The 144179-nt window shown below is 39.4% G+C and overlaps 1 long non-coding RNA gene across 1 annotated transcript; it reads right to left on the reverse strand.

Annotated features, from left to right (window-relative positions):
* Positions 1-23628: 23628 nt before the first annotated feature.
* On the reverse strand, positions 23629-45507 carry LOC122693335. The gene is made up of 3 exons (XR_006340879.1): positions 45360-45507; positions 44101-44259; positions 23629-24729 (listed from the first exon to the last, which is right to left on the reverse strand). It is a non-coding gene; the product is annotated as an uncharacterized LOC122693335 (long non-coding RNA).
* Positions 45508-144179: the final 98672 nt, after the last annotated feature.

The raw sequence follows: 144179 nt of genomic DNA on the forward strand, positions 1-144179 counted from the left end.
GTGCTTTGACATGAAAAAAATCATCTACTTTAGGAAATTTAAACTTTTTTTTTTTTTTAATTTTTTTATTAGTTGGAGGCTAATTGCTTCACAACATTTCAGTGGGTTTTGTCATACATTGATATGAATCAGCCATAGATTTACACCTATTCCCCATCCCGATCCCCCCTCCCATCTCCCTCTCCACCCGATTCCTCTGGGTCTTCCCAGTGCACCAGGCCGGAGCACTTGTCTCATGCATCCCACCTGGGCTGGTGATCTGTTTCACCATAGATAGTATACATGCTGTTCTTTTGAAACATCCCACCCTCACCTTCTCCCACAGAGTTCAAAAGTCTGTTCTGTATTTCTGTGTCTCTTTTTCTGTTTTGCATATAGGGTTATCGTTACCATCTTTCTAAATTCCATATATATGTGTTAGTATGCTGTAATGTTCTTTATCTTTCTGGCTTACTTCACTCTGTATAAGGGGCTCCAGTTTCATCCATCTCATTAGGACTGGTTCAAATGAATTCTTTTTGACGGCTGAGTAAAATTCCATGGTGTATATGTACCACAGCTTCCTTATCCATTCATCTGCTGATGGGCATCTAGGTTGCTTCCATGTCCTGGCTATTATAAACAGTGCTGCGATGAACATTGGGGTGCACGTGTCTCTTTCAGATCTGGTTTCCTCAGTGTGTATGCCCAGAAGTGGGATTGCTGGGTCATATGGCAGTTCTATTTCCAGTTTTTTAAGGAATCTCCACACTGTTTTCCATAGTGGCTGTACTAGTTTGCATTCCCACCAACAGTGTAAGAGGGTTCCCTTTTCTCCACAGCCTCTCCAGCATTTATTGCTTGTAGACTTTTGGATAGCAGCCATCCTGACTGGTGTGTAATGGTACCTCATTGTGGTTTTGATTTGCATTTCTCTAATAATGAGTGATGTTGAGCACCTTTTCATGTGTTTGTTAGCCATCTGTATGTCTTCTTTGGAGAAATGTCTGTTTAGTTCTCTGGCCTATACATCTGTGTAAAAATGATCACTTTGGTCCAACACACAGGACTTCCCAGGTATCTCAGTGGGTAAAGACCTACCTGCCAATGCAGGAGACTTAAGAGATGTGGGTTCGATCCCTGGATCAGGAAGATCCCCTGGAGGAGGGCATGGCAACCACTCCAGTATTCTTGCCTGGAGAATCCCATGGACAGAGGAGCCTGGCAGGCAACTGTCCATAAGGTCACAAAGAGTTAGACACCACTGAAGCAACTGAGCACACACGCATGCACACACACACACACATGCGCACACACACGCATGCAAGCACACATGCACAAACACGCACACACACGCACATTTGTCAGAGAAAACCAGGGAAGGTTAATGGGAAAATACAGGGTAAAGAAAATTGTGACGGCCAAAATTACAAGTAAATCAAAATTATGACTAAGCAGAAGGCAGAAGGTAAAGAAAAGAGAGAGAGTAGAGGGTGATGAATATAGTAAACAGAGTGAGGAGAAAGGAGCAGACATGAGAAGTAACTGAATCACGTTAACAGTAGAACCCTTGATTCAAAATCAATAAACTCCTATTGTCCAAATGTTTGGAACTGCCTGGGATTCTGAGCTGACATCTAGTTCTGTTTTTCTCTTGATTTTCATATCTTCTGGGGTCCTCCCTTCACCCCAAATGACTTGATAGAAATTGGGTTTCAAATCTTTTCAACAAATCAGTATATGAGAATAAAAGATGAAACCCTACTGCTCCTGGACTTCCCTCATAGCTCAGTTGGTAAAAAAAATCCGCCTGCAGTGCAGGAGACCCCAGTTTGATTCCTGGGTCGGGAAGATCCGCTGGAGAAGGGATAGACTATCCACTCCAGTATTCTTGGGCTTCCTTTGTGGCTCAGCTGGTAAAGAATCTGCCTGCAATGGGGGAGACCTGGGTTTGATCCCTGGGTTGGGAAGATCCCCTGGAGAAGAGAAAGGCTACCCACTCCAGTATTCTGGCCTGGAGAATTCCATGTACTGTACAGCCCTTGGGGTCACAAAGAGTCAGACACGACTGAGTGAATTTCACTACTGTCCCCATAGCATTCTTAACTGTATTGAATAAGCCTCTGCTGGTAATTTGTCACTGGTCTTTCCCTCATAAAACATTACGACAGTGATAGTAATAATTTTTACTACTATTTTTTGGATTTCATTTTAAGTAGCATGTAGACTCTCTGTGTGTAGCTCTTGGGTAAAGGGCAGGTTTTATCCAGAAATATATAATTTAGATTGAGAATCAAAGCTAAACTTCCCATGCAGACCAAAACCAGCTCTACAAAGAAAGGAATTCCTGGTACTATTGTTATAAGTACTTTGAAAAATTCAGGTACCATTGGTCTTAGATGTCCAGGAAAAAAATAATTACATTTGCACAAAGTTTTATACATAGCTTATGTTAAGATCATATATCTCTAACTCTAATACACAAAATATAAGTGGATACATCTAATGAAATTGCAATAGGCACAATATCTAGATGATCAAATTTGAGAAATAAATATGGTAAACTAAATGCAACAGAAATGCCAAGAGAGGAGAGGAGAAGAAAAAAGAAGAGCAGGGGAGAAAGGAAATTGTAGGAGGTAAAATTATGATCCAAAGCCTATATACAAATACACTTTAGACTCCACAAGGAACACCGGGCACATTAACTGGACCAAGAGAAAGGCAGGCTGAAAAACGGAAAAGATGGAGACTCCACTCATCCTTTACCCTTGCAGATTCTTTATGAACAGGCAGTGAAAGTTTAGTTCAATGTTACATTTTGACTATAAAGAGAAATTAAAGGAGCATTTATAGTCAATGTTAAAAACTGAAGTATTTTACTCAGGGAATCTTATTTAAACTGTATTGAATTCTGTTTATACACCTATGTATTTGCTGAGAACCTTTATGCTCTCTTTTAATTTTCACTATAATAAGAGTTTCCCATTTGACTTTGGTTTTCTCAGATTATCCTACATCCCCAGGATACATGATGGTTTGTATTCTGTATACACAACAAGGAAAATCACCTCAATGTTATATGTAGCTAGCTGTGACCAGCTGAGGTGGCTCGAGCGTGTCTTCATCACGATCCTTCCACACTGGAGTCCAGAGTCATTCTGCAGGGAGATGTCAATGACAGGCCTTGCCAACCGCACCTCCATAACCATCATCACTGCCAGATATCAGAAATAGTGCTCATATAAGAAACGCTATCGAAAAAAAGAAATATTATCAACGGATGTTAGACACAGTGATGTAATACTGACATTAGGGCCAAATGAGCTTTAACAGAACATACCCACCACTCACTTTATGGTTATTATGGGGAAATGCATTCCATATCCTAGTCAATGAGCCAACATTTTAACTTCCAGAAGGTACAAGTTGGTTGCAGCATGCATATGTGCATGTGTATGTAGTACATAAGAAAGACTTCCAGATTTTCCCTGGGAATACAGGCAAAGGTTTTTAAAAATTTAAGGAGCGTCGGGGCGGGCTGGGATGGGGGAAAGCTAATGTGCTAATGCTTTTAGCTTCTCTTCACTCAGAAATATTAACACATTTGCTTTGAGAAGTCAAAGATTTGACCACAATTAGTGAAATGCTGTTTTTACACATTGCCTAGAGGTGAGTAAAAAAAGAAAAGTGCCAAGTGTTCATGTCATTTTAAATGTTTCAAGTTTTGTGGATCTATTACAAAGTTTAGATGACAGGGAAAATACATTTTTTAATGGCAAGAGAGGAAAAAAAACTAGATTCACACTTTGGGAGTCTATTAAATTAAAGTGATTTTTACCACAGTCTGCATTCTCCTTGCTTGAAAGAGAAATAATAATTCACAGACCAGCCCTTTTTTTATCCCTCTGAGAGACATAAAGAAGAATGACTGAAATGACTTTGAGAGGAGAAAAAGAAGCAACAGCCAGCAGGGAGAATGGATACTGCTGTGAAGAAAGGACTTAGAAGGAAAAAAATGTATCTTGGGTAAGGAAGTAAAAGTGGAATGGAAAATGGAGAAACAAGATAGAAGAATGGATGGGTCAGGGGAAATCAGAAATAATACAAAAGTTTTGCCTTCAAAAAACATATAATATAATGGGCACCATATTGGCCAGAAATAAACTCTCAAAAAAAAAGATTACATTCAGTGCCCATAAAATATGTTCAAATTATGAAATTTTATTAGTCTACTCATTATTTCCAAATCTAGTATCAAAATTAAATAAATGGTCAAATTTATTTATTCTTAACATTGAGTCACATATTCTTAATATTGAAAACTCCAGGTTGCATTTCATTAAGGAAAAATAATTAAATGGGAACACAGTCTGGACTTCTTTAAAAAACCATTTTCTTCCTTTATCCAAGGCATTGCAAGAATTCCTTCATGAGCAAATCATTAAGCCTTGAGAGTTTCCTTTCTAAACTTTTTTCTTGAATATTATAACCAATGCCCAACTGAACATTTGGAAGTTAATTAGCTACCCTTATCTGATACACATTCTCTTTTTTTTTCCATGAAGTAATAAACTGAGAAAAAACATATCACAAGTTTCCTAAAATACAACCTTAATGAGTCCTATTTTATGTGCTAAAAGAAATCCTAAAACTAAGCCCAACAATGCAGTTCCTCTCATTAATCGTAAAGTAAGTATATCTGCATTAGAATGGTTTCTTTTATTCCCTCAAAACTTTGCAATGCTGGTGGCTATTTGTAGTATTAAATGTCATCATACTGCACAAATCCAGAGAAGCATCATTGACTTTGTGACCATATAAATGGTACTTCCTGGAGTAAGTGTGTTTCCTTTTCAGGTTAATAAAGTATTGTCCTAGCACAATTTTGCTAAGAGATTTTTGTTGTTGTTGTCATGGGTAGGAAGAATGTTATCTAATGCTTTTCCCCTCCACCTATACAGTAATCAAATACATTTCCTCTTTTAATCTATTGATGTGATCAATTATACACAATCATTCTTATGTTACTGTTATAAACCAAACATGAGGTTTTTTTAATACACTACTGAATTTGGATTGATATTATTAGGCTATTTGACAGTACATGAAAATCTTGGCAGTATTTACATTTTACACAGTCAGTTTTTCCAGAGGCCTATATCATCTGTTTCCAAAAGTAACAGCAACAAAATTTACTACTTATTACCAAAACTGATTCTCAGTCTTTGTCATCCATTTCCCAGTAAAATGCTGTGAAAAGGACAAGAGCTCTTCTTCATTTAGTTTAAATCTCAAATCTCCCACTCACTATCTCTGAAATTTTGTACAAATTATCCAGCCCTAGGTCTTACTCATGTCTAATAGGATTAGCCATCTCTCCAATAAAAATATAAGCATAGGTACACTTCCTGATATAGAATATGTATCAAACAAATATTACTTGTTTTATCATGCCATCAACATACCACAACTTATCTGTTTGGACTATAAAAAATTCCAAAAGCTAAAGGGTTCAGGATTTATGTTGGGGCTTAGAATTTAAAACTATACCCCTGGTTAGATATATTCATGACATTATATATCTTTATATTTGTGTGCTATACATGTGTCATGGATTGGTGCATTTTCATCTTCACATGCACAAATAATCCTCTGTAACAAAAATTTAAGTTCAGGGATGTTAATATATGTAACAGAATCTATTAAAAGAAGTTCATTCATGAAAAATATAACTGTAGGTTCCATGACAAGAAGTAAGTTGGAAGCGGTAAGTTCCACCAAACATTCAGAAAACATACAGTCTTATACAAATTATTTCACTAACTTATAAAGCGACATGGTGCTGGTGTCCAACTCTTTTAATGAAGCTAACAATAACCTTTAAATCAAAATCAAGATATTTTAAAATAGAAAATTCTAGTTTAATAACACTTATGAGTATAGACATAAAATCCTAAACCTAATACTATCAGTCCAAATACAGCAGTGTTTAAAAAAAGTTTTATTTACTTAAGAATGATTGTGTGACAAAAATATATTTATGTAATTGATCACAGTAGTACATTAAAAGAGGAAATGTATCTGATTATCTCAATAGGTAGAAGGGAAAAGCATTAGATAATATTCATTCTACCTATGACAACAACAACAACAATAACAATAACCTATTGGCAAAATACTACTAGGAAAACATTTTATTAACATAAAAAGGATATACCCCAAAAACTTAGAGTGACTGTTACACTTACTAACAGGAAGCCTGAGGCATTCTCTTTACGATAAGGATGTTAATTCTACTCAGCCACATCCTGGAAGTCTTAACTAATGCAGCAAAATTAAATAAAACAAAAGATTTCAGAATTGAAAAAGAGTAAGCGTAAGTGTCATTGCTTTGAAGATGTTTAGCCTACAGAACTCTAAGAGACTCTACAGACAAATTATAATCAGCAGACTTAGGAGGTGAAAAAAGCAATATATAAAGTTTATAGTATTCCCACACACCAGCAACAATTATAAAATGCAGCTTTTAAAAGACTTCATTTATAACAGTAACAGACATTAAAGATACACAGAAATACCATTTTTAAAGACCTTTTTTAATTTTAAAGTTGGGTTGCATTTATATGGAGAAAACTTTCAAAACATTATTGAAAGGTAGAAAAGGATGGCAAAAATGGAAAGAAAAAATACATTATGTTCATGAATAGAAAGAGTAAAACTATAAATATTTTTATTTTGTTGAATTTCATACATTAATTAATGTAATTCCAATCAAAATTCCAACGGAGATTTTTATGGAAATTGAAACATTGATCCTAAATTTTACTTAGAATAATAAAATCTAAGACAGTTTTGGAAACAAAGAAGAAGCTGGGGTAACGTGACAGAGGAGTAAGAAGGCAATTGTATCACAAAACTCTAATAATTAAGATAATGGGGTCTTGGCAAAATAACCCAGTGGTAAAGAACAAAGGGCTTCCCCTGTGGCTCAAAGTAAAGAATCCACCTGCAATGCAGGAGACACAGGTAGGAGATGCGGATTCAATCCCTGGGTTGGCAAGATCCCCTGAAGAAAAACCTGGCAGCCGACTCCAGTGTTCTTTTGGGAAAGCCCATGCACAGAGGAGCCCGGGGGCTACTGTCCATGGGGTCACAAAGAGTCAGATGCGACTAAACAACAACAAAGAACAAAAAACACACACACAAAAAACTATTCAATAAACAATCACGGGACAGATAATTATTTAGACATGTGGGAAATAAATCAGGCCAGCATGTACAAAGACTGTGGTTTAGAAGATCAAAAAATGAAAAACAAGTTTAAAGCATGTATAAGAAGGAGTAACAATCTTTATGTCTGCAGGATAGAAAAGCTTTCTGAAACAAGGAATCAAAAGTATAAACAATAAAGAAAATACCTCTACTACTGACTGTATTCAAATAATAAAACTGAAATACATCAAATGACAACTTGATAGGAAAAGACAAGCCACATACCAGAAGAAAATACAACAAATAAAGCCACCAGCAGATGGAATCCAGAATTTATCAAGAATTCTGAAAAATAAGAAAAAAAAAGTTCAATGGAAAAATAGCCGAAGGATATAAAGAGACAAGTCAAAGAGAAAGTAACAAGATTAATGAATAAATGAAAACATGTTCCTCCTAACCAATAATCTAGAAGAGGCAAGTTAAAACCACAATTCAAGACTATTTTATACTCATCAAGTTTGCAATAAATTAAAAGTCTGACAGTCCCAGGTGCTGACAAAAATATGGACCAATGAACTCTCATAAATAGCTGATGGAGTTATAAATTGGTATGTCTTTTGAGAAAAATTTGACAACATCTAATAAAATTGAAAATAAGCAGAATTTTTCATCTCAGCAATTTCACTCCCAGGTATATGCTCTAGAGAAACTTTTTTTTCTGGGGGGAGGGGGAGAATAGCTACAGAGACCTGTACACAATATTCTTTATACTCCTATTTATAAAAACAAAATATTGAAAATAACCTATACACCTATCAACATAAGACTGGGATTGTAAAATTGTTATGTAGTTAAACTGGAATAATATTTTATTATTAGATTTTTTATGTTTTTCTCTATATTTGCAATATTTCCATCTTTAAAAACAAGCAGAGAGAGAGAGAGTAACTATATTTGGGGGAAAAAAAGGTACTTCTAGATATTTCAAGTCTATGTGCCAGGCTAGAAAACTGCTAAAAGAAACTATTACACAATAAATTCACAGACACTTAGAAGGCATCAGATTGCATCATCTGTATGGAGCAGTTCTCATCAGACTCATCTAATTTTGTAAGATGAAAAAATAAGAGATCTCTTGGATCCAAAGGAAGAGATAAATGCTATGTCCCAACCTTAGCATCTTAGCAAGAATTCTAATCCTGTGCCATATGATATTCTCATGAAAAAAAAAGAGAGAGAGAAGAGGAAGAAAATTTAAAACAAAAGTGGCGCTAGCATAGTCTAGACCTAGACTCAAATCAATAGGATAAAATTACACAGCACACAAGAAGATGGATAACCCTTCTTAATGATCATTATCAACCTCTGGGAGCAAAACGAGAGGCAATCTGGGTTCTCGTGTCTCTTGGCCTCGGTGGTAAAATAAAGCCCACAGGCCTTCCCTGTGCAGTTGACATCTATCTTAAGAGGGTTTGAGAATTCTGTCATAGGGAGATGCACTTGTTAAAAAGTGGTCCACACCAGTCTAATATTCAAAAGAAGATACCAAAGAGGAGCACCATCTGAGCAAAAGAAAGTGGTATTCTACACGTAAAAGATGAGGGCGAACTGAAGCTCCAACTTGGAAGCCCCCTTCAGAGTCCTTCACAAGCGAAACAGCTTTGGCAAAGACAGTGGTGATTTTCTATGAAGCGATTAATTTGGCGAGAGACGCAGGATGGTGCGGGAGGGCTGGGCGTCCACACAGGTACCTCCCACTGGCAGCCTGATGAGGCCAGTCCACCCACAGTGACCCCTGTGTGGGCAACCAGCCGGACGGCCTCATGTGCGGGGACAGGGCCGTCGAGAGAAGAAATCCATGTAGAGGTCAGCCTGGACGCCAAATTGACTTCTCAACATCATGTCACTATGATCTAAAAATCAATCACAATGGTGGTGTCCAAAACCAGGAATCCTGACCTGAGCATGCGCACAGGAACTCTTCTCTGTTCCATGATGCGTTCACTTCCACCTCCACCACTTAGAAGAAATAGGGGGATAGGAAGACGGGCAGGGCGTGTGCGCGTGCTAAAAGTCACTTCAGTCGTGTCTGACTCTTTGTGACCTGGTGGACTGTAGTCCGCCAGGCTCCTCTGTCCACGGGGATTCTCCAGGCAAGAATACTGGAGTGGGTTGCCATGCCCTCCTCTGGGGATCTTCCCAACCCAGGGATCGAACTGGGGGCTCCTACGTTTCCTGCACTGGCAGGCAGGTTATTTACCACTAGCATCACCTGGGACGTCCCAGAGCAAGTTGTTATTACAGCATGCCTGTCAGAAAAGAAATGCTTCTGTTCATGTTAAGAGAGAATTTTAGCTGGCCATGTAACACCCATGATAGGCCTTACCCAGAATGTGGTTCCTGGCTCTTCTTCATTTTAGGAAAAATAAAATAACAGCTTGGATGTACAACATGAGATATTTAGATCAAAAATGAAAATTAACTTTCTGAAAGAGCAGCTGAAAAACTTTACAAAGGGTCCATAAGAGAAGTTATAGAATTTCCTTTTAAGGAGGAATTCTTTAATAAAATGTATTTCATTCTGCTCTCAAGCTTCTTTCAGTCCTGAAAGAGTCTTTCTAGAACAACCCCCCACTCCATGAAAAATTACTAAAAATTATTTGAGGAAATATTTTAACAGAAAAAAAGTCATTATAAATTAAGTACTTGGCAAGGTAAACTTTGCATTCTGCAAGGAAGGTGTTTTATCTTAAATTATACACCCACATCCCAGAAGAAAGATCAGCATTAATGCTTTTAAAACAGCTAATGCCTCACAGAAAAAACATATAATTTCAGAAACCATCTGCCCACAGGTCTTATTTTCTTTGTTACATCTTTCGGTTTTCTAAACTACTTGGTTAATATTTGCATAAAAGCGGGACCTTACTTTCATGAAAGCACAGATATTCAATTGATGTTTATAATATTACACAATTGTTGAAATTACATGGAACAAAAAACACACGTGTAGCGCTGAGGCATTTGCGTGCTGAAAGATTGAGCATTCCCAGAATAAGTGATATGTGTGGACTCAGCATTGTAATTGCTGGTTCTTCTCTATGCCCCCAGCATCTGCCCTCTGTGTGATGAATAGACTCAGCTCTTCCCCTTTTAGGGCGGAGTAGCAAAGAGGAGCGAAGGGGGAAGGAGTGTGCGTGCGGTATGACGATGCCTGTCTCTATCTGGCTCCACCCAGCGCCCGTAAAGGAACCAGGGCAGGTGACTGCAGCACACACATGGGACCGCAATGGAAGGGGTTTTCCCGCTGAGACCGGGGCAGAGCACAGAGCATCCTGAGGCCGTAGACTAAGAATAAACCATATATTAATGCGTGTATGTGGGGTCTAGAAAAATGGTACAAAGGACTTAGCACCAGGGCAGAAATAGATATGCAGACATAGGGACAACCTCCTGGGCACAGAGGGGCAGAGGGAGGAGAGGGTGGGATGAACCAGGAGAGTAGCATTGAAACACACGTTGATACATTACCACGTATAGAAGAGAGAACTAACAGGAACCTGGTGTATAGGATATTTCTCTGAAAAAAAAAACAGAATCCAGGCAGTTGCAGCGATTTAGGGATGAATGGACAGCCCCTTCACAGCCTCCATCCTGAAGAATGAGTTCCAGGCCTGCTCAGCTGCCCCTGTGTCACTCCGGACAAAATGCGGATCAAGGAGAAAGGCTCCATCTTGAGTTTGTGCTCGACCCGAGGACAGAGGAGCACCTTGAGATGCAGTTTGACTTTATTTTAGTTTTTATTATTTTTTGTGGTAACTGTTTTATTAATTCCTTATTGGAGTATAATTGCTGGACAATGCTGTCAGAGTCTGCCGTACAACATGAGCCAGCTGTGAGTATACACATAGCCCATCCCTCTTGAGCCTTCCTCCCCGCTCCATCCCACCTCTCTGGGTCATCACAGAGCACCAAGCTGAGTTCCCTTTGGTATAGGGAAACCTCCCCTGGCTACCTGTTTTATACCTGGGATTTGTTTACCGGGCAGCGCTGCTCTCCCGGTTCACTCCACCCTCCCCCCACCACCCGCCTGTCTGTCCTCTGTGTCCGCAGCTCTATTCCTGCCCTGCAAATAGGTTCATCTGTACCATTTTTCTAGATTCCACATACATGTGTTAATATATGATATTTGTTTTTCTGATTCACTTCACTCTGTATGACAGACCCTAGGCCCTTCCTCATCACTACAAATGACCCAATTTTGTTCTTTTTTATGGCTGAGTAATATTCCACCGTATATATGTGCCACATTTTCTTTATCCATTCCTCTGTCAATGGACATTTAGGCTATTTCCTCGTCCTGGCTATTGTAAATAGTAAGTAGGGCCACTTCGAATGACAGTCCCATGACGCTGAGTTCAGCAGGGCAGAGGCCCAGATAAGTTTCTCTGAGAAGAAGTAGGAATGCATGGTGAGCAGACAGAATCGAAGGCAGTGTCGGCAGTAACTAGATGCACCTGGGAGGGAGCTGAGGTGAGAAGGAGAGTTAGAAGAACATGCGTCAACTCACTGCAGAGGGCAACAGGTTCAGAGACAACAGGCTTACTTCTTCCCTCCTGGTGACTTGTTGGCAGTCTAGAACATTCTTCAGTATGCATAAATATTGCTTCTCTATCATTCCCCTTTCACCTATTTATATTTCAGCTCTCTCCCATCCTCCTGCCTGCAATCTCATTTCAGTGATAGATTAAGGGAGACTTCTTGGAGGACCCCATGATGTTCCTCTACAACAAATAGACCACTTTAAATATCACTTCCTCACTAATTCACTCCTTCCTTCATTCAATAGCAACTGTCTTTGGTTTCAGGAAGTGTCACTTAGAACTGCAATTGCATGGGCCTCCAGCATCAGCACCTGCAGCAGCTGAATGAGCTGTTTTTGCAAACTGAAAAAGGAAGTGAAAGTGTTAGTTGCTCAGTCGTGTCCAACTCTTTGTGACCCCATGGACTGTAGCCCACCAGGCTCTTCTGTCCATGAGATTTTCCAGGCAAGAATACTGGAGTGGGTTGCCATTTCCTTCTCCAGGGGAATCTTCCTGACTCAGGGATCAAACCCAGGTCCCCTGCACTGCAAGGAGGTTCTATACTATCTGAGCCACCCACTGTGCACACAAAACCCTTTCTAAAGACTCCATGAAATTAAACAGGGTCATGCAGAAAATTTTCAATTTGGAGACAGAGTTAATCAAATATCATACCCAAAAGGAGCATTGAGAGACATTCTAAACAATAAAACCCTTGAAATTTCTGAAAAAGACAACTCTGGAGATTAATACATGTGTCTATGACACTTCCAAATGGACCCAAAATGAAATGTCTTTACAAAAAGCGTATTATTGGGTCACTGTTTATGTGTAAGTATAGACACCAGCCCTACACAGTCACTTGGTTTCAAGTAGCCCCGACCTCACACAGACCACCCACTTTTATTTTCTCTGGCTCCTGTTTCTCTGTAGGAAGTGAATAGAGATGTGTGTCCACATACACACACACAGGTACTTACACATTCACCTACATGACACCCAGCATGTTCTTACACCTGAGGTGGAGACCGTTACTTATAAATGATTCACTGAGTAATAAAGTCCCCTTGACCCTTTCTGAGCATAAAGAGCTCAGAAAAAAAGGAAGAAAATCACCCAAGCACTTGGCAAAAAGCTAAAAATAACAAGAGCTGAGAATAACAAGGAAAATTTTAAGGAGAAAAAAAATTTAAGTATGGTTTAAGAGAATAAAATGTTTCAACACCAGAGGAAAGACATATTTCTTCCTTAGGTTTTCAAATCTGAGGTCAGTATCCAAGTAAATATGAAGAAATATGATGGCTCCCAGGTGGTGTTGGTGGTAAAGAATCCACCTGCCAGTGCAGGAGATGTAAGAGACACAGGCTCAATCCCTCGTTCAGGAAGATCCCCTGGAGGAGGGCATGACAACCCACTCCAGTATTCCTGCCTGGAGAATCCCATGGACAGAGGATCCTGGGAGACTACAGTCCATAGGGTCACAAAGAGTCGGACATGACCGAAGCGATTTGCACGCATTCACAGGCCTCAGCTTCTAGCAGCTGAGAATTCAATGAAATCTGGGTAGACTACCAGCTGGGAGGTCTGCTCTGGAATAGGAATATAGATAATTTTACTAAAACTTTAATGCTGTCAAATATTTATAATAATCCAAGAAGACGAACAAATGGTTAACATGGGGAAAACTGGATTTAATGAAAAGAGAAGCAGAATTTCTTATCTAGCTCTCAAATATTCCTACTGAATATAAACGGATATCAAATTCAAATGAGATTTTTAAAAAAGTATAACCTGCCGCACTGTTCTTTTTTAAGTCTAATCACAGAAAATCTATAGCATAAATGTTTTAAATCCCAAATTCTAATGAATTCAGACATTTGGAGTCACAACACTTTCAAAATTGTGCCCAAAAGATACCAGCTATTTTTGGTTTGAAGAGCTATGAAACACTATATTCCTTTACTGCCAGCCCTTGGACTGTTACCACCATGGATAAAAATTGTCCAAAATACTAGAGCAGGGAAGTCAGAGGTCAGGCCTCCTTTTTAGGAGATGATGCTATTGATTGACTATAGGAAGAACAGGAGGTGTAGGACTTGCTTTAGCCAGGGTATAATTCAGCCCTAATTGAGGAGAGAGCTTTGTGAAACCAGAATGGGCAGTGCGTGTTCTTTAATCCACATTGAATACCTCTCTAGATAACATTTTATTTCTCTAGAACGTTTTTTAGTCCTGAAAAAAAAAAAAAATTTCTGGAGAAGTCTGGTTTTCTGCTCCCTCATGGTGGGTTGAGTTGGACAAATCTAATTAAGAATATGGCTTCCAAGTGCAGGAATTGGCTTTGATTGAATAACATGTAGAAACACTATATTTCACACAAGTCTATGTTTTCCTGTTTTTCTTTCTTTTTTTTATTTTGCTTTTATCATTTTGTTTTTTCTTTATTTTATAATTAAATATATGTAACAGAATTTGTCTTTTTAATCATTTAAAACGTGTATTTTAATCATTTAAAGTGTGGCATGGATAGCCAATCCCTTCTCCAGCAGATCTTCCCGACCCAGGAATAGAACTGGGGTCTCTTGCATTGTAGACGGTTTCTTTACCAACTGAGCTATCAGAGAAGCCCATATATAACATAATTTGTTATCTTAATCATTTAAAGAGTGTAACTCAGTGGCATTAGTTATAATATGCAGGTAGTGAAAGTCGCTCAGTAGTGTCCGACTCTGTGACCCCATGGACTATACAGTCCATGGAATTCTCCAGGTCAAAATACTGGAATGGGTAGCCTTTTCCTTCTCCACGGGATCTTCCCAACCCAGGATCAAACCCAGGTCTCCGGCATGGCAGGCAGATTCTTTACCAGCTGAGCCACAAGGGAAGCCCAATATGCAGGTAACACAGTTGTAAAGAATCTGCCTGCCAATACAGGAGACGCAGGAGACGTGGGTTCCATCCCTGGATTGGGAAGATCCCCTGGAGTAGGAAATGGCAACCTACTCCAGCATTCTTGCCTGGAAAGTTCCATGAACAGAGGAACCTGACTCGCTACAGTCCATGGGGTTGCAAAAGAGTCAGATGACTTAGTGACTAAACAACAATATTATACAATCATCATATTTACTTCCAAAACTTTTTCATCATCTAAAAGGGAAACTTCCACTAAACAAGAACTCTTCATTTCCCTTCCCCTCAGCCCTTGGTAATATCTAATCTATTTTCTGTCTATGAATTTTCATACACTACATATTTTGTAAGTGTAATTATTCAACATTTGCCCTTTTGTGTCTGGCTTATTTCATGTAGGATAATGTTTTTAAGATTCATCCATGTTGCAGCACTTATCAGAACTCCATTCCTTTTATGGTTAAATAATATTCCATTGTATGAATAGATCTCATTTTGTGTGTCCTTTCATCTGTTGATGGACATTTGAGTTGGTTTCCGCCTTTGTGGCTATCATAAATAATGCTGCAATAAATATGGCACACAACTATCTGTTTGAGTCACTATTTTCAATTCCTTTGAATTATACCTAATACCTAGGAGTAGAATATTTGGGTCTTATGGTAATTCTGTTTAACTTTTTAAGGGACCACCATGCCATTTGCCACTGTGGCTGTACCATTTTGCATTCCTACCAGCAGTTGTCTTCCCTTTTTGAGCAACTTTTCCTTAACCCTCAAAATAGACAAAAAGAGAAGGAAGGAATGAGGAACTTGCTTGCATCACAAGAAGGCAGCCTCTGTCATCTTTCATCTTGTTAACCTGTCTTGCTGACCTGTATAAATGGATTGGAAAATGGTTCTTACACTTGGTTTTGTCTTTGTTTTGTTTCGTTTTCTATGACACGGGGATGTGTAATTAAGTGTGTGTTTCTCCCTCTGATTCATTAGCCCATATTATTTTCATTTTCCATGATCGGGCTGTGGGAAAGCATGGCTTTGGTTGGGTAGAAGGCAGCACGCCCAAGGCCTATTATTAGTCCCCCCACAAGCACACCGGGAGTTGTTCTCTGTCCCCCGATTACCCAGAACCTTCTGCCTCCCCAGACTGCGGTTACACTTCCCAACCTTTTCCCTCTCTGAGCAAGTTTTCCCATGTCATTGCCCAGAGCAATTGCAGGCAGTTCTTCCTGCTTCTGGCAGATTGATTGTCTCATTTAGTGGTGTGGTTTTGCTTTGCCTAGAAAAAGAATTTCTTCTGCATTAATCTTTTGTCTAAAAATTTCAAGAATAACTCCACTAAGTATACAATTTAATGGGTCCTCAGCATGTGAACTGCACATGACTGCAACCAAAAGGACCACAAATGGCATTTTTGAAAACTGCACTCTATTCATCTTTTTGGCCCATTACATGTCCCAAGCAGAGGAGTTTCAACTGGTTGATGTATTAATTTCTCAGAGAGCAAAAACCTCACTAGAGGGCACATTCTCAGTGTGCAACCAAAAGGATACCCTCTTCTCAATTTGCCAACTACTTAGGAGGCAGAGAGGACTCACAGACAAGGGATCATTATTGAGTGGCCAGAGGGCCAGAATAGGAGGCGTTCAGTCATGTACTCTCCTTTGGTACAAAATTGAATGGGTTCCAAAACCTCAGTAATCAATCAGGAAAGGTAATGTTTTAATCAAACATGTTTTAAAAATAGAAATGAATACAAAATATACATGACAAACACTGTATCAAAATTTTAAATAAATTTTAAAAAAATTTTAAATAAAGATAGGATTAGTATCACTGATTCTTCCTTTTTCCTCTGTCTCCAAATGGTTCAGCACAGTAATAGAAGCTAGAAAGGTTTTTATTATAACAACAACAACAAAAAAAAAAGGTTGAATCATTGTGATTCACAGAAATCAATATTTGCGAGGTTCCACTGTTCTGCGGCCTCACATTTCTCTCCCATGTAATAACTCACACAGCACCCTGGGCACATCTGTGGACCAAGGAAAGCTTATCCAGTGGCTTCCATCTGATTCCTTTCCCCACCCCCACCTCCAGATATTCAGTAGGCTCATGCCATGCCCTGACAACTGAGGGCCTTTCACTTGGGCACTTTAGCTATGCCTACTGTCCCCCCAAGTAAGACAAACTCTGCATTTCTCCTAGCCTTTGTGCAACCACACAAAACAAAAAGAATCTATCTCAAATGGAAAAAAAAAAAGTTTGGAATCAAAAAGGTGTAAGATTGTTGAGAGACAAAATTAGGGTCATGTATTTTCAGAATAAGACAGCACCCAAACCAATTCCTTTTATTTTACTAATAAAGTGAGCTTAAAAATGGTTTGTGCAATGAGTTACACTAGAGCATAGCAAACACTAGAAGCAAAGTCTAGTTGCTTACAAAATTGACAGAGCTTCATCTTCACTCCATGGTTTTGACATTCATAGCAGAACATTAAAAAAACTCAGAAATCATTGAGATGTGAAACTATTCAATTTCTTTCTTAAAGTCTATTGCATAATCACCATCATTAATGACTTCAAACATTTATCCAGGGATGATTTTGTATCTGGGGTACTATGCTAAGTCTTGGTCTAGAAAGAGAAATTTCATGTAATCATTTAATAACCAAAAGCAGAGAGCTCACGGAGAAAAGAAATGGGCAAACACAAATGGTGAGATTGAGCAAAATAAGCAGTATATAGGTTTCTACAGTAAAACTGTTTTTTTTTAAGATGCAGCATTTAAGTGGGTTACAAAATTTGCTAGAAAACTTTTTAAAATATTTCAGTAACCAGAGCATCTTCAAGTTTGACCCAGGAATCCAAATGGATTTTCCAACAAATATGTCCCTTGTGCAAAAAGGGTGTCACAGTATTAGACTTCTTTCTTTTTTAAGAAGCTTCTCATTATTCTCCAAAGTGAGACATAAAGTATGTTTACATACTTTACATATATCAAAGTCAGATGAGAAACAAACATCAACCGTTACCTAGAAAATATTTGTCCCTGAATTTAGTACAATAAACAACTGGGAGTGGGAGATGCTGAGCAGACTCCATCCCATACAGCAAAAAAAAAAAAAAAAAGTGTCAAATGCAGCTTACAGATTGGGGAATAAGGAGCAGGCATGATTCTTATTTTTCTGAACTTTTCAGTTTTGTTTTTTTTTTCTGAAAATGATTACTCTGAGCCCATACATTTTAATTGACTTTTCTTTCTTACTATTATCTTAGTGATTTTTTTCTCTTCATTCAAGTGGTTGCCTGTTTTCTGTAAACTGTCAAAAACCTAAAGATTCTATATTCTTTGATGATCAGTGATCAGAAGTTTCTATTATTCTATTCAGTCAGTCAGTCAGTTCAGTCGCTCAGTCGTGTCCAACTCTTTGCAACCCCATTGACTGCAGTACGGCAGGCCTCCCTGTCCATCACCAGCTCCCAGAGTTTACTCAAACTCATGTCCGTTGAGTCGGTGATGCCATCCAACCATCTCATCCTCTGTCGTCCCCTTCTCCTCCGCCTTCAATCTTTCCCAGCATCAGGGTCTTTCCAGTGACTCAGTTCTTCACATCAGGTGGCCAAAGTATTGGAGTTTCAGCTTCAGCATCAGTCTTTTCAATGAATACTCAGGATTGATTTCCTTTAGGATGGACTGGTTGGATCTCCTTTCAGCCCAAGGGACTCTCAAGAGTCTTCTCCAACACCACTGTTCAAAAGCATCAATTCTTCAGTGCTCAGCTTTCTTTATAGTCCAACTCTCATATCCATACATGACTACTGGAGAAACCATAGCTTTGACTAGATGAACCTTTGTTGGCAAGGTAATGTTTCTGCTTTTTAATCTGCTGTCTAGGTTGGTCATAGCTTTTCTTCCAAGGAGCAAGTGTCTTTTAATTATTCTATTACTATTTTATTATTTGAATAATTCACTTTTTAAAATCTTAAAAATGTTTGGAAGTAAACAACACTTTCTGTATTATTGCTTCAGATGATACTTCTAAATTTAATATGATGATCATAACAATTGTTAGAGTTGTCCCAATCAATGTCTAATAAACTAACATAAGACAAGATCTGTGGGAGTATGGAAACCAATAAGCAATGCATACATTGAAATTCACCTCTCCAACTCCACCCCCACATCCTGACACCGCCACCAAAAATGGCCAAGACATGCTTTTCCCACTCTGTCTTTTCAATACATTTTCAAAATTCCTAGGAAGCCTACATTTCTGCCTAGAATTCACCCAATGTATTAGAAAGCAGTTGACATTGTTGGACCCTTTGTTTTACAATTTTATGTAGCATGTGTTACTTAAATGCTGCTTTGATTCCAACCTAGTACTTTCCTTGGTAGTAATTTTATCTGTGCTTCCTCAAGTTTAAATCTAACATTATAACTGCTTATCCGTGTCCAGTTTCCACATACTTACTGGAAAGAAAACAACATCAGGTAGATGTCATACAATAGGACTGTTCATTACTAAATTGGTATTTCAAGGAACAAATAGAGAATGTTACATACCAGCTTCAAAACATCACATTCAGTTTGAAAATACAGTTTATTATTCAACTTGGCTTTCAAATATTTGATTTTTTCTTGGTGGGCAGGCATTTCCAATCATTATTATTGATACACACCAGGCAGGTGGTAAGGTGGAGCTAAACATACTGTAACTACATGCAAAATGGTGCTTTGACAACAGGGTGCCTGAGTTGTTAAAGGAAAACTGCTTCACATTGCACTGCTTGTTTAAAGCAGAAATGTTAAAAGATGGCTCAGTGATGGTTTCTAGGCAATCAATGTTCTCTAAACTGAACTCCAATAAACAGAAATCATGAGGTCAGTTCAAGCACACTTTGACTGGACTGAAAGCATTGTACAAAACAAAAATAAAAATGCATTTTTAGACCATCGTTGACATGCTGATTAATTCTTATTCAGACAAAATGTTCCTGAAAGTTTCTTTCCAGATACTTAGTTCAGAAACTAAATATTGGAATACTTAAATGATCTTTTATGATAACACTTTTGCATGCTTATATAAAAGGAAGATAAGTTTATCAAATAAAAATATGAAAATGTATATAATCCATCCTTGGACATGAAAGATTTTAGTTTTTCAGTCTTTGAATGAAGTATATTGTGACTATATTGGTCTCTATTCTCACCAAAGTTGAAGAAATATTGAATATAGTGGAAGCAATAACAATCTTGGAATTATGATATCAAATCAAAACAAGTAAATATCAAATAAAATTTTATTATCATAATTGATGATAATTATGATTATCATAACTAGCTTAAGAAAGGAGTAGGGCTTCCCTGATGGTTCAAATGTTAAAGAATCTGCCTGCAATGCAGGAGACTCAGGTTCAATCACTGGGTCAGGAAGATCCCCTGGAGAAGGGAATGGCTACCCACTGTACTCTTGCCTAGAGAGTTCCATGGACAGAAGAGCCTAGCAGGCTACAGTCCATAGGGTCGCAAAGAGTTGGACACAACCAAGCAACTAACACTTCACTTCACTTCAAAAAAGGAGTATTTGCTGAATGTGTCTTTTGGGTCCCATGCCAAGGAACATGGTGGGTCTTGGGAAAACTGGGCCCAGGGACTCAAATCCCATTAGGAGGTTGTAGTGGCTGCTTTTCTGTGTGCAGCAGTTTCATCTATCTCTCTCTCTGTCTCTTGTCTCTGTCTATCTCTCTACCATTCTTTGGTTGCCTTTACTCATATCTTCTGCCTACATACCTGCAGCCATGAACAACTCCCAACCTTCTCAAAATTAGACTCTTGAAGAGAACCAGTCACCTCTGTCAATTTCCAAACTTCTCAGGGAAGGATTCTGATGCTTTCAGCATGTGTCAGGAGAACAACATTGAACCAATCAAATATGACAAAGTAAGATCTCATTCAAGTGATATGTAATGAGAAGAGGCAGAAATGATAGAGAACATTGCACCGAAAAAAACAAAGAAGAACAAAGGTGTTGCTGTGCAACATTACTTTGGCCACCTGATGCAAAGAGCCAGCTCACGGGAAAAAGATCTTGATGCTGGGAAAGACTGAAGGCAGGAGAAGGGGACAACAGAGAATGAGATGGTTGGATGGCATCTCCAAATCAGTGGACATGAATTTGAGCTAACTCCAGGAGATAGTGAGGAGAAGGCAATGGCACGCCACTCCAGTACTCTTGCCTGGAAAATCCCATGGACGGAGGAGCCTGGTAGGCTGCAGTCCATGGGGTCGCTAAGAGTCGGACACAACTGAACGACTTCACTTTCACTTTTCACCTTCATGCATTGGAGAAGGAAATGGCAGCCCACTCCAGTGTTCTTGCCTGGAGAATCCCAGGGACGGGGGAGCCTGGTGGGCTGCCGTCTATGGGGTCGCACAGAGTCGGACACGACTGAAGTGACTTAGCAGCAGCAGGAGACAGTGAAGGACAAGAAAGCCTGGCATGCTGCAGTCCATGGGGTCACAAAGAAACACAACTTAGCAACTGAACAACAACAGCATGCAACATTACAGACACACACCTACAGTCATGAACCTTTAGATAACAGCACAAAGAGACCCAAAGTGCTCAGATGTGTGATACACGCAAGCATAAGCCAGAGAATTTAAGATTTAATGAGCTTGAAGTCAGTAGAGAAAAACTTTCTGAAGGATAAATGATACGAGTTGTCCTCTGAAAGAGGACTTATTTTGTTTTATTGCAAAGAGTCAAAAACTCAAAATGCTGAGCTGTTACAAAGGAAACATTCAAACCACTCAACAAAGCTTTGTCAGGGACCTGTGCTGTGTGAGGGAGTGTACAAGAAACCAAGGGCCGAAGATGACCATAAAGGGTTAGGGAACAGTCTGATCATCCCTACTAAATTGTGCTTAACTGAACAATGTGCTCAAAGAATGTGTGTGAATTTTTATCAACATTGACAGAAGTCCCTAGCAGCATTTTATAGAATATTATGTTAAATTCTGACTCAAACATTTTATCAACTTGAACGAAGGCATTTAAAGTACGCTTACAAAATTTGCCGAGAATACAAATGTGAGAAAATTTAATAAATCAAAAATATTTCAAAACACTAAAATATAGATTGAAACCAGCATCATAAAATGTAATAGGAATCACACACACACACAAAAAAAACTGCAGCAAGGAGCAAAGTGAAAACTGGTTTGATGCTCACAAGGTACAGATTGGGTAAAAGAGAAATATTGTGGGGTAAAAAAAAAAAAAAAAAAAAAAAAACCTATAATCTTCTGTTAATTGAGATGTTGCTAAAAGGCAACCTCCTGATAAGACAATAAGGTACCAGATGAAATCTTTAGCAGAATTCGTAGAATTATTGTGTCAAACAAGAATATCCGCAGTGCCACTGCTGGATCTGATTTACTGTTAGATGATTCTATTCAACTCTGGATTCTGCATGTAAGGGAAGCATTGGCAAACACTTCCAACGAAGGGGACCAGAACCTGGAAGGGTCTGGAAACCATATCATAAAGAATGGCTTAAAGCATCTACAGGGGAGGAAAAAATGAAGCCAAGCAAGAAAAGTTTTATGACAGCAAGAACTTAGACTAACTCTGAGGGTCTCTAGTGAGTGGAATAAGTACCAATGAAAGGAAATTACCAATAGGCAGTGTTGGGTTCACTTGGAGAAAGACATCAGGAAGAATTACTGCTGTCCCACAAAATTGCCTCTTAAAATAGTGAACAGGATAAATATCTGCCAAAGACCTTATCCTTGCAGTGGGGAGGAGGTTGGGCTCAATAACCTAATAATCTTCTGACATTCTATATTCCATGCAATTATTTTTCTCTACATATTTACATGCAAAGGTGGGAGCAGCTGAATAAAGGAGCTAGCCCATGTCCTTCATCTTCAACATGTTAAGAGCTTAAAAGCTAACATTCGCTTAGGTGAGATATTTGCCAGACTTATTTTATTCTAAAAAACTCAAAGTTATCCAGAAAATGGATGCAATTCTATCAATTCGTGGGCTACTTACGTAGGAGGGGGGAACCTGAGGGAGCCAAATATACCAGTGTTATAACTCATTTCAGAACAAAGTGAGGACTCCTACATGCTCTTCCCTGGAGCATCCGTGCGCTGATGGTGACAAGAGAGACAGGAGTACCAGCTAGTTCACTCACTGGCTACATTAACTAAGGCATGTCATTAGCCTGCCTGAGGTCCCGTTTTTCACCATGAGAACAAAGCTATTAATGCAATAATACTTCCCAAAGATCTTTTGAGGTGTGTGTAGAGATCAAACTAGATAATACATGTGAATTCATAACTGTACCTATTAGCTATTATTTACACATAGGGAAAACAGCATATATTCAATTATGAATTTCTGTAGCTGGGGTTTCTTGCAGTGAAACATTTCTAATGTTCCATAAAATCCCTCTTCCACCTACAACTTTGCCTGGTTTTACTACACCAAGTTACATTTTAAAGATATAACCGATCTCTAATTACAATGGTTTCCTATATTGTAAGATTAACTGTTACACTTAGGCGCTGAGTTTAGCATCTGGCCCAACTTTTATGCTTTTTACTCAGACCACACACTGTGGCATAATATGCTTTCACTTTATTCCAGTGTTCCAAATAAATTTTACACTTCTTAATTGTCCTTTACAGTAATTCTGTCTTCTAAAAAAATTGTGGCATCAAATGAAACACATTGTGGAGCCACAGGCCACCACCCAATCAAAACTTCAATTTTTCCTAATGAGTCACCTAACAATCTTATAAAAGATAAAACTCAGTAAAAGATAATGAAATTGCTCAACACCAAAGCTGATATTTTAATATAAATTATTTATAAAGCAGAAGGGAAGAATTAGATATTGCTGAAACAAAAGGAGTTTGCACTTGAAGTATTTTAAGTGATTTTTACATGCACAGTGTGTTTTTAAAAGTGTTCTGATCCCACATTTAGTAATAAACTCCATTGGGTGTCTGGCAGAAATTCCCTGCCACAACAGTTTACATCGACCATCTGTGTCTACAAGAAGCTTCCAGATATTCTGCCACCTGATTCACTGTCCCAACTCTTCTCACTTCTATTCACAGGCTTCTTTTCATTTTCATCATATACTGTATCTGCCCTGAGAGGAAGAAAATATTACCCAAACAATACAGTGTTACATATTCCTGAAACAAAACTACAATTGAAGAATTTTTAACAACCAACTTAATCTGAAGTGGATTGATGAAGCTCCAGGTCTTGAGAATGAGGTTACATCAGCATCAGAGAATTTATAGAAGGAGGGGTCTTTAAAACTTGTTTAGTCCACTGCCTTCTTTTGCTAGATAAGGAAACAGGCCCAGGAAGTGGGAGGCTGGCCCAAGGCCCCACAGACCGAGGTAGGGGCAGAGAGAAGAACTCGGAGTGTGGCCTGTGCCCTGCTCTACACACCACTCAAATCCAGCCATTCATCATGACAAGTAACTCCTCTGCTCCAGATCCAAAGAGCAGCCTCCCACTCACCAATGTGGCTTTGAAGAGTAGACCTATTCAATAGGAAGGAGAAATATTCCAAATAGGTAAAGTCCAGCTGCTCTCAAAGACCTCATTCTATTATCAAAAATAGGGTCCAGCTGCTCATGGCTCAAAAACCAATACTCAAAAAGGCAAGGCTGGTTCTAAGGAAAGTTTACTTTAATCTGGAAACCAGTAACTGGGGGAGAGTGTGGACTCATGTCCAAAACCCAACTGCCCCTGACAATCAGAGGCAAGAGCTTATAAAGGAGAGCTTCAGGGGTGAACGGGTGGAGGGAGGGTTGCAGACAGCAGTCAGCCCTCTCTGTCTTCTTGAAGCCGGTCATGCAGTGGTCTGATCAGCGTCATCTTGATTGTTTTCCATACAGTTAGTCTTCAGTTCCAGGGTTAGTTTGTTCCTATTGCCTTGAGGACAGTTCTCACAATTTGGCAACTCATGTCCTGGCTTCCACCTGGCGGGGGTTTCAGTACCTACAAAACAGCACAGAGGAAATGGCTCAGCATATTACCTGTAGCCCTTAAGGAAGAACTAGAGACCCTTGACATTGTTTAATGACCAAACTATTATTTTTTGTCCCATTTGACTGGTTTTCTTTGCTTCTGTGCTTTCTCACTTCTCTGATTAAAACTTATTCTTTAGCTGAAGTTTTTCCATAGACAAAAGGCAGGCAATGGACCTGGTGGAGAAGGACCACAGGGTCCTCCTCCTTTTCAATTTCATGACCCCCCATGGCCCTACCTCCTTTCACTCAGTGTCCCCAGATATTTTTTTAATTGAAATATAACTGACAAATAACATTATATTAGCTTCAGGTATACAATACAATGATTTGACATTTGCATAAATTACAAAATGATCACAATAAGTCTAGCTAACATCCATCACCATGCACAGTCACAAACTGTTTCTCTTATGAGAATATTTAAGATCTACTTACTTAACAACTTTCTAATGTACGATACAGTGTTATTGACTTTAGTCACTCTTCTGTACATTATGTTCCCCAGAACTTTCGTTAATTTCAATGAGACATGTTTTTGGATATCATATTGATATGTAGGTACTTTAATAACCTATAGTGGCTTTAATGGAACTGTGGGATTGAAATGGACATTAAGGAAGTGTCTGATTCAACTCTAAAAGTTCTAAAAGTCTAAGAGAGTTCTAAAAGTCAGTCACACTGCTCCATCCTAACACAGAGACTCTGCAGTTTCACATGGTTTTCTCACTACTTACCACTCTCTACTCCACTGTTCATTTACCTAAAGGAATTCTAGCCTTTATATGCCAAACATCTGCTTGGGAAAATAGCAACTCTTTGCAAGACTGCTTTTGTAAATAACCATCTCCATGTAGGAGGAGCAGATGAAGTCGATACACAAGTTCACATCTCATCTGTTACTATCTAGATATTTCCCAGGCTACTCTATTATCTTAGGCTCTTGGTGCATGCATGCGTGCTAAGTTGCTTCAGTCATGTCTGACTCTTTGCGACCCTATGGACTGTAGCCCACCTGTCTCCTCTGTCCATGGGATTCTCCAGGCAAGAATACTGGAGTTGGTTGCCATATCCTACTCCAGGGGATCTTCCTGACCCAGGGATCTAAGCTGCACTTCTTATATCACCAGCATCTCTTTCATCTCCTGCATTGGCATGCAGGTTCTTTATCACTAGCGCCACCTGGGAAGCCCAGGGTCTTGGGAAACCACAGTTATTTACAGGTTGCTCAAGTCTCTTAGGGCCACGTGTATAAGAAGGTAAGTCTACCGATTCTCTATGTAATTCACACTGCAGTCTACAGTTCTTCACTTTAAACATCTATGTAGCATGAGAAGGGGAAAAATAGTAATTGCTAAGAAAAGTAAACTTAACCTCAACCTGCCTATATTCAAAATAAATCCCACCCCATCACTCTAATATTCCATCTGAAGATATGTGGGGCTTACAGGTTTAAGAGAAGCTGGGTGAAAAAGATGGATTTGGAAATTATCAGTTAGCATCTGCTTCACATAGCATGGTAATTAAACATAGTATAAAAGCAATTCTAACATTCTGCTGTCTTGAACTTTACAGGTCCCTGGATTTACTGATTAAGATTTAGCCACACTGAGAAATGTGGTAATGGTTGTAACAATTCCAAATTAAATTAATGCAAAGACACTTAAGAGAATTGGGGAAAGAGCTAGCTAGCTAATGAATAATTTTATAAAGTGTCAAAAGCATCTGACAAGAAAATAGTAGTACTAATTAATACCAACTGGCTTCTCAAAAAATATCTAGCAGCCCCTCTCAGGAAATGTGATTACTGGGTCACAGTTCACAGATTCAGGGCATTTGGAGTGAGTCCTGCATCTCTCAACATTCTGGATTGTGAATAGCCCTCAAATAGAGAAGTGATCTCACTGAGCATAAATCATGCCAGGCCCTCAGTAACTCCCCCATCTTGTACCCTCTGGAAAGATATCACTTCCCAAAAAAGCTGTGGGTTGTAATACATTAGGAGGAGCGGAGTGGGGTGGGCTTAGGTTTTCTGTGTTAAGATGTTAATGTGAGTATATGATTTCAGTGTTTTAAAAAAGGCAATCAGAACTTTTCGGTGCAGGTTGATAATCTCTTTTTAAAAAATCTTTAACTGCAAAAGTAATACCTATTTGTTACATAGAACTTGGAGACGATAGAAAAGCACAAAGAAAAAAAATTAAATCCACAGTCCTCTGGAATGGGCATTGTAACAATTGATGGTAAAGTTTACAATATAGACATTGTACCAGGACTATGATGGACTTCTCAAGTGGCATTAGTGGTTAACAGACTGCCCGCCAATGAAGGAGACATAAAAGACTGAGAGAGCTAATTCTTAGGTAGGTTGATAAGGAGTCCAGGGTCCACAAGAAGGAGAAAGAGCTCCAAGGCCCTCAAGGAGGAGAAAGGGGTCCAGGGCTCTCTAGGAGGAGAAAAGAACAAACTTTTTTTCTACATTGCTTTGTCTTAATCACATAAGATGCTTTTTCTTAAACTCTGAGTTGTTAAGACAACAATCTTTAAGACTAACAATCTTTAAGACTAACAATCTTTAAGGCCAGAGCTAATGATTACACTGTACAAAGAAGATCTTCATGACCCAGATAATCACCATGGTGTGATCACTCACCTAGAGCCAGACATTCTGGAATGTGAAGTCAAGTGGGCCTTAGGAAACATCACTGCAAACAAAGCTAGTGGAGGTGATGGAATTCCAGTTGAACTATTTCAAAGCCTAAAAGATGATGCTGTGAAAGTGCTGCACTCAAAAATATGCCAGCAAATTTGGGAAACTCAGCAGTGGCCACAGGACTGGAAAAGGTCAGTTCTCATTCCAACCCCGAAGAAAGGCAGTGCCAAAGAATGCTCAGACTACCACACAATTGCACTCATCTCACACGCTAGTAAAGTAACGCTCAAAATTCTCCAAGTCAGGCTTCAATAGTACATGAACCGTGAACTTCCAGATGTTCAGGCTGGATTTAGAAAAGGCAGAGAAACCAGAGATCAAATTGCCAACATCCATTGGATCATAGAAAAAGCAAGAGAGTTAAAAAAAAAATCTATTTCTGCTTTATTGACTACACCAAAGCCTTTGACTGTGTGGATCACAATAAACTATGAAAAATTCTTAAAGAGATGGGAATACCAGACTACCTGGCCTGCCTCCTGAGAAATCTGTATGCAGGTCAGGAAGCAACAGTTAGAACTGGACATGGAACAACAGACTGGTTCCAAATAGGAAAAGGAGTACATCAAGGCTGTATATTGTCACCCTGTTTATTTAACTTCTATGCAGAGTACATCATGAGAAACGCTGGGCAGGAGGAAGCACAAACTGGAGTTAAGATTGCCAACAGAAATATCAATAACCTCACATATGAAGATGACACCACCCTTATGGCAGAAAGCAAAGAAGAACTAAAGAGCCTCTTGATGAAAGTGAGAGAGTGAAAAGGTGGGCTTAAAGCTCAACATTCAGAAAACTAAGATCATGGCATCCGGTCACATCACTTCATGGCAGATAGACAGGGAAACAGTGGAAACAGTGGCTGACTTTATTTTTCTGGGCTCCAAAATCACTGCAGATGGTGATTGCAGCCATGAAATTAAAAGATGCTTACTCCTTGGAAGGAAAGTTATGACCAACCTAGACAGCATATTAAAAAGCAGAGATTACTTTGCCAACAAAGGTCCGTCTGATCAAGGCTACTGTTTTTCCAGTGGTCATGTATGGATGTAAGAGTTGGACTATAAGGAAAGCTGAGCACTGAAGAACTGATGCTTTTGAACTGTGGTGTTGGAGAAGACTCTTGAGAGCCCCTTGGACTGCAAGGAGATCCAACCAGTCCATCCTAAAGGAGATCAGTCCTGGGTGTTCATTGGAAGGACTGATGCTGAGGCTGAAACTCCAGTACTTTGGCCACCTCATGTGAAGAGTTGACTCATTTGAAAAGACCCTGATGCTGGGAAAGATTGAAGGCGGAGGAGAAGGGGACGACAGAGGATGAGATGGTTGGATGGCATCACTGACTCAATGGACTTAAGTTTGAGTAAATTCTGGGAGTTGGTGATGGACAGGGAGGCCTGGTGTGCTGTAGTCCATGGGGTCCCAAAGAGTTGGATACGACTGAGTGACTGAACTGACTGAATGGTTACACAATAAAACAATTCACCTTACTCAAAGGTGTGATTTTCCTAAAGCTCTCTACTAATGATTATATAACAATGTGTCTTGTTCAAGGACATGTTTATCCTTCTTAACAAGAAACTTTTGACTAATCTAGTTATCTTAAGATATATGTTGTGGGAGTGGGTCTGGCAAGACCTTTCTATTGTTAGTAACCAACTGATAAAGAATATAAGGCCTTGATAAGGCTAGTGGGGCACCCTCTGTCCCCTTCCCGATGTCTATGTCAGACGCTTTCTTTGTCCTTTTTCACAGTAATAAAACTTCTGCCACACAAAAGCTCTGAGAGATCAAGCCTAGTCCCTGATCCTGAAGCTAAATAGTCTTCTTTGGGGACCTGACATCTTTCACCATAAGCTATCAAAATGCAGGTTCGATCCCTGGGTTGGGAAGATCCCCTGGAGGAGGGCAAGGTAACCCACTCTAGTATTCTTGCCTAGTGAATCCCATGGTCAGAGGAGGCTGGCAGCCTGCAGTCCATAGGGTCTCAAAGAGCCGGACACACCTGCAGTGACAGAATGCACACACACATACCAGGACTATGACAACTGGACTACTGGGAAAGGGGAAATTTGGGCTTAGCCAGGCATACAATGATGCTCAGGGCAAGAAACAGGGTTAAAATTTATTTTTAAAGAAAGCAAACCATTTGCTTAAGCAAACCGTTAGATAGAATACTGCAAGAGATACCTCCACACTGTGACTGTCACACTCAGCCAGCTCACAGGGACAGAGACTGCTCACCTCTGTGTCCTAGCACAGCTGGGAGGGAGGGAATCCCTGCTCTTCCTCACCCTGCACGGCCACCCGCGTGAGAAATCGCTTGGTTATACATCAGAGAAGCAGAATGCCCCTCCTTGGGAGTTTTCCATTTAAGAGTCATGCCCTACACCACATTTGCTCTCTCTGGTCACAGCATCTTAACAGACAGAATGTCTGTCCTTAAAGCAGCCCCATCGCCCTCCAACCAACCCTCCGTTGCAGACAACAGCTCTCTCTTTGAGGTATTCCCCCGTAATCGAATGCTGAGTCTTCCCTGTAATTGAATGTTGTGTACATCACACATTCCCTATTTTCTGTGAGAAAAACACAAACCTACTCCCAAGTTGAGAAATATTTGTTCAGCCGTTTTTTTCACATAGAGTAACACAGCGAGAGAAATAGTAAATGGTGGTTAAGCTCAGTTCAGGGCAACAGATATTGATTATGTGTTATGTGCTGGCAACTGTCCTAGTCACGTGCATAAAAAATCAAGACATTCTCCCTGCTCCTGCAAGTCTCACAGTCTGAAGTGGGGAGAAGGGCACAGAAATTATTTCTATGCAATCTGTTAAGTGTAAATGTCTCTGTACATGTATGGTAAAGAAAGACACTGTATTAAATACCTCCAATTAACTTTCTCCTATTTCTACAACTTGTTCCTCAGGTTCTTTGACTTAGGAGGTTTTTTTTAACTTTTTTTGCATTTTTGAACTTTTTATTTTGTGGTGGAGTATAGCTGATTAACAATGTTGTGGTAGGCTCAGGTGGACAGCACAGACTCGCAGCCACACATAGACATCCTCGCCCAAACTGCTTTCCCACCCAGGCTGCCACATAACATTGCACAGAGTTCCCTGTGATGTACAGTAGGTCCTTGCTGGTGATCCATTTTAAATACAGCAGTGTGTACACGTCCATCCCTAACTCCCTAACTATCCCATCCCCCCCCCCCCGCATCCTTCCCTGATGTGGGGAATTTTGGTTTGAAATTAATTTTAATTCATTCAACACTTCTTACATCTAGCAGACATTGTGTTAAGTGCTTTATAGAAATTATCTCAATTCTCAATAGCCCTGTGAGATGGACATTACTTCCACATTTTAAAGATGAAGAAACTGAAACAGAGATTTAAGTCACTTGCCCCAATAATGAAATTAGGAAAGTGAAAAGGTTAATATTAAATAGTAATCTGTCTCCAAAATTTATCATCTTTCCCCAGAAACCTAATACTTGAGAATATAGCTGCAGTGGATCATGATTATAACTGCAATTACCACTGTCTGAAAAAGTGGCAAGTTTGACTCCAATAGCACAGTCCTCAAACAATATAACTTTTTCAGGATTATGTTCATTTAGGTCCAACAAATGCTCTCATGCATTCCATTTCTGAATGTACACTCATGTTACAAAGGTAGTTAACCTTGGGGACATCAAAATAAACAATTTTAGAAGAAAAGTATACATAGTTTCCTTTGATTATATGTGCTCAGTCACTCATTCACGTCTGACTCTTTGCAGCCCCAGGGACTATAGCCCACCAGGCTCCTCTGTCCATGGGATTTCCCAGGCAAGAATACTTGAGTGGCCTTTGATTATATGATCTCCCTTAATTAATAATTTCCAACAATTGCCTTTAAGGAGATCCAGCCAGTCCATCCTAAAGGAAATCAGTTCTGAATATTCATAGGAAGGACTGATGCTGAAGTTAAAACTCCAAACTTTGGCCACCTGATCCGAAGAACTGACTCCTTGGAAAAGACCCTGATGCTGAGAAAGATAGAGGGCAGGAGGAGAAGGGGACAACAGAGGATGAGATGGTGGGATGGCATCACCAACTCAATGGACATGAGTTTGGGTGAACTCCGGGAGTTGGTGATGGACAGGGAGGCCGGGCGTGCTGCAGTCCATGGGGTCACAAAGAGTTGGACACAACTGAGTGACTGAATTGAATTGATGGAATGACCATCGCCTTTAAGAAAGATTTCCATCCAAAACATAAATTCTGGCATTCAAGGTCCTGTCATAATATCTCCCACCTCCACTGTGGAGTCTGTCTTTACAAACCCCATTTTGAGCTTTCTTCCTCCTTAAATAAAACTATCAGGAATTTCTCATTTATCAGGCAGTGCCCAATAAAGACAAAGCTCTAGTTTCCAATCATTGGAATTACTGGTATCAATATAGAGGGACAATTTTTTTGGTGATGTTACAAAATAACAAAAATTATTGTCATCTTCATTTCAACCAACTATATTTAATTAATTTAGGAGGAAAAAATAAGACTCCATTATATTTCAATTTTGTTGTATTCTGCCTCCAGCCTAAAGAAGTTTTGTTTCTGTCTCTTAAGATCAAGTTCAATTATACAAATTTTCTAATTTGACTAGACCAACCATGTGACAACCATGTTACAACTACTATGATTTTGATCTGATCTTCAGTTTTCTTTTATTATAAAAATTTTTTTCAAATGCTGTATATAGGCACTGTGGAACACTAGAAATTACAAAGAAGCAAAGTTAAAATTAAAACACATGTTCCTACCACCAAGAGATTACTATCCTTGACCTTTCAGTGTATAACCATGTTTCATGTGAGATATTTTTTCTCATAATTTGCTTTCTGAACACTCAGATTTTAAAAATGTGATTTTTCCTCTATTAAATGAAATCTGTTAATCATATTTTATGTTAAGTCTCTGTTAATGAGAAAGTACTCTCTAGCACTTCCCAGGTGGTGCTAGTGTTAAAGAATCCTTCTGCCAGTGCAGGAGATGCAAGAATACGTGGGTTCAATCCCCGGGTTAGGACAGTCCCTTGGAGTAGGCAGTGGTAACCCACTCCAGTACTCTTGCCTGGACAGAGGAGCTTGGTTACAGTACATGGAGTTGCAAAGAACTGGACGCGACTAAGCACACTGGTGCTGCTGCTGCTGCTGAGGCCTTTCAGTCGTGTCCAAGTCTGTGAGACCCTGTGGACTGTAGCCCACCAGGCTCCTCTGTCCATGGGATTCACCAGGACTGCTGGAGTGGGTGGCCCTGCCCTCCTCCCGGGGATCTTCCCAACCGAGGGATCAAACCCAGGTCGCCTGCATTGCAGGCAGATTCTTTACCACTGAGCCACCAGGGAAGTCCGACTGAGCACGCACGTGCACGCACACACACACACACGCGCGCGCGCACACGGACACACACACACACACACACACACACACACACACACACACACACACACACACACACACACACACACACACACACACACACACACACACACACACTACTGTAAAGAGAACACCCCAGAGAGGAGACAGATGAGAAGAAAAAGAGTTGACCTTCTAAGGAGACACAAGATCACTTGAGAGAGAATTTCTGTCTTTTAGAGATAATTTCATGACCATTCACAGTCAGGTTAGCAACACAGCTGGAAGAGGTTGGTTCAGACAGGTTGGAGGGGCAATGTCCAAACTGCTTCTTAGTCAAAATGGAAATGTTTTCCAATACTGAAGAATAGAAAGAAGGCTAGAAAAGGCATGAAAGCAGCAGGTCTAAAGCAGAAAAGGAAACCATTTATTCTCTAGTTCCTGTTTTTAAACAACAATAGAGTAAGATTTTGCCTTTTTGCCTGGCCTTGTACTAAGCACCTTAAAGCATTAACGCATTTTATACTCTCTTAAACCCCATGAGATCCGTACTATTATGTCTTCTTTCACAGATGAGGAAAATGAGGCACAGAAAAGTTAAGTGACTTGCCCAAGTTCACACAGCTAGTCAATAAAGGACTCAGGGATCAAATTCTGGCAACCTGACTCTACAGCCTAACCTCTGACAACTGCTCTTTTTTGCCTCGTTCAATCATCAAATCCCCTAAGGTCAAATAGAGGAATGGGAAGAAGAAAATGCCTGCAGGGAAATAGGAAAAACCAATGGAGCTGTGTTCTCCAAACAAAGGGGGCAACTTTGAAATGCAAACCCTACCGACATTTGTTGGGGAGCTTCCTGAACAGACAATAAACAGAGGAGGTGGTTTCAAATGAATAATCTCACAGGTATGTCATCTTTGCAAGCCTGCAACTCTGGAACATAGCCTTGACTCCATCATACAAATCTCCCTTGAAGAGCTGATACAAGGATATCTCTGGCAGTCCAGTGGTTAAGAATCTGCCTGCCAATGCAGGGGACACAGGTTTAAGCCCTGGTCCTAGAAGATCCCGCATGCCGCGGGGCAACTAAGTCCATGTGCCACAACTATGGAACCTGCATGCCTAGAGCCAGAGCTTGGCAACAGGAAAAGCCACAGCAATGAGAAGCCTGCACATTGCAACTGAAAGTAGCCTGACTCACTGCAACCACAGAGAAGCCACACAGCAGCAAGGACCCAGCGTGGTCAAAAATTCACTCATTCATTCATTTTTAAGAAAGAGGTGATTCAAAACTAATCTTCCTTATTCAAACTTTATCAGTAGTTAAAATGTGTCACCACAAGATTTGTACTAAGGTACCACATTTTTTAAAATGAAGGAAGTGGTGTGGGAGAAAGCTAAATAATATCAATAAACATAAAACATATAAAGCTAAATAAAATAGATAAACCAAAATAATATAGATAAACCAGATAAATATAGCCACAGAACAAATGGAAATTGTGACCAAAACTCTGTATGACATAAAAGGAATCTTAAATAACTATTAAAGACTTTTATAAAATAAGAATGCAAAGCAAAGACATAAGAGTTTAGAATAACTGGCAAGATACCAGAAAGAGACGAAAGTGACCTGGCAGATCTTGGAAAGAAGAAAAAGAAGAAAATAAATCACCATAGAAATTAGACTCATTTTGAGACAGTAAAACACTGCTGGAAATAGTAAGGGACACAGAAGAGAGGAATGAGAAAAAAGAAAAAGAAAAGAAAAATGCAAATAAAGAATTGAGAGAAAATGACTAATCATAAACATAAGAGAGACTCTACCATAGGTGTTTGGTGTCTCTAAATAAGAGAAATAAAGTAAATTTTTACAAAGTTATATCAAAAAAGCAAAGAATAAATCAAAGAAAATTTAAATCTAAAGATGGAGTGATATGACCACCTAAAAAATATTGACACCCAAAGCTTAGCACCTAAACATATCTGAGTAAAATGAGAGGACTTCAAATAAAGAATCATTTAGGCATGAGGGCAGGAAGGAACAGGCCATCTGTAAGGGGAAAATTCAGGATCAACTTAGACTTCTCAGCAACATTCAACACAAATACATAATTGAGAAACACCTGAAAATTCTTCAAGAAAGACAAGTGACCCAACGACTTAATTTTCAACCAAACAAATCTCAAATGTAAAGATAAGATAAAACATTTTGGGGGGTTTTAAAACCTCAGAGAATACAGCTCCAGCTTACAGGTGGCTCTGGCTCTAGTCCCTCCGTCTGCAGCCACACCACCTGGACACCCTGGGTGAGGGTGAGACTTGTGCTCACATTAGATGCAGGGTCCCACCGATGCCACGGGGAACACACAAGACTGAACAGAGATGCTCCCACACAAGGACATCACGTCAAGACAGGCATAGTAACTGCTTCACCTAGTTTCACATAGACAAAGTTAAAATGAGAAGACAGAGAAATTTGTTTCAAATGGAAGAACAAGGAAAAAAAAAAAAAACCTGGTAAAAAAACAAATGAAATAGAAATAATTTACCAGACAAAGAGTTTGAAGCATTAGTAATAAGAATGGTAATTAAATTAGGGAAAAGACTAGATGAACACAGTGAGAATTGCAATAGGAAAGTAGAAAATATAAAGAACCAGTCAGAACTGAAGAATGCCATAACTGAAATGAAAACAATAGAGAAGGAATTAACAGGAGAGTAGGTGATATAGGAAAATGCATAAATAAGCTTAAAAGCTTCTGAATAGCAAAGAAAATATCAAAATGAAAAGACAACTGATGGAATGGGAGAAAATATCTGAAAATGATATGATAAACAAGGGGTTAATATCCAAAATATATAAACACCTGATACAACTCAATATCAACAAAATCCATAACCCAACAAAGAAAATGGACAGAAGACCCAAATAGAGATTTTTCCAAAGAAGACAAACAAGCACAAGAAAAGATGCTCAGTATTACTAATTATCAGAGAAATGCAAATTAAAGCAATGAGATATTACCCCATACCAACCATGACTATCATCACAAAGTCTACAAACAGCAAATGCTAGACAGAATGTGGAGGAAAGGGAGCTCCCCTACATTGTTAATAGAAGGCAACTTGGTGCAGTCACTAGGGAAAACAGTATGGAGCTTCCTCAAAAAACCAAAACTAGATCCAGCATAAAAATATGATCCAGCAAACCAACTCCTGGTATATATCTGGGAAAAAAAACTGAAAGCACCAATTTGAAAATATACCTGCACTAATGGCAGCACTATTTGCAATAACCGAGATATGGAAGCAACCCAGTGCCCATCAACAGATGAATGGATAAAGAAATAGTGGTATACATATACAGTGGAATATTAGTCATAAACAAGAAGGAAATTCTATCATTTGCAGTAATGTGGAAGGACTTACAAGATATTACACTTAGGGAAATAAGTCAGAGAAAGACAAACACTGCATGTTATCAATTAAATGTGGAATCTTAAAAAAAGGTTAATATAACAAAATAGAAACAGACTCACAGATATAGAGAACAAACTAGTAGTTGCTAGTATGGAAGGGGGAGACAGGTATTGGGAATTAAGATGTACAAACTACTATGTATAAAATAAGCTACAAGGATATATTATAAAACTCGGAATATCAATAATATTTTATAATAACTTAAAATATTGAATAACCCTGTTGTATATCTAAAACTAAATATAATGTTGTAAATCAAGTACACTTCAATTTTTTAATGATAAAATATCCACCACCTCACACAGTTACAATTTCCTGTTTATTTTGAGGCATTATTGACATACAACATTAGTTTCAGGTTTACAACATAATGATTCAAAATTTGTATATACTGCAAAATATTCAACACAATGTGTAGTTAACTTCTGTTACCAAATAGAATTTTAAAAATCAACATTTATTAAGCAAAACTACAAGTATATGATAAGAAAAAGTACACTTATAGCAGTAGTTTTCAATTACTCCTCCAGAAAGCTAAGTGAGCAAAAATTAGTAAGAATTTAGAAATATTCATTATATTTAGAAAATAACTCTATAACCTGGAAAAAAATAATAAACTCATTTTTCAAATATACATGAAATGGTGACTTTTCTATAAAGTCCCTTTAACAGACCACAGAAATAAGTGAGTCAATTCCAAAGGAAATAAAAAATAAAAATAGTTTTCTCTGATCATATTCTATAAAAATAAAACACAATGTCCTGGCATATGAAGAGAAAAATAGAAAGTGAAATAAAATACAATGTCCAATAATAATAAAATCAGTATACACAGAAATAAACAAAGTAACATTCAGAAGTGTGGGTGAAAATGAATTACTTAATAAATACTGTTGGAACAATTGTATACCTATCTAGAAAATAAATGAAGTAGGATCCTGTGGCACAGACTATCAATCCCCCTCAACACCCATTGTTCCCTTCATTCTCTGACTCTTAGCTGGGTACACGGCATCATTTCCTTGACTCCCTCAGAGTTCACTGTGGTCATGCAACTCAGGTACCAGCCACCACTATGTGTACAGAGTTGGTATAGGCAGCTTCCAGTAAGTGTTCTGAAAGGGTAAGGACCTGCCTTTGTTTTTTTCCTCCTTCCTGCTGTCTGGAATCCAGATGTTTTAGCTGGAGCGCCAACAGCCATCTTGAACTATAAAGTAAACTTGGAAATGGAACTTCTTCACAGTGAAGCAATGAGATGGAAAAGGCAAGAAGTATTCATATCATGAAATATGATACAAACTCTGAATCTGTATTACCTCCATGGGAGAGAGATACAAACCCCAGTTTTGTTTAATACACCATTACTTATGTTTATTTACTATTCTCAGCAGAACTCTGTCTAAACCAATGCAGTTCTCGTTGACTTTGTTATCATACCTTACACCAAAATAAACACCACAATTCTTAAATATAAAAAACAGTCTAAAGCCTTTGACTGTGTAGATCACAACAAACCGGAATATTCTTCAAGAGATGGGAATACTAGTTTACCTGACCTGCCTCCTGAGAAATCTGTTTGCAGGTCATGAAGCGACAGTTAGAACTGGACATGGAATTACAGACTGGTTCCAAATCGGGAAAGGAGTACATCAAGGCTGTATATTGTCACCCTGCTTATTTAACTTATATGCTGAGTACATCATGCAAAATGCAGGGCTGGATGAAGCAAAAGCTGGAATCAAGATGGCCTGGAGAAATATCAATAACTTCAGATATGCAGATGACACCATCCTTATGGCAGAAAGTGAAGAGGAACTGAAGAGTCTCTTGATGAAAGTGAAAGAAGAGAGTGAAAAACTTGCTTAAAACTCAGCATTCAGAAAACTAAGATCATGGCATCCAGTCCCATCACTTCACAGCAAATGGGGAAACAGTGAAAACAGTGACAGACTTTATTTCAGGGGGCTTCAAAATCTCTGCAGATGGTGACTGCAGCCATGAAATTAAAAGACGCTTGTTCCTTGGAAGAAAAGCTATGACCAACCAAGACAGCATATTGAAAAGCAGAGACATTACTTTGACAACAAAGGTCTTCTAGTCAAAGCCATGGTTTTTCCAGTAGTCATGTATAGATGTAAGAGTTGGACTGTAAAGAAAGCTTAGCACCAAAAAATTGATGCCTTTGAACTGTGGAGTTGAAGAAGACTCTTGAGAGTCCCTTGGACTGCAAGGAGATTCAACCAAAGGAAATTTCCAAAGGAAATCAGCCCTGAATATTCATTGGAAGGACTGATGCTGAAGCTGAAACTTCCATACTTTGGCCACAATGAGAAAAACTGACTCATTGGAAAAGACCCTGATGCTGGGAAAGGGTGAAAGCGGGAGGAGAAGGGGATGACAGAGGATGAGATGGTTGGATGGCATCACCAACTCGATGGACATGAGTTTGAGTGGGCTCCAGGAGTTAGTGATGGACAGGAAGGCCTGGTATGCTGCAGTTCCTGGGGTTGCAAAGAGTCAGACATGACTGAGTGACTAAACTGAACTGAACTGAAACAAAAGCCATGAGAGCATGAAAAGAAAACATGATAGAACTATTTTAATAAGTTTGAAGAGTGCTTTCTAAATGTAACACAAAACCTAGAGTATGTAAAATGAAAGGTTGTTCAGTTCAAGTGCGTTAAAAACTCCACACAGCAAAAACAGAACAAAGTACCAAAACAAGGTTAAAAGACAAACAGCAAACTAGGAAAAGACATTTGTCACATATTTTGCATTGTTGTTGTTGTTCCGTCACCCAGCCGGGTCCGCCTCTCTGCGACCCCATGGACTGCAGCACGCCAGGCCTCCCTGTCCAGCACCATCTCCCGAAGTGTGCCCGGTTCATGTCCATTGCATTGGTGATGCCGTCCAGCCATCTCATCCTCTGACGCCTTCTTCTCCTGCCCCTGATCTTTCCCAGCAACGGGGACTTTTCCAATGAGTCAGCTGTCCCCATCATGTGGCGAAAGTACTATAGCTTCAGTTTCAGCTTCAGTTCTTCCAAAGAGTGCTCAAGGTTGATCTGTTAACATAGACTGGTCTGATCGCCTTGCTGTCCAAGGGACTTTCAGGAGTCTCTCCCAGCAGCACAATTCAAACACATCAATTCTTTGGTGTTCTGCCTTCTTTACGGTCCAGCTCTCACAACTGTACGTAACCACTGGGAAGACCATAGCCTTGACTATACAGACCTTTGTCAGCAGAGTAATGTCTCTGCTTTTCAATACACTGAGTAGGTTTGTCATAGCTTTCCTGACAAGAAGCGATCATCTTCTGATTTCAAGGTTGCAGTCACCATCCGCAGTGATTTTAGAGCCCAAGAAGAGAAAATCTGTCACTACTTCCACTTTTTCCCCTTCTATTTTCCATGAAGTAGTGGGACCAGGTGTCATGATTTTAGTTTTTTTAATATTTAGTTTTAAGCCAGCTCTTTCAGTCTCCTTCTTCACCCTCATCAAGAGGCTCTTTAGTTCCTCTTTGCTTTCTGCCATTAGAGTGGTATCATCCACTGATCTGAGGTTGTTGAAGTTTCTCCCACCTATTTTGATTCTAGCTTGTAACTCATTCAGACCAGTATTTCTCATGATGTGCTCAGCATACAGGTTAAACAAATGGGGGACAGCAGACAGTCTATTTTGCATTAGACTCGGACTGAATTCCAGAGAAGGCAGTGGCACCCCACTCCAGTACTCTTGCCTGGAAAATCCCATGGACGGAGGAGCCTGGTAGGCTGCAGTCCACAGGGTCACTAAGAGTCGGACACAACTGAGCGACTTCACTTTCACTTTTCACTTTCATGCATTGGAGAAGGAAATGGCAACCCACTCCAGTGTTCTTGCCTGGAGAATCCCAGGGACGGGGGAGCCTGGTGGGCTGCCGTCTTTGGGGTCGCACAGAGTCGGACACAACTGAAGCGACTTAGCAGCAGCAGCAGCAGCAGGACTAAATTCCACTACATACATTGGTCAATAATACCAATCAGTAACCCAGCAGAGAAGCTGGCAATGATTATGAACTGTTGGTTTATACACAAGGAAATACAAACAACTCTAAACATATGAAAAGATGCCCAGTCTTACTTAATAAGAGAAATACAAATTAAATCTACTGAGAGGTATCATTTTCTACTTAGCAGTTTAACAAAAAATTTTAAACTTTGATAACACAGGCTTTGGTCAAGGTTTTGAGGAAACAGGTTACATATTACTAAGTGCAAATTGATACAACTTAAACCAAAAGAAATTTGACAATATATATCAAAAGTGCTGGGCTTTTCTGCTGGCTCAGACAGTGAAGAATCTGCCTGCAATGCAGGAAACCTGGGTTCTATCCCGAAGTTAGGAAGATCTTCTGGAGAACGGAATGGCAACCCAACCCAGTATTCTTGCCTGGGAAATCCCATGGACAGAGGAGCCTGGCGGGCTACAGTCCACAGGGTCACGAAGAGTCACACATGACTGAACAACTCACACACACACACACACACACACACACACATCAAAAGTGCCATGGACTTGCCCTGGTGGTCTAGTGGTTAAGAATCTGCCTGCCCATGCAGGGAACTAAGGTTTCAACCCAGGTCCAAGAAGACTCCACGTGCCAAGGAGCAACTCAGCCCATGCACCACAACTGCTGTCCCCTCGGGCTCTAGAGCCTGCGTTCGGCAACAAGAGAAGCCACTGCAGAGAGACGCCCACACGCCTCAACCAGAGAGTAACCCCCACTCGCCACTGCTAGAGAGAGCCTTCCTGCAGCAGTGAAGACCCAGTGCAGCCAGAGATTTAAAAATAAATGTAAAAAATTTTGAAGTGCCAATACATATAACTTTGACCCAGAAATTCCACTTCCAGAATTATATCTTACAATACAAATGAACATTTGCCAAATAATACATGTCCAACAATATTCTTCTTTGCCTTTCTTGGGAAGATTGGAAAGGACCTAAATGTTCATCAACAGGAACTGATTAAATAAAATACGTAATATTTATATGCTGGAATCCTATGCAGCTATTAAAAGGAGTTCTCTATGCACTGATACGGAATGAAAAGAGATACCTTTTTTTGTGAGGGAAAACCTATTTATCATAATTCTTTTTGTGTTTGAAAAAGTAAAGAATATATAATTATAGATGCCGTATATAATTAAAATCAGGTAGCTCTTTGAAGTGCACGGTTGTAGCAGAACGAATATTAAACTAATTTGCTAATAATCGAAGCTTGAAATTAAGGAATAGTGTTTATTTCATTGTATGAAAGTCAAAACTGGTGTCGGTGTTTTTTTCTTTTTTTTTTTTCCAATTATTTTTATTAGTTGGAGGCTAATTACTTCACAACATTGCAGTGGTGTTTTTTATTTAAAGAAAATCAGAGAAGTCCATGAATGCAGCTGTTTGCCTTGTTCCTGGCCTTTCTCAGAGCTTGTGACAGGACCCGACACGGAATAGGAGCGTACCAAATATTCACAGAAGGAATTAAAGATTTAAATGGAATTATAACTGAAAGAAACAATGGAAACTGTAATGCTACAATGTGTCACTGAAATTCAGGATGAATCACTAAAGCTGGTATTAGTCCTAGTTTCCCCTGTTCTGATTTTCATGATTCTAGGGTCTCAGTGACTCTTCACCTGGCACATTTACTGGATCGTTAGCTCTGGAGAACAAACTGCAAAGTTTACAATTTCTTGGGCCATTTTCATATCGAGGCACTAGCTCTCTTTTCACACACACACACACACACACACACACACCTCTCCGTTTTACTGTAGTCAGGCTGCTCACTTCTCACACCAGCTGCTCCTCCCACCTGCTCCCCCAAAACATAACATAAACCCTCCATCTGATGCACAGAAGGGACACCAATGAAGATAAGGACACATTTCCAAAGATGGTTCTCTTCTCTCTGGAAGCAGAGGGTGTTGAAAGAGCTTCAGGTAGCAGCAGATAATATGATTTCAGTTCAGACACGAAAGCAGGAAACACGCTGGCCTCAAACAGAAAGCAGAGGAAGTTGTGGCCTCAGGGGAGGATTTTTCCTTTAAGCTGATGTTCAAAATCCCAAAGCCCTCCCTAGAAGGATGGCATTTCTTGAGGATGACTTCAGTCTCTTCTGAGAAAGCAATGGGGTATCTAAGAATTCTTCCCTTAATTGCAGTGTCGTTTCCAACTAGCAATGAGGTTTAATAAGGACACCTTAGGCATGTTTCTCATGACAAAAAGTGACAAAAAATGTGAGCACTCTGGGGTCCTTGCAGAACATGATATAGATGTTTTTTTCTAGAAAAGCCTTCAAAAGTTGCCCAGAGTAGATTCTTTTTGAACCTCAAACTGGAGTATGAAATTAAAACACCAATTCATCTATTTGTAAAAAACCTGCTTAATTAAGATGAGTTACTGATATACAGTTACACTAGGATCTGCTTCTTGGTTTTCTTTGGTAGGAGTATAATCTGCTTCTTATTTTTCTTTGGTAGGAGTATAGCTTAATTTCATTTAGTTAAATTATTTTTATTTTCATTGGAAGCCCTCTGCTATGGGAATTTAAAGCAGAAAAGGTGAAGGAAGACCCAGCCACATCATTGACAATGTCAGGAGCCACTGCTAAGAATGGAAGCAGCAGAAACTGGGAGAAATCAGGTTAAGTATTACTCTTGCCTGGAGAATCCCTTCTAGCAGGCTACAGTCCATGGGATCGCAGAGCTGGACACGACTGAAGCAATTTAGCCTGAGCAGAGGGTTAAGTGTTGAGAGCCAAAAGCAAAAGCTGTGGTGGAGAACCGGGTTGACAAAGGACAAATAGAATAATCTACAGAGCTGAAACTCAAGGCTGAGGCAAATCAAAATAACAATATGAAAAGCACTCCATTAAAGAGGCGAAGTGAACATAAGCATAGAGGTGTTTACTCAAGGGCAGCACTGCCAAGTGGAGGAAAAAGAAATTACCATTATTTATCCAAGCCGACTGTCTCTTGTCTTCTTTCACACATGATCCAACAAATATTAATTGATGACATTCTCTGTGCAAAACACTATGCTGAGTGAGTACTGGAATGAACAAGACGAACATGGTTCTCTAACCTTGTGGAGCTTACATTATGGGGGAGAAGCGTAGATCAAATAAATTAATTAGTAACCTGATTAAAAGGTAAGCAAATTAAATATTTAAGATGATACTAGTGCAATGAAGGGAACAAGCAGGATGCTGAGAGGCAGAACAGGAAGAGGGGACATATTTTAGAAAGACTGGCCAGGAAAGGCTGCCTGTAGTGACGCTGAGCTGAAGCATACAGGATGAGAAGGAATCAGCCGTGAGAAAAATGGAGGAACAGGTATCTAGACGAAGAGCCCAGCACATGCAAAGACACAGAGGTGAGATAAACTCCATCTATTCAAAGAAAACCCATGTGGCTGCAAACTGGTGCTTCTCGCATAGCTCCCCTCCCCTTCACGGGTTACCCCGCAGCTCGCAAGCATCTTGAAATCACAGCCGCCTGGAGGATCTAAGTTACTCTTTCATTTCCCCTTGAGAAATGCTGTCTAAACCATGCTCTCAAAACTGGTGATAAATAGGGAGGAAATTCTCTTCAAAAGTTGTTCTTTGTTTTGTTTTAATGATATACTTCAAATACTAAAAGCCCACCGGGAAGTTGTCTAATCCACGCATATGTATTTGAATGTGTCTCCACAAAGACCCACCCACCTAACTCGGAATCACTGGCCTGTTTCCATGGTTACCATGGCACCGCCTTCCTGGAGCTTGGAGCTCACTGAAACCACCTTGCTGGGTTTTGCATGTAGGTCTCAGTGGGGAGAGGTGTCTGTAGGGAACCACACGGCTGAGTCAGAAGGCACTCTAAACCTGATGAGAGAGAAAAAAATTAATCATGTGGTCTACTCCTATCTTGAAGTGGTGGTGCTAATGCTAATATTTAGAAAATAAATTATTTTATGTATGAAAGATGTTTGAATCTTGGTTTACAATCCAGGAATATAAAAAATGTCACATTTCTTTCTTTTCTTCCTATGAACCTAAATAAAATTCAATTTCTGTCCCACCAGGTGGTGGGAAATTCAATTTTAGTCATTGTGGGATTTCTTTTCCTCCTACTTGCTGCCACCTCCAACTCAAGGTCATGCAAAGGTCTCCCAGTCTCATTTAGAGAGGTCAAAAATGACATTCTTTGTTGGCTCTGGAATACCACTACCTAGATTTGTATCTTGGTTCTGCTACTAAGTACTATGTTACTTTGGGTAACTTACTTAACCTCTCTGACCATTAATAGAGCTAATGATAGGAAGTACCTCATAAGGTTATTGGACAGTTAGATGTGTTAGTATGTGCAAGTTTCTTAGGATGATGTCTGGCACGTTAGTATGCAGTATATATTTGACACCATCATCATTATCATTTTTACATGATGTGAAAGTATCTGGAAATTTCCTCCAAGAACTGGCTCATTCTAGTTATCAGAGATGCCTAGTCTCTAAGGATTATCCTCATATCCTGAGGCAGTGTTGTTTCTGACTGGAAGAATCTAAGCCTCTGAAATGTTTTCCCCTCCCAGGACACCTTGAATAAGCCACAAGTCCCACCAATGTTGGAGATATTCCCTAGGAATCTCTCTGTCAGCATCTCCCATCTTTCCTCCTAGGACCCTTGAAGGTCTCTCCTCCTTTGCAGAACACCCAGCAAAATGCATTCAGTGAGTTTGGTCTCATCAACAAAAACAAAAGTAACCTTCAGAAAACTTGAATCAATTTTTGTGGCTTGTATAAAGGCTGGCTATCTGCTGGCAGAGGATTCAGGGAGATGGAACAATACAGAGAGAATAAATAGGCTTCCATGGTGGCTCAGCTGGTAAAGAACTGCCTGCAATGCAGGAGACCTGGGTTTGATCCCTGAGTATAGAGAAAATAAACATGAATCTTTCTTTTCCTGGCACACTGACTGTGTCATACTTGCTTAGATGATGCACACTCCAAAAGGTTGCAAATACGGGGCAGTTGATGGCAGTTTCACAAGTGTAATTCCTCTGCCCTCAGGAATAGCTGATGGCTCAGGCCTGATTCTCATCTGGTAGTAGTCAGGAGGATAGGTCCCAGTGATGCCCCTGGACAGAAAGGCAGACAATGAAGAAACAGCACTCCAGGAGCTTGAGAAGCACCAAACGACTGGGCGGTGTGGTTTGCAACTTCACTCCAACGTGGGTGCCATCAGAGTTTGCAGTTTCACCCACATGCAAAACAACTCCTGAAACAACTGCAGTAAAGATAATAATGAGATATGCGGTCCAGTAGGGGACAGGAGCACCTGGCAGATTCAGAAGAACCATGATAACAGGGAGCTTAGGTTGGGGAATCAGCTTAGGGAGAGGAGACGTGAGTCCTGCCAGTGTAGGCAGGACAGTCACCCCGACCATCTATTTATGTGCAGAGTCGGGGAGGGAAGCCACTCCAGGTGGGAATCAGAATGAACCACAACACCGAGAGAAAAAAGGAGACACAAACCTCAAACAATGCCTAGAAACGCAATCACAGATGTAGAGAACAGATGTATGGATACCATGGGGGAACAAGGGCTGGGATGAAGAGAGAGATTGGGGGTAACATATACACACTATTTATACTATGCTTCCTGGTGGCTCAGATGCTTAAGAATCCATCTGCCAATCAGAAGACGGTTTGATCTCTGGGTCAGAAACTTCCCCTGGAGAAGGAATGGCTACCCACTCCAGCATTTTTGCCTGGAGAATTCCTGGACAGAGGGGCCTGCTGGGCTACAGTCTCTGGGGTCACAAAGAGTCAGACACGACTTAGCGACTAACACTTTCACATAAAATAGATAACTAATGAGAACTACAGAGAACCCTCCTCAGTGCTCTGTGGTGACCTAAACGGAAAGGAAATCAAAAGCTGATTCACTTTGCCGTGCAGCGGAAATTAACACACCTTTGTAAAGCAACTATACTCCAATAAAAATCAATTAAAAATTAAAACAAGAAACTAGATTAATCCACCTACAACACTGATACTTTGACTTCTGCTATTATATTCTTTTGTCAATTTTCAGCTCCAGAGACAGTCTCTCGTTTTCTCGTATGATTGTCTCTAGCAATGTCTTCAATAGTGCTGGGAACGTTGCTTTCCAGGTCGACATCTCCCTCACATGTTTGGGAAGACAGAGAAGGGAAAACAGAGAGAAGAAAATGGAGCTATGAAAAAGCAGGATCCCTGCCTGTTTCCATAGCTTCCAGGCACTGGGGTACCATTGTTCTTGGTACTTCTCTGAGCCCGGGCAGAGATCCATGCACCTGGAGAGGGAGATGGGGTTGGAGGAGGAGAGCCATCTGTTTCCTCTGCCTTCTTTTCTCCGCCCTGATCCCCCATCCCCAGGTGCCTCTATGACTGATGACCCACTGAAGGCATGAGGTGTTGGCAGTGGAAGGACAGAAGTCCACTTCCTCAAGAGCGTATGCGTCAGTTGGGACAGGAAGGACTGGCTTTTGTTCTAAATGGCAGCTATAGGACGTGCCTTTCAACCTCCGTGTTGGCTTCGGCACAGGAGTTCATGAACCCTGAGATCATACACACCTGCAAAGCGTCACATTCTTCTGGGTGGAGAATAACTTCTTGCTCAACTAAGGTGACTTCCTAGTAAAGCCCAGCCCATGCCTTTTTTTATAACTGACTTCCAAAGTTTTTAAAATAAACTTTCTTGTCCCTTCCATGCACACATAGCTGCCAGACGAACCATGCTCGGTGGGATCCACCCACTGCACCCTGGCCGTATGCACACACACGGCACCCATCCCATGTGCCCCATCCCACGTGAAGGCAGGAAAAGACACAGATGTGAGCCCCACACACACCAAGAAATACTAAGTTATTGGAAGATGAGGCACAAGGCCTTGTCGCTATTTCTTACAGCAACAGTGCACCTCACTGGAACCCAGAAAATATTTCAGCTTTGGATACTCTGAGATGTGGTGCAGACAGGGTTGGTCAGGCTATTTGCTCTTTTACCTTGCAGAGCTTACTTAAATGAGTTTTATTGTATATAAAATCAAGATAAATAACATAATCAAGGACTTCCGTGGTGTCCAGGGGATAAGAATCCACCTGCCCAATGCAGGGGACACGAGTTCGATCCCAGGCCCAGGAAGCTTCCACATGTGGTTGAGCAGCTAAGCCCATGCGCCACAACTACCAAAGCCCGCATCCTAGACCCTGTGTTCCCCAACAAGAGAAGCCACTGCAATGAGAAGCCCACACACCACAACTAGAGAAAGACTGCGCAGAGCAGTGAAGACCCAGTACAGGCAAAAATAAAGTAATTTTAGAAGATAATAATATAATCTATTTCACAGGGGTGGTGTTCAGATTTAATGAAATCATGTATAATGCTTGCAGCAAAATGTCTAATACAGAGACAAAATGTCTAGCACTCAAAGAATACCAGCTCCCTGTCTTCACTTTTCTTTTCTATAAAGAGACCACCATCTTTCATTCTTTCTGACTTTGTCTTATAAAAATCACTCCTTTGAATTTAGGCAAAGGTGTGATCTGGAGAAGGCAATAATTAGATGCAATTGAGTAATTAAAGGCAATTAATGAGATGCAAAAGGAAGGAAAGAGGGCAGGGGGGCTTAATCTTTTCCAGAGAACACATTACCCAAGATTTGGTTTTATTAAATAAATGATTTCTCTACTATTTATCTTCCTAGTCAATTTTGAGGAAGTAGCAAGAATTGCCCAGGGATGATGGGGCTTGAGACCTGAACATGTGTATACTTGCAAGCTGAGGAAAGGAGGATGGTCCAGTAGGCTCTAAGTGACAAATATCAATCCACAAAGGGAAGAATGAAGATGTAGTTTTCTGAGTTTTCTGAATTCAGAATTCTGCCTAGAATCAGCCCTGGTAACCTGCACGGGAAAATGAAATAAAATAATATAGATCACTAACTATATCTCAGCAAGTAGGTATTTGAATCCACTCTGCTCAAATATGTCAATAAGAACTTGCAAGCAATACTTCTTGTCTTATGAGAATTAACTATATTCTGTTTCAATGACAGACTTTCTCTAAGAGTAGAGAATTCAATTCAATTCAACCAGCATCTATCATGCCCCTATTATATGCCCTCATACTACAAATCCTTACAGTGACAGGGAATCAATCTTATCTCCACTAAAAGTCAACTCTGAAAGGCCTACTCAAAAAGACCAGACAAGGGTTCAAGAGTAATGTACTGTTCACAGAACTTTAGTGATATTTACACAAAATTCATTGGTTGTGTTCCAATTACAATTGGCTTACAACATGACCCACACTTACAGCTGTGTGTCACACTGACAGGGAAATAAGCTCTAGTAACTAACACAGTGAGGTTTTTACATAGTATCTTTTCTTGAGGTAAAGTTGGTATAGACTCTCATATTGGTTTCACGTGTACAACATAATAGTTCAATCTTTGTATTCACTATAAAGTGATCACCACAACAAGTCTAGTTATCATCCCCCACCTTCCATAATGATTAATCCCCTTTAGCCATTCACTCAACATCCTACTCCCTTCCCCTCTGACAACCATCGATCTGCTTTCCACATCTATGTTTGTTTGGTTTGTTCATTTGTTTTGTTTTAATATTCCACATATAAATGAAATTGTAAGATATTTGCTTCTCTTTGCCTGACATTTCACTTTGTGTAATATCCTCAGGATCCTCAAGTTGTTGAAACAGCAAGATTTACTTCTTTTTCATAGTTGAGTAATATTATATATATATAGTGATTTCCATATCTTGGCCTTTGTAAATAATGCTACTATGAATATCAGGATGCATATACTTACTCAACTACTGTTCTTCAGTTCAGTTCAGTTGCTCAGTCATATCCAACTCTTTGCAACCCCATGAACCGCAGCACGCCAGGCCTCCCTGTCCATCACCAATGCCCAGAGTTTACTTAAACTCATGTCCATCGAGTCAGTGATGCCATCCAGCCATCTCACCCTCTGTCATCCACTTCTCCTTCCGCCCTCAATCTTTCCCAGCATCAGAGTCTTCTCCAATGAGTCAACTCTTCGCATGAGGTGGCCAAAGTACTGGAGTTTCAGCCTCAGCATCAGTCCTTCCAATGAACACCCAGGACTGATCTCCTTTAGGATGGACTGGTTGGATCTCCTTGCAGTCCAAGGGACTCTCAAGAGTCTTCTCCAACACCACACTTCAAAAGCATCAATTCTTCGGTGCTCAGCTTTCTTTATAGTCCAACTCTCACATCCATTCATGACCACTGGAAAAACCATAGCCTTGACTAGACGGACCTTTGTTGGCAAAGTAATGTCTCTGCTTTTTAATTTGCTGTCTAGGTTGGTCATAACTTTCCTTCCAAGGAGTAAGCATCTTTTAATTTCATGGCTGCAATCACCATCTGCAGTGATTTTGGAGCCCAGAAAAATAAAGTCAGCCATTGTTTCCACTGTTCCCCCTCTATTTGCCATGAAGTGATGGGATCAGATGCCATGATCTTAGTTTTCTCAATGTTGAGCTTTAAGCCAACTTTTTCACTCTCCTCTTTCACTTTCATGAAGAGGCTTTTTAGTTCCTCTTCACTTTCTGCCATAAGGGTGGTGTCATCTGCATATCTGAGGTTATTGATATTTCTCCCGGCAATCTTGATTCCAGCTTGTGCTTCTTCCAGCCCAGCGTTTCTCATGATGTACTCTGCATATAAGTTAAATAAGCAGGGTGACAATATACAGCCTTGATGTACTCCTTTGTTTTTCAATTAGTGTTTCATTTTATTCAGATAAATACCCAGAAGTGGGACAGTTGGATCATAAGGTAGTTCTATCTTTAATTTTTCTGAGAAAACTCTATATTGTTTTCCATAGTAACTGTACCAGTTAGCATTGTCACAACAGTATACAAGGGTTCCCTTTTCTCAACATCCTCCCCAAAACTTGCTATTTCTCATTTTAATAATGTGAATAAAATGTGTTATTTCTCACATTTTAATAATGTGAGAAAAGTATTGTGTAAGTTTAGTCATCCTAATAGGATGTAATGTGATATCTCATTGTGGTTTTGATTTGCATTATGATGATTACTAATGCTAAATATCTCCTCATGTCTGAATGTCTTCTTCAGAAAAATATCTGTTTAGATCTTCAGCTCATTTTTAAATTGAGTCATTTGGTTTCTATACTACTGAGTTGTTTGAACTCTTTATATGCTTTGAATATTAGCCCTTTCTCAGATATATGATTTGAAAATGTTTTCTCTCATTCCATCTATTGTCTTTTCATTTTGTTGATTTTGTTTTTTGGTTTTTTTTTTTTTTTTTTTTGCTGTGCAAAAGTTTTTTTAATATTCCGTAGTCCCACTTGTTTATTTTTGCCTTTGCTTTAGAAGTCAGGTTCAAAACTTCAATCCAGGACTAACGTCGAGAAGCTTACTGCCTATGTTTTCTTCTAGTGGTTTTATGGTTTCAGGTCTTACATTCAAGTCTTGAATCCATTTTTAGTTAATTTTTGTGAATGGCATAAAATGGTCCAGTTTCACTCTTTTGAATGTAGCTGTCCAGTTTTCCCAACACCATTTATTGAAAAGATTATTCTTTCTCTACACAGTCTCTTACATTGCCCAAGGCCAAGAGCATTCTCCAGGTAACTTATCTCTTTAACAGCAGATGGTTGATAATGTTGGGATGCTCTAAAGCCCATAATGCACTTCAGAAGAAAAGTCAACACTGTGATAACCTGAGTCTAGTAAACTGAATAAGCCATGAAAAGGTTTGGAAGCTGAGTGTGCATAGAGAATCAGACACAGGCACGAATCACATGAAAGTCTTCAAGAACAGGTGACGTGCATAATAACAAATCCAGAGGGAAAGCTTGCTGATTATGAGGGTCTTCGTAGCGGAGCAGAGGAGTAGAGAGAGAGCTGAGTGCTCATAACCTTTGAAGACATATATCCAAGAAAAAAGTGCCTAGAAACTAATTCATTCCACCAGCCTACCTTGGAATCTTCACATTTTGATATCTTACACTATACTTTGTTGTCATTTTGCCCCAGTACATAGTATTCATTTCTTTTTTATATGCTGGAGTCTTAGTCTGTATTAATAGTTTGCATTTGTCCTATAATTTTTGTGTATACTGCTTCCAAGAGAGTGGCTTGCAGATAATAGGCTCTCAGTAAATATGTATGGATTGATGACTGATTGATACCCAATCACTGGAAGATGGATCATCAATTGCTTACCCCTACTCCCTTCTAGTTTGAACCCATCCATTTTATGTTCTAACCTGACTGTTGCTCTGAAAGTCATACTGTTAAACTTGACTTCATTACTTTACAGATTTGGTTACATTGGAATCACCTGAGATCCTGCAGCCTGGTTTCCACCCTCAGAGATTCTGATAATCAGGGCATGACCTGGGCATCAGGATTTCTGAAAGCTCCCAAAGTGATCCCTACCTGAGGTTGAAAACCTCAACTTTACAAGCAGATATGGACAATAAAGAACCAAAGGCTAATAGGGAAAAGAGAGTCTGGAAAGTTGTCTTACCTATCTAGAGGTCACTTATCACAATATTACATTGGCAAAATTTAGTAAGCAAACATCAATAGAAATGTCTTTGGAGTAATAGGAGAAAAGTATTGTGTAAGTTTAGGTCATTATTATTACCTATTAATACAAGAAATTTTCATGTTTTAGATTAAATGAAACATTTTCTATTGTTAAAATATTTAAATATATAGTATGCTGTTTTAGCATTTGGGCCAGTTTAATGAAGTATATATGAAATTTTCAAGCATGAATTCTTTATGTCTCAATTGTTTCAAGAAATATGCATATTATTATTATACCAATTAATTATACCTAATTATATACTATTATATCAACTAATTATACCCAATTTGTATAATTAGCTGGTATAACATATATTACTATACAACTAATTACACCTGCTTATTTAACTTATATGCAGAGTACATCATGCAAAATGCCAGGCTGGATGAAGCACAGGCTGGAATCAAGATTGCTCGGAGAAATATCAATAACCTCAGATATGTACCCTTATGGCAGAGAGCAAAGAGGAACTAAAGATCCTCTTGATGAAAGTGAAAGAGCAGAGTGAAAAAGTGGGCTTAAAACTCAACATTTAAAAAACTTAAGATCATGGCATCTGGTGCTATCACTTCAAGGCAAATAGATGGGAAACAGTGGAAACAGTAAGAGACTTTATTTTGGGGGGCTCCAAAATCACTGCAGATGGTGACTGCAGCCATGAAATTAAAAGATGCTTACTCCTTGGAAGAAAAGCTACGACCAACCTAGACAGCATATTAAAAAGCAGAGACATTACTTTGCCAACAAAGGTCCGTCTAGTCAAGGCTATGGTTTTTCCAGTAGTCATGTATGGATGTGAGAGCTGGACCATAAAAAAGGCTGAGTGCCAAAGATGTGATGCTTTTGAACTGTGGTGTTGGAGAAGATGCTTGAGAGTCCCTTGAACTGCAAGGAGATCCAGCCTGTCAATCCTAAAGGAAATAAGTCCTAAATATACACTGGAAGGACTGAAGCTGAAGCTTAAGCTCCAATATTTTGGCCACCTGATGCAAAGAGCTGACATTAGAAAAGACCTGATGTTGGAAAAGATTGAGGGCAGGAGGAGAAGGTGATGACAGAGGATGAGATGGTTGGATGGCATCACTGAGTCAATGGACATGAGTTTTAGCAAGCTCTGGGAGATGGTGAAGGACAGGGAGGCCCAGTGTGCTGTAGTCCATGGGATCACAAAGAGACAGACATGACCAAGCAACTAAACAGCAACAATACCAACTAAGGTAAAATATCTCTGTATTATGCATCAAACTGAATAACTGTGCTAGGTCAATAATAATAATATCATTTATTGAGGTAAAGTAATAAGCTCTTTACAACCACTGTTTTATGTATATGTAACAAGAACACTATTTAATGAAGTTCAATTTATTAATTTTTCCTTTTATGGGTCATGCTTTTGGTGTCAAGTATAAGAGCTCTTTCCCTAATCCTAGGTCCCAAAGACTTTATACTGTTTTTTCTAGAAATTTTATAGTTTTATGTTCTACGTTTAAGTTCACAATCCATTTTGAATTAATTTCTGTATAAAGTGTGAGGATACACTGCTTTGGGGATTTTCGTCTTTGCCTATGGATAGTCAATTGTTCTAGCACCACTTATTGAAAAAAACTATCACTCTTCCATTAGATTGCTCTTGCTCCTTTGTCAAAAATTAACCGGTCATATTTGCGTGGATATATTTCTGGGTTAACTATTCTGTTTCATTGACTTATATGCATCTATCCACACTGTAGCCATAAGCCTGAACATCAAGAATGTTTCCTCCCACTTAATTCTTATTTTTCAAAATGATTTTGTGCAGTCTAGAACCTTTATCTTTCCATTTGAATTTTAGAATAAGCTTATTTATGTCTACCAAAAAAACCTTGTTTGGGTTGATAGGAACTGGGTTAAAAAGTATTTGATTTAGGCGGCATTGGCATTTTTACTCTGTTGAGTCTTCCAGTGCATCAATATAGTATGTTTTTCTAAATACTTAGGTCTTCTTTGATTTCTTTCATCAGCATTTTATCACATCCTTCACACCAATCCTGTACATGTTGTGTTAGATTTATACCTAAATCTTTAAAATTTTTGGTGTAAATGAAACAGTGTTTTTTAAATTAATGTATTTATTTTAATTAGAGGATAATTACCTTACAATATTGTAATGGTTTTTTGCCATACATCAACATGAAAACTAATATCATGGCATCTGATCCCATCACTTCATGGAAAATAGATGGGGAAACAGTGGAAACAGTGAGAGACTTTATTTTTGGGGGCTCCAAAATCACTGCAGATGGTGATTGTAGCCATTAAATTAAAAGACGCTTACTCCTTGGAAGGAAAGTTATGACCAACCTAGACAGCATATTAAAAAGCAGAGATTACTTTGCCAACAAAGGTCCGTCTGGTCAAGGCTATGGTTTTTCCAGTGGTCATGTATGGATGTGAGAGTTGGACTATAAGGAAAGCTGAGTGCTGAAGAATTGATGCTTTTGAACTGTGATGTTGGAGAAAACTCGTTAGAGTCCCTTGGACTGCAAGGAGATCAAACCAGTCAATCCTAAAGGAAATCAGTCCTGAATATTCATTGGAAGGATTGATGTTGAAGCTGAAACTCCAGTACTTTGGCCACCTGATGCAAAGAACTGACTCATTTGAAAAGACCCTGATGCTGGGAAAGATTGAAGGCAGGAGGAGAAGGGTACGACAGAGGATGGGATGGTTGGATGGCAACACCGACTTGATGGACATGAGTTTGTGTAAACCCTGGGAGCTGGTGATGGACAGGGAGGCCTGGGCGTGCTGCAGTCCATGGGGTCACAAAGAGTTGGACACGAATAAGCGACTGAATTGAACATGAATCGGCCACAGACACACTCGTGGTACTGTTTTCTAATCTTGGTTTCCACTTTTTGTTGTCAATATATAGAGAAGCTACTGATTTTTACATGCTAATGTTGTTTTCTGTGCTTTTACTAAACTTACTTATTAGTACTAGGAGTTTTGGGTTGGTTTTTCTTCGTCTGTCTCAGATCCTGTGGGATTTTCTACATAGACAATCATGTCATCTGCAAATAAACACAGTTTTTTTTCTTCCTTTCTAATCTGTATGTATTTTTTCTTTCTCATGCCTCATTTTATTTCACTGACTGGGACTTCAGGTACTATATTAATTAGAATAATGAGAGCAGACATCCTTAGCTTGTTTCCTGATCTCAGAGGAAAGCATTTAATCTTTTATCATTAAGTACGATGTTAGCTCTAAGATTTTTGTTGATGCTTTTTATAAGTTTAAGGAAATTCTCCTGTATTCCTAGTGTACTGCAAGTTTTATTATGAATGACAGTCGAATTTTGCCTAACGCTTTTCTTGTACATTGGTATAGTCATGTGATTTTCCTTCCTTAGCCAGTTGATATGGTGTTTTACATAGTTTCAGATGTTGAACCATCCTGTATACTTGGAATAAATCCCACTCATACGTGATATATTATTCCTTTTATACACTGTTGTACTTGATTTGCTAAAATTTTCTTGAGGATATTTATGCTTAAGTTTATGAGACTTATCAGCCTATCATTTCCTTTTTGAAGACATTTGTCTAGTTTTTGATATCAGAGTAATACTGCCCTCATAAAAACAGTTAGGTATTTGGGACAGGTTCCCTTTTCTTATATTTTCTAGAAGAGATCATGTGAAATTTTTGTTAATTCTTGAATGTTTGATAAGTTTCTCCAATAAAGTCATCTGGGCCTGAATATTTAATTTTTAAGAGTTTTTAAATAATAAATTCATTTTCTTTGATTATTAAAAGTCTATTCAGGTTATCTATTTTATTTTAGTTGTATTTTAGCAGATTGTGGTGTTTTTGAGGGAGTCGTTCAATTCTTCTAAGTTGTCTAATTATGAGTGTAATGTTGTTCATAGTTGTCCCTTATTATCCTTTTAATAGCTGAAGGATCTATAAATTATATTCCTTGTCATTAAAGATATTGGTGATTTATTCTCTATTTTTATCTTACTAAAGGTAAAATAAAAAATAAGATTTCAAAAGTAAGATAAGATTTTAGTCTTACTAGAAGTTTATTAATTTTATTGATTTTTCCCCCCAAAGAACCAGCTTTTCACTTCATTAATTTTCTCTAATGTTTTCCTATTTTGAATTCCACTGATTTCTGCTACCTTGACATGTGCTATCCATTCCTCTGCTTGTTTGGCATTTATTTTTATGTCATCATTCTAATTTCTTGAGGTAAAAACTTGGATTACTGATTTGAGATCTTTCCTCTTCTCTAAGGTAAGTCTTGAGTCCTTTCAATCTGGCGTTAGCTGCATCCCACAAATTTTGATATTCTATGCTTTCACTTTCATTCAGTTTTATGTATTTTTAAATTTCCTTTGAGATTTCCTCTCTGACCCAGGGATTGTTTGTAAGTGTGTTGTTTCATTTCTAGGTGCTCATAGATTTTCCTGTTGCCTTTCTGTTGGTGATTTCTAGCTACAGCATAATGTGGTCAGGGAGCACACTCTATGTGGTTTCTTTTTAAATAATTTCATGTTTTATGACTCAGGATAGGATCTATCTTGGTGAATGTTCCATGGTACTTGAAAAGAATGTATGTTCTGCTTTTGTTGGATGGAATGTTCTACAAATGTCTATTAGTTCTTATTGTTTAATGGTGTTGTTCAGTTCTATATTCTTCATAAGGTCCTACCTAGTAATTCTATCAGTTGTCGACAGTGAGATGTTGATGTCCTCAATTATAAGCAATCTCGGTTTCAACAAGCCTGCCAGGTGATTCAGAAGTGCACTAAGGTTTGAGGACCACTGACTCAGAACAGTTACTCAATAAATCTAGCTGAGTTGCATAAACTATAAACTAAACTATAAATTAGAACTTTTTAATGAACTTGATATCATTTTAAATGAGTGCAAAAAAAAACTGTTCAAAGTGAGTAAGGTAGAAATACAAGGGAAACTCACCCCAATCGTTTTTCCATTCATTAAAATAAGCAATAAGTTGTATCACGACAACCCACCATGAGAACAGGGTCACCATAAGCAGCACCACACATGGGAAAGGGCCCAAAATCTTTGGGGTTTTAACTAAAGCCAAGTTTTATTTTTAAAGCTAAATTTTAAACTTAAACAAAGGTCCACTTAATGCATTCATTGATTAGTTCTGAGGCTGGTCCATTTATTAGCATGTACACTCAATCATTGAGTATTTACTGATCTCCTCTTATGATCCAAGAACTGTACAAGTTACTAAAAATAAAGCAGAGAACAAGGTATAGAGTTTACTACATATACAAATAATCATTTTAATTATACTTGTAATAATACTAGCAAAAAGAAGGGCAGAGTGCTAACACACCATATAACAGCAGGTCTAGCCTGGTCCAAGGGGATCAGGGAAGTTTTCCTGATTACTTGACAGGTAATCTGAGATTTAAAGGATGAGTTAAATTTAGTCTAATGAAGAGGAAGGAAATGAGATTAAAAATCAAGGGAACTCTATTTGTCAAAAGCTAAAAGAAATAGTTTGGTCTTATGAAGGGAGTAGAAGTAAAGATGCACTTGCAAGAAAATTGAGGGTGATGGTAGGAACCAGAGAAAGAGTGGCCCACATGGAGATCACAGGTTCCAGGCAACTCAAGTGCATCTCAACAATTCAGTGAGACTAAGGACCTGTGAAATAATGTTAGGTGCCTCTTACCAAATTCTACTATGTTCTAGAACAGTACCAGGAACCTTCTGAACATTCACTCCTATAATTTCTTGGGTCCACATAAACACAGTTTGGTTTCTACTAGAATGAAAGCCATCGTGGGGCCATATTAAAAAGATAAATGGGAAAACAATGAAACTGTGCATTGAGAGATCTTCCTTCACCAACTCCTAGGCATTGGGGAGGATGAGAAAGTAACATTATAGATAAGAAAGAAAATTAGCATTTGTCAAGGGTCTTCCCTAGTGGTCTGGTAGCTAAGACTCTGTGCTCCCATTGCAAGGGGCCTGGGTTCAATCCCTGGTCAGGGAATCAAACATGTCACATGCCATAACTAAGAGTTCACATGCTGCAACTAAGACTTTAGTTGCTTTCACTGCCAAAGACTTTAGTGACTTTCACTGCCAAATAAATAAGCTTTTTTTTTAAAATTAGCATTTGTCAAGGGCTTTCTATGTGCTAAGCACCTTTTTGATTGATAATTTGGCATATGTTATCTGTGTTCATCTCTTCTAATATTCTCAATAACTCCAGGAAAAGGGGGCATCATTTTTCTCATCTTAAGGCACAGAAAGCAAGACTCAGAAGTGAAGTAACTTTCTCATGATGAAAGCTAATGACTAGCCAAGTATAGAGCTGAATCCAGGGTCTAGTGATTTATACTTGGGGCAGATTCCCTGAGAGCTATGTTCCATCCCAGAGACACTTGTTCCATTTTTTAACTCCAGTCTCATTGTTTCTTTGCCTTACCCCCCTATGTCAGACCCTGAATTAACTGTAATCCCACCCACCCTAGTCTCCATAGCTGCCCATCACTGACTCTTCCCCTTATATTCACCAAGACTCCTTCTGTAATACTCAATAACCAAAGCAAGATGTGTGCCCAGTGCTTGAAAGGCTACTTTATAAGTATATGTTGAGAATTTACAATGCAAGCCATATCATTCTAAGAAAGTTCAACATGACTGAGAACATAGACGTTTACTGAAGTATAGTTTATTTACAACGTTGTGTTTGTTGCAGGTGGACAGCAAAGTGATTCAGTTTATACACATATATACCTCTGTGTATATATATATGAACGTATGTGTGTATATATATATGAATGTATGTGTGTGTATATATACACCTGTATATATATATATATATATATGAACGTATGTATGTATATATATACACCTGTATATATATATATATATGAATGTATTTGTGTATATATACCTGTATATATATATATATATGAACATATGTGTGTGTATATATACACCTGTATATATATATATATGAACGTATGTATGTATATATATACACCTGTATATATATATATGAATGTATTTGTGTATATATACACCTGTATATATATATATATGAATATATGTGTGTGTATATATACACCTGTATATATATGTGAACATATGTATGTATATATATACATCTATATATATGAACATGTGTGTATATATATACACCTGTATATATATGTGAACATATGTGTGTATATATATATATATACATCTATATATATATGAACATATGTGTGTATACGTATGTGAATATATATATATCTTTTCAGATTCTTCTCTCTTATAGGTTATTACAAAAGATTGAGTATTGCTTTCTGGGCTATAGAGTAGGTCCTTGCTGGTTACCTATTTTATATATAGTAGTGTGTATCTGCTAATCCCAACCTCCTAATTTATCCTTCCCTTCCTCTCTCTTTTGGTAAACATAAGCTTGTTTTCTATGTCTGTGAGTTTATTTCTGCTTTGTATCTAAGTTCATTTGTATCATGTTTTTTAGATTCCACATACAAGCAATAGCATGTACATTTGTCTTAGTCTGACTTACATCACTTAGTATTGACATGGAGCAGGACTCTATGGTCCTTGCACCCCATGTCCTCAGCCTGCTTTTTGCCCACGTATAAACTTCAGTCACTCCAGTATTCTTGCCTAGAGAATCCCAAGGGCAGAGGAGCCTGGCAGGCTTCAGTCCATGGGTTTGCTAAGAGTCGGACATGACTAAGTGACTAACATTTACTTAAACTTTAGCCAAAGAATAAGCTTAATCACAGAAGTGATAAAATGCAGAAACAAAGGAAAACAGTCAAAGAAGACCAAATAATAATAGTTTAGTCTTTAAGCACAGTCAAGGACCTTAGTCCCTCCTCAGGGGCTATAGATAACATTCTGAGCCATCTCCTTTGAGCCGCTTTGTAGATACTGGAGCCCCCGCCCAGGTGGGAGATGTTAACTGCTTGATGACCAGACTGAAGCCATGAGGAAAGCTGCCACAATTCCAAGAACTGGCCTCAAAGAAGGACTTCCCTAGTGCTTCAGAGGTAAAGAACCAGCCTGCAACGCAGGAGTTGCAGGAGGCAACAGGTTCAATCCCTCGGTCAGGAAGATTCCCTGGAGGAGGGCATGGCCGCCCACTCCATTATTCTCTCCTGGAGAATCCCATGAACAGAGGAGCCTGGAAAGCTACAGTCCACAGGGTCGCAAAGAGTCAGACACGACTAAAGAGACAGCACACATACACGCGCAGCCTCAAAGAAATGGAAACAACCTTCCCCTCACCACTCCCAGATTCCTGGCCTCTGAAATAAAGCGAACTTACCTTTCCTCCAACCTTACTGGTTTCTGAGGGGCGAGCAAGTGTTTTGCATCTAAATGAGGCTGTGCTCTCGCGATATCTAGCTTCCGGTGGGGGGTGGGGTTCCGGGGGGGGGGGGGGGGGCGGGTTCCCAAGCGGAGCCATCGGCCATGACAACGTGCCGAGATGGTGCTGGTGAGGCCGCTGCTCCTGACTAGCTGGCCCCGGGAGGAAGATTTGGGGGGAACATTCCTAGCAGTTGCTGAAGCCATTTGTTTCAGGGATCCTCCCCGTGTCCCTCCTGCTCGGCACTGGTTGTCAACTTATGCTTTTCGTTAGTGGAATGGAAAAATGGACCTGGACAAGCTGATGAACTCCGAGACCAAGTAAGTCCACTGGTGTGCCGCTGGGCAAACTTCTCTTTTGAGCACGAAGTTCTATTTGTGCATTTTGCCAAATGGTTCTGACGTCAGTCTGCTCTTGAGGACCTTTTGTGAGCACAGAGAGTCATTTGGGCATTTTGCCAATTGGTCCTGATGTGTGTTTATCGTTCAGGATCATTTGTGTTGGGGAAGAGTTTATTTGGGACACCATTTCAGTCACCCTACCAGTGAATTTGTGGCAGTTCTGTCTTCTGGTATGTGAGTGTGTATTCCATTTTTGAGACTGGTATTCTTGTTGCCTTTTGCAGAATGGGAAATTCAAATTCAATTTATTAGAAAAAATTTATCTATTGAACCTATGACTAAGAAAAAGATAATTTTTTAACACTGTATGGCAACTGTACTCTTTAAACTCCGGAGAAAACTGATCAAGATGAAACTTTTGAAACTCCAAAATGAGTTCTTTTTGCAAACGCAATCAAGAGAAAGCTAGCTTGATTAAAACACATGTTTCAGCGAGTATAAAAATACACCTAGGAGAAAACTTGAAGTTAACTTTCCTGATGTCCTTCAAATACAAACAAAATCCACTTTGCCTGAGTTAATGAGTAGAACTTCAAGACAAAAGAAAAAGGAGGGAAAATGTTTTTAAAACTGAAGTCTATAAAATTTAACTTATTCCAGTTGTTATTTATAGACTAGTAAGTTTTATATTGAAATATTTGATTTATGATTAAATTTTAAGATGAAAGTATGAGATCTCTGGATATATATGTGTGAGATATTGTCATAAATGGGGTAAAAACTTTTGGGTGAGCATTTTGGAAATATGTTTCAGGAATGTCTATTATAAAGCAGTTTTTATGGATTTTTGATAATTTGAAACTTTAGAGTTTTGCTAAATTAAGTTAAATGATGAGATTTAGTTAAAAAGTTTAAATCATTTTTAAGATAATATACTGGAACTTTGATTGCCAGACAAGTTTAGGTTTACCTGATATTGTCTTCTTATGAAAAAAGGAAAAAATTAGAGATGTTTGGGTTTATCAAACAGACATCTTGCACCACATTAAAGAGAAATTGTGCTATGAGAAAAATGTATCTTTTTAGTGGTTATGGAATATGTTCTTAAGTTTGACAATCAGAACATGCTGATATAACAGTTCAATTACTTGTTTCTTGGTTCTGTTAAAGTCTTTTAAAGGTTAAAAATTATAATATGCAATTAAGGCTACTACAAATGATAAAGGACATACTTCAGTGTGTAAACCAAGTAGGATGTGTGTTGTTGGCAGGAGAAAGTATAAAGAATGGAAATATTATTGTTGAGGGATAAAAGGAGAAAATTTTGTTGTTTCTGGATAAGAAAAATATGGGACAAATTAATATAGATAGAAAAAATGATGATAGTTTGTGAAAAAGGAACTTTGAGAAAAGAATTCTGTGTGTTGTCAAACTGAACAAAATTGGATTGAATTTAATTAGATAAATGAATGTTGTTATCAATAGTAAGCTGGTACAAGGCTGGGATTTAGTTTTCTCTCTGTTAAGAGAACAACATTTTCCTTGTATAGTGAGCTGCTTTTGATAACAGATATGTTTCTTTCTCTACCCAACTTTGAGTTTTCCAGAAGGTTCCCTGAGGCACTTCAGGGGGAAATATTGATAAGAACTTTAAAGAATTCTAATGAAAAGCTATTATTTTACTTGTAACCGTATTTTTTACCCCAGTGTTCAAAGATGGCAAAAACTGTCTATGAAGTTATCACAGAGTATAAGTCCTTACGCTGTGTACCATTGCAGGCTCTAAGTCTGTTGCTAAAAGCACATGTGTAGCATTTGTGTGTCAGTTGAATATAACTGATAAAATGTATAGCTTGCAAAGAGCTTCCCTGTCAGCAGAAGGGATGCAGCAGTATCCCTGTCAGGGTACTTCCCTGTCAGAAGTACCTCTCTCTACTTGAGAGGGAGAAGAAAGAAGCCTGTTTGCAGAACAAAGACATAGGAGGAAAGCAGTAGTGGAAATCAGGTAATTTTTAAGAAGTATAATTTACAAAACTGGCCCTAAAAACAGTTTTAGAGAAAAATTAAGTTAGAAGAAATACAAAACACTATCAAAGACTTACTCATTATCACCCCCTCATCATCCCCCTGCTACACACACAGACACAAACCATTTATAAAAGTACCTTATTCAGATTGTTTCATAGAGGAAACCAAGTTTTTAAAGGTAAATAATTCCAGTGCTACTTAAACTACTATATAAACAAAAAGCAATATAAATAAAACATTGCAGTAATACCTAATTCTGATGAAGATATGTTAAAAAATACAAAACACATATTGGCTAATTAAAGTAGCAAACAGAATCTTGAATTATATTAAATGAGTGACATTTATTCTAGGAATAAAATACATATAGTTAGTCTTATACATTTAATTTTTATATATATATATATATATATATATATATATATATATATAAAATACCCATTATATACCCATATATACCCATTTAAATGCAGAGTTCTGAAGAATAGCAGGAGAGATAAGAAAGCCTTCCTCAGTGATCAATGCAAAGAAACAGAGGAAAACAATAGAATGGGAAAGACTAGAGATCTCTTCAAGAAAATCAGAGATACCAAGGGAAAATTTCATGCAAAATGGGCACAATAAAGGACAGAAATGGTATGGACCTAACAGAAGCAGAAGATATTAAGAAGGGGTGGCAAGAATACACAGAAGAACTATACAAAAAAGATCTTCATGACCCAGAAAACCACAATGGTGTGATCACTCACCTAGAGCCAGATATCCTGGAATGCAAAGTCAAGTGGGCCTTAGGAAGCATCACTACAAATAAAGCTAGTGGAAGTGATGGAATTCCAGCTGAGCTACTGCAAATCCTAAAAGATGATGCTGGGAAAGTGCTCCACTCAATATGCCAGCAAATTTGGAAAACTCAGCAGTGGCCACGGGACTGGAAAAGGTCAATTTTCATTCCAATCCCTAAGAAAGGCAATGCCAAAGAATGCTCAAACTACCACACAATTGCACTCATCTCACACACTAGCAAAGTGATGCTCAAAATTCTCCAAGCCAGGCTTTAACAGTATGTGAACTGTGCACTTCCAGATGTTCAAACTGGATTTAGAAAAGGCAAAGGAACCAGAGATCAAATTACCAACATCCGCTGGATCATCAAAAGAGCAAGAGAGTTCCAGAAAAACATCTACTTCTGCCTTATTGACTACACCAAAGCCTTTGACTGTGTGGATCACAACAAACTGTGGAAAATTCTTCAAGAGATGGGAATACCAGACCACCTGACCTGCCTCCTGAGAAATCTGTATGCAGGTCAAGAAGCACCAGTTAGAACTGGACATGGAACAACAGACTGGTTCCAAATCAGGAAAGGAGTGTGTCAAGGCTGTATGTTGTCACCCTGCTTATATAACTTAAATGCAGAGTACATCATGAGAAATGCTCAGCTGGATGAAGCACAAGCTGGAATCAAGATTGCCAGGAGAAATATCGATAACCTCAGATATGCAGATGACACCACGCTTTTGGCAGAAAGCCAAGAACTAAAGAGCTTTGATGAAAGTGAAAGAGGAAAGTTAAAAGTTGCCTTAAAACTCAACATTCAGAAAACTAAGATCATGGCATCCAGTTCCATCACTTCATGGTAAATAGATAGGGAAAAATGAAAACAGTGGAAATACCAAAATCACTGCAGATGGTGACTTCAGCCATGAAATTAAAAGACGCTTGCTCCTTGGAAGAAAAGCTATGACCATCCTAGACAGCATATTAAAAACCAGAGACATTACTTTGCCAACAAAGGCCCATCTAGTCAAGGCTATGGTTTTTCCAGTAGTCATGTATGGATGTGAGAGTTAGACTATAAAGAAAACTGAGTGCTGAAGAATTGATGCTTTTGAACTGTGGTGTTGGAGAAGACACTTGAGAGTCCCTTGGACGCAAGGAGATCCAACTAGTCAGTCTTAAAGGAAATCAGTCATGAATACACATTGGAAGGACTGATGCTGAAGCTGAAACTCCAATACTTTGGCCACCTGATGTAAAGAACTGACTCATTTGAAAAGACCCTGATGCTGGGAAAGATTGAAGAGGGAGGAGAAGGGGACGACAGAGGATGATGGTTGGATGGCATCACCAACTCAGTGGACATGAATTTGAGTAAGCTCTGGGAGTTGGTGATGGACAAGGAAGCCTGGCATGCTGCAGTCCATGGGGGTCACAAAGAGTCAGACACGACTGAGTGACTGAACTGAACTGATATATAATATAACTTATATAAATATATATATATTTGGTAAAAAGAAATTATCAGGGATCATTTATAATTTTGCTACAAATTCATTTGATAAAATTCAGCATCCATCTGTTTATGTCTTTTGCCTGTTTTTCTCTTGGTTTATAAAACTCTTTAATTTATAGAGTTCACTTGGGAAAAATATTAATTTGTAGAATGACTTTATATATTCTACATGCAGTTTCACTATGGCAAATGTTTTCTCCCAGTTTGTGGTTTATCTTTTAATTCCACCATAGTTTCCTTTGAAGAACAGAGGTTTTTAATTTTAGTCTAATCAACTATATTAATATTTTCCATTTTGTCCCTTATTATTTAATCTAAGCATCATTCTCAAAAAAAAAAAAACAAAACAGATGGTTTGTATGCTTAAACATCTGCTGTTTATAAAATTAAGCTCTTAATAAAATGAAAATGTACAGACACTTTTTTAAGAAAGTAAAGTATGAAAGAAAAAAAAAAGATAGTAAAGTATGTTCATCCATTTCCAAAGTTATTGCCATGCTTAATGAAGAAACCTAAGTATCACATTAAAAGCAAAAACAGAACAAGGATCTCTATCATCCCCACCATTATTTAACATTTTTCTCCACATATTAGCTAAAGCATTTAGAAAAGGGAAGATTCTGTAAGGCAATTATTCTTCAATTAAAAAAATAAATAAAAAGGGAAAGACATGAAGTATACAAACTGGAAAGGAAGAGATTAAATTATTTGTGTATAGTAGGATCACATATCTGGAGAACCTAGGAGAATTCACTCAAAAGCTATTTTGAACAAGAGAATTCAGCAAAGTGGCTAAATGTGATATTAATATACAGAAATTAGTAGTTCATTTATAAAACCAACAGCCAACTAGAAGCCATTTTATGGTAGAAGTACAGTTTTTTCAGTGTTCAAGATCTACATGATTAAATGCTTTAAATACTATGAAAGCCTAGAAGAAGACTTGAATAGTTGGAAAGTCATATTCTTCGAGAGCAAGATTCAATATTGTGATGATGATATACCTGAGAATTTAACATAACCACATTAAAAGTTTCAAATCATTTTATTTTAATTAGACAAGCTGGACAAGCTCATTCTAAATCCAAATGTGAAATATTAGACAAGATAATTCTGATAAAGAAGAAAAGGGGAAGGCTAGCCCTAAGGATCATAAAACATAAATATTATATGGAATATAATAATGTAATAATAATTAAAAGTGAGATATTGAAGCCATAACCAAGCAGACACAGCAACTGAACAGAAAATAAATGCCAGAAAGACGTCTTAACACACCAAGAATCTGTTATAGAATAAAGGCACTATTTCAGGTAATCAGGGAAATGATAGTACTGAGAAAACTGGGGTAAATGCTAGCAGGAGGTGATGTCACCAAAATAAGAGCAAAGAGACCCCAGCCTCCATCCCCCAACAAAGATCAACAGTTAGACAACTATCCATGAATAAAAAGCAGCTCTGGGAGACCTCTAGAGTCCACTTAAGAAACCTCAACAACACAGTAGAACAAAACAGAAAACACCAACCAAACAAAAACTGAGCCACACATAAAGGGAAAGAAGACAGCTCCATTTTGCCTGCATTGCCCCATTCCCCACACTGGCATTGCTCTGCACCCACCAAGAGGGAGGTCCCCCTCCAGAAAAGTTAATGTCAGTGGGAAAGATAAGCAGGATGACTGACTGATGAGCTTCCCCCGACTTTAAGGGCACTGCACAAAGGTCCTGCTTCAGTTTCAACCCACCCAGACCAGCAGACTTGAGATGTGTATAGACAGTTAGGAGAAGGAAGGAAAGTAGGGTACACCAGTAGCAGCCATGCAGAAGTCACTGTGTTTCCCAGTGATTTGCTCTGCAAACAAGCCCAGCAGTTTTTACCACTGAAACTGTACGCTTGCATACCACCAGTCTGATACCTCTCACTGGCCTCCTCTGCTCTGGGTTGTTCATTTTTTGATATTGAACTGCATGAGCTGTTTGTATATTTTGGAGATTAATTGTATATACAGTGGAATATTACTCAGCCATAAAAAGAAACTGTGCCATTTGCAGAGATGTGGATAGACCTAGAGACTCTCATACAGAGTCAAGTAAGTCAGAAAGAGAAGAACAAATACCATACAATGTTGCTTATATGTGAAATCTAGAAAAAGGATACAAATGAACTTATTTGCAAAGCAGATATAGAGACACAGACATAGAGAACAACTGGATACCAAGAGGGGGAAGGGGGTGGAAAAAGGGGGTGGGAATTTAGGACTGACTTCTATTGGCTATTATATATAAAATAGATAACTGATGAGAACATACTTTTTAGCACAGGGAACACTACACAGTGCTCTGTGGTAACCTAAATGAAAAGAAATCCAAAAGAGAGGGGATATATGTATACATATAGCTGATTCACGTTGTTCTGCAGCAGAAACTATCACAACACTGTAAAGCAACTATACTCCAATAAAAATTAATTTTTAAAAAGGAAACCTTAGAAATTTTTGAACAATAAAAATAGAAACAACATAGCAAAACTCATAAGATGCTGCAAAAGCAGTTCTAAGTGGGAATTTTCTAACAGCAAATGTCTACAGCAAGAAAAAAAGAAATATTCTAATTAAAAACTCTAAATCTCAAGGAACTAAACAAAGAAGAACAACTCAAACCAGAGTTAGCAGAAGAAAGGAAATAATAAAGATTAGAGCAGAAATAAATGAAATAGAGATCAGAAAAGATAGAAAAAAATCAATGAAACTAAGAGATGTTTTCTTTAAAAGATAACAAAATTGACAAAATTTTAGCGAGACTAAGAAAAAAGTTAGAAAACTCAAATACATAAAATCATAAGTGAAAGAGGAGGCATTACAATGGATACCTCAGAAATACAAAAATTATACATAATAGTTATAACATATGACTATAAGCATCTAGATAACAGAAATGGTATGGACCTAGCAGAAGTAGAAGATATTAAGAAGAGGTGGCAAGAATATACAGACGAACTATACAAAAAAGATCTTCATGACCCAGATAATCATGATGGTGTGATCACTCACCTAGAGTCAGATATCCTGGAATGCAAAGTCAAGTGGGCCTTAGGAAGCATCACTACAAACAAAGCTAGTAGAGGTGATGGAATTCCAGTTGAGCTATTTCAAATCCTAAAAGATGGTGCTTGGAAAATGCTCCACTCAATATGCCAGAAAATTTGGAAAACTCAGCAGTGGCCACAGGACTGGAAAAGGTCAGTTTTCATTCCAATCCCTAAGAAAGGCAATGCCAAAGAATGCTCAAACTACCACACAATTCTACTCATCTCACACACCAGCAAAGTGATGCTCAAAATTCTCCAAGCCAGGCTTTAACAGTACATGAGCCATGAACTTCCAGATGTTTAAGCTGGATTTAGAAAAGGCAGAGGAACCAGAGATCAAATTGCCAACATCTGTTGGATCATCAGAAAAGCAAGAGAATTCCTGAAAAACATCTACTTCTGCTTTATTGACTACGCCAAAGCCTTTGACTGTGTGGATCACAACAAACTGTGGAAAATTCTTGCAGAGATGGGAATACGAGACCACCTGACCTGCCTCCTGAGAAATCTGTATGCAGGTCAGGAAGCAGCAATTAGAACTGGACATGGAACAACAGACTGGTTCCAAATCAGGAAAGGAAAGGCTGTATATATTGTCACGCTGCTTCTTTAACTTATATGCAGAGTACATCATGAGAAATGCTGGGCTGGATGAAGAACAAGCTGGAATCAAGATTGCCTGGAGAAATATCAATAACTTCAGATATGCAGATGTCACCACACCTTTGGCAGAAAGCCAGGAAGAACTAAAGAGCTTTGATGAAAGTGAAAGAGGAGAGTTAAAAGTTGGCTTAAAACTCAACATTCAGAAAACTAAGATCATGGCATCAGGTCCCATCACTTCATGGCAAATAGATCGGGAAAAAGTGAGAGACTTTATTTTGGGGGGCTCCAAAATCACTGCAGATGGTGATTGTAGCCATTAAATTAAAAGACGCTTGCTCATTGGAAGAAAAGCTATGACCAACCTAAACAGCATATTAAAAAGCAGAGACATTACTTTGCTGACAAAGGTCCATCTAGTCAAAGCTATGGTTTTTCCAGTAGTCATGTATGGATGTGACAGTTGGACTATAAAGAAAGCTGAGCACCGAAGAATTGATGCTTTTGAACTGTGTTGTTGGAGAAGACTCTCAAGAGTCACTTGGACAGCACGGAGATCCAACCACTCCATCCTAAAGGAAATCAGTCCTAAATATTCATTGGAAAGACTGATGTGAAAGCTGAAACTCCAATACTTTGGCCACCTGATGTGAAGAACTAACTCACTGGAAAATACCCTGATACTGGGAAACATTGAAGGTGGGAGGAGAAGGGAACAACAAAGGATATGATGGTTGGATGGCCTCACCGACTCAGTGGACATGAGTTTGAGTCAACTCTGGGAGTTGGTGATGGACAGGGAAGCCTTGTATGCTGCAATCCATGGGGTCACAAAGAGCTGGACACGACTGAGTGACTGAACTGAACTGGTAAACATCTCAACATCAACAAATTGGATAGCCTAGAAGAAATAGGTGAATTTCTAGAAACATACAACCTACCAACTGAATTATAAAAATTCTGTAGAGACAATAATAAGTAAGGAAATTGAACCAATAATCAAAAATTTATCAACAACAACAAAAAAGCCAAGGACCAGGAGGTTTCACTGGTGAATTCTACCAAACATTTAAAGAATTAATGCCAGTTCTTTTCAAACTCTTCCAAGAAATTGAAAAAGAGGTAGTACTCACAAACTTATTTCACAAGGCCATCATTACACTAACACCAAAGCCAGATGAGGAAAAGAAGACTTCAAGGAAGTCACAGACCAATATCCTTGATAAATATAAAAAAGATGCAAAAATTCTCAGCAAAATATTGGCAAGTCAAATTCAGCCATACATTAAGTGAGAAAGTAGGATTTACTATTGGGCTGCAAGGATGGTTTAACATATGCAAATCACTAAATATGATATGCTACATTAATACAATAAAAGATAAATATTATATAATCATCTTAGTAGATGCAGAAAAAGCATTTAACAAAATACAACCACCATTCATCACCAAAAAAAAAAAAAATTTAACAAATGGAGTATAGTAGAAGCATATCTCAACACAATAAAGGCTGTGGATAACAAGCCCACAGCTACCATCATACTCAATGATGAAAGATTGAAAGCTTTTCCCCTAAGATCAGGAACAAGACAAGGGTGTCTACTCTCACCTTTCCAGTTCAATATAGAACTGGATGTCCTAGCCAGAGCAATGGGTAAGAAAAATAAATAAAATACATCAGAATTGGAAAGGAAGAAGTGAAACTGTCTCTCTTTGCAGATGACACAATTTTATATAGAGAAAATCCTAAAAACTCCACCAAAAAATTAAAATCTGTTATATATAATCAACAAATTCAGTGAAGTTGCAGGATACAAAATTAACATACAAAAATTAGTAGTATTCCTATACACTAGCAATGAGCTATCTGAGAAGGAAATAAAGGAAATGATTCCATTTACAATAGCATCAAAACAGTAAAATATTTAGAAATAAACTTAACCAAGGAGGTGAAAATCTGCACACTGAAAACTACAAGATTTTGCTGAAAGAAACTGAAAAAGCCACAAATAGAAAGATATCCCATGTTCAAGGATTGGAGGAATTAATATTATTAAAATATACATGAAACCACAAAAGACCCTGAGTAAGCAAAGAAATCCTGAAAGTGAAAAAAGCTGAAGGCATCACATGTCCTGATTTCAAACTATACTACAAAGCTACAATAGTCAAAACAGTATGGTATTAGCAAGAAGAATATAGACTAATTGAAAAGAATAAAGAGCCCAGAAATAAAACCCACATATACAGTTAACTAATACTTGACAGGAAAGCCAAGAACACTCAATGGGAAAAGTATAGTCCCTTCAATAATGGTGCCAGGAAAACTGGATAACCACACGCAAAAGAATGAAATGGGACCCCTATCTTATACCTCTCACAAAAATTAACTTAAAAGGTATTAAAGACTTAAACATAAGACTTGAAACCAGTCTAGTGATGTTTGATAAAAGAACCAAAAATACTTAATGGGGGTAAATATAGTCCCTTCACACCTCTCACAAAAACTAATTCCACATGGATTAGAGACTTAAATGTAAGTACTGAAACCACAGAACTCTTAGAAAACTTGGTGAAAAACTCCTTGATATTGGTCTCAGCACTGATTACTTGTATGTAACATCTAAAGCAGAAGCAACAAAAGCAAAAAGATCCAAGTGGCTGGGCCAGGCTGGGACCTGGGACCCTTTACTGCAGTGCTGCAATGCTTATATCTAGACGTACCTCTTTTCTAGCAACAAAATACGAAGAAACTACATGGAACTGAAAATAACTGTGTGCATGTGCAGCTGGGGAAAATTCAGGACAAAAGAAACAAACAAACAAAACCAATTGCCTGTTTTGAAAGCCTGGAGCAAAGGCCAGGGGTTAGGAGCAAAAGCAGTGTCCTGCACATGGCCCCTGCACACACCACACCACCTAAGGGGTGGGCAGAACCCTAGGCCACCCCTTGATACAGCAGATCAGGCTCGCCCCACTCAGGGAGTGGACAAGCAAGGAACCTGTTTTGTGTTCTTACTCCCGACCGCTGGGGCCCCAAGGAAGCTTTGCCTGAATTTCTTGTCTGGCCTCTGATCAACCTCTATTGATTAAGGAGGCCAAGAACCCTAGTCAGTAACAGCTATATCAAACTAAAAAGCTTCTTCACAGCAAAATAAATAATCAATAAGATGAAAAGGCAACCTACAAAATGGGAGAAAATATTTGCAAACCATGGATCTATTAAGAGGTTAATATCCAGATATATATATAAGGATTTCATACAACTCAATAGCAAAAATAAAATAATCCAACTTAAAATGGACAAAAGATCATGAACACATTTTTCCAAAGAAGGTATACAGATGGCCAACAGGTATATGAAGATACTCAATATCATTAATCAACAGAAAAATGCAAATCAAAACCATGGTGAAGTATCACCTTGTATCTGTTAGAATGGCTACTATCAAAAAGATAAAAGATAACAACTGCTGGCAAGATTAGAGAGAAAAGGAGACCCTTGTACACTGTTGGTGGAATTGTAAATTGTTACAGTCATTATGGAAATCAGTATGAAGTTTACTCAAAAAATTAAAAATAGAACTACCATATGATCCAGAAGTCCCACTTCTGAGTATATATCCAAAGGAAATGAAACAAGATCTTGAAGAGATACATGTAATCCTATGTTGGTCACAGCATTGTTTACAACAGCCAAGCTATGGAAACATCCCTAAGCATCAACTGATGGATAAAGAAAATGTGGTATGTACACGCCCATACACACAATTTATGGCTGAATACTATTATTCAGCCATAAAAAAAGAAGAAAATCCTGCTATTTGCAAAAACATTGGACAGACCTTGAGGGTATTATGCTAAGTGAAATAAGTCAGACAAAGAAAGACAAACACTGTGTAATTTTTCTTATATGTGGAATCTAGAGAAACCAAAGTTACAGAAACAGATCAAATTGGTAGTTGCCAGAGACAACTAAGAACAGGGCCAATGGGAAGGCAGGGCTGGGAGAAATGGGTGTAGGTGATGAAAAGATATAAATTTCTAGATACAAGATAAATAAGTTCTATGGATCTAATGGTGATTGTTGTTAATAATACTGTATTATATTCTCTTCTACTGACATATAGTTGATTTACAACTTGTGCCAATAAATGTAAGAATTTAGATAAGATGGACACATTTTTCGAATGATACAGACTACCAGAGTTCATTGGTGTATATCACAGCTCAATGGCCTAGATTATTTCACTGATTAATTTGTGTGAAAAACTTAAGGAAGAAATAATACCAATCCTATACAAACTCTTCCAAAAAACAGAGGAATGCAGAGTCAGTAGATGGAAAGCTTGCCTCCAGCTTCCCAGTGTATCAAAAGCGGATCTCTTATACACTTACAAAAGCACAGGTCTGCTGAGAATAAATGCAGATTAAGTGAAAAGAAAGAGTATAAACTATTTGCAAATATCCTCCACCAACTTGGCCTTATTCAGTATGAAACCATCACTTCCAAACAGCTTCTTCCTTGTACCTTTTGGTAAACCGTACCAGGGTGACCAACCATCCCAGTTCGCCCCAGACTTTCCCAGCTGTGGCATGAAAGTCCTGCATTCTGGGGAACCCCTCAATCAGAGGAATATCAGAACGATGGCCACCCTCTCTGACCCTGAATTTCATTGCTCTATAAATGCAAAACTTACTTTTAAACCTCAAGAAAATTTCTGCTTCTTTCAGTTGACTTCCACAAATTCCAAATAAAAAGAGAATTTAATTATAAAGAAGAAAATATCAACATAAGGGTATCATTCTTGTCCTTATTTCACAAACTCCCACCCCTCCTCTTTTTAAGTACTAAACGTGAATTAATTTTTTTAAAAACTCAACGGCAAAAAATGAAAACCTATAAGGGCAATTCTTACACTTCAAAATTTAGAACCCAAAGAATTGTTTTTCTGTGACTTTAAGAATTTTATTTTAACAAGAGGCATCATGAAGACAGTATTTACAGTCTTAAGAGACATTGATAAGATTGATTACACTCAGTCCAAAAGGTATGACTGTATTTACCCCTTGTTTCCACCAGATGGCAGGCATGAGCGCTACTTCTGTGCTTCTGCCTAAGATTCTGAATTGAGTTAGATTTTTCTGAGTTCAAAGTCATAAATTAGAAATGTCCTTAGAGTGACCTATGGATGTAAATTACCAGAATTTATCATCTGCTGTTACATATGTGGGATCTTTCCTGATGTCCTGCCTTAGAGAGTCATTTATTATGTGTGTTCAAAAGGAATTTTTCCTTTGAGGCCCCACAATGTGGTCACTGCAGTGGAAAGCCTGTTTCCCATGCTTAATGACATACCACTCTCTGAGCAAAGGACAAAGATGAAGAACACTTGGAGAGATATGAGAAGGAGCAAGAGGCAGGGGCTGCTTAATACATTCCATGTCTCAATATCTGTTCTAATCGCTGAAATGAGTAAATTGAAAGGTACAAAAACACAGCATCTTAAGAACTTCCGATCTTTCCTGACTTTCTAAGTCATCAACTTTGAGTAACACCAATCTTTATCTGTTCTTGAAACAAATTTATAAGTTCACTTCTTCCCATTTGACATGTTATGGAGCTGTACATGGGGCACAATTTATTCACGCTACACTGAGATATACAAAGAAAATATAGCTTCTTTATTTTTCTATTATCTAGGCCACCAACCCCCACCCTCCTTAGGGGTAAAGCAAAACTTTAAACTTGCTTAAATGAATACCCAGTCACTTCTCATTATGCAGCCTATTTTCTGTTTGCAGTATTCTTCTCAGATAAAAGTCAGTCTTTCCAAATGTTTCCCCTCACTCCCCTCCTTCTCCCTCCCCAAGGTGGCATCTTGTGATGCCATAAAGAAAATTCCATCCTTCTGGAGACGCCGGGGTGTCCCTAGGTCCTTACCGACCTCAGAAGTGAGGGTGTGTTTTACGCACCAGATCAGATTCACTGTGCTGAAGTTAATTCTCTGTGTCCCCTCAGGACCAGACAGCCCTCCCTGCTGATTTAGCAGCGTCAGCCCCAGTCCTTTTCTCAGTTAAACATGCTTCCTAAGGGGGGGTGTTGATCCCTAAGCCACATGGTCCACTGGGCAGCCTTTAGTTTCAAGATAACCTCCCCCGTCCCAGTGCCCTACTGCAGCAACGTTCCTGACAAAGTCACCGGCCTTTGTCACAGATCATCCCAGCCATCTAGATGCCGTCCATCCCGCGTGCCAAGTGAGGGGTGTCCAAGATGCAAAGTCAGGCTTCTCCCCCGAGCCGAGCTGCTCCCTGGACATCTCCTAAGCTGCAGCTGCTCTTGGGATGCCAAATGGGAAAGAAGCCACGGACCCTCTGCATTTGGCTTCAGCCTCCACAGTACAGGGGCTTCTCTGCTGGCTCAGATGGTAAAGAATCTGCCCGCAATGTGGGAAACCTGGGTTTGATCCCTGGTTTGGGAAGATCCCCTGGAGAAGCGAATGGCAACCCACTCCAGTATTCTTGCCTAGGAAATCTCGTGGACAGTCCCGTGGGGGGCTACAGTCCATGGGGTCGCAGAGTCGGACACCACTGAGTGACTAACACTTTGCACTCCGCAGTGCAGTGGACACACACACACTTTGGGATTTCGTGGGCTGTGGTCGGGAGGCAGGACGGCTGGCACATGCCGCTGTCTGATGGACGCCTTCCTGGCTCCTCCCTCTCGCCTCTCCTGGTGGTCGCCCAGCCCCCAGCTATGCAGGGGCAGACTCACTCTTCCTCTCTGCCCTGCCTGCGGCGTGCCAGAGTCCTTTCCAGGTCTGGGGGCCATGACGCCTCCCTGCTCAGCAGCTGTGTCTAATCGTGACTTGAGGACTACTTTCTCCTACTGCACCTCACTCTTGAAATGTAAAAGTTAGGTCTTTGGAACATAGAAATCCCATCTCTCTGTCTCAAATGCCTTATATCCGAGACCTTTGAGAGGTTAATTCTTTGTTCTCTCTCGTGTCATTTTTTCCTTCCCTGGGGAAATCACTTCCTAGTTCACTGTATTCTCTGGGTTGAAGTTAAAGGAAACAAGGTTTAAGGGACAAATTAATATAAATTCTTTTCAGATTGAAAGTATTATCACTGTGATAAGGGCTAAGAACTCCAGGTGTAAAGTATTTGAAACAGGACTTGGCACACACAGATATTATATATAATATTATATAGTAATAATATTATCATCATATAATTATTACATTATTATGTGATATATATTTTATATGTTATTATTTGATTATATTATTATCAATATTATTACTGGATGCCACATAAAAGCAGGCCTGCACAGCAGAAAACAAAGTAAATTGTTATGTTGGGAATAATTATTAGAAAAACTTACTAGTAAGACACAAAATAGCTTTTGAATTTTAAAAATGTTAAAAATATGGAATGTTTTGGGGGGGGGGGTTAAGCATGAAATCAGAATATACTTTCCATTTGTGTTTGTGAAAAGTTGATGGGCCAGTTCAGCATCTCAAACATGTTAATCCCTATTTTTCATATTTTGATTTGGATCAGATGGCTGATGTTGTATACCTCCTAACAAAACCAGCACATGTCCTAGCTTCTCTCAGATCAGCATAAACAAAGTCACTGCTTCATCACATCAGAAAACAGGCAACAACAGGAGACATAATGGATGTTAAAGTGGCTCCCATTGGCAGCTGAAACACAATTGTTGTGAAAGAAAAGTACTGAAAGAAAACCATGGTCATCGTCATGGAGGAGCCTGTTTTAGTGGAAAAGACAGAGGAAACCTATGCTGTTAGTGGCAGTAAATAGAAAGTTGCTTCAGCCATGAGTTTTATGATCGAAACATTCAAGTTGAAACATAGGTGTCGTTTCTGTTTTCTCTCAGTGTGACAGCTGCCAGCCCTGGACCATTATGCAGACAGGCCCCTGTGAGAATCTGCTGGGTGAGGCAGTATTAACCTCTTTGACTCTGATTTTATTAACTAGTAGCTCCTGTTTCTTCAGTTAATGCAGATTTGGTGTTAATATTTCCAGCCTTCCAAGGGACATGATTATGGGTGCCTCCTAACCGTTGAGAATAATTACATTGTTTGTGGCAAAGCACCTAGTGTTTTAGAAATCAATAAGACAATCTGAGTATATAAGATTAAAGTAAAAAAACAAATAGGAAAAGAAGGAAAAAGAGTTTCCAGCCATTTTGATATTTTGACGGTTCTGTCATCTTAAAATAACAGAACCATTTGGGGGGGCCTATGTTTTCAAGGTTTGGATTTCATAAAAGCCCTCCCAGGTTAATTGTTATGACATCTTTAGTCATCACTTCATCAGCCTGAGTGCCTCACAGGACTTCTTGGAGCCACAGAGCAGAAAACAAAACAGAGAGCGACGACGGCCGCGGCCAGTAATTCAGCAGCAGCAGGACGCTCCCAGCAGCGCGGCCAGAGGCCCCGGGAAGGCAAGATGCGCAAGGAGTGCTAGTCCCTGTTGTCTGGGCCTGCAGAAGGCGATTCTGGTTGGGCTGAGAGCTTCCTGTGTCCGACTGTTCCTTCAAAGTGCTTTTCAAGGCTCCACAGGGCCCAGAGGTTCTCTTGCAATGCCTCGGCGGCCACTGTGAGGATGTAGGTGAGCAAGGTTTATATGTCTGGCTCCTGGTTATTCTGAGGAGAGCACTCTTCTGTTTGGAAAACAGTTCCAAGCCATTATCTTAAGCCCTGTTGTATAATCACAGTATAGGGAAGGGAAACCAAGCACCTACACTTCTTACGGCCTTTCCCATCCTCCAAGCTGGTGTGAACCAAAAGCTTATGCTTTGAACCTTTAAAAGATACTGTTTTTCAGTTTCTCAGTTGTGTCTGACTCTTTGCGAGTCAATGGACTGCAGCATGCCAGGCCTCCCCGTCGCTCGTCATCTCTCGGAGTCTGCCAAAGCTCATATCCATTGAATCAATAATGCCATCCAACCATCTGATCCTCTGCCACCCTCTTCTCCTTCAGCCCTCAATCTTTCCCAGCATCAGGGTCTTTTCCAGTGAGTCAGCTGTTCACATCAGGTGGCCAAAGTATTGGAGCTTCAGCTTCAGCATCAGTCCTTCCAATGAGTATTCAGGGTTGATTTAAAAGATTATTGAGCTGTAAAAGCAACTATAACAGAGTGCACAGAAATGTCTTCATAAGCATATTTTTCAAATAAAAATAATACCTAGAATCCAAGAGGTATGCACAAGGTGCTGTCTGTCTCCTGGGCATATTTGAATAACTGGGAAACTAAAAAAAAAAAAAACCAAAAAGAAACTAGGCTCCCAACAGAAATCAATCCAGAAAGGAGTCCAGGAATTAGCAAGTTTTAAGTTTCTCAGATGGTTCTAATATACAGCAGAGATTGAAACCATGGTACTACAAATATACAGAGAAAGGTATATTCACTCAGAGAACGGAAAAACGAATATGCCTCTTAGTGGGTCCTGCAGCTTCCAGACACCCAGAGGGCCCCCTGCTCCACCTGAGGGCCACTGAGGTGGCAGCTGTTACTCCCCAAAGTTAACGGGAGCAGCTCCCATCCCTATATCTGTCTGAACACTTTACCTTTTGCTTTGCCACAGTATTTCCAAAACTTCTCAACTTAAGACTCACCAGAAAAAAAAAAAAGACTCACCAGATAGACTCATTACAACTAAAGACTCCAGGCTCTCCTCCTCCAGGCTCCAATTCTACAGAGTCTATGCTGCAGCCTGGGGAGCTGTACGTTCAAAACACCCAGGGGGGACTTCCCTGGCAGTCCAGTGGTTAATTCTCCAAACTTCCAGTGCAAGGGACGTGGGTTCGATCCCTGGTCAGGGAGCTAAGATCCAAAATGCTGCAGGGCATGGTCAAGAAATTTAAAAAATTTAAAAACAAAAAATACCCCAGGTGATGCTTAGGATTTGGCAGGCAGGGAACCCTGCTCTGGGATCTAAATTGCTAACATGGCCTCTTACGCCAGTCTTCCAATTTCACCCAGTGTCAACCCATCACACACCTCGTTTCTAGAACAATCTTCCCACATTTTATATCACTTATGCCATTCTATGTGGCATACACATATTATGTGTGTGTTCATCTTATCAGAGCCTAACTACACATTCTTAGGTTTTTTCATTAATTAATTAACCTAAATACTCAGTTCAGTTCAGTTCAGTCACTCAGTTGTGTCCGACTCTTTGTGACACCATGAACCACAGCACGCCAGGCCTCTCTGTTCATCACCAACTCCCAGAGTTTACCCAAACCCATGTCCATTGAGTCAGTGATGTCATCCAACCATCTCATCCTCTGTCATCCCCGTCTCCTCCTGCCCTCAGTCTTTCCCAGCATCAGGGTCTTTTCCAATGAGTCAACTCTTCGCATCAGGTGGCCAAAGTATTGGAGTGTCAGCTTCAACATCAGTCCTACCAATGAACACCCAGGACTGATTTCCTTTAGGATGGACTGGTTGGATCTCCTTTGCAGTCCAAGGGACTCTCAAGAGTCTTCTCTAACACCACAGTTCAAAAGCATCAGTTCTTCTGTGCTCAACTTTCTTTATAGTCCAACTCTCACATCCACACATGACCACTGGAAAAACCATAGCCTTGACTAGACGGACCTTTGTTGACAACCTAAATACTAACATACTTCAATCTCATTGACTCCCTCTGGGAATGCAAGAAGTGGGACTGGGAATAGGGGACATCAGTCTGATCTTAAAATCCCAGAATATGGAGGTTGGAAAGTCCAAAAAATAATGACCCAACAACGATGATAAAGGGATGGAGCCATATTTGGAAGTCGAGCAGACAGGCCAGCAGGTCAGCCCAGGGCCTGCTAGCATACCCGCCGGGAAGAAGAGGTGACAATGAGAAGTGAGGAGAGGCACAGACGCCTGCGCACACTTGCTGCTGACTGCTTCACAGGCATTAACCATCGGATCCACGTAGTATGTGAGGGGTGTGCTGCTGAGGTCCTGAGGTCCACAGGGGGAGACATGGCGAGTATTTAGATTCAGTAACTTGCCCAATGACACACAAGTGATACAGACCCACGAAGCGGGCAGAGACCAGGCAGCCTTCGCACCCCTGAGCAGTACTGCCTCCCAGGTACAGAGAACAAGCCGGCTGCCGGGTTCAATTCCCTCCACATCTTGCCCCTGCTTCCAGAGGAGTGAACATGTGACCCACAAAACCCCCAAGCTTGGGCTGGAGGCTGGTCTTTCAGGGAGGCACCCCGGTGTCTTCTCATGCTCCTCTACTGTTCCTTGTAGTCAGAGTTTCAAGGAAAATGATAATGAAAACCAAAAACAAAACAAACACGGGTGTTTCTACTCTTCTGGGGGGTGTGAAAGGAATCTTTTAAGAAATAGACTATAACAGAAGGTACAGTGGGAAACAAATGAACTGGAAGCTGAACACCCCAAGATGTGCCTGACCGTGGGCTGTGGGATCTGGATTGAGTACTCCCCTCTCTGAACTGTGATACTTCGTCTTAAACGTAAGGATGGTATTACCAAAAATGGGGATCAACAAGTCATAACCAAGGGCCAGATCCAGCCCCCTTGGACTATTTTTAAAAGATTCTTTGCAGATAAGAATAATTTTTATGTTTTTTAGAGTTGTAAAAAAGAGAACATAAGAGAGAGAGAAAGGAATAAGATTCAGCCATGCCAAACCTAAAATATTTACTATCTGGCCCTTTAAAGAAAAAATTTGCTAACCCCTGACCTAAAACTAAGATGGTACCATCTGCCCAGCTATCGTAAACAACAAAGCCAAGATGAGTTGCAGATCTGTATTTTAAAGTAGGCTCTCTCACTAGCTAATTGACTATCTCCCAAGCAGCCTCTCAGCACTGAAGTTCAAACTTGTGCTTCAGCAAAATTTCAAAGGACTATAGGGTCACTAATAAATGAGACAGACGTCAAAGACTTATTCTTCAAGAGGCAAAGATCTGTTCCGTGTTGAAACTACCTAAATGATTGCCATGCATGGGGTCTAACAGAGGTCTTAAAACAGGAGAAGAGAGAGGACTTGGAATGCATCATCCTTCAAAATGTCACACAGAAGCATAAACAAATAAAATAGGTAAACCTTGGTGGTAGGGTCTGCAGTGAGACGAGCCGAACCCTCACTTGACCTGCTCCAGCAGAGCTCCCTGAAGGCCTGTTTAGCAGCCACTGATGGAGAGAAAAAGGTTGCACTAGCATCCGAAGGGGCTTCAGAGAATTCTCACCTCCCCAGCACTTTTAAAGATTTTTATCAAGTCCCATTTCCTCTTTAGTCCAATTTTCTCAGTTTTAAAAAGGTGACCTAAATATCTTCTAGAATTGTTTTTGACTAGTGTTGATATATATAATGCATGTATAACCAAAAAGAATATTCTTCATATACATATCATAGAATTATGTACATAATTTGGGAGTTCCCTGGCAGACCAGTGGTTAAGACTTCACCTTCCAACACAGGGGGTGTGAGTTCAATCCCTTGTCAGGGAGCTAAGATCCTACATGCCTTGCAGCCAAAAAAACAAAAATATGAAATAGAAGCAATATTGTAACAAATTCACTAAAGACTTTAAAAGCAATCCACATTAAAAAAAAAAATCTTCAAAAAAAGATAATTATGTATGTAATTTTGTTCAAATTTTGAAATATATATAAATTATGTAACATTGTACATTGGTACATATTATGGTGTCATTAATTAATAATTAATAAACATTTAAAGTATGTATAGCTTTTATAATACGTATTTCAAAATTTGAACATATATCTGAACACAATTTGAAATATATATATAAATTATATAACATTGTACATTGGTACATATTATGGTGTCATTAATTAATAATTAATTACATTAATAAACATTTAAAAGGTACATAACTTTTATAATACACATTTTAAAATTTGAACAAATAAAATTAGCTTGCAGTAAACATGGCACATGCTTCCCTGGTGGCTTAGACGGAAAAGAATCTGCCTGGAATGCAGGAGACCTGGGTTCAACCCCTGGCTGGGAAAGATCCCCTGGAGAAGGGAATAGGAAGCCACCCCAGTAGTCCTGCCTGGAGAATTCCATGGACAGAGGAGCCTGGCGGGCTGCAATCCACGATGTTGCAAAGAGTCAGACACTGCTGAACGACTAACACTACCTAAACACGGCACGGAGTACGACAGGAATGGGATTAAAGAGGCAACTACTTTATGAAAGTCTGGAAATGCCCCTCATCACTGCACTTAGAGAAAAGCGAGGGTATCAGCCAGAACTTGGAACCTGGCGCTCTCAACCGCGGACCCCGCCCATCCGCTCCCTGTTTCTGGGTCAGGGACTCGCAGCAGCCACCAGGAAATGTGGCTTCCATCCCAGGGGAGGGCGCAGAAAACAAAAACAAGTCTACTGTAAACCAGAAAGGAGAGTAGGTCCGACAGACTGACTCCTGTCCGCATTTCCTGTTACTGTTCCCAGGGCCGGCTCTCGAAAGCGAGACCTTGACCCAGGAGAATAACCTCCACAGTGAGACAGCCCTCTCTGGGAAAGATCTGCCTCTCTCTCTCCGTTTCTTGATTTTTTTTTTTTTTTTAATTCTGGAGCCAAAGCAAGCTCCAGGTGTCCTTTGTGTCCAACACTAACATGTAATATTCTCTTTCCTCTGTTTTCATAAGGCTGTAGAAAGGAAGAGGGAGAGTTATCCCAGGCCTCAGGAGGGGGAAAGCGAACCCGGAGGCGGTCCCAGAGGGCGGGAGAAAGCCCTGTAATGTTTGCAGAACAAACAGAAATAACGACAAACTAACACTTTGGAAAAGCTAGAGCCATTCTCATTCATGTGTCTGTTTGAAAATGTATGTTTTGTAAGTACATGTAAGTGATACCCCAAAGACAGATTCAGGAGGCTGGAGACAGGCGTTCACCTAAGTGCAGACTCAGAAAGGATAAAATGATTCCACGGGGGCAGAATGGTGAACTAATGTGTATTACATGTCAAAGTGTCTGCCAGTAGGGTATGTTCTTATAAAGAATTAATGTTTCACTCACATTCAATACAGTTGACTTGCTCCAGTTGAAATGGACCCAGATAGCTATTTATTATCTGAATGGCTTTAACACAGTATTCTCCACCCTGCAGCTGAAGTTATTGAGTCTAACATGTGGTATTCATTAGTCAGAATCCTGGAGTGTAATTGTCTAGATTTTAGGCATAAAGCTCGGCAATAAAATTTTGCATTTAAAAAAATAAAATTTGTTTGAAATCGCCAGGGTTCTGCTACCAACACAGTGGAAACAACGCCAATGTTCTTTTCCTTTGGCCTAAAATATACATTTCATTGATTTTTTTTTTCTTTTTTGTATAGGCAGTTGCATTCAGAAAAGTTAGAATTCCTCTTGCAAACAATTTTTTAATAATATTTAGTATATGTTTTCTGGGGAGTCATTTAGGAAAAAGAACACTTCCTCTTGGAAGTATAGAGAATAGTGATTTCTGTACGTAAAGCATTTAATTCCCTTACAGTTTCCTCCACCTCCTCCTCCTCTTTAGCAATTCCTCATTCTACCCTCTTATTTGAGAATTGTTATTACACAGGGAGAAAACAATGCTAATAATCAGTAAAAATAATCTATAAAATCTTTTCATATAGTTTGAGTTTTAAAGTCCATTTTTACTTACTTGTTATTTTCAGTGATGAATCATAATGTCAAGGGCCTAAGCAAAACATATAAATATTTTTGAAAGTGAGGTCTAGAGGACAGTTTCCTTTTTTCCTAAGTACCTCACTTCCAAAACAGGAAAGTTTTGGATTCTCATTTTTTTCATGATAAATAAAATACTTAAGGTAAATGATAATTAAATATGTTGCTTAAAACTTGACTACCACCAGTCCTGCAATAGTGTAAGGACTATTCAACAAGAAGGTGTCACAGCAAATAACCTAGAGTTTCAAATCATGATATATTTCTATATACTATATGTATTTCTTTTTAAAAATTTAGGATTTTTTAAATTCCCACTGAAGTGATAGATATTCTTTTTTTTTTTCAAGCATGCCATGCAACTTGCAGGATCCTAGTTCCCTGACCAGGGACTGAACCCATGCCCCCTGCAGTGGAAGTATGGGGTCCTAACCACTGGACGGCTAGGGAATTCCCAAAACATATACATACTTAAAAAGTGAAGTTGTTGTTGTTTAGTTGATAAGTTGTGCCCAACTCATTTGCAGCCCCATGGACTGTAGCCCACCAGTCTCCTCTGTCCAGGGGATTTCCCAGGCAAGAACACTGGAGTGTGTTGCCATTTCCTTCTGTAGGGGATCTTCCTGACCCAGAGATCAAATCTGTGTCTCCTGCACTGACAGGCAGATTCTTTATCACTAAGCCACCAGGAAAGCCCCAAAAGTGAAATACTACATACAAGAGAGTAAAGTTGGACTCTTACCTTGCAGCACAAACAGAAGTAACTCAAAATGCATCTGAAGACCTAAATGCAAGACCTAAAATGTGAGAATTCTTAGACGAAACCACAGGGGGGAGTCTTCACAACATTGGATTTGCCAATAATCTTTTCTTTTTAATATGACACCAAAAGGAAAAAATAGATCAAATGAACTACCTCAAATTAAAAGCTCTGTGCATCAGAGAATACAATCAACAAAGTAAAAAGACAACCTGTGGGAATGGAAGAAAATATTTGTAAGTGATATATCTGATAAGGGGTTAATATCTAGAATATATAAGGAATTCCTACATCTCAATGATAGCAACAAAATAGCCTGATTGAAAATAGGTAAAGGATTTGAATGTACATTTCTCCAAAGATGATTTACAAATTGCCAACACATGTAAGAAAAAATGTTCAATATCACTAAGTCATTTGTTGCTGTTGATCAGTCCTTCAGTCGTGTCCGACTCTTTGTGACCCCATGAACTGCAGCATGTTAGGCTTCCCTGTCCTTCATCATCCTTCAGAGCATGCTCAAACTCATGTCCATTGAGTCAGTGATGCCATCCAACCATCTCCTCCTCTGTTGTCCCCTTCTCTTCCTGCCTTCAATGTTTCCCAGCATCAGGGTCTTTTCTAATGAGTCGGCTCTTTGCATCAGGTGGCCAAAGTATTGGAACTTCAGCTTCAGCATCAATCCTTCTAATGAATATTCAAGATTGATTTCCTTTAGGATGGACTGGTTGGACCTCCTTGCAGTCCAAGGGACTCTCAAGAGTCTTCTCCAACACCACAGTTCAGAAGCATCAATTCTTTGGTGCTCAGCTTTCTTTATGGTCCAGCTCTCACATCCATACATGACTACTAGAAAAACCATAGCTTTGGCTAGACAGATCTTTGTCGGCAAAGTCATGTCTCTGCTTTTTAATATGCTGTCTAGGTTGGTCATAGCTTTTCTTCCAAGGAGCAAGCGTCTTTTAATTTCATGACTGCAGTCATCATCTACAGTGATTTTGGAGCCCAAGAAAATAGTCTGTCACTGTTTTCATTGTTTCCCCATCTATTTGCATGAAGTGCTGGGACTGAATGCCATGATCTTCAGGAAATGCAAATCAAAACCACAATGTATTACTTCATAGCCATTAGAATGGCTACTATTTAACACACAAAAAAATTAGATATCTTATAAAGATGTGAAGCAATCAGAACTCTTGTTGTGCACTGTCAGTTGGATTATGCAATGATACAGCCACCATGGAAAGCAGTGTGATAATTCCTCAAAAAATTAAAAATAGAATTACCATGTGATCCAGTAATTCCACTTCTGGGTATACACTCAAAGGAATTGAAAGTAGGGACTCAAAGATGTTTACACGTTTATGTTCACAGTAACATTATTCACAATAACCAAGAATTAGAAGCAACCCAGATGTCTCAAATATCCAAACAATGGATGAATGGATAAACAAAATGTGGTATATTCATGCAATGGAATATTATTCAATCTAAAAAAGGAAGGGAATTCTGGCATATGTGGCAACATGGATGAAACACTGCCGTTATACTCAGTGCGATAAATCAGACACAAAAGGGCAAATTTTGTGTGATTCCACTTATGTGAAGTAGCCAGAGTAGCTAGATTCATGGGGGCAGAAAGTAAAATTCTGCTTGTCATGGCAGAGATCAGAGCAGAATGGGGAGCTGTTGTCTAATGTGTACAGAGTTTCATTTGGGAAGATGAAACCGTTCTGGAGATGGATACCGGTGATGTTTGCATAACAATGTGAATGTACTTAATGCCACTGAATTGTACACTCAGAAATGGCTGAAATAGCAAACTGTACACAGCTGAACCCGTGTGCATGCACGCTCAGTCGCTCAGCCGTGTCTGACTCTCTGCAACCCCATGGACTGTAGCCCACCAGGCTCCTCTGTCCCTGGGATTCTCCAGGCAAGAGTACTGGAGTTGGTTGCCGTTTCCTCCTCCAGAGGATCTTCCTGACCAAGGGATTGAACCCGAGTCTCCTGCACTGGCAGGCAGAGTCTTTACCACTGCACCACCAAACATCCACATACATATACTTCCTCTCATCCCTGTCATCTTTTTAAAACAGATAGCATTTTTTTTACTAAATTAATATTTTATCGTGAATATGTGAATATTGTTCTGGTGAGGCCTCATAGTATACAATGATTACACTCCCTTGTATGTACAGCCTTTTATTTTTCCTAGAATGAATCCTTACCTCAGAATTTTGATTGGGGGAGGATGTTGGGAAGGTTCTTTTTCTATGTAATTTTTTAATCTATGTAATTCTTTTCTATATCATTCTTCTCTAAAATTCTCCAGCAAAGCTACAAATCCCTTTCAACATAATGAAGACATTAAGCAATCTGTCAGTATCCTTTTCTCCCTTGGAGACGCTTGTCCCAGAACACTCCATCCTCCCACTCCAGCCTGGATTTGTCATCTCAGCCTGCTGTGCAGCTGTCATGTCAGGACGCGTATTCACTGTCTCCCTAGGAGTTCCTTTCACCTCAGAGTTCTCTGTTGTTGTTCCTCTTTCCCAGATCGCACAACAATCTTTTTCTTGAATCATTTCCTTCTTTCAGTGGGACACATTTCCAGAAGCTCCCCAAGGAAGTATACATAGGAGGTTAATTTTTTTTACTTGCTTGTAGGGGGAAAAAAAAACTTTTTGTAACCCTCCTTGGAAAAAAATAAGTTAGTGAGTTGAATTCAATAATGGGAAAAACATATTTAGAATGTTGAAGCTACTTCTCACTGTTTCCCATATTTAGGGGTTCCTTGGAAGGAAAGATATGAGCAACCTAGATAGCATATTAAAAAGCAGAGACATTACTTTGCCAACAAAGGTCCATCTCATCAAGGCTATGATTTTTCCAGTGGCCATGTATGGATGTGAGAGTTGGACTGTGAAGAAAGCTGAATGCTGAAGAATTGGTGCTTTTGAACTGTGGTGTTGGAGAAGACCCTTGAGAGTTCCTTGGACTGCAAGGAGATGCAACCAGTCCATCCTAAAGGAGATCAGTCCTGGGTGTTCATTGGAAGGACTGATGCTGAAGCTGAAACTCCAGTACTTTGGCCACCTGATGTGAAGAGCTGACTCATTGGAAAAGACCCTGATGCTGGGAGGGATTGGGGGCAGGAGGAGAAGGGGACGACAGAGGATGAGATGGCTGGATGGCATCACTGTCTTGACGGAGGGGTTTGGGTAGACTCCTGGAGTTGGTGATGGACAGGGAGGCCTGGCGCACTGCGATTCATGGGGTCGCAAAGAGTCGGACACGACTGAGCGACTGAACTGAACTGAATTGACAAATCCAATGCCATTCTGAATCTTGATCTTGATTTTTATATGATGTGATTTTTTTCTTTCTAGACATTTTGGTGATCTTCTCTTCACTCAAAATTTCAAAATGATGTACTTTAAGTCTCTTCCCCATTAATGTGTTCAGTACTTTGTAGGTGATTTCAACCTAGAACTTCCTCATTCTGTTTTGGGAAATTTTATTTTTTATTATTTTTAAAAAATTTTCTCACCTAAATTTTTTACTTCCCTTTTTTGAAATTACTGTCAATCAAATATTAGACACCAGATTCAGTCCTTTAGTTTCCTTATCTTAGTCTGTGCTCTGAGTTGATGGTACATGCTTCGTTGGTTGTGGAGAAGGCAATGGCACCCCACTCCAGTACTCTTGCCTGGAAAATCCCATGGATGGAGGAGCCTGGTGGGCTGCAGTCCATGGAGTCACTGCGAGTCAAGACACAACTTAGCAACTTCACTTTCACTTTTCACTGTCATGCATTGAAAGGAGGAAATGGCAACCCACTCCAGTGTTCTTGCCTGGAGAATCCCAAGGACGGGGGAGCCTGGTGGGCTGCCGTCTATGGGGTCGCACAGCGTCAGACACGACTGAAGCATCTTAGCAGCAGCAGCAGCAGCTCCTTTGGTTAGGTTATATTTGGTAGCGCAGCTGGTATAGAATCTGCCTGCAGTGCAGGAGACCCTGGTTTTATTCCTGAGTCGGAAAGATCTGCTGGAGTAGGAATAGGCTACGCACTCCAGTATTCCTGGGCTTCCCTGGTGGCTCAGCTGGTAAAGTATCTGCCTGCAGTGTGGGAAATCTGAGTTCAATCCCTGGGTTGGGAAGATCCCCTGGAGAAGGGAAAGGCTACCCACTCTAGTATTCTGGCCTGGAGAATTCCATGAACTGTATAGTCCGTGGGGTTGCAAAGAGTCGGACACAACTGAGCGACTTTCACTTTCACTTCTTCATCTGGCAAAGTGGAGTCACTCCCATGACTACATTATCTTACTAAACCGGAGTGAGAGGTTATCCTGACTTGATGAAGCAAGCAGGCTTATTGAAAAAGCCCATGGAGCAAGAAAGAGCAAGTAATATCTAAGATCTGCAGATGGCCTCTGGGACCTGAAGGCAACTGGTAGCCAGGGGGGGAGGGGAGGTAAGGTGGGACACAGGAAAATATAGCAGCAAGAAAATGAATTCTCCCAACAACCTAACTGTGCTTCGAATTGGACCTTTCTGCAGTTGGGCTTCTCATGAGACCACAGTCCCATCTGAAACCTGTGTCATAGCCTTGAGTGACTCTAAGGCAGAGAACATTACTAAACCATGCCTGAATTCCTAACATACAAAAGCTGTACGACGAAAGTGTGTGTTGTGTAGCATGCTAGATGTCATGCATTTGTCATGTAGCAACTGAAGACAAATACACTGATGATTTCCAACTTTATTTCCCAACTTTTTCATTGAACGTTTAAAATGTCTATTGTATATTTATTTTCTAATTTTTTGTTCTTCGAATTCATTTAAAATATCAATAGTAGGGACCTCCCAGTTGTCCAGTGGCTAAGACACCACACTTACATTTTAAATGGTGTGTGTTTGATCCCTGGTCTGGAAACTAAGATCCTATGTGCTGCACCATGCATCTAAAAGATAGGGGGGAAAAAAGGGAAAAAATGTCAGTAGTATCCGGTTCTGATTATGAGGGGAGGGGTGTAATGAGTACTTCTTCAGTATCGATTACAAAAGTAGCCAAACCCTTCACATACCCTTTGTAATATGATGTTGTAACCCCTGCCATGAAAATGTAGAGTCATTTCCCCAACTCTGAGCTGGTCTCTGACTTGCCTTGGCCACTAGAATATGGAAGAATTACTCATGTACATGTTAGAGCTTCAGCACCAAGAGGCTTTTCATGCTTCTCTTGCTCTTGAGATCCTGCTTTTGCTCATGAATAAGCCTGTTGGAGGTTGAGAAACCACACAGACCAGACCTGAGTCAGACTAACTGCACCAGCCAAAGCCCCAGAGATGTGAGCGGGCCCAGCCACAATCAGTGGAGCTCCACACCCACAGACCAGATCCCCAGCAAGGTGTCCTACAGCCAGCCCACTGGTGACCAGAATACCGTGAGCTGGTAAACAAATGTTGCTGGTTTCAAGATACTACCCTACAGAGCGGTTTGTTATACAGCAATTTCCAAATGCTATGTAGTTCTTTACACAGGTTTATAATGAACCCTTTTTGCTTGCTTGTTTCACCCTACCCTCACCTTCCTTCAGAGTTGTTTGTGGCCTCCAGTTTCAGGGATGTATGGTAGTAGTGTTTATTCTTCTCATTGACTTCTGTCTCTGTATTCCATGAGGTTTAAACTTCCTCCATTCTGCTAGGTCAGCTTCAGAGTTCCCTCTTCCAAATTGTCACTGTCAGTTCTTATTTGGCATCATGTCCTCTCCCATCCTTTTTGGACTTATTTATTCCTTTACTTCCATCACAGTAGGATTTCAGGAAAGAGTGGCGCTAAACCTCTGTATTCATATGTGTTACTGTATTTATAAATTAAGTACAACCCTCAATTGCAAAAGCAAGATGTACTTCTGTCTCCAAATTTCATTTTTATTAAACAACAACAACAGGTATTCGTTCTCCTGCACGTGTCTCTCTTTTCTTCATGATTTATTTCTGATCTGGATGTCCATAGCAACTCCATTTACCCCTCCCCTTCCAGGACTCTCTATTCACCTTTTCCTGCTATGCTTTTCACCACTTACCAGGTTTTCTTAACCAGGGTTCCAACAGAATCTTTGGATTCTGTAATAATGTTGCTAGAGTTTCTGTGAGAAACATGAGTGAAAAACACATACCTTGATTTTTTTAATTTTGCAGGTCATGCAATTCTAACAGGCATAGTGATGTACAATGACCAGTTCAGTTCAGTTCAGTCACTCAGTCATGTCCGACTCTTTGCGACCCCATGGACTGCAGCACGCCCAGGCCTCCCTGTCCATCACCAACTCCCAGAGTTTACTCAGACTCGTGTCCATTGAGTTGGCAATGACCAAGCAACCCCATGTAAAATCTGTTTGGAAGTTTTTCTGCCCCAGGTGGCAGTGTAGTCTAGGGCCATTTTGTCTGATTAGCATCTCTCTTGGTTTTTGATGTGAAATACAGGGGACCATTGATGACTGTTGAACACAGAATCGCACAGAGTGTGGGACAGTAGATTATCAATGTCAGCCTTTCTCTTCTAAATTATAGCCCCCCAATCACCACTTACACATACCAAGTGACCTGGTTGGGGGTGGAAAGGGGGGACTCTACTAGCACAGCAAAAAATCAGGAGGAAATTTTCATTCTAAAGAAGGAATTTTTATGCACCATGACTCAGCTTCTCCTCTGTCACTTTGCTGTGGTAAATCTTGCATGGATTATGCATCTTAGAGGTGAAGTACATTGAATGTTTTCACAGTCTTTCAAAAGTCTTTGCCTAGACTTTTAAGCAAACTGAATAACAGCCCCTAAAGATGTCCACATCCTAATCCCTGAAATCTGTTAATGCCTTGCCTTACTTACACAGCAAAAGGGACTTAGCAGATTGATCAGATTTAGGGTCTTAAATAGGATAGTCTTAACAGGGAGGCCATCCTAGATAATCCAGGTAGGCCCATGTAATCACTAAGGTCTTTATAAGAGGGAGGCATGAGAATCAGAGAGAAAGACTTGGATGCTAACTTTGGAGAGAGAGAAAGGAGCCCTCATGAAGTAATGCAGAGCCTCTAGAAGCTGGAAAAGACCAGGAAATGGATTTTCCTCAGAAACCTCCAGAAGGAACATAGCCCTGCTGACCCATGTGGAACTTCTGATCGCCAGCATAGTAGGGTAATAAACTTGTGTTGCTTTAAGCCACCAAGTTTGCAGTCATTTGTTACAGCAGCAAGAAACTAATTATGTAAATTGGGAAACGAATACATAGGACTAATTGGATAAGGTTAAAACACAGAATCATCCAGGTAATTTTTTTTAACAAAAAGGAAAAGCTGAATTTCTTCTACCTACAGTTACTGATTTGCTTTTGGAGATTACATATACTTGGCTTCCCAGATGGTGCTAGTTGTAAAGAACCTGTCTACCAATGCAGGAGACACAAGAGATGTGAGTTTGATCCCCAGGTTGGGAAGATCCCCTGGAGAAGGAAATGGCAACCCACTCCAGTATTCTTTCCTGGAAAATTCCATGGACAGAGAAGCCTGGCAGGCTACAGTCCATGTGGTCACAAAGAATCGGACATTACTAAGTAACTGAGCATACACACACATATATACTTGGTGGAGAGGAAAAACCAAACAAAAAAAGGGGCTAATAGGCTGGCCAAAACAGATCCACAGGAAAACAGCATTCTTTATTCAAAAGATCATTGGTAACTATTCTTGGTTTATCCTGTCTACAAATTACTAACCCTGCTAACTTACCACGAGCTACAGTTATAGTAATTTTATGCAGACGGGCCCTGAGACCTGAAGGTTATTTCAAGGGTTCATCTGAGTAGAAAGACAGAATGGCTCTACTGCGTGTTTACTTGCTGATCAGTGCAGCCTGCAGCTGCTGACTCGCTGTGAAAGCTCCCCTCCCCCGCACCTGGCCAGCCCAGGGCCTGAGCTCCGCCTCTCTTCCCGGAGCAGGTGCTCTGGTTCCCTTAGGAGAGCACAGTCGTCCCTTCTGAAGCTGCAGTCTCAGTGCTCTGCTCCAGGAGCTGACAACTATAACCCACAAGCCAAATCCAGTCTACTGTGTCTTTTCACGGAAAGGTTTTATTGGAACACATCCATGCTCATTGGTTTATAAGTTTTCCATAGCTGTGTTCAGTTTACAACTTCACAGCTGAGCAGTTGTGATGGAGATCTTATGGCCTGCTAAGTCTGTAATATTCACTAAATGATATTTGAAAGGAAAAGTTTGTTAGCCTCTGCTCTATGCTTCCTTACAAGAGGAGGATTTTGACCCTCCTTTCATTGAAACAGACCTTTCCTGTTTGGATTCAGAGCTGACAACTGTTCATCCTTTTGTGCTATTTACCTGCTATATACCAGAGATACCTGCTATATAAAAATGTCACATATGATTACTTAACCCATGCTAACATTGGGATATTATGTTTGGGATATTAGTTCAAAATAGCCAGCAGCTTACAAAACAAGTGTCATATAGAGAAGATACTGTCCTACCAGAGAAAATGGGCATTTCAGGTTGAATATATATGTGTAAAGAAGCATCAACTTTATTTTTATGATAGACTGAGTTCGCTGATTTGTGGAACTTCTGACCAAATATTTTCGGAGATATTCAAGCTCAAACTGTCCTCTCCATATTCTTGATAACTTCAATGAGAATTGTGCTCACAAAGCTGCTTCCTGTAGCACATACCTGTGTATATTTTTTCATAATTGGGGCAGTTTTGTAATAAATTATTTTTAAATCTATATAAAGTGTCATTGACTAAGGCAAAAAAAAATTTCTAAATCTTCTATTCTCTAAGAAAATTCTGTGTATAGTAATTTTTTCATTCTAGTCAGCCTTATTTATAGACTGCCCCAAATTTTCAGTTTTAAATAGGAGTTTAAAAGGTCTCCATTATTTTAACATTTTTTAAATATCTAATTAATTCTGCAGCATAAAGAACTGTTCAAGCATCTAATCCAGATTCTCAGAATGCAAATGATCTGAGCATATTTCTCTGCCTGGCAGAAGGTGGCACTAGAGTTATGCTTGCAAAACCACTGCTAAATGTCTAGAGTGTTTAATTAGCCAGCTTTCAAACAGCTTGCTAGAATAGGAACCATGATATATACAAATCAACTTGTAGATTTCAAATATATTTAACAGAATCAAGGCCATATCAATCAAACCTCTCAGAATCCTCCTCCAAAACCTTCAAACAAGTATAGCAAAGTATTCATTTTACAAATATTTGTTAAGTCCCTACAGTGCACAGGTTACCCTCTATGTGTGTATGCATGTGTGTATGTACATATGTATATGATACTCAGTATATACATATTTTAATGGAAGGGACAGACATTAAGTAAGCCACGGACAATTCCCTACTTAATGACAACTGTCATGAGTATTATAAAGCAGAGGCACAGGACGCTATGACAGGATATTAAAAGAGAACCTGGCTGGGTTGTAGGGACACGATAAGAGGTCTTCCTTGAGTCCTCCTTCTTGAAAGTGCTCATTCTTCATTCATAAAATGTCATTCTTTCTAGACCCCATTTCTCCTTCTACTCTTAAATACCACTCAGTAATTAAGTACATTTTTAAAGTTCTGTCCCATTTTCCATTAGCTCATCTAGCACTAGGTAATTTCCCTTGGGTTTGCAATGCTAGTGTTTTTTTTTTTTTGAACATTCAATAGAGTCGTAGTTCCCACCTGTGGCAGGACCACCCTCACGGGCAGTTTGGAAACTTGTGGAGGTGTTCGTGTGGATTTCGCAATGATTTGGAGGGTGTTCCTGGTGTTAACGAGGGGAAGGCCAGGAATCCCCGGCAGCCTGCCAGGTGTGGGGCTGTGCTGCCCAAGGAGGACTCACTCCTCATCCTTCATGACCCTCCACAGCCTCGCTGGTCATTCACGCACGTGGACAGCCTGCTTATGTTGTACATGTAAACACATAGTTGTCTTGTATAAATTTTCCAGGACTGTAAATGGAAGACTGTACTGTGTTTAGTTTGAATCCTTACCAAAAGTTCCTAACCGTTTTAGAAAAGTCCATTCAGTAGTGGCGCGCGGCGGTTAATGTTGGAGTTGCTTATGTGACCCACCAGGACCATTCTGTTTCTAGAGCTGAGATGTTCATAGAGGTAACAGGAGGGTGTAAGCATCCGCTCACCTTACCATGTCTCCTAGCAATTACATATGGAAATACACATTTTTTCATTCAAAATTACTTTCCTTGAATGTCTCCTTTATATTAAGGCCAGGGAATTTTTTCTTTTTATTATGTGTGTGGGGAGGTTATATTAAATGTGAATTTCATTTCAGGGTTATAAAGAAGACTTTACATGATAATTTGTTTTTAAAAGAGGGCATTGGCTCCGATGGGGGAAGAAACCACTGCAGCTGGACCTAGTAGTTTGGAAAAAGGAGATGGCCAGACCCCCCTACATACTGTCTCTGTGTCTGTGGGCAACTTTCTAAATGCCTACTTCAATGTTTTCGTCTATGTAACAGGACACCAAGGGAACCCACTCAACAGTAGTGCTGTTGTTCCTATGACGATTAACTGAGATAGTGCTCAGAAAATGTGCACCAACCACACCATAAAAACTCATTAAATGTTATTTAAAGATTTTAGTAGCTGAAGTGGCAATGGATGATAATGCCTTAGGGATTATTTTCCTTGTCGGCTGAAGCATACTTGTATCCATCCTCTGAATGCTAAACTCCGTATTATGACTGAGTATGTTTGGTATGTGCACTTTAAAAAGAAAGTGTTTGATTATTGTTTTAGGCTCTAATCCTTTAGGATTAAAGCCATCTGGCTTCCACTCTGAGTCCAGCTACACACTGTTCCAGCATCTTCAGTTTACATCACTGCTACATCGTCCTATAACCAGAAAGAATAAGAAAATGTGGTTAGTGACCAAAACTGATCAACAGGAGTCAAGACCTTGTATTTGATGAGGAAATATCCTTGGTTCCACTTCCTCTATAAACCCAAGACCGTATTTATCAGAACCAAGTAGGTCATTGTCCAAATGAAAATTACTGTCTCCTAAATCAGGTTCACGACCCATATAACCATGATGGTGTGATCACTCACCTAGAGCTAGACATCCTGGAATGTGAAGTCAAGTGGGCCTTAGGAAGCATCACCACGAACAAAGCTAGTGGAGGTGATGGAATTCCAGTTGAGCTATTTCAAAAGCTCATCCTAAAAGATGATGCCATTAAAGTGCTGCACTCAAAATGCCAGAAAATTTGGAAAACCCAACGGTGGCCACAGGACTGGAAAAGGTCAGTTTTCATTCCAATCCCAAAAATGGGCAATGCCAAAGAATGTTCAAACTACTGCACAATTGCACTCATCTCACACACTAGCAAAGTAATGCTCAAAATTCTCCAAGCCAGGCTTCAACAGTATGTGAACTGTGAAATTCCAGATGTTCAAGTTGGATTTAGAAAAGGCAGAGGAACCAGAGATCAAATTGCCAACATCTGTTGGATCATCAAAAAAGCAAGAGAGTTCCTGAAAAACATCTACTTCTGCTTTATTGACTATGCCAAAGCCTTTGACTGTGTGGATCAAAACAAACTGGAAAATTCTCCAAGAGGTGGGAATACCAGGCCACCTGACCTGCCTCCTGAGAAATCTGTATGCAGGTCAAGAAGCAACAGATAGAACTGGACATAGGACAACAGACTGGTTCCAAATTGAGAAGGGAGTATGTCAAGGCTGTATATTGTCACCCTGCTTATTTAACTTATATGCAGAGCACATCATGTAAAATGCCAGGCGGGATGAAGCACAAGCTGGAATCAAGATTGCAGGAAGAAATATCAATAAGAAAGCTGAGCGCCAAAGAATTGATGCTTTTGAACTGTGGTGTTGGAGAAGACTCTTGAGAGTCCCTTGGACTGCAAGGAGATCCAACCAGTCCATCCTAAAGGAAATCAGTCCTGAATATTCATTGGAAGGACTGATGCTGAGGCTGAAACTCCAATACTTTGGCCACCTGATGCAAAGAACTGAGTCATTGGAAAAGACCCTAATGCTGGGAAAGATTGAAAGGAGGAGAAGGGGACGACAGAGGATGAGATGGTTGGATGGCATCACCGACTCGATGGAGATGAGTATGAGCAAGGTCTGGGGGTTGGTGGTGGACAGGGAAGCCTGGCATGCTGCAGTCCATGAGGTCACAAAGAGCTGGACATGACTGAGTGCCTGAACTGAACTGAACTGAAAACAGGTTGAGAAAAAGATTGATATTATCCCTAGGTAAACTATTAGTCTTCTTTATGACTCTGAATAATTCATTTATTCAACAAATGTTTATTTGGCTCTTACTTTGAACAAGGAAATGTGCTGGGAGCTGGAGTGAATAATGAACTATAGAGTTATAAGTTAGTATTCACACTGATTCATTGTTTCAACAAATATATATTAGCATGACAAGCTCGGGGCCAGGACTAGGGATAAGCAGATGAATAAGACATGGTCTGTGCTACAAAATTGGAAGCTGTATGAAAGAAACCAGCAGAATTTGAAAGGTAAAGAATCTTATTTTATCTCAGAGAAAATTTGTAAGATGGAAAGTAAACTAATTAGTGAATAACCCCCCGTGACCAGAGTATTCTATGGTACTGCAGTGTCACATACACTAAAACTGGTTTTCATTTCATTCTGGTTCCCAGCATATGAGACAGGTATTATGCTCATCCCTGTTGTGGTGGTTCATGAGGAAATCAACTTAGTGAAAATCTGTAACTTTTCCAAATTAGTGATAACTTTTCCAAAGACCTAGGTTTTATTGACACAAGTACTGTGCATTAACTTATGTTTAGTCTAAAAATGATACAAATGAATGTATTTACCAAACAGAAATGGTATCACAGATATAGAAAACAAACTGATGGCTCCCAAAGGGAATAGTGGGGTGGGGAAGAGATAAATTAGGAGTATGGGGTTAATATCTACACAGTACTATATATAAAGTAAGGAAACAAGGACCTACTCTACAGCACAGAGAACTATACTCAAAATCTTACAATAATGGAAAAGAATCTGAAAAAGTATATATACATATATATATGCACACACATGGGCTTCCCAGGTGGTGCTAGTGGAAAAGAACCTGCCTGCCAATGCAGGAGACACAGGAGATCCCTTGGTTGGGAAGATGCCCTGGAGGAGGGCATGGCAACTCACTCCAGTATTCTTGCCTTGAGAATCCCATGGACAGAAGAGAGTGGTGGGCTACAGTTCGTATCATCGCAAAGAGACAGACAAGAGTGAAGCGACTTAGCATGCCCACATACATATGTATAACTGAACCACTTGGCTGTACACTTCAAACTAAGACATTGTAAATTAACTATACTCAATTTTTTCAATTATACTCCTCCTTTATAAAAAGCCTACATAGCAGGTATCATTATTGTTCATATTCTATAATGTGGAAGCAGAGGATAAGGGAGGTTTAAGTCAGTGTTGCAATTTCATACAACTATTTGTAGAACCAGTACTCTGCCCAGGACAACTGCTTGCCAAGCCAGTGCTCCCCACTATATGTGTTACCTGCTATCCCAGCGGATTAGAAGAATTGGAAGGAGGACCCCAGCCTGCCTGACATCAGACTGCCTGCTGTTTCTACCACAGCTCCTCTAGTTCTGGTCCATGTCTGCTGGCCATGGAGGAACTGCCTCCAGGACTTTTTGAATCCTTAATGAAATGAGATCCAAAAGGAACTACATAGATGGAATAGAATGGAACAGTTTGAGGCAGACCGAAGCTCCTGCCAAGAACTTATTTTTTTTAAAAGGATACAAGAGCTTCAGAAATAAGAGTTCCTCAAGGACTGATATTCTAGAGAAGTTAGAGCCTCTCAGAGATGAGCTGAAGGTCTGAGCTGGTTTTTTTTACCCCCTCGAGGACATTTACTAATTCTGGATGCAATTTGGTGTTTGGACTATGTGAAGGCACTGCCATGGGCAGAGAAAATGGCAAACTGTAGGCAGGTGCTCAAGGGTTGGAATGACAACAATTGGAGAATTCCGGAGCCTCAGATATACAGAGTTTAACCATCCAAGACTTTATTAAATTCTGAAGTTTCATGAGGCAAGAATGTAAAAACCTCTATCTAGACTCTCCTATAAGCAGAGCTGACTTTCCTGGTGTCTCTCTTGGTGCTGAGGAAACAAAAACTTGCCCAGCTCTGAATTAAAGCCCTGGAGGGCCATTTCCCAGGAAAAGGGACAGTCAGAGGGGATGGAATCTTACTGTCTTCATAAGCTGGGGCCGCCATGATGGAACACCATAGACTTGGTGAGTTAAAAACAGACATTTATGTCTCACAGTTCAAGAGATGGGGAAATTCCAGATCAAAGGTGACAACTGAATCATTTTTAGGTGAGGGCTCTCTCAGCTGCCTTCTAGCATGTTCCCACATGAAGGACAAAGAGAAAGATCTCTCTCTTCCTCTTATAAGTCCACAGCCCTCTGGGATTAGGGTCCCACGCTCAAGACCTTGCATGCATGTTAATCGCTTCAGTCATGTCTGACTCCGTGAGACTCCAGGGATTGTAGCCCACCAAGCTCCTCTGTCCATGGGATTCTCCAGTCAAGGATACTGGAATAGGTTGTCATTTCCCACTCCAGGGAATCCTCCCCACCCAGGGATCAAACCCACATCTCTTATGTCTCCTGCAGTGTCAGGCAGGTTCTTTACCACTAGTGCCACCTGGGAAGCACCAAAGTGGAAGTGTTAGTCACTCGGTTATTTAACCTTAATTACTTCTAAAGACCCTATCTCCAACAATTGTCACATTAGGGGTTAAGGCTTCAACATATGAATATTGGGATGAGAATTCAGCCTACAGCACTTATCAAAAAGGAATCTGGCCTCAACATACCTAAATGTGGTCAAGTAAATTAAACAGTATTTCCTAACAGTATTATGCTAAAGGTTACAGCCTATAGTTTATATAAATATAGACTCTGTGTGGAATATCTACAAAACAATATTGAATGCATTTTTTCCCTCTTTGTTGAACCTATTACCTCAAACTATAGCTGTCTGAAAATAAAACCTAAGCAGTGAGAAGTGAGTGATAAACTTTCATAACAACTGATTCTATATTATCACATTCTTTTCAGTGCTGACACATTATACAGGGTGGTTAATTAGCTCTTCCTGCAGAACTAGGTGTTGGCTCAATATGAGATTTCTGGGATTATCATTTGTGATATAATTTACTAGTATACTGAAAATAGTTTATTCAGAGTGTGAATCCCTTTCATCAGACAACTCTTTGAGGTTTTATTCCTTCATTTGTTCTTAGAAAAATGTGTCGATGCCTTAATATTGTAAGCAAAAGCATAAAGCAAAGGCAAGGACTCTTAGCTGATTCTCAAGTAGTGCTGGAGTCAAGGGTATTTCTTCCTAATTTGGAGGCAGCCAAGTTCAGACTCCAGACACAGGGAAAATGCAGAACAGGACTATCAGTCTTCTTTGTTCAAAACAGATGACTCTTCAAGTATTTGCCTAGTTAAAAATAACAGCATTCTTTCCCCAAGTCATCAGCTGGACAGTCTAGCCTGCTCATATTTTTTTAACCCAGTCAGGGGAATTAAGGTCAAAAGGCTATGTACTCAGAATTAAGTTTTTTTCATCATAGATTATACTTAAAAATTTGTCTACCATTGATATTTTTCTTTAATGATTTTCCTACTTCTCATTGTGAAAAATGTAATGAATTTACCTTCAGTTGCCAATGAACTGCTTCTCTTTCACCAATTTTTTGTGTTGTTAACAGAAAAGTCGATTGGTTTTTACCAAATTGTTATTTAATTTTCTCTAGGAAGTTCCTAGTAATTCCAATAACGACAGTCCTGCTTGAATAATTCCATCTTGATGGCTGTTTGCTAGGCTGTATGTCAATTGAACAGTGCTCATGTTTTCTTTCTATTGTTTCATTTGTATAATTTCCATCCCCAAGTGGATATATCCTTTTATTTGATTCAGAAAGAAACTTGTCATGTTCTCCCTCACTTTTCTTTTTTTTTTTCACTTTCTCATACCTACTCATTATTTCATCTTGAGAATCTTATGCAAGAGTTGGTGTTCGGTCGCTAAGTTGTGTCCGACTCTTTGAGACCCCATGGACTGCAGCGCACCAGGCTTTCTTGTCCTTCACTATCTCCCCGAGTTTGCTCAAATTCATGTCCATTGAGTCAGTGATACTATCTAACAATATATTTGGAATTTTAGGATAACATTTCAGTGGAATGTCCCAGACTGTGCTATCTCCTCCCCATTAATCTATGCTCTGCCCTGCCCCCAGCATGAAGAAAGAAACCATCCAGAGCAAAATAAAGTTATATGAACTTGTAAAGTAAATGTCAAAGCTCTCTCTTTTAAAATGCAAGTATAATTTATTGCTAGTATAAAAAAGTGACAGTGAAAGAGTAGTTGATAGCATGAATTTGGCTATTAGAGCACAGTGAGCATTGAGGAAGAGTTACATTCCAACTGAGAAGATTTCAGAGCCTTCAGGAAGCCTGCATGTGTTTTTTATTTTAATAATTCATTAGCTACTCTGGGTTAATCAAATGTTGAGCTATCCAGTGCTGCTTTCAGATCTTCTGGAAAGAAAATGCTATGTTGTTGTGCAGTCCATGCCCACTGTGGGGTTCCTGTCAGTTCTCATCTTAATGCCCAGGAGAAGGGGTACAAAACCCAGCACCGGATGATATATGTCAGTGTGGCTCCTGGTCCCGTTGATAAAGATCATGCAGTTGGCACTGCGTATTGCTGATTGTGATCTCAGCAGTTTTGCTCAGTATGGGTCCTGGCTACCTGAGATCATCTTTCTCCTCTGAGGGTTTCGCAGTAACCAGCAGAAAAGCAATGGAAGGCTGTAAACTTGGTCAAAGACACATGGAGCCCCGGGGTCCTTTGAGGGTCACTGAAGGGCAAGTATGCTTTGTACCCCATTTGCCCCCCCTCCCCTGTGATCACTGGTGCTGAACTGAGGCATGCTTCCTCTAATGATTCCCTATAGGGGGATTTTTTTTCATTGAGTTCATGCCCTTGACCCTTCAGATCAGGCAATGAAATTAGAATGTTCAAGAGCAGCAAAGCTAGGAAAGTTTATGCTTCTCTAAATAGCCACGACATGGCATCCAGGGTGTGATTTCTAAGCTAATATTGCTAATATAGAATTTTCAAATTACCTTATTCATGCCACAAATTTTTAATTAGGACCTAGAGGTGCAATGACCCTCCATCCAGGCAAGAACACAGTCAGTCTTTTCAACTTTCGGTAGAATGTGAAGCTTGCCTTGTGCATCTTCCTTCAAACAGTAACATGTGGTATTTGCACTCTGGGATTGTTGCCAGAATTTAACTTGAACAGGCTGCTCTGCAGCTTCTGTCAAAAAGCAACAGAGAGAAGCAATATTTAAGGAAGATAGTTTATCCAGCCATCTCGTTAGGTATTCTAAACTATCTTCTTTATCCAAATAATCTCCAGAAAGCTGTTTACTTCAACTGCATAGACTTTGACCCTTGAAGAACTATCTTCACTGAATTTTCAACTTATTGTTAAATAATTGTTAAAAGTTGGCTCAAGAAATACCCACCTGGAAAACATTTTCAGCAGCCTGATATGAAGAAAAAGAAGAACTAGAAGGTATTAGAAGTTAAGAGTTAGGGGACCTTGCTTTGAGGCTTGCTGGTACCTCCATACCAGTTGGGTAATATCTCAAAAGCTCGGTTTTCTTGTATTAATAAGGGACATACATTAATAATTAAAGTGCCTTGATGGTAACATAAAGGTCTGACACAAGAGTGAATGCTTAAATATGAATTGAATTTGTATCTTGTATGAAAAGTGTTGCTATTATGTTGTCCATAGTCCTCCAAATAAGAAACCGCTACTAAGAAAATATTCATTCTTTGAGGAAATCATCCCAGTGGCTCCAGTGGTAAAGAACCCACCTGTCAGTGCAAGAAACATGATGAGATGTGATTCAGCCCCTGGGTTGGGAAGATCCCTTGCAGGAGGGCACAGTAACCGACTCTAGTATTCTTGCCTAGAGAATTCCATGGACAGAGAAGCCTGGTGGGCTGCAGCCCATAAGGTTTCGAGGAGTCAGACATCACTAAAGTGACTTAGCACACATGCTGATGCTTTCTAAGTTGGCCTGTCTTTATACTTAGATATGTCTCTTAATAGTAGGCTTCCCTGGTGACTCAGATGGTAAAGACTCTCTTGCAACTCAGGATCCCTGGGTCGGGAAGATCCCCTGGAGAAGGAAATGGCAACCCACTCCAGTAATCTTGCCTGGAGAATCCCATGGACAGAGGTGCCTGGCAAGCTACAGTCCATGATGTTGCAAAGAGTCAGTCATGATTAAGCAACTATCATTCACTCATACTTCATTTTAAAAGATAAAGCAAAGAATCCAATCTATGGCTTTTTAGACTTGGCCAACAGAAAGGGTATAGCTAAATTTAATGCCTAAAAGTGATGTTTATCTAAGTGTTTTTCATTGTTCCACATGGTCATCTTCGTTTTCTGTTTCCTACTAACCCTGTCACAGCTTTGAAGGCTCAGGAAATATCAGTTAGATTCTCACTTGATTGTGTCAGTTCCCTGTGTTTCTCCTCACAGTGATTCCTCTGTGCCTGCAAACACTAATCCACCACCAGTCTCAAAAAATGATCATAAGTCTGTACTGGATTCCTGGGGCCAGAACAAGGGTCCATAACCAGGTGGCCTAAAACAACATAAACAGGATCTTCCCTGGTTAAGATTCCTGTGCTTTCTCTCCTGAAGGCCTAAGTTAGAGGCCTACAGCCCCCCGCCCCAGGGAACTACGATCCCACAAGCCGTTTTGCATAGCCAAAGAAAAACCAAATACAATAATACTAATAATTAAAAAAGAGAAATGTATTATCTCACAGTTCTGGAAGCAGGACATCCAAGATCAAGGGGCCAGCAAGGCCTTGCTCCTCTGGGTGGAGTCCCTCCCCGCCTTCTCCCAGCATCTGATGGTGCCTGGCAATCCTTGGCATCCTAGAGCTGGTAGCTGCATCACTCCCCGCCTTGCCTCTGTCATCACATGGTGTTTTTACTCATCTTGTAAGGCCACTAGCCGTCAGGGGTTAGGGCCACCTTACTGACCTCATCTTAACCTGATGCCATCTACAAAGACCCTATTTCCAAACTAGGTCAGCTAACAGGTATCAAGAGTTCAGATTTCAATAAATCTTTTGGTGAGGACACAGTCCAACTCAGAGCAACTTCCTGCTTCTCAAAAAAAAAAAAAACAAAACCCTGACATTGTTTCTAAAATATGTGCACAATTATCCATCGTGACTCCAAGCCTTCTATACTTCCCCACAGTATCAGAAGTCCTCTCCTCCTTTTCACCTGATGTCTGGGTTCCCTCTCCTCCCCTGCTTCACCAATTAGCCCCTCTCTCAATCACTCTCTCAGAAATTCACTTCTCCTCTAGAATTTCTTTGCTTTATTCTGCAAATATATCCAAGCTTTCCCATCTATTAAAAAAATCTTTATTTTGAATCTATTTGCCATGTTAAATCTGCTTTTGCCATGACTGTTACACTCCTTCCCTTTGGGATCCAAGTTTATGGAAAACTTATCAAACCTGTAAAACTCACCCTCTCTGCATTCCTACCACATGCACTCGTTTCACAGGGAATTGCTGAGTGAAAAGCCACTGTCTGTCCCTGGCACTGGGGTTGCAGCTGTGAGCCAGATAAATGGAGCCCCTGATTTCATGAAGAGAAAACGGACACCACATAATACCTACTCTTCTCCATGAAGGAGAGGATCCAGGGCTGTGAGCATGATAAGGGAGGCCAGATGAGACTGAGGAAGTGGGGTATTCCCTGAAGAAGGAACATAACTTAATAAACAAAGAATTCAGAAGAATTCACTACACAATGGGGGAAGAGGCAGGCTAGGGGTGGAGGTGGGGTGCAGGTGGGGAGGGGAGATTCCAGCCTCAGGGATGAGTGGATGTGAAGATGTAAGGGAGAAAGAAATGTGGTGTTTTTCAAGAAACTAGAAGAGGGCCAGTGTGACTTTAGAGACTCAGGGGAAATGGTACAAAACTGTGTTGATGGGACACACAATGGATGAATCCTGAGGGTCTTTGGACCTGTTGAGAATTTGAAATTTACCCTTAGGAAAGTGAGGTGGGGGAGGCTTTAGATAGGGATGTGATCTGACAGATTTTCTTTTATAAGGATCAGTCTGGCTGTGGATGCAGCATAAACTGGAGGAGACAGGACAGATAGGAAAGAACAGTTCAGACGTCATTATAGGAGTTCAGCTGAGAGACGCTTCACTCTGGGGTGAAAATCAAGACACGTCCTGGCTGAACCCCGGGTCTCCAGGCAAACAGTTGTAGAGATGGCAGTGTCATCCCTGAAAGAGAAAGCACTGATTTCATCAGGAAAACGATGCGTCCCTGGTGGCTTAGAGGTAGAGCGTCTGCCCGCAATGCGGGAGGCCCGGGTTCAATCCCTGGGTCAGGAAGATCCCCTGAAGAAGGCAATGGCACCGCACTCCAGTACTCTTGCCTGGAAAATCCATGGACAGAGGAGCCTGGTAGGCTACAGTCCAGGTGTCACAAAGAGTCGGACATGACTGAGCGGCTTCACTTTCCAATTAGAACATGTTGACTTTGAGGTACCCATGAGACTTCCAAATCAAAATAATAAGTAGACAATCCTCAACGTTAGTACAATGGCCAATAACAAACCCATATCTGAGTGTAGCAAGTCCATTTCACTATTCAGCTCATTGGACCTCTCTGAAGCATTTGAAGCTGTAGGTCATTCCTTCCTTGAAGCAAGAGATCTTCATCTTTGATTTCTACTAGAACACTGTCCTGCTTTTTTTCCCTTCTCTGGCTTATCCCCCTCTGTCTAACTTTAAAATATTTGACATTTTCAGAGCTATTGCCTCCCCCTTGTCTCTTCTGATTTACATTCTCTCTATGCCAACTATCTCTCTATTCTGCCCTTGCAAGAGTTTCAAAGAGGATCTTGAATTAATAAATTCCAAATCTATATCACAAGCCTCAACTTCCCTCAAGATATATGTCTGAGCTTCCTCTACCTATATTTTCCACAAGTAATTCAGAGTCAATAAGCCTAACTCAAATTATTGTCTACCCTCGATCTCACTAGACCATTTCTTTTGCCAAATAGTCTTCCTCATTGAATAGCATTGAAAGATGTGTGAGAAGGATAAGGAGGTGTCAGCAAAATTCAATCCATTTCTTCTAAGTCCTTACAATTGCACCCAGGGAGTTCTTCTCCCATTCCTCCACAGACATACTTGTCACATGGACTATGGCAACCATGGTCTAACCTGAGGACCAGCAAACATTTTCTTTTTATTTTTGCCAAAGTATAGTTGATTTACAATGTTTTAAATGTAGAGAAAAGTGATTCAGTTATCTATCTATATATATATATATAGACACATTCTTTTTCAGATTCTTTTCCATTATAGGTTATTGTTGTTGTTCAGTCTCCTAGTTGTGTCTGACTCTTTGAGACCCCATGGACACACCAGGCCTCCCTGTCCTTCACCATCTCCTGGAGTTTGCCCAAGTTCATATTCATTGCATTGGTGATGCCGTCCAGCCATCTCATCCTCTGATGCCCTCTTCTCCTTCTGTCCTCAATCTTTCCCAGCATCGGGGACTTTTCCAATGAGTTGTCTGTTCACACCAGATGACTAAGATACTGGAGCTTCAGTTTCAGCGTCAGTCCTTCCCGTGAACATTCAGGGATGATTTCCCTTAAGATTGACTAGTTTAACCTCCTTGCTGTCCAAGGGACTTTCAGGAGTCTTCTCCAGCACCATAGTTCAAAGTCATCAGTTCTTTAGTGCTCTGCCTTCTTTACAGTCTAGCTCTCACAACCATCCATGACCACTGGGAAGCATTGACCATACGAACATTTGTTGGCATGGTAATGTCTGTGCTTTTCAATACACTGTCTAAGTTTGTCATCGCTTTCCTGACAAGAAGCAATCATCTTCTGATTTCATAAGTGCAGTCACCGTCTGCAGTGGTTTTGGAGCCCAAGAAGAGGAAATGTCACTACTTCCACCTTTACCCCTTCTATTTGCCATGAAGTAATGGGGCTCGATGCCTTGATCTTAGTTTTTTTTTTTTAATATTTAGTCTTAAGCCGGCTCTTTCACTCTCCTCCCTCACCCTCATCAAGAGGCTCTTTAGTTCCTCTTTGCTTTCTGCCATTAGAGTGGTAGCACCTGCATATCTGAGTTTGTTGATGCTTCTCCCGCCTATCTTGATTCCAGCTTGTAACTCATCCAGCCCAGCATTTCTCATAATGCACTCAGTGTATAGATTAAACAAACAGGGTGACAGCAGACAGCCCTATCATATTCCTTTCTCTATCCTGAACCAATCAGTTGTTCCAAACAGGGTTCTAAGCATTGCTTCTTGACCTGCTTACAGGTTTCTCAGAAGACAGGTAATATCAGGTAAGATGGTCTGGTATTCCCATCTCTCTAAGAGCTTCCCACAGTTTTTCATGATCCACACAGTCAAAGACTTTAGTGTAGTTGATGAAACAGACATAGATGTTTTTCTGGAATTCCCTTGCTTTCTTTATGATCCAGCGAATGTTGGCAATTTGATCTCTAGTTCCTCTTCCTTTTCTAAACCCAGCTTGGACATCTGGAAGTTCTTGGTTCCCATAAAGCTGAAGCCTAGCAGGCAAGATTTTAAGCATAATCTTACTAGCATGGGAGATGAGTGCAGTTGTCCAGTTGTTAGCACAATCTTTGGTATTACCCTTCTTGGGAATTGGGATGAGGACTGAACTTTTCCAGTCCTGTGGCCACTGCTGAGTCTTCCAGATTTGCTGATATAGTGAATGCAAAACCTTGATGGTATCCTCCTTTAGGGATTTGAGTAGTTCTGCTGGAATTTCATTGCATCCTCTAGCTTTATTAGCAGCAGTGCTACCTAAGGCCCACTTGACTTCACACTCCAGAATGTCTGGCTCTGGGTGACTAACCACACCATCATAGTAATCTGGTTCATTAAGATCTTTTCTTAATACAGTTCTACCAGGTATTCTTTCCATCTCTGCTTGATCTCTTTAGCATCTCCTCGGTCTCTACCATTTTAATCCTTTGTTGTGCCCATCTTTGGGCAGAATGCTCCCTTGATGCTTCTAATTTTCCTGAAGAGCTTTCTAGTCTTTCCCCTTTTGTTGTTTCCTTCTATTATTAAGCACTGTTCATTGAAGAAGGCCTTCTTGTCTCTCTGTGCTATTCTTTGAAAGTGAAAGTGAAGTTGCTCAGTCTTGTCCGACTCTGCGGCCCCATGGACTGGAGCCCACCAGGCTCCAATCCATGAAAATTTCCAGGCAAGGTACTGGAGTGGGTTGCCGTTTCCTTCTCCAGGGGATCTTTCTGACCCAGGATCGGACCTGGGTCTCCCGCCTTGTGAGCGGACACTTTACCGTCTGAGCCACCAGGGAAGCCCTTGGCTTTGAAACTCTGTGTTTAATTGGATGTACGTTTCTCTCTCTCTCCCTTGGTTTTCGCTTCTCTTCATTCTCTAGTGTTTTTCCCGATTTTCTTTAGTTTAAGCCTGAATCTTGTTATGAGAAGCTGATGATCTGAGCCATAGTCAGCTCCAGGTCTTGCTTTTGCGGACTACAGCTTCTCCATCTTCGGCTACAAAGAATGTAATCAATTTGATTTCAGTATTGACCATTTGGTGGTATCCATGTGTAAAGTCGTCTTTTGTGTTGTTGAAAAGTGGTGTTTACTATGACTAGTGCACTCTCTTGGCAAAATTAAGTTAGCCTTTGTCCTGCTTTATTTTGTTCTCCAAGGTTTGCCTGTTACTCCAGGTATATCTTAACTTCCTACTTTTTCATCCCAATCCCTGATGATGAATAGAACTTCTTTTTTAGGTGCTAGTTCTAAGAGGGCTTTATAGAATTGATCAGCTTCTTCAGCATCAGTGGTAGGGGCATAGACTTGGATTACTGTGATGTTGAATTACTTGCCTTGGAATCGAGATCATTCTGTCATTGTTGAGGTTGCACCCAGGTACTGTATTTTGGACTCTCCGGTAATTATGAGGGCTACTCTGCTTCTTCTATGGAATTCTTGCCCACAGTAGTAGATATAATGGTCATCTGAGTTAATTTCACCCATTCCAGTCCATTTCAGTTCGCTGATTCCTAGGATGTCAGTGTTTACTCTTATCATCTCCTGCTTCACCACATCCAATTTTCCTTGATTCATGGAACTAACATTCCATGTTAGGCCCCTATCTTATGTGTTATTACAAGGTATTAGTTATACTTCCCTGTGCTATACAGTAGATCCTTATTGTTTATCTATTTCATATGTAGTATGTATCCCTCCCCTCCTTTCTTCTTTGTAACCATTAGTTTGTTTTCTCTGAGTCTATTTCTGTTTTGTAAGTAAGTTTATTTGCATCTTTTTTTTTTTAGAGTCTACATATATATGATACCATATAATATTTGTCTTTCTCTGACTTACTTCACTTCATGTGATAATCTCCAGGTCCATCCATGTCACTGCAAATGGCATTATGCCATTTTTTATGGTTGAATAATATTATACATATATATTATATTCATATTATATATATGTGTATACATATACACACCACATCTTCTTTATCCATTCTTTTTGATGAACATTTAGGTTGCTTCTACTTCTGGGCCACTGTAAATAGTGTTGCTATGAACACTGGGTGCATGTATCTTTTCAAAGTATAACTTTTCATCTTTTCTGGATATATGCCCAAGAGTGGGATTTCTGAATCATATGGTAACTTTAGTTTTTTAAGAAGCCCAGCAAATATTTTTTGTAAAGGGCAAGAGAGCAAACATTTTAGGCTTCACAAGCTATGTGGCTCCTGTGACTGCCACCCAACCCCACTGTTACAGTCCAGAGGCAGCAATGGACAATATGCAAATGAATGGACTAGGCTCTGAGCCGATAAGACTTAAGAATTTGAATTTTTCCCCCGCTAAGGACAAAAGATGTCTTCAGAATCACACTGACTGATAATATCACAAATGGCCCCTGTCATTGTCCCTAAATATTTATTTTATTTAATTTTTTTCTAAATATTTATTTTAAAAATAGAATGTATCACTAATCATCAGGGAAATGCAAATAGAAGCCACAACGGGATATCACCTCCTTCCTGTCAGAGTGGCTCTCACCAAAAAGACAGGAAATAACGAGTGCTGGAGAGGACGTGGTGAAAAAGTAACCGCTGTGCGCTGACAATGGGAATGAGAAGGTGCAGCCACTCTGGAAAACAGTGTGAAGGTTCCTCAAGAATGAAAAATGGAATTACCACACAAACCAGCAATGCCACTCCTGGGTACTTGTCCAGAGAAAATCCAAATGCTAATTAGAAAAGATACATTCACCTTTATGTTCATTGCTGAACATATAGCCAAGATATGGAAGCAATCGAAGTCTGTCAACCAATGAATGGATAAAGATGTGGCATACATACATAGATATGTGTGTGTATAATTGAATACTACTCAGCCATAAAAAGGAATGAAATCTTATGCTGTGCAACAGTACAGATGCACCTAGAGGGTATTATCCTAAGTCAGACAGAGAAAGACAAATTGTGTATGATTTCACTTATATGTGGAATCTAGGCAAAACCCATGAATAGACATAGAGTCAAAAACACGGAGAATAAAAAGGTGGTTACCAGAGGGGAAGGGGCCTGGGAGGGAAGAGAGAACCAAGTGAGGGAGATTAAAAGGTGCAAACTTCTAGTTGCAAAATAAATGAGTCACAAGTATGAAACATACAGTGTGAGGAATACAGTCAATAACTATGTTTGTAGCGACAGATGGTAACTAGACTTATCATGACAGTCATTTTGAAATGCATTGAAATATTGGATCACTATGTTATGTAACCGGAACTAACCTAGTGTTGTAGGTCAATTATACTTCAAAAACAAACAGACTCATAAAAAGGGAGACCAGATTTGCGGTTACCGGAGGTGGGGTGGAGGGAAGGTTGGATGAAGGCAGTCAGTAAGTACAAACTTCCAGCTACAAGATAAATAAGTACTGGAGATACAATGTACAACATGATAAATATAATTAACCCTGCCATATGTTTTGAAGTGTGGTGTTGGAGAAGACTCTTAAGGGTCCCTTGGACAGCAAGGAGATCAGACCAGTCAATCCTAAAGGAAATCAACCCTAAATATTCGTTGGAAGGACTGATGGTGAAGCTGAAGCTCCCATATGTTGGCCACCTGGTGTGAAGAGCCGACTCATCAGAAAAGACCCTGATGCTGAGAAAGATTGAGGGTAGGGATGAGAATGGGTTGACAGAGGATGAGATGGTTAATAGCATCACTGACTCAGTGGACATGAATTTGAGCAAATTCCAGGAGATAGTGAAGGACAGAGGAGCCTGGCATGCTGCAGTCCATGAGGCTGCAAAGAGTCGGACACGCCCAACTGAACAACAACAAATGTTTTATATATATGCATATATATATATATATGTATGTATATATACACATATATATGAGTAAAATCCTGAATTCTTATCACAAGAAAAAAAATTTTAATTCTGTATCAGTATGATATGATGAATGTTCCCTAAACTTATTGTGATAATCATGTCATGATGTATAAGTTGAATCATTATGCTGTACATTTTAACCTTATATAAACCATTAGACCCAGGACCAACTGGGGATCAGAGCTGGGGTGCAATTCTTAAGAGTGAAAAAGATCTGCTAAATTTCTATATCCCATTCAATTATAGCTCAATAAAACTGAATGAAAAAAAAAAATAGAATGTACAGAAAGGGAAGAGATCCAGGGCTATTATTTTCAATTTTCAATTATTTGTAGTAAAAGCTTTATTTTTTTTCATAAGAAGAGCTCTCTCTTGATGCACATATGCAGTTCCCACTGGCCTTTTATAGGAGACATGTGCCTGCATTGAGGGTGATTTTTTTCAATATTAGTTCATGTACCATGAAGTACTCTTATTTATTTCCCCACGTAATAAAATAAAAGCCATTCTTAGCTCTCAGGCAGTACCAAAACAGGTGGTAGGCAGGTTTGTCCCGTAGGTCTTGGTTTATCTTGGTTCCCTAGTCAAAATGGTCTCTCTGCCTCCACGTGGCAGCCAGAGACGACTCTAAACACAAGTCGAACACATGTTAAGTCCTCTTTCTCAAAATTTTCTGATGTTGCCTTTGTACTAACTAGACTGAAATACAAGGCTCTTCCACCAGGTGGCCCCAAACTTATTTTCTAAACTCAACTTCTTACAACCATTCTCCCCCACAGTGTTCCCAGGCTCCAGACAGACTAAACCGCTGGCTATTCCCAAGCCTCGGATGCTCTCATGCCTCTCTGCCCCTACATCCGCTCCAAGTTAACCTAAGGCAACTTGACCATGCTCAGCTCTTAGGTGCTCTTTGGTAGACAATGACAGCCCCAGAAAATATTCGAAGTAGGTCCACTACTCTCCCACAACTCAGCTACTTAGTTATAATGAAAGCAAGTCTCTAATCAGATTCTTCCACAACTCTTATTAGTAAGCAGGCATAAAGCAGAGAAATCGTGTGTTTAACTTGAACTGTACTGAAGTTTGAGCTCTTTGTCTACATTATCTTACTTGAAAATTTCCCTGAGGCAATGAAATAATCCTGGTAGCCAGATTCAACTATCCACTCAGATTCTGGCAACCAAGAATCAGGGAATAAGCCATTAATCCCAGGACCGATTGCCGATCAGAGCTGGGGTACAATTCTTCAGAGTAAAAATGATCTTGTTAAATTTCTACATTCTATTCATGCAAAGTAGGAATGTCTCCAAAGTATCCTCATCAGTCCACATATACTGAACGCCAGTAATCTGACCACTGAAGGAACATTTCTAATATGCTTTATGTTAAATAAGTAGCCACTAATTTTATATATAGTGACTGAATAACTTTATGTATATAGTTATATATATAGTTACATATATATACTGTATGCATAGTATATGTATACATACATACTAATACATATGTATAGTGTATATGTAACTATATAATATATATTATAATAAATATATAACATAATATATATATAATCCCATACATATGGGATTATTGAGTTACTATATATGAAATTAGTGGCTAGTTATTTAGCATAAAGGATATTATATGTCTCCTGTAGTGATGATCAGGGATAAAAAATGTTGAAGCTTTGCAGTAACTTCCTCTAGAGTACAGTCTCATGATTAAATGGCAGTGTACACACTCTGGGTGTGTACGTAATCCAAACTACATCAACTGAGGACTCCTTAAAGTGTAGCTTTAACTAATAAATATTACACACATAAAAACAAATGACATTTCCTCTTCCTGGAATATTCTTTTTTCTTTGCTTAGAGAAAGCCTATTCATCCTTCACAACTCAGTTAAAAGATTTCCTGTTATTGTAATTCCCACCAACATACAGGCATTCCCTGCGGTGGTGTTAGTTTAATCACCTGGTGGATGAGGAAACTGAGGTTTAGGTGGCTAAGTGGCCAGCCCAGGTTAGGATACAGAGCTAGGATTCAAGCCCAGGACAATCGTGCTGAATCGTGAGTAAACCTGTGGGGACATGGTGGGAAAAAAGACCTAATAAGTTAAATTCAACCCTACCTTAAGAGCCTGTGCTATCTTTCGTGTTACCATGTGCCTGAAGATGATAGGTGGTTTTGTCGCTAAGTCATGTCTGACCTCCGTGACCCCGTGGACTGTGACCCCATGCCAGGCTCCTTTGACCACAGGATTTTCCAGGCAAGCATATTGGCGTGGGTTGCTGTTTCCTTCTCCAGGGGATCTTTCTGACCCAGGGACTGAACCTGGGTCTCCTGCACTGCAGGCACATTCTTTACTGACTGAGCTACCAGGGAAGCCCCGAAGATGATTGAACTGGGATTAAAGAAAACAGAGAATTCCGAGAAACAGAAGTATTGAAATAGCTGGCTCAGAGATGTGATTTTATTGCACAGGTTTGAAATGAACTAGCACTGTTTTCTGGGTTTGGTTTTGTTTTGTTTGATCAGGTATATACCAAAGACCAATAAAGTCCCTTCTCTGCAATAATCAAGATGCGTGGGTCTCTTACCACCTAAAATAAATGCATTTATGATGTATACCAAGTAGCCTAGCACGGAATGTATGTGTGTCCAGTCGCTCAGGCGAGTCTGACTCTTTGCGACCCCATGGACTGTGGCCCGCCAGGCTCCTCTTTCCATAGGATTTCCAAGGCAAGAGTACTGGACTGAGTTGCCATTTCCTTCTCCAGGGTAGCATGTAATAGGTGTCTGATAAATATGGAATAATGAGCTACATGACTTAGCATTCATTTCATGGTCTAACTCAATTCCAGGCTCCCAGACATAGGTTCTATCTAATACACTCACAGAAACAATTTCTTTAATATACTTCTTCTCATATGGCTAAGGTAATGTGAAGATCTCCTTTTAGAATTCACTGTGTTTATTATTGAGCCCTCAAAAGCACTGAGGAACAATGTAATTTTCCCACACAAGGCATCTTTTAGAAGCAGATAACTCATACACATGGTTATTTAAATTTCTCAGACACACCCAGTGTAAGACAGAGACAGTGTGAGAAGCTCACAAACATCTATTTAGTCATCTGGGAAAGATGACTCAAGGCAGCTATGAAATGTCAGTCTTTCCAGCCAGGGTAGTAAAGCGTAATCCAACTTCCCCTATGGCAGAAGCAGCAGGGCATTGGTATTTAAAGTCAGTCTTTCCAGCTCACAGACACGTCCAGGGACATACGAACTCAACAAAAGACACCAGAGCTCCTTACACAGTGGTTCCTTTAAGGATTTGGTATTATCCTTGTAAGAGGCTCACCATAGAGGCATTTGATCAATACTACATAAAAGACATGATATAGAGGTAGTTGTAGAACTTCTTGACCCTGCTGATAACAGCAGTGATTTCCTTGTTGGCCTTATGGTCTACAGATGATCCAGGTTTTAATCTGTAAGCACTTGAGAATTCAGTGTCCTCTCAGAGTTTGTGTCTTAGCACTGCTCTCACTCCTCTGGAGAGCAGGGTAATAAGAAACAGCCTATGTTCGTCATTATGTATCATCTTTGACTCAGTCAGAAACCAATAGTAACTTGAGATGATGGATGATGCCCTCCTCCCAGAAGTTTAATAACATAGAGGGTCTTTGTTGAGTATGTGACAAAGTGCCACCTTTTGGAGGGGAAGGAGGTAAATGTTAGAAATTAGATAATTCTGGGTGTTTGAAAGATTGTTTTTTTTGAGAAAGAGTCTTATGGGTTTTTCATGTCCTTCCTTAAGTAGTAAGAAGGCATTTTTACAGTTGCCTGAGAAGCATATTTCCTTTCATCTCTTTACTGAAAGGAAAACTTTCTGAGTTCATCTTCAGATGATATTCATCCTTGTTTATTTCACAAACAAAATTAGAATCAGTTATTAGAATTCTTGAATCTGAAATCTGATTTTAAAACACACACATAGAATATCCCAGGTACAACAGAAATTTCTGGTATTTGACTCCAAAATCACCTTGTTGAGTAATTTGTTTAGCTTCGGTGGCCTTGTTGATAAGCTGTAAAGGTTAGGCTTGCAAAGGCCTCTACCTCAGGGAGTACAAATGACAAAATTTGTTGAGAGCAGCCTCTACTTAGGGGTACTTCTTAAGTGCCTTATTCAAACAATCTTAGTTCCTGTGACTTTGGCATAGTATAACTGATACAGATCCCCAGGCTTGTGAAACTGAATTGGAAACACGCCCGTATGTGGAGGATCTTATCTTGACGTGATACTGAACTTTTCTGTACTTCAGTTTCTCCCTGTATGAAAATGGAGGTAATAATAGCACTACCATCTCTGTAAAATGCCTAGAACAATTCCTGGCATGTAGTAAGTGCTCAATAAACAATGGTTATTGAATTTTTTCTGACCTTCAGGTGAGGTGAGGGAACAGTTCCCAAAAGTGATCTTACTGGATCCCTCTACTTCTTTCTTAAATTTCCCATTCCTGTGCAACATACTGACATCTTCATGCCATTTAAGAAATTCTCAAAACTAGGAGGCACTAGAAGATGATGCAGTTTACAAAATGAAACAATGATATCCTAACCAGTTCAATCATTGGACTGATCGATGGTATCGAAAAGCCATGTCTCCTCTCATCTCAGAAGGCTATTTTGACAGCTCTGTTCTACAATTTAAGTGAACCAGGAGTGGGGATGGACTGTGGTATACCCTGAAATTTGCACATGCAGGCTCTCTATTTGGTTTACTTCTGGGGAAAAATGGAAATTTCTAGGCTTTCAAACATAGAAAATAAGCCAATTAACATCAAAATCTTCAATATGCTCCCTAGATAGTCTTTCACATTTTTCAAAAGTAATGCATATTTAGTGTGTAGTTTAAATTTTTTTTCTATATCAAAAGGAAAATAAAACTATCTTGATTCAATCACACAGATAATCACTATTAATATACTGATATGTATAACTCTAGTCTTCGTACCCCACCATGTGTACATACAAATATAAGTAAAATTTGGATTATTCATGGCATCCTATTTGAAAATATACTCTTTTTACTTAACACATCATGAGTCTTTTCCCATTCAAAGAAGTGTCATAAATAGAAAACTCTTCTGGGAAAGAAGTGGAGATCCTGGCAAACAGGCCATCAGTGTGGGGATCTTCTCACAGGACTGGAAGGAATGGTCAGAGGAAGGCAGGACGCTGTCCAGGATGAACAGAGATATGGAACAGGATTGCAAGATCTACAGAGTCAGATATCAGGAAATATCACAAGGACCAATAGCTGAAACTGGAATACAAGGTAGAAACTGGCAAATTGGAATAAAGAAAAAAACATACAGAGTACAGTTATTAGCCTTGGGACTGGTGACTCGATTGCCCTGATGCTTAGACATTACTGAGGTGGGCAAGCAGGTCAGACTGACAGATGCCACACTGCAGTGCTGGGTCGACTTTGGGGTGGAGGCATTGGGAAGAAGAATCTGCTAGTTCTTCCTACAGAGTAAAAAGTAACAATTTCGATATATGCTTTGCTATCTCTATTATCCTTAACAAAGTCAGGCCATGCCAACAGTATCTTGCTGACCTCTAGATTACAGTTACAATGGCAAGAACTTGAACCCAAAGGTTCAAAGGCAGCCATCAACTTCCAATCACTCAGCCTTTCCTAAGACACTATGTGCTTCTAATCCCTTGTATTAAATCCCTTTCTGTTGACTTCTGGTCTCCACTTTGACATGTAAAGATCTTGAAAGCTGTCACTCTGCTCACAACAAGAATAAACTGAAAACCAACAACCCTTCTTAGATCCACCAGAGAATAAAATCAGGGGGCAACTGTTGCCTCCAAAACTAGAAAAACAGGCAATACAGAGAATTAGCGCTTCCTAGGACCAGACGCCCACACAGGAGTCACTGTGAAGCCCGCCATGAGCCAGAGCTCATGTTAGTCAGAACACTGCAGCTGTGATTGAGGAATTGCTGGCGGCTCAGCATAGACTGGTTTGAGAGTTAGAAAGCCCAAGGAGGCCCAGTCCTGAGGGAAGTGACTCCCACACTTTCCTAAGCTTTACCTGCAGGAGCCCCACAAGGCTTCTTACTATGAAAATCAGAGAAGAAGCTGCTAGTTCTTCCCACGAGGAGAAGTAATCATTTTGAAATATGCCTGGAGATCTCCATTACCCTTAACAAAGTCTGCCCTCAAAAGAAATTGCATTAGGTCCAGGGGTTAAGACTCCACAGGTCCATGACAGGAGGCACAGGTTCAATCCCTGTTCAGGGAACTAAGATCCCACCTGCTGCACAGCCAAAAAATAATGATAATAATAATTAAATTACAACTTGTTTACAAGACAGTAATGGACTGGGGTTTTCCCAAACCCTCACCTGGGGAAGGGAGATACCTCCTCCAGCTCCCTTACCCTCCCATCCTGTCTCACCTGAGGCAAGGGAGGAGAAACAGGAGCACACTGGAAGGCCGTAGGCCAAGGACACAGGCTCACTCATCACAGGACGGTAGACTGTTCCCTCCCTCCGCACCTCACCAACGCCCGCGAGGTGCCTGTGAAAAAACAGGGGGTGATAACTGAAAGAACTGTAAGCCTCAGACCCTATTTAAGGACTCTGTAGGAAAACCTAGAGACAGTAGGACAGACAAAAGCAAGGACTAGCGGAAATTTCAGCCTCTGACAGTATAGTAACTACAGCAAATGGTAAATCCAGCTTCACTTTTCGTCAAATTAACATAAAAGCTCACACTAAAGGCCTATAATGTATATGTATATCAAAGCACCATGATGTACATTTTAAATATTTTATAATTTTATTTGTCCATTGTACCTCAATAAAGCTCAAAATTATTTTGAGGTTCTGTTTAATTCATTTCCTTTTACCCGATGCATCACCATGTTCAGTTTAAAAAAAAAAAATTATAAGCCATGATAAAATGAATAAAACACAGCCTAAAGAGACAAAATAAGCATTAGAACCAGACTCAGATATGGCAGAGATTTTGGAATTATCAGACCAGTAATTTTAAATAGTTGTTTTTAATATGCTAAGGATTTTAATGAAAAAAAGTAGACAAATACAAAAAACAGATGGGTACTATAAACAGAGGTGGAAACTCTAAGAAAGAATCTAAAAGAAATTCTAGAAATAAAAAAATATCAAAACAGAAATAAAAAGTGCCTTAATGGGTTCATCAATAGCCAGGACATGGCCAAGGAAAAATTAGCAAGTTTTAAGAAATGTCAATAGAAACTTCTAAAACTGAATCCAAAAAGAAAAAAGAATGAAAAAGACAAAACAGAATATCTAAGAATCATGGAACAACTGCAAAAGATATGCATAATAGGAATAACAAAAGGAGCAGAAAGAGAGAAAGATAGAGAAGAAATTGTTGAGTTAATGGCTGAGACTTTTCCAAAATTAATGACAGACACACAACTGCAGATCCAGAAACCTCATTAAAAATGAGCAGGATAAATATCAAAAAATCTTCACCTTGTATCTCATAGTTAAAATGCAGAAAAATCAAAACCCATTCTATGTAAAACCACCAAAGTAATTTGTTTCCTTTACTGAACACTAGCTGTGTGACATTCTTATTGAACCTCCTAAACCTCTGTCTCTTATATAAAATGAGGTTATAATATCTAAGAGCTATTATGAGAATTAAATTCGATATTGCAGCTAAAGTACTTAACACAGTGATAGATCTATCTATTTCTCTACCCTTAGTATGTGATAGTTATAATCATCATTATTACAGATGATAAGGCACTAGCTCAGGAAGTCTTCATTTTTCTGTTGGCAAAAACCTGGTTCTGGCCTAAGCCAAGCCTCTTGAGGAGCTACATGACCCCAGGTGTGAGGGTGAACAGTTGCCTGGGCAGAAAGCCAGACAGAGTGTTCTATTAACCACCTTAGTTCTCAGGAAGATGCTCTTCTGCTTACCTCTCCAGGGTGCTTGCTACTTCTTTGCCAACTTCCTGCACCATATGGCCCAATCCTATGCCACATGGCTTCCATTCTTCCTAAGTCATAATACACAAGTTTCTTTAACTGTATTGAAGGATCTTTCTGAAATGGTCCTTGCACTCTTGGAATCTTTCCTATTTACTTACTCCAGATTTTCATCATTTTTGCTATTCTTATCTTTTCAACTCATCAGAGCTAATACAGTAATAACATCAACATTTCCCCACATAGATAGAATAGTATTTGGAACATAGGAAATTTTATCCACCACAGAGACATTCTCATGCCTGTAATTAGGACATTCAGAGCTGATATTTCACACTGGAAGGGCACAGCAATACCCTGAATCATTCCTGGAGCCCAACATAGCTCAAGTTGCTGGAAGTTGGATACAAAGATACAATCTAATTGCCAAGAGAAGGGAAAGAGGATTCTAGTCTTCATTTGTGCTCTTGAACAGCATTTAAAGAAACTGGGACTCAGAATGCATACCAACATTCCTACATCTTCTCTGCTCCCCCAGTTTCTGCATATGCCACAGTTATTCCCATGGAAGGGGGATTCAGGATGGGGAGCACAAATGTATACCTGTGGCCAGTTCATGTTGATGTATGGCAAAAACCATCACAATATTGTAATTATTCTCCATTTAAAATAAATTAATTAAAATAATTAATAAAAAATACACTCCAGAAAACTTCTCCCAGGCTATCTAGTTTCAGTTATGCATCTTTTTTTTTCTATTTCCTATTGCCCCTTTATTATGTGGGTTGAACTAACCTCTGACTTAAGCAAGTTTTCCCACCCCCAACTCATTTCTCATGATCCTACTTTACAAAACATTCTAAGACCCAGTTGAAAATAAAGCCATGAAAAATCTGAATTGTTCTTGGATTGCAAAAAAAGAAAGAAACTAAATAGGCAGAGACAAAGCACACTCATCTGCAGCCCCGTCTCAGCCCCACCACAGATTGTTGGCATTCCTATTCGCAGTTGCAGATTGTTCCCTGTGGAGGGGCTTCTGCTCCGGGTCTCTGCCAGCTTTTAATGCAGCCCAGCAGGAGATCTTCCTCCAACCCTGGGCACTTTCTCCACCCGCTGCAGCCCAGGGCCCCTGCAGCTCTATCCCCTGCTCCTGCTCTCCTCTGGGGCCTGCCCTGACATTTAGTGGCTTTAGAAAAATAAAAGTACTTTCCAAACAGGAAAAATGAGGCCCCTAAAGTACCTTTCCAGAGTCCTTAAAAATGAAGAGATTATTAATGACCCCTTCCTCTACTCTTCCACCCCCAAAACTGTTATGTAACTCTTTTGAGGAATGGAAAAGGAAGAAGTTAGATGACTTTGATATCATTCTGCATCCAACCCTCCTTATCTCTGCTTCTAGAGTCTGCCTTTGATGAAACAGCCAAGCCCTACTTCCCTGAAGAGACTGGGTGATCATCTATCTCCCCAATGAATAGATGATTTTGTACAAAACTCATTTGCTAATATGGCATTAATGCTGTGAGTCCATGGGAGGTGGCAGTAGGGAACAAGAAAGGGATTTTTTATTTCATTAATTATTTCAAGCATATGAAAGATATAGAGTAAATATGACAGCTTCCCAGGTAGCTTAGCAGTGAGGAATCCACTTGTAATGCAGAAGATACAGGAGATTTAGGTTTGATCCCTGGGTGGAGAAGATACCCTGAAGTAGGAATGGCAACCCACTCCAGTACTCTTGCCTGGAAAATTCCACAGACAGAGGAACCTGGCAGGTTGCAGCCCATGTGGTCACAAATAGACACAATTTAGAGACTGAGCAAGCTCACAGAGTAAATATAAAGAGCAACCTTATATCAACTATCCAGGTTTCACGAATCTGAACATTTTGCTCTATTTGCTTCAAAGCTCTTTTTCTATTCACACGTACAGGTATAGTTAAAGCCTCCCCATGGTTCCATTCCCCTTGTTATTACCTAGAGGTGAACATGATCCTGAGTTACCAGGAGGGCACTTTTATTTGTCTCCTACATTAGACTATAAATTCATCAAGGGCAAAATCCATACCGTGTTTGAAGTGAAAACAACTGTCTGTTGGCTTTATAGCCAGCTAAGGAAAAGCAGGAGGTCATTCCCACATCAAAGTCCTATCTCTCCCCAATAATTCTGGACATATCCAAAGGGGTGACTCACAGGTACTCACAAAGCAGTCTGTCAGGTGCACTAAGCATTACAATAATAACAATGACAACATTTATTAAATGCTACTGAGTGCTTGCTCTGCTGAACATTTTGATAACCACTTTACATGTAAGATTTCCACCCTAACAATTACCTATGAAAACAGTTGTTCTTGTTTTATTTTTTAAATTTATTTATTTTAACTGAATAAAAGATTAATTACTTTACAATATTGTGGTGGCTTTTGCCATACAATGATATGAATCAGCCATGGGTGTACATGTGTCCCCCCATCCCGAAACTGCCCCCCACCTCCCTCCCCATCCCATCCCTGTGGGTTCTCTCAGTGCACTGGCTTTGAGTGCCCTGTTTCATGCATCGAACTTGGACTGGTCATCTGTTTCACATACGGTAATATACATGTTTCAGTGCTATTCTCTCAAATCATCCCACCCTTGCCTTCTCCCTCAGAGTCCAACAGACTGTTCTATACATCTGTGTCTCTTTTGCTGTCTCGCATACCAGGTTGTTGTTACCATCTTTCTAAATTCCATATATATGCATTAGTATACTGTATTCGTGTTTTTCTTTCTGACCAACTTCTCTCCGTATAATAGGCTCCGGTTTCATCTACCTCATTAGAACTGACTCAAATGTGTTCTTTTTTTTTTAATAGCAGAGTGATATTGCATTGTGTATATGTACCACAACTTTCTTATCCATTCATCTGCCAATGGACATCTAGGCTGCTTCCATGTCCTGGCTATTGTAAACAGTGCTGTAATGAACATTGGGGTACACATATCTCTTTCAATTCTGGTTTCCTTGGTGTGTATGCCCAGCAGTGGGATTGCTGGGTCATATGGCAGTTCTATTTCCAGTTTTTTAAGGACTCTCCACACTGTTCTCCATAGTGGCTGTACTAGTTTGCATTCCCACCAACAATGTAAGAGGGTTCCCTTTCCTCCACACCCTCCCCAGCATTTATTGTTTGCAGACTTTTTGATGTAGACATTCTGACTGGCATGAGATGGTACCTCAATGTGGTTTTGATTTGCATTTCTCTGATAATGAGATTCCATGTGTTTGTTAGCCATCTGTACGTCTTCTTTGGAAAAATGTCTGTTTAGTTCTTTGGCCCATTTTTTGTTGTTCTGGCATTGAGCTGCATGAGCTGCTTGTATATTTTGGAGATTAATTCTTTGTCAGTTGTTTTGTTTGCTACTGTTTTCTCCCATTCTGAAGGCTGACTTTTCACCTTGCTTATAGTTTCCTTCATTGTGCAAAAGCTTTTAAGTTTAATTAGGTCCTTTTTGTTTATTTTTGCTTTTATTTCCATTATCCTGGGAGGTCGGTCATAGAGGATCTTGCTGTGATTTATGTCAGAGAGTGTTCTGCCTATGTTTTCCTCTAGGAATTTTATAATTTCTGGTCTTACATTTAGATCTTTAATCCATTTTGGGTTTATTTTTGTGTATGGTGTTAGAAAGTGTTCTAGTTTCATTCTTTTACAGGTAGTTGACCAGTTTTCCCAGCACCACCTGTTAAAGAGATTGTCTTTTCTCCATTGTATATTCTTGCCTCCTTTGTCAAAGATAAGTTATCCATAACTGTGTGGATTCATCTCTGAGCTTTCTATTTTGTTCCATTGATCTATATTTCTGTCTTTGTGCCAGTACCATACTGTCTTGATGACTGTAGCTTTGTAGTATAGTCTGAAGTCAGGTAGGTTGATTCCTCCAGTTCCATTCTTCTTTCTCAAGATTCCTTTGGGCTATTTGAGGTTTTTTGTGTTTCCATACAAACTGTGAAATTATTTGTTCTAATTCTGTGAAAAAATACTGTTGGTAGCTTGATACAGATTGCATTGAATCTATAAATTGCTTTGGGTTATATACCCATTTTCACTATATCAATTCTTCCAACCCATGAACATGATATATTTCTCCATCTATTTGTGTCATCTTTGATTTCTTTCATCAGTGTTTTTTAGTTTTCTTTAATAGGTCTTTTGTTTCTTTAGGTAAATTTATTCCTAAGTATTTTATTATTTTCATTGCAATGGTGAATGGAATTTTTTCCTTAATTTCTCTTTCTGTTTTCTCATTGTCTGTGTATAGGAATGCAAGGGATTTCTGTGTATTAATTTTATATCCTGAAACTTTACTGTATTTATTGATTGGCTCTAGTAATTTTCTGGTGGTATCTTTAGGGTTTTCTACGTAGAGGATCGTGTCATCTGCAAACAGTGAGAGTTTTACTTCTTCTTTTCCAATCTGAATCCCTTTTATTTCTTCTTCTTCTCTGATTTCTGTGGCTAAGACTTCCAAAACTATGGTGAATAATAGTGGTGAGAGTGGGCACCCTTGTCTTATTCCTGACTTTAGAGGAAATGCTTTCAATTTTTCACTATTGAGGATAATGTTTGCTGTGGGTTTATCGTAGATGACTTTTATTATGTTGATGTATGTTCCTTCTATGCCTGTTTTCTGGAGAGTTTTTTATCATAAATGGTGTTGAATTTTGTCAAAGGCTTTCTCTGCATCTATTGAGATAATTATATGGCTTTTATCTTTCAATTTGTTAATATGGTGTATCACATTGATTAATTTGCAGATATTGAAGAATCCTTGCATCCCTGGGATAAAGCCCACTTGGTCATGATGTATGATCTTTTTAGTATGCTGTTGGATTCTGTTTGCTAGAATTTTGTTGAGGATTTTTACATCTATATTCATCAGTGATATTTTTTGTGGCATCTTTGTCTGGTTTTGGTATTAGGATGATGGTAGCCTCATAGAATGAGTTTGGGAGTTTACCTTCCTCTGAAATTTTCTGAAAGAGTTTGAGTAGGATAGGTGTTAGCTGTTCCCTAAATTTTTGGTAGAATTCACCTGTGAAGTCCTGGGCTTTTGTTTGTTGGAAGATTTTTTATTACAGTTTCTATTTCCGTGCTTGTGATGGGTCTGTTAAGATTTTCTATTTCTTCCTGGTTCAGTTTTGGAAGGTTATACTTTTCTAAGAGTTTGTCATTTCTTTCAAGTTATCCATTTTATTGGCATATAGTCGCTGATAGTAGTCTTTTATGATCCTTTGTATTTCTGTGTTTTCTGTTGTGATTTCTCCATTTTCATTTCTAATTTTATTGATTTGATTTTCCTCCCTTTTTTTCTTTTTGAGTCTAGTTAATGGTTTGTCTTATTTTATTTACCTTCTCAAGGAACCAGCTTTCAGTTTTGTTGATTTTTATTATAGTCTCATTTATTTCTTTTTCATTTATTTCTGTTCTGATTTTTATGATTTCTTTCCTTCTACTAACTTTGGGGTTCTTCAATTCTTCTTTTTATAGTAGCTTTAGGTGTAAAGTTAGGTTATTTATTTGATGTTTCTCTTGTTTCTTGAGGTAAGTTTGTATTGCTATGAACCTTCCTCTTAGCACTGCTTTGACTGAATCCCATAGGTTATGGGTTGTTGTATTTTCATTTTCATTTGTTTCAATGCATAGTTTTATTTCCTTTTTTATTTCTTCCATGATCTGTTGGTTATTCAGAAGCATGTTTTTAGCCTCCATATGTTTGTATTTTTAATAGTTTTTTTCCTTGTAGTTGACATCTAATTTTACTGCATTATGATCAGAAAAGATGCTTGAAATGATTTCAATTTTTTTGAATTTACGAAGGCTAGATTTATGGCCCCGGCTGTGATCTATCCTGGAGAATGTTCCACGTGCACTTGAGAAAAAGGTGAAATTCATTGTTTTGGGGTGAAATGCCCTATAGATATCAATTAGGTCTAACTGGTCCATTGTATCATTTAAAGCTTGTGTTTCCTTGTTAATTTCCTGTTTGGTTGATTTATTCATACATGTAAGTGGGGTATTAAAGTCTCCCACTATTACTGTGTTACTGTTAGTTTTCCCTTTCATACTTGTTAGCATTTGCCTTACATATTATGATGTTCCTATGATGGGTGCATATATATTTATAATTGTTATATCTTCTTCTTGGATGACCTTTTGATCACTATGTACTCTCTTTTCAGTCTTTATTTCAAAGTCTATTTTGTCTGATATGAGTATTGCTACTTCTGCTTTCTTTTGGTCTTTATTTGCATGAAATATCTTTTTCCAGCCCTTCACTTTCAGTCTGTCTGTGTCCCTTGTTTTGAGGTGGTTCTCTTGTAGACAGCGTATATCGGGGTCTTGATTTTGTATCCACTCAGCTAGTTGTTCTTATTTTAGAGACAAGAAAATGTCTTCTAGAGAAGAAACACATCACAGTTTCCAGTGAGAAAGCCTAAACCCAAATAGCTGACTCCTGGATCCTTCCTCATACTTCTTCCTTCAGCCCTGTTCTTCCACCAGCTCCAATTCCCAACCCACTTGTCCAAGTTCACTTGTAAAGCCATGTGGAGATAGCTCAGCAGTTCCCTGGTCTCTCATGAGATCATCACTGCCCCTGCCTCCAGTGTTTGTCAGATGTTCCCAAGCACAGCAGAAGGGCATCAGGGTGGGATTCTTCCTGTATCAGGCTGATTATCTTGAGAGACTGGGGCCCAAAGAGAAAATCTCCAATGTAGATTTAAAATTAAATGGCCCTGAAAAACTGCCCTGTGATTTTTGGAGTCTTAAGTCAGAACTATTTCAAAAGCAGGAAGGGGGTGTGATTTTGGCCAAAATGAGGTAAACCCATGTATCTTTCCCACTGATTAAACTTAAAACTCTGGACAAGGTAGCAAAAGAAACTACTTAAAGACTTTAAAAAGTAAATAACAGCAGAACCAATTACCAGATTGGAAAAGGACTAATCCCAGTGAACAATAAAACAATAAGAGCAAATTTTTCAAGGCGTTCTACATCCATCTCATGTTGACTTTCTCTAACCCAGTGTTAGATTCTAATCTAAAGTGTTTTTGAAATGGACTTGAGACCCATAAGTGAGGCAATGAATCAGTTTTGTCAATCAAGTGAATGTTGATCAGCATCACTTAAATAGAATAGAATACATCAGCAAATTCTGCAAAATCTTGGTTTGGAAAGCCACTGCACTGACTGGTAAAAGGGGTGGTCAACTACGCACATGTGGTAGGACACCTGTCATGCTGGGGGCGCCACAGAAGAGTCCCCCAGGAAGAAAGCAGGTTTCTCACCTGGTGAATGAAGGCTCCAAAGAAACACAGAGACTGCATAAAATACTAAGAGTCAGCTTTGGCATTTGAAATTTTCTTGTGGATGGAACAGACAGTTTCCTCAAATCCATTTATGTCTCATCCAAACATGTAGACTTCCTGGAGTTTTTATTAGAAATCACAAATATAACAGCAATAGTTTTTAAGTCTCCCTACTTTCACTAATAAGTAGTTCCAGTTTTCAATGAACTGTCAATTGTATAAATTGCCCAACTCTGCTCTGAAAGAGAAAGATGTTAGCTTTTCAAAGTTAGAAACCAAAATCAAGACAAGCCATTTTGGAACTCTCTGCATGTATAGTGCATGCATGCTAAGTTGCAACCCTATGGACAGTAGCCCAGCAGGCTCCTCTGTCCATGGGATTTTCCAGGCAAGAATATTGAAGCGGGTTGCCATTTCCTCCTCCAGGGGATCGTCCCAACCCAGGGATCAAACCCATGTTTCTTGCATATCCTGCATTGGCAGGCAGATTCTTTACCACTAGCACCACCTGGGAAGCCCCCTCCGTGTATAGAGTTATGTGCAGTTTAACAAACATTTATTGAGGGCCAACTCTACAAGTTGCCATGGAGGACAAAGATAAAATGAATATGATAAATTTTCTATTAAAAAGCATGTGGCTAAATTTCTCTGGGGAAAAAAAGGGGGGGTTATGCATGATTTCAATTCAAGTCAATTAAGAAAGACTTACTTTGATTTTAAATTTTTTTTTATGTGTATATGTAGATGAAGCTCAATGCAAAATTTAAGTGGGGAAAACTCCTAGAACCAAGTAGAATAATCCTGCTGAATAAACATGTATACAAACCAAAACACTTACTCAGTGTTACATTTAGAATTTTATTCATCAAAACATGCAGTGTTTTCACCTGGTGATGTCCAGGGTGCTTTCATTTTTGCTCATGTCAAATAGCCCAGGGGTTCAAGTAGGCTTCCCTGGTGGCTCAGATGGTAAAGAATTTGCCCAAAATGCAGGAGAACTGGGTTAGATCCCTGGGTAGGGAAGTCACCTGGAGGAGGAAATGGCAACCGACTCCAGTATTCTTGCCTGGAGAATCCTCATGGACAATACATGAGGTCACAGTCAGACATGATTGAGCAGCTAACACGTTCACTTTCAAGTAGAAAAGCACTTGGAGATTCTACTATCTCTGGCATTTCACTTTCTCATAAAGTGTAGTAGCCCATGGAGGCCACGCTGGCTTGCACCCTCAGAAGTTCCACGTGAGAGACTTGAACCGCCATCTTTTGGTTTAATGAAAAAATTACCCTGAATGACCAAAACAGTATAAGATAAGCTTGTGTCATTTAATATCCCTGAGTAGTGACTAAGCTAAAAGTGAAAAGAAGAAACACCCAACTCACTACTTTAAGGGTGATAGGCATTACTTAATTACAGGAATTTGATGATATTTCTACTGCAGGCTACCCGAAATTAATTCCAACCCCACATGTTACTAGTTTCATTATTCCTGGCAGTAGTTAACTCCTTTATGTCTTAATCCCAAATTCACAAGATCTTGTTATAAAGAGTAGCTGAGATAACCCATGTATAGCTCTTCACACAGGGTTTAACACACCTTAAGAGTTTATGAAGGTTACCCTTCAGTATAATTATTGGTAATACTATTCCATTGCCTGAAAGTTCTTGCTAGCTAGATACTATCTGGTTTCCTGAGGTAATACCATTATGTCAAAACATCTATATATATAATGTGGGGGAGGGGAAAACAGCCTACGTTTTAAACTTTTTTTAATGTTGGTTTTGTCATTTCTTTTGCTTAAACCCAGTGTTCAGGATGGCCTAATTTTAGAAGCAAATGAACTTAACATTTATTTTCATCACAATTAGAATGATTTGTTCTGCCCTTTCTGTAGGCAGAAACTTAAATCCAAACGAGGTTTTGAAGTGGAAAATAACATTCACAAGTAAGTACTGTCACAGCTTGTGCCAGATGCCACTGTTAGTTTTTAGTGCATTAATTTCAGCATCCTTGTATCCTAATACTAGTTGACACCACAAAGACTCAAGTGTATCAAATCTTGTTTCTTCTCACTTCTAGTCCCTCCCTGCACCATTTGTTCAGTTCCAGGGCCCACTCCCTGTTACCAGCAGGTTTATGAATTTATCTGCCTGCCTGTCTACACCCAAAACTAAATTCTCTCTTAGAAAGTGATTAGGTAGCCTCCTGTTCAGTATCAGATTTCAATTTCCTCACCAGAAAAGTGGACATAGTAATAGTGTCTTCTTAGCATAGAGCCTTTAAGAATTTTCCAGTTTGTTGTGATCCACACAGTCAAAGGCTTTGGCATAGTCAAAGGCTCTGGGAGTAGGTGATGGACAGGGAAGCCTGGCGTGCTGCAGATCATGGGGTCGCAAAGAGTCAGACATGACTGAGGGACTGAACTGAACTGAGGACAGAGTCTAGGGCTTCCCAGGTGGCGCTTGTGGTAAAGAACTCGCCTGCCGATGCAGGAGACATAAGAGTCGTGGGTTCGATCCCTGGTTTGGGAAGATCCCCTGGAGGAGGACATGGCAACCCACTCCAGGATTCCTGGCCGGAGAATCCCATGGACAAAGCAGCCTAGTGGCCTTACAGTTCATGGGGTCACACAGAGTCAGAAGTAACTGAAGCAACTTAGCATGTAGGCACAGCAGAGTCTAGCCCACAAGAAAGAGTTTAATGGTAATTTGTTGTTGTTCAGTCACTAAGTCGTATCTGACTCTGCGGTTCTGTGGACTACAGTCTGCCATGTTCCTCTGTCCATGGGATTTCCCAGGCTAGAATACTGGAGTGGGTTGCCATTTTCTTCTTCATTAATAGGAATTATTATTAGCTATCTTGAGTTTTATTATTATTATTATTATTAACAAGCTCCATCTTGACATTTTATGTTTTTTCTAAAAGACTATAATTAGACTCTGGCTTCTTATTTTCCCTTCTGGGGTTTCTGAAATCACCCAACTAGGCAGCTGTCCACTAAGCCTAAGCTTACAACTTGGCCCAAATTAGTCCTTAGAGGACTGAGACAAAGCCTTCTTTTACTTTTTATTCACTACAGAAGCTAGCACAAATGTTAATGAAGATTTTAAAATCTTCATCCAAAGTCACAGAATAATTTTTAAGAAGTTGCTTTTTTCTTTTCTTATGTATATTTTTAAAAATCATGATAAAACAATGTAGATTCTCCATTGGGAAAATAAAAGAGAGAGAAAGCATGAAAATCAGAGTCAATTAAAGAAGAAATGTAAAAGCTTTTGACCCTAGATTCAGGATGTATGTGAGGAGGAAAAAACCCTTAAACCGAGAAGGTTCCCAGGGTAATAATTTCCTTTTTGCTCAGTGACTCTGAAAGCACTGTAATTGTTACTTGGGAACAATTCACGACTTTAAGGTTTGTTTTGGAAATGTATAACAAATACAGACCAACAATTGATGCTTCCAAGTTCAAGTGAAAGAAGTTTTTGAATCTTTACCAATATTTACTCAAAATCTATGATATTGAGAAAATATTTGCTTTAATAATGCAGCTGCCCACTTAGAGTGTATAAGGAAGCCAAAATGTTTTTAAGTTAAGAGGTCCTTCTGCCAAAACCATTTAGAATCACAAACCTAGACTAACAGATTCTGAGGCCAGATCCTACTATTCTATGGCCACAGACACTTGGAACCCATGTCACACAAGGGAAAACCGGTAGACCATCCACAGTAAAGTTCAGCTCTTTGTGCTCCCCACCGTAGCTTCCTGCTGGCAGCCACTGTGTTATTCTGCCACTGTAGGGAGACCCAGCCGATTTGCAAAGTTACACAAATCAATCGTTTCCTTGCCAAGCATAGTGGTTAAGACATTAGGCCTCAGTGTATATCCTGGCTCGGGTATTTACTAGACCTGTGGCTTTAGATGAATTACCTCTCAGCAGATTTCACATATTTATTCACTCATTCAGTAAAAGTATTTGAACACCTACGACATGCCAGGCACTACATTAACATGGAGGGTACAATCAGTGGCATGTAAAAACAAGCATTGTATCTGAGGCAGACTCCGTAGCTGGGCTAACCAGTACCCACGGTCAACTCTCTCCACTGCTTCTGCTCCACGGTGAGCTGCATGGCTAAACTTAACTTCCTTGAGCCATTTCTTTCATCGGTAAAATAGCTGGGTTGGTCTATATTTCCTCTATGATCTGATCTAGTTCCATGATTATATCTGCCTGAACTCTGGGTGTTATTAGTCAAGTTTCTACCTTGTGTAAGCGCTAAACACAGCTAGGCCAGAGAGGGAAGATAAAACATGCTAGCAGGTGAGGGCCACGAAACCTGGGAGACACATCAGCTGTTGCCTTCATAGCATGTCCATGGATGAACCACAAGTGGTCTTGGCCCCAAATATCTCCCCTACCAAGGCACCCATGAGTGGTGGGGCCCAGAACCTGGGAGATCACAGCATGTCCTTCCCAACACCCAGCAATCATATACCAGTTTAAAAAAAAAAAGTTAAAACAAATATCAAGGGCCGAAAGAGATCACAACAGAGTGAGATGTCATCTGTCCTAAGGAAGGAAGAAGGGCAGGTCCATATAATTTGCCTAGTAATGAACTGCACATAATACTCAGAGCATGTTTGTGGTAAAGAAAATTTGCTACTGAAAGAGCAGATTTTGCTATTTGACTGTGGTTGTTTTGTATAATTTTGGTTATCCTCTTGTATTCTCTAAGCCTAGGTTACACCTGGGTGGTGGACCAGTTCTCTCTTTAAAAAAAAAAAAAAAAATATATATATATATATATATATATATATGTATGTATGTATGTATGTATTTGACTGTGCTACATTTTAGCCACAGCATGTGGGGTGTTTAGTTGCAGCATGCAAACTCTTAGTTGCAGCATGTGGGATCTGTTTTCTAGACCAAGGATCGAAGCCAGGCCCCCTGCACTGGGAATGCAAAGTCTCAGTCTCTGGCCCACCAGGGAAGTCCACATCCAGCTCCCTCTTGAAGGGTGCTGGAACTCCGGCTGTCATGCAGGGTAGAAAACAGACCCTGAAGAGGACCAGGAACCGCAGAGCAGACCTTAAGAGGCAAGAAGGACTTGCTCACTTGTTTTCCTTTTCTTGACCAATGCTTTGATGAGTAAACATAGCTAAAAACAGCCCTCCTAATAGAGGGAATTAAGAAAGTCTTTGAAATGGGATTTAGGAAGGAGGTTGTGCAGGCAGAATTGGACTAGGGGAAAAGGAACCATAATTTGCTCACATTATCCAGATTCGTATTGCTCTGGTTTTAGTTTCCTTTTCATTATTCCCTAGCTTTGGGGTAAATTTATACTTAACTGATTAGCCTCTTTTCTACTAAAGGGTATGATAAGAAGATAAAGGTGTGAAGAGAAGGCTTATTTCTCATTTAGGATTTTATCAGAGGAACAAAACAACTAGAAGGTATATAATCATAAGGGATTTGTTATAGGGATTTGACCGTAGGTAATTATAGGATCTGCTTAAGCAGTCTGGGTGAAGCTGTTGGCTCTGCATCTGGTGCTGGATCCTAAAGTAATCAGGGCAGGAAGTTAGGGAAGGAAGAGGGATGTGAATCAGAGAGAACAAAGACAAACCAGAATACACAGAGATAAACCAGAGCCCATATTTGTCTTCCTGCCTCTAACCCTGCCACGTTGATGATGCAGGGTCCTGCAGGAGAAGCCGGTGCCCTTCATCACAGATCTAAATGCGTACATGGTCCAAGAGTCAGAGAAGCTGCAGGAAGACCTGAGGGGAACTGAAGGGGCTGCAGGCTGGGCTGCACATCCAGCCAGCAGAAATGAGCCAGAAGATAAACAGTCACGCACATAAGCGACAGCCCCTGGTGCCTCTAGACTGACTTTCCAGACATAGAAAGGATATGGCTGCTTCTTCACCTTCCAAATCTCATGAAAACTGTCTTTTGTGACCTCTTAACTCAAGCATATGCAAGGAAGCAGTTTCTGGGAAATGTAATTCCAGCTTAGGTAGCCTGACAAAATACAAATCCACCAAAATTCTTGTTTCCACATTTGTACCTGATAATTAAATAAGGGGGAAGTTCTAAGGCCCTCATGATGGAAAAAGTTATCACCTAGTGATTCGAAGAGTACAGTCCAAGAGCTAGGGCAGCATGATCTAGCTGTCCGTACTGTACTAGAAATTCCACTCACAGTGCCAACTCACTAACATGTAGTATGGAAAGGAGTCTATCCTTATACAAGTGCATGAATCACAGATATTCTTCAGTATGAGCTGATAGAACCATCTCCTTAAATTTTCTTCTTCTTTCTCCTACATCCCTCCTTCACTGCCCGTATGCCTGTGAACTTCTGGGTCTGGGACTTCCTTCCCAGTTCACTACACCCAAAGAAAGGCTCTTACTCCACCAACCTACCCATGTACATTTAACATTCCTACCAATTTTGAAACTATATTTCATGTTTATGATAAAAGATACATTTTAAATAAATAAGAATGCTAAAATTAAGGATTAAGGGACTTTTGCTTCTGGTTAGAATGTAGAAAGTTTCCAATCACTACCCTCCACCAAACAAGAACAAGCTTAAAAAATGAAAGTAAATTATAGCAAAAACTATTAAAAGGTAGTATATGATTTGACACAAGATCAAAGTATCAAATCATAGCTGAAACAATCAAAAAGCTGAGTAATGAACATAAATGAACTAAAGCAAACTTAATAAATTAAATTCCAGAAAAAAAAAAAAATTAAATTCCAACAAGGAACTCTTTTTAAGAGAGGAAAGACACATGCCTGCTTTTATCCCTGGCAGAACAATGGCCTGTGGAATAAATCTGCCATTGTCAAGGGTATGGAAAAACCAGCCCTACTTTGAACACATGTGGGGTGATTTGTGTGGCTGGGCCATATAGCAGAGAAAGATCACAGGATGCTCACTGATTCGCAGATCCCAAGACATACCAACAAGAAAATACTGATTACTTGCTCTAAACATTTGAACCAAAAGTAAATTGAACTACTGAAAGCTCCTACAAGTCTAGAAATGCATTAATTACAGGTTAGATTGACTTTCTCTTTCTACACCTCCTTCCTCAACCCAGCAGCTCAAGGAAAGAACATACACTTTGCTGTGGATAAATTACTTACTTACACCTCTACTATTTTTTACACATGTTGGTCATGAGTAAAAGTATTTCAAGCTATGCAGAGGAGTAAAATGTAACCTAAATTCAACAGCAGAAACTCACCCAGAGATAATGTGATTTTGAAATTAACACAAAGTACTTTAAAATAACTGTGATACATTTGTTAAGAATATATGGAAAAGGTTAAAAATATGATACCTGTGTGGAATTTCACTAAAGAAATAAAAACTACAAAGAACAAAATGATAAGTCTACAAATGAAAACTACAAAATCAGAAATGAATTCATTCCATGAGATTAACAGAAGACTAGACAACTCATAAGAAAGTGAAACTGAAGATAAACGACTAGAAATTATTCAAACTGAAACAAAAAAAGGGACAATGACCAAAAATGAACAGAGCATCTGAAACCCATAGAACAACATTAAACAGTCTAACATATAAAGGAAATCAACACTGAATATTCATTGGAAGGACTGATGCTGAAGCTGAAGCTCCAATACTTTGGTCACCTGATGCAAAGAGAGGACTCATTGAAAAAGTCCCTGATGCTGAGAAAGATTGAAGGTGGGAGGAGAAGGAGATGACAAAGGACAAGATGGTTGGATGGCATCACTGACTCAATGGACATGAGTTTGAGCAAACTCTGGGAGATGATGAAGGACAAGGAAGCCTGGCATGCTGCAGTCTGTGGGGTAGCAAAGAGTCGGACACAACTGAGTAACTGAACAACAACAAATTTGAAATTAGTTACAGAAGAGGAGGAAATGAGAAAATGGGGTAAAAGAAAGACATGAGGAGAAAATATTTGAAAAATTTCTAAAGTTGGTGAGAGACTTTAAAGGCCTTATTCAAGAAATTCAGCAAACTCCAAGCAAAATAAACACAAAGAAAAAAATCTAGATGCATCATAATCAAAGTGCTGAACACCAAAGATGAAGAATCATACAAGCAAACAAATAAAAGAGATGTAACACATTGAGGGGAATAATATTGAAAATGAATCTGACATGTCATCAGAAAGTTTGAAAGCTTAAAGACAGTAAAAGAACATGTCAACCTAGAATTCTATACCCAGTAAAAATATCTTTCACACTAAATATAAACATACTAATATATTTGGACAAAGCTGAGATAATTTTTTTCCAGCAGGTGTGTGCTATAAAAACCATGAAAAGAAGTTCTTTAAGCTGACAGGAGACGATGCCAGATGAAAGCCCAGAACTACAGAAAGGAGAGACGAGCACTAGAAAAAAAGATAAATATGTGAGAAAAATAATTTTAATTTTTTTGCAAAGATGATTGTTTAAAGCAAAAATATTGGCAATGTATTATGTGTGTTTGGAGGAAAAAATATGGCAATAAGGGCATAAGTGTGGAAAGGGGGTAACTAGAATTGTACTGTTATATGTTACCTAAATCTTTATGAAGTAATGTATTATTCTTTGAATGTACATTGTGATTACACATGGATGCCTATCATAAACTCTGTAAAGCCACAGTTATTAAGACAAGAGTGGCATTGTCGTAGAACAGACAAAGAGCTTAATGGAATAGAATGACAGAGACTCCAAAAACAGAGCGACATATGAACGGTCGACTGATTTTCAAAAAAGGTGTCTGTGAAACTCAGTGGGAAATGAGCATCCTCACAAAGAACTGGAACAGTCCAGATATACATATGGGGAAGAAACCAAACCTAGACCCCTACTTCAGTCTATGTTTAAAAAATTAACCCAAGGTGAATTATAGATTTAAATACAAAACTCAGAGCCATAATGTCTCTAGGAAAAAAAATAGGAGAATAATGTCACTCCTAAGATTTCCTAGGATACCAGGAACATTAACCATAAAAGAAAAAATGATAACTTGGACTTCATAAAAATTAAAAGTTACTGCTTATCAGAAGACACTATTAAGCAAATGAATATGACAGATACAATCTGTGAGGTCATAACCACAATGTGACAAAGGACTTGTATTCAGAATTATAGAGAATTCCTACAAATCAATAAGAAAATACAAACAGCTCAAAAATAACAAAGCGTTTGAATAACACTTCAAAAGGAAGAGTTATGACAAGCAAGCAAATGCAGTTACTCAGCATCATTAGTCATCAGGGAAATACAAATTAAAGCCACAGCTTCATACCTACTGAATGGTTGATATCAGAAAGACCAGTGTTGAATTACTATTAAGGATATGAACAACCATTTTGGAAAACTGACAGTTTCTTCACCTGTACATAAACCTATCCTATAACCAAATAATTCCACTCGTAGGTGTTTACTCAAGAGAATCTATAACTATGTCCACAGGAAAAAAAAAACTTATTACTAGAGAATTAATAGGAGCCTTATTCTTAGTAGTTGAAAACTTGAAATAGGGGCTTCCCTGGTGGTCTTGTGGTTAAGAATCTGCCTTGCAATGCAGAGGATGTGGGTTTAATCCCTGGTCAGGAACCTAAGATCCCACATGCCACAGAGCAATTAAACCTGCACACCATAATTACTGAGCCTGAATGCTCCAGAGCCCACAGGTCACAACTAGAGAGAGTCCATGTGCCTCAACGAAAGATCCCACAAGGTGCTAAGATCTCAAGTGCTGCAACTAAGATTCGATGCAACCAAATTAATTAATTATTTTTAAAAGAACTGTTTGTCACCAAATTAAATCTTTTTCTCAAAAAACTTGAAATAATTAAACTGTCCATCAATAGGGAATGGAATACAATACAGGAATCAAAAGGAACAAACTACTGATAAATCAACAACACAGATGCATTTTATAAACATAATATTAAGTGAATGAAGCCAGACACAAAAGAATATATATTAATCCATAATTTCAGGTATAAGGAGTGCAAGGCCCATGGTAACTAACACATCTGTGGTAATAGAAATCAGACATGGTTGCCTGGAGCAGGAAGGATTGACTGGAAAGGACAAGAGATCATATTCTGGGGTGATGGAAATATATTCTAGATCTTAACTTGGATTGTGTTACATGGGTGTATACAGTTTTCAAAACTCATTAAACTATACACTTAGTATCTGTGCATTTTATTTTATTTTTAAAGAACAGATTCTCTTCGCCCTTTTAAAAGAAACATCTGAAAAAAAATTTTTTTAATAAAAAAGTAAAAAATAAATTAAAAAAACATCTGGCTCTGCTGGTCATTGTTGTGGCGCGCAGTCTCCTCATTGTGGCGCACGGGCTTTCCCTAGTTGCAGGACAGGCTCTAGTCACCCTGTGGCATGTGGGATCTGAGTTTCCAGACCAGGGACTGAGCCCACATCCCCTGCATTGAAGAATCCCCTGCAGATTCTTAACCACTGGACCACCTGGAAAGTCCCTATCTGTGCATTTTATTGTGTAAGTTATCTCAACAAAAAATGTAAATATTTGAAACTACATATTGAAACTATAAGGAGTTGCTGCAATAAATTTACCGCTGATCATTCTAACTCACCTGTACAATAGTAAGCAAGCATTCAGTTCTGAGCTTCCCCGAAACTAAGAAAATGTCTGTATTTTACCTGAGAGTAAAAGTTTTTGACATATAAAGGCTTGTTGGCTTCTCCAGTGGTTCAGTGGTAAAGAATCCGCTTGCACTTCAGGAGATACACAGGAGACATAGGTTTGATCCCTGGGTTGGGAAGATCCCCTGGAGAAGGAAATGGCAACCCACTCCAGTATTCTTGCCTGGAGAATTCCATGGACAAAGGAGCCTTCCTCCAATCTACTCCTGTAACTTACAATAGGAGATCTAAGAAAACAAATATAACAATGACTTCCTACTGTGTGTGTGCATGTTTAGTCACTCAGTTATGTCCGACTCTTTGCGACCCCATGGACTGTAGCCCACCAGGCTCCTCAGTCCATGGGATTTCCCAGGCAAGAATACTGGAGTGGGTAGCCATTCCCTTCTCCAGGGGATCTTCCCAACCGAGGGATCAAACCCTAGTCTCCTGCATTGCAGGCAATTCTATTGATTACAAATCAAATATAAAGATATAAGATATTATATAACTTCACTCTATTTACCTCCCTAGTCTCATTTGCTACTCCTCCTTGCTTCGTACCTTAGCGTCTTCTAATACGCAATTGTTAAAGTGTTCTTGCACACTCTGTGTTGTGTGAAATCCCCATGCCTCACTCATACTCTTCTCTGTGCTCAAAATTGCCTTTTCAACCTATCTGATCTTCAGTATCTTACTCATCCTTTTCAGACTTAGCTCAGATGTTATCTTTTTAAGATATGTTCCTTGAACCATCACTTTCCCACTGTACCCAGTATAGACGTAGCCTTAGGCTATTTCAAGTGCTTCAACAAATATGTATTGAGCATCTACTATGCACCAAGCACTGTCTTAACCCTTGGAATACATCAGTTAACTTATCAAACCACCTTAACATAAGATAAATTTGTTAATTTGCTTTGTCCAGCTAAATTCCATGAAGCCAAGCCATGGTTTTTGAAGTCTGTGCCCATAGCACCAAGCGCGTGCTGGGCACATAACAGCCTCTCACCAGATGCTGGAACAGGACGTAAGATGGCCATGTGCTGGTGAGTAGGAATGGGAAAGACTGATTCTCAAGAACTGTCTGTGAAGCCCCAGCCATGGGGAGGCCCCTCAGCCATGGGGAGCAGCCGTGCCGCTGAGGGCCACGGGGGAGGGCCAGACTTCATTGCCTGCACAGTTTCGCCTAGACCTGCCCCTGTGTGAAGCAGCCAGGAATAATTTCAAGACCACATACATGCTGAGCTTTGAGTGGTGGCAGATCCCCGCTGACATCCCACCGAGGGTGTTTGATTGCTGCCCTGTATCCCACACCAGATGTCTTTGGATGGCAGTCTACTTTCTCTCACCCTGGGGTGGCCAGAGGGGAAGTTGGATTAGAGGTAGGTGGGCAATAAGGTGAAGGTTTAAAAAATCATATGCTATGACTGAGTCCCTAAGATGATGTATGAGGTGTGATTATAAAGTAATGAGAGATATTTTCACGTGTGACTTGTCTTATGTTTTAATCACACCTCATATATGGAATGTGTGTCATTTTATACAATGTTTGAAAATTACCACAACCTAGGGTATTTGGCAGGAAATGTTAAATTGTTATTGAGTGCTCTTTTGCTAGGAAACTGTACCCTGGTTTCTCCTCAGAGAACGTAAGTAATTATAAGACTATGAAGAGCCTTTTCCTTGGAGAATATGTAGTTCTAGGCATGTCACTGACGAGAAGAGAGAAACACTGTATTTATAAAGTTGTGATCATTAAACACTTCTCAGCCCTGTAATAATTGTTGTAAACTACCTGGCAATGATGATAAAAATGAAACTTTTGTGAATATATAATAGACACACATATGGAATTAAAGAGAAAGGTTATTAAATAAAAAATGAAAGTGATAATAGTAAGGGATTTCTGTACTAAACAACTGTCATACTTCTTTCAAGCATTTGCCTTTATTATCTAAAGGTCTCCTAATGGAATTCAGGTGGGTATTAGACAGACATGAAAATACTAATATTGAAACATATAGACAGCATTTTAAAAAGCAGAGACATGACTTTGCCAACAAAGGTCCATCTAGTCCAAGCTATGGTTTTTCCAGTAGTCATGTATGGATATGAGAGTTGGACTATAAAGAAAGCTGAGTGCTGAAGAATTGATGCTTTTGAACTGTGGTGTTGGAGAAGACACTTGAGAGTCCCTTAGACTGCAAGGAGATCCAAGCAGTCCATCCTAAAAGAAATAAGTCCTGAATATTCATTGGAAGGACTGATGTTGAAGCTGAAACGTCAATGCTTTGGCCACCTGATCTGAAGAACTGACTCATTTGAAAAGACCCTAATGTTAGGAAAGATTGAAGGCAGGAGGAGAAGGGGACAACAGAGGATGAGATAGTTGGACGGCATCACTCTCTCAATGGACGTGAGTTTGAGTAAGCTCTGGGAGTTGGTGATGGACAGGGAAGCCTGGCGTGCTGCAGTCCATGGGGTCACAAAGAGTTGGACATGACTGAGCGACTGAACTGAATAGTTGATTCACTATGTTGTGTTAATTCCGAGTGTACAGTAGACTTAGTTATATGTATTCAGACTATATATATATATATATATATATATACACACATATACACATTATATATTCTTTTTCATTGTAGGTTATTATAAGATATTGAATATGGGCTTTTAAAAACAGTTCTTGCTGTAGCTAAAAGAATACTTATAACTGACTTCACAAGAGAATAACCATATTTTAAGAACCTAAGATTTGAAGTTAAAGATATCAAATGCAAAAAAAAAAAAAAAAAAGGGAAAGAAGAAGAAAAGTAGCCAATTATGAGATTGATAATAACTGGATTCTGTCTTTGGTCACATGGAGCTAAATCAGTGATTATCAATATTAGATCTTGAGGGACAAATATGGCCAATCCAACATAAGAAGTAAAAATGTCAGCAGAATCCAGACTTGCGCACAACAGATTATAAAAAGGGAAATTTAAAGAGCCATTTTATCTGGAGTGTGTAATTTTCAAAATGACTTAGAGCAGTAGTTCTCAAACTTTATGGCTCATAGAAATCACCAGGAATGCGAATTTCTCATTAGTGGTAGGACAGGAATCTGCATTTTATTCTGATGTAGGGGGTCTTCTGATCATGTTTTTAAAGTAGCACATAGAAAGTAGGAATTCTTATATAATTGAGATTTTTCATTATGACTTTCCTACATAATTTAATATGGCTTCCCAGGTGGCACAGCAGTAAAGAATCTGCCTGCCAAGCAGGAGATGCAAGAGACACAGATTTGATCCCTGGGTCAGGAAGATCCCCTGGAGAAGCAAGTGGCAACCACTCCAGTATTCTTGTCCAGAAAATCCCATGGACAGAGGACCCTGGCGGGCTACAGCCCACAGGGTCTCAGAGTCAGATATGACTGAGTGGGGTTGCAAAGAATCAGATACAACCAAGCAACTGAGCACATAATTTAATAGTGATAAGACTCAGATTTTTAAAATTTAGCAAAACTTACACTTGGGAAATAAATTCATTTAAAAATATTTCCCCTAAGTTTAATTATTTGAGGGGTCTGTATCTTTAGTGTATCTAAGAGAATGCAATGAGAAGTTGCTTTTCTCTAGACTATGATTAATGACTTGAAAATCAAAAAGAAATAGGTGAAATAACATAATATAAAATTTAAGGTTCAATTTTCAAAGTTAGGGGTTATCATTCAAGTTAGATCAGTGTTGCCAGAGGGTGATGATGTGATGTGGATACCAGGTTGGAGGCATTCATATTCATATGCATCTAATTTGAGTATGCAAATATAGACTTCTCGCTGAGAAGCCCTTTTGCAAATTTTGCCCAGAATTGCAAATGAGAGCTCAGAATGTACTACTCCCACAGCCTCCGAAGGGTCCCAAGCTGAGCGGATCCCATCTGCCCGGGGATTCTACCGCTTGTAAAAGCAGCAGCTGCTGCTTTTCTGGTGTATGTTGGTGTGAAACTCCCAAGCGAAATAAAAGATTGACATCTGGGCTTAATTTCACTTCAATAGAAACTTTATCATGCTATGTTTTTCATGACTCCAAGAGGGATTTTTAAAATAATTAATGAGAAAGATACATTTCTCAAAACTCCCAGTTGAGTTCTCACACATGTTTTATTACAAAGATGTCTATCACAGAAAAACAGGATCGTATTACTTACACTAATATAAAAGGAGGTTGATAAATAAGGTACTGAGCAACTGTACCTTATTTGCTTCAGCAAATATAGAGAAAAAAGCTAAATTTTGTTCCAGCTTATTTGTGATATTTCCACATAGTAGGAGCTGTGCAAGCAAGGTTTTAAAATCATTGGAAATATATTCATGAAAATGACACAAGGGAGATGGCTTCTTTTCCAGTGCCATTAATGGGGGGTGGGGCGGGGAGGAACACAAGTCAAAGTATATGGTTGCTATGATACAAGGACATACAGATCAGAGCAGGGGCAAAAAGGAGAGCGGCCCATCTTACCTGGAGAAGACCGAAAATTCTCCCTAGAAAGGTGAGCTGAGACATCTAAAGAAATGTTTAGACCAGGAGGATAAGTGTGCCATGTAGGACGTCCTGGGACCCTCATGGGGATTTGAGCAACACCAGCAATTTGATGGGGTACATGGGGGAGCAGATAAATGTCAAAACTAGAGAGGCAGACAGGAACAGGCTGACAGTCAGGAGCTCTGTCTCCATGGACGTTACACCAGAACTGCAAGGGTAGGTCTCCTGCATCAGGACCTTTTCATAGATCCGTAAATGATGATTATATGTGTTGCCAAGATTGATAACTACAGCTCCAATGCATTCTCGTCAATGTTAACATACATGTTGTATGTGAATATTCCACATTTTAACGTGGGGCTTAATGTCATATATGTAAAATACTAAAACTTGAACATATCTTTAACTTACAGCAAAGAATAATAATATAATAATAATTTACTGCAAATAAAGAATATATTATTTTCATTATATCATTTCATTTAGTTAGGGTAACCTGTGTGGAAGGGATTTGAGAAAGGAGTTGGAGGTCCAGGCAGGAGGCTGTTCCAGTAGTTCTGGTAAAAAGCATGAAGCCAGGCAATATCCCTGGGGATAAATAGGAGGGACGGAAATAAGACTAGGAAAGAGACCTAAGGGACAAGACTTGATCACAGATGCAAGTGTGAGGAGGAGAATTCAAGGGTAGCTCTGAGGTCTCTGGTCTGGATGGCCTATGGACAAAGTTAGCATGAATAGCCCCACTTGAAATATTCAGATTTTTACCAATTTCATCCAAACCAGCAGGAATACCACTTTTTCCGTGTGTTCCCTGCTATTCCTGATAACAGTCTTTCTTCTGGCCATCCTTAGAAACTCACCTGTATTTCTCCGTGGTGCTCGTCACGTCTAACCGTTTGCTGACATGATGCATACATGAGCCTCTACAGTAAGTGTTCTGTTCAGTCCTTCCCAACCATATGCAAGACCTTACAGTTCTGTATAGTGAATAAATGGTAGTATGCCTGCTACGTCTCCTAGAAGTTTCTACCTTGAGATGCAGCTCCAAAGCCAGTGTTTTGTTTTGTTAAATTATTTGTTAGAATCCTGTGGACTCTACTTAGGAACAAGTTCAGGGAAACTTGATGGTCCATGATTATGGGCCTGGACAAGGAGTCCCATTTTTTCTCTCAGAAATTATCAAGCCATAGACAACAGGAACAGATATATATATATATATATATATATATATATATATATATGTATATATATATATTTTTTTTTGGCTGCCCTGAGCAACTTGTGGGATCTTAGTTCCCTGACCAGGAACTGAACCTGGGCCCTCAGCAGTGAAAGTGCTGAATCCTAACCACTGGACTTCCAGGAAATTCCCCAAAGCCAGTATTATTAACTCTATATGTGTATCATGGGCCCTGTTAGCACTCTAGAGGCAAACTGATCAAGCTAGGGATCTCTTTCAGAATGATATTTTTTATTGCAAAAAGATAAAATACACAGATTTACAAGAGAAACCAATTACACTGAGATGTGGCTGTCAAAACAGCTGTGAAAAACAAATGTGTAATATAATACTATGTGTTTTTTATTAGTGTGCTAAGTTCAAAAATACATTAAAATATAAACAAATTAAAAATAAATTTATCTGTAAAGACTTATCAGTGGGAAGTCTGTTGTTGCTAGATTGAACAAGAACATTAATCTCTGGAGAGGTCTTTGAAAAAGCTATAGACATGTCTTGTTGGATAAACAACTTATGTCAATTTTTTGTTATTGTTACAGACATTGAGATTGCTGATTGTAAATGTAAATCCTTGTAAATGGTTTAAAGCTTTTAAAGCTGCTTTACAAGGCAAGAATAGTTTCTGTCGAGGAACACCTGAACTCTCCAAGGTTTTTTGAATTAAACGCCAACTGGAGTCTTTTTTTTTTTTTTTTAACCTAAGACTAATGAATTCCCCCTTGGCTAGCTCATCATCTTAATATACTTTATAGCAAAAAGAAAAAAGAGTAAGAGTTCATGGTTCAATTTTGATGTCATCAATAGAGAATAACTGGTAGAACTTTCTGAACTGTTTCCAGATGTTTGCAAATTTGTCTTTTCAAAGAAATTGAAAGAGATTTTTGCATCTCATCGTCCTGAGGTTAAAGCATCCACTACAGCACTGAAAGCAAGATTTACAAGAGCATCCATTTAGGCGACAGTAGAATTTATGCTCTCGGTTCAAAAGGCCTCACTGCCTTGCAGAGAGCTAAGAATTCTTATTTAAACTCCCTAGTGTTGCAAACATTTAAGAACTAATTCCTCATATTGATCAACAAACCATTGTAGGTGGTTAATCTTGTAAAGCAGCATAACTGTCTGGGATACAGGTCCAGGACTACACTATTTGTTTGATGAAAGTATAGATTTGACCAATAGCTGGCCAGCAACACTGCACAGTATCTCTAAACATGAAGATTGTGGTCCATGTGATCTTTCTAATTCAGAAATAACAATGAATATGGGTGATATTTTGCAAATCTGCAATAGCTATAGATATGAAAATATCTGTAGATTTTCTTGATAATGAAGTCACAGGAGAAATAACACCACCGTGGTTTGTCATCTACATTCATAATTGAAGGGTAATTAGAATTAGATATATTAAGGACATATTTTTTTCCT

The sequence above is a fragment of the Cervus elaphus genome, chromosome 5 (genome assembly GCF_910594005.1).
Source record: "Cervus elaphus chromosome 5, mCerEla1.1, whole genome shotgun sequence".
Classification (NCBI taxonomy): Eukaryota; Metazoa; Chordata; class Mammalia; order Artiodactyla; family Cervidae; genus Cervus; species Cervus elaphus.